Genomic DNA, 107,186 nt, shown 5'->3' with positions numbered 1-107,186 from the left:
TTGAAAATATACCTCATATATATATAATCTTATAAGTGCTGAAAATTAATAATAAAGAAAGTGGTTATATATTGTTCTAAATATACAGTACGATTTATCATAAAAGAATACAACAGGTAATCTCTCATAAGCATTTCAAACCACCCTATTTTTTTCTAGCCGAGGCATACTTAAAGCTTTACGGACCCGTGATTACTTTTTAATGACCGTGGCAATGTGCATGATCGATGAATCGATAAGCGATTCGACACAGTTATAAATATTTTCCAATTGTAATTCCTTGGTTAAGCCTCCTCGGACATTAAGGTTTGATTGCAGTTTGCGAATTCGGAATATCCTAAGTCTAATCTATTTTTGGAAAACTACAAAACTTGAATTGCTGGCTAGCCGAAAAGATATAATTACCTAAGGCTTCCGAGAAACTCGAAATTAATTTTTTTGTAAATACATATAGTTTTGGTCGGTAACGACATGCACTCTAATTCCGCAGTTCAAAAAGCGCGACCATTACTCCATTAAAAAGGGATTCTATCAGAGCTGCGGAGTTGATTCAAAATAACCCAAGTCCGACTTTCGAGTCTGACTCCGGCCCAAAACATATACCCGAGTCCCGATTCCGACTCCGGCCAAAAGTGCGATTTCGTCGAGTCTCGAGTCCGACTCAAACAGTCCAGCTTGTATTTCATCAGTTTACTTTGCTCAATCTCAGTGGATATACAGCAATCCACTCATAGGGGTGTCATATAACTTATTCACTCACAATACATGGTTGGAAATTATCCACCATATGTTAATCCACGTTTACAATTTAAAGTTGGCGGCCATATCAGTTTTTAAATTTAGTACTGCGCGTGCGCACGTCGGACTTGGGACTCGGGTAGTTTTACGTGGTCTTACTCGAGTCTCGAGTCCGACTCTAGCAAAACAAACCGACTCCGTCGAATCCCGAGTCCCAAGTCCGACTCTAGCAAAACAAACCGACTCCGTCGAGTTCAGAGTCCGACTCTAGCAAAACCAACCGACTCCGTCGCGTACCGAGTACCGAGTCCGACTCTAGCAAAACAAACCGACTCCGTCGAGTACCGAGTACCGAGTCCGACTCTAGCAAAACAAACCGACTCCGTCGAGTACCGAGTACCGAGTCCGACTCTAGCAAAACAAACCGACTCCGTCGAGTATCGAGTACCGAGTCCGACTCCGACTCCGCAGCCCTACATTATAGCACTTACGCTGGTTCCAGAACTGCTCCGATGTTGTTGACCGACCCCTTCTGGTCGCGCGACGCGTCAAGGGGCGTCGCGGCGTCCAGGCCGATGGTGACGTCATGTTCCTGTGACGTCGCGAAAGCGCCGAGGCGTGACACGTAGAAAGATCGCCGAGAGCCGTTGTCAGAAAGCTATAGGTTGGAAATGGGCGATTATTATTGATTCGATGATCGCCAAGAGTGACGCTTTGAAACTTGGAGGACATTTTATTCCGACACCGTCAACCAGCTTCAAAACGTGCCGCGGTCCAATCCGACACAAAATTACGTTTTTATTAACGTCGCACAAGCTAAATAGCAGAATTGAAACCTAGAGATGGTTTCTTATAGGAATTTTAATTGTGTTCCCAATATTGCTCCCGGTTTCGTTCCGCGTGAAAAAGGTTTGGGTAATTTTTTCGAGGGTATTCATCCAAAAGTTGCTTATAACCATGTTATAATGTTATATTTTTAATAAATAATAATATTCCTTCAACAGCCCATTGGCCAGTTTAGCCTATACAGTATTGCTTACGAAAATGCAGCAGGACGCGATAACACCAAATGGTAGAGATTTACTGCAGAGTGCCAGGGCGTATAGTTAGGTTTCGTTACATAATATGATGGAAGCATATAACTGTGGGTTGGAAAGTGATGGACCTGATGGTTAACTGGAGTTATCAGTAAAGTACTTTTCCGTAAGGTTACGTTTTGAGGGGAAAATATGTACCAGCATTAGCAACATGCCCATTGTAACAAGTTTTGTTCGAAAGGCCCTTTACATAAGCCATTAAGTTTTTTGACGTACTTTATAAATGTACACGGATGCATTCGTAAGTAATACGCACAATCCAATTCAAAGCAGTGTATAGTAATTTCAGGCAACTTACACCAACAGTTTCAGGAACGTGGCGTCCATGCTTCGATTAGCTTCTTTGGTGATAAATTGCTCCAAATCAATACGAGTTATACAAGCTCCTATAAATGAATTTACGACCTGTACAAGAGAGTAGGGCAGACACATGGCGGCGTCGTTATTAGATTTACTTTAAAAAATGTCAGCTATAAATCAAAATAATGTCTTGGTATCCTTTATTTCGTATCGACGTTATTTTGCCAAATATTAAATATCAGAAATTAAAGCGTTACATTCCAACTGTCACTGGTCAACATTTATTTGATATGAGTTGGCAAAGTAAGCGGGAACGTTCGGAACAGCGATCCTATAAAAACATTTAGCCATTTTTTACGGGGACATGTCCTACTTTCGCCAGGCAGTCTTAAGGTTTATTGTTTTGGAAGTTAGGTTATGTAACGTCATCATAGAAAGTTTTATGCGTTCCGGTAAGGAAATGCTTTATCGTTCTGGTAATATTTTTTTTTTAATTTTAACCACTGCTTGATATACATACTCATTTACATTAATTTACTGTTCACACTAAAGTTAAGCTTAAATAATAATGTTAAGTTTAAATAACTATGTGATTTTTGCAGCTATAATTTCTCAAAAGCTAGCCAAATCGGTTAGCGTTGTTACGTCACGACGCGCACATACGCTTGCATAATTTCACGGGCATTTTTACTTGTTAAGGTCCCTGGCTTAACTCCGACGAAGATCGGTGTATTGACAACAAGAAATGTCGGCGCATGAATTATGCAAGAGCCGGGCTCTTAGTGATGCCGTTCGACCCGTGATTTTGCAACCTATCTGTGTCTGACCCCTTAATTCCTCTCAACAGCGGTCAAAACCTACAAAACAGACTTGGTAAACTCAATAATTATAAGTTTTTTAATTTAATAAATAAAAGTAAAATACTGTTAACTTTTATTCTAATCTAATATAGATTGCATATGATAAGCACTACTTTATCCAACGAGGTTTTTGGTTTCTCAGTCGGAACAAAGAATTTGCTTTTCTGGCATTTACATTCTTAGGAGAATAAATTGCGATTAAAACTAAATTTAAACTAAAAACTCAAATTAACACTCCTAAAAAGTCTGCATTTTAGCTATTTATTCAGGTTATTGTGCTTGTTTCTCGAAATTTCTCTTGCAATATATGGAGAATACAGATTTCAAATGATAAACTTTCGATGTTTTTTATGACAATGATTTGACATGGATGACCAAATTCAACAAAAACAACAAACCCTTAGCCTATACTGCAAGCGCCTTTGTCAGAAGCGCTATAATATCTTGAAATCCTAGCTGCAAAATAGATTTGTTATGACTAAGCCTAAAAAACTCATCCCACTTACGTTATAATACATTTTTTTTACCAAAACCTGCATTCGTTACTTGACTTATGTTCATTCCTTGACTGCGTACTGTGTTTCTGTCAAGTAACGTTTTGTTAGAATTTGATTTCTTTCCTGCATTTCCTACACCTGGTGCTTTGTGTTTGCTATATTTTCAATTTTAGGTGTTTCTCGTGTGCAACACTTCTAAGAATCACATAAATTTTACTATAGTTACCACTTATGTGTTTGTAAAAAGATGACACTTGGTCTGAAAACACAAAACTACGCAAAATATAAGTCATTTTTTGAAAGAAGAATAATAGCTTTATTAAATTATATTAAAAGCTTTAATTTAGATATATTAATAAGATCGATTGTTAATCCTTATCATTAGGCGCCACAACTTTAAAAGTTTATCTTATGTTATGTGACTGCCCTCCAGAAGCAATTTTTGGAAGCCAGACAGGCCTTTCTCTTTTTATACGTCAATGTTGCCGCCCACATCGCGATTATCGCGAGGTGTCTTGAGGTTTATTATTGATTTACTTTACCCCGTTGGCAGGTTATTACACGGGGGTCATAAATCTCTGAGTGTCTCTAAATCGGGCCAAATGTGCCGTGTCGACATTGATTTCTTTGTTGCTTTTGTCTGTATCTCTAGTACTTTTCTTTCTTAAATGTCCTACAAGCGACTCATATGCCGACAATCTACTTTCGACACAGTAACAGAAAAACGCTTCAGAGTATACCTTTCACGCGGATTTTGTTCTACTTTTTAAGTGGTGCATTTTTTTGCAACAAAGCATTGGCATTTGAAACAATAACGTAAAGAAACGAGTATTTTACAAAATGCACGGGACTATTTTTTTTTTAACTTTTGGATTCCGTATTCCTTAATTTTAGATAAATTGTTTATTTGGCATTTTTGATGAATTTATTGTCAAACAATTTTAATTGTCAAAATAAGTCAAAAGGCGTTTTAAATTGCTTTATATAGACCTAAATGGCTTTATATGTAGATATAGAATCATAGATGCATGTAAGATTGTTTAGTATAAAAACACTCTTCCTTAAGAAAACGTATAGTCGCCGAAAATGCAGACACGGATGCTAGATTTTTGTTTGTAAGGCTGTGACAATTTTTGTCAGACGTGACTTCACAAACTTCTGTCAAAACACAGCGTCTCAAAGTGACGTAATAATGAAGTAACTTTAAAAACACCACACATTTCGTTTAGTTTTCTAAAATTTAAGGTTGCAGATTTGTTTTTTCCTTCAACAACCTTAAACAGCGTTTTTCCCTCCTGATAACGATGTATCTCAGAGTTACCCGTAAATATGTTTTTATTTGATTAAGGCAATATGGATTCGATAACTCGCAAAGTAATGCACATTTCTCGTTTTTATTTCTGTAGTTGTATTACTCATTTGGTAAGTTTCGGCAAACAATGTGAAGGCAGTAAACACCAAAGTATTCTGTCATTAAAAAATAAGGCAATACAAACAATACGTCAGATACTTCAGCTTTTGTCTCAGTCAATCGCTAATATTCTGAAATACTTTAAAAGCAAAATATCTCGCAAAACTGGCCTGCTGATTGACACATAACCTAGCTGTTAACAACTTTCATACCTAAGTTCATTTTCCTGTTGCACTACTCTAACGACTGGACATTACATTGATCGCCTTGCAGCTTTTCATTAAGCCACACTCGTTTCAATCTTGATCGCAAAACTGATCTTATAAGTCGCGATTTGCCCTTTTTCTTGCATCTTTCTCTCTCTCTCTCTCTCTTTCTTTCTCTCTCTTGCTCTAACTTATTCTCTTTCTTTCATTTTTGTCTTCTAACTTACTTTTTATTTGCGACAAGCTCGGATAATTATTTCTATTTTTAGGACTTTTTTATCCCAAATTAAGGTGTTTCGTCGCATTATCACTCCAGGGTTCATCAAAAGACCATTTGCACTATAAATGTGATTTTTGCGCCCTTCATTACAAATTAACAAAGTGTATGACGTGATCTCCTGACAAACCGTTAACGCCTACATGATTTCTTTTTAGGTTTAGCTTATACAACTTTCCAACATGGCTTAGAACAGGCAACATTTTCTAAGATGCGAATTCTAACTCTTGCCACCACAAAATGGTGCTATTATTTTAACGTTCCAATTTTGTATTTAAACGAAACATAGATTCACTGAGAAATCCCGTAAGATTAAATCGACCAGGATCACATCACCTGCCACCTCCCCCATACCTCTACTGTAAACAAACCGTCGGCTATCTTAGAAAGAATAAAGCCACAGCGGTCGAAGCTTGACACCGAGGAAGTGTACAATTACCGGGCCTTAGAGCAAGGGGGTAAGACAGGCAAGTTATTGCATCGATTTTCGATGGTTCCTTCGGGAAAAACAGATGATTACAAGCCGGAAAGGTTAAGCCAGCCCTGACAAACATTAGTAGAAATACGTGCGGTCGTGCGTAAGCACCTTGTATACTATACTATGGTCAGATGCACAGTTCTTCAATTTCGATGCGTGTTACTTTTTAAAAGCCCCTGTTGATCGATCCGCAATAATGCCAGGGATTAAGGCGGTTTAACTTAGTGTAGATATTTCGGGGGGGAGGGGAGGGTTTCCGTTGATCGAAAATTACCCCCACCCCCTTATACTGACGTCATGTGTAGTCATGGTTTAAAGTAAAATTACCCGCTCGAATTGTTGCCCAGTTAACCAAAAAGATTGGACAGAGACGTAAACTAGATTGGGTAACGTTGGAGGAAACAGTATTTTGTCTATTTTTTTGTTACTACAATTTGTAAATTTAACGACTATTTTTACATTGTTTTTATCTGCCCTCCCTAATATATGACTAGTTTCCCGTTGTGGTAATAACATCCATGTGCGGTATTAACGCAACAATCAGGGGCGGATTAAGGGGGGGTCACTTGACCTTGGCCCCAAACTACATTTTCCCCCTGTTTCAACTACGTAAATGTAAAACTATTTAAATCTGAAATATGTTTCGAGCATGACTTAGTCCATTAAGGTTGTTTTACCTAAAAACGTGCATCTCATTGGACACTCAAAAATGAAGATTTTGGCAACATAAACGCTATAAAGGCGTTTTAAATGTAGTTAGTGTAATAAAAGTCACACCCCTCGAAACTAAATTCATGGTCCCACAAAATCCCAAATCCGCGCCTGGCCACAGCTAATGCCTTAATTCAGCTTACTACACTGTTTTTATGGCAAGGGGAACTGCGGCCTGGCCCTGTAAAGCTAACAAGTTGAAGTTTTTATCAATTGGTGCTATTTAGGCCCATTTTCTATTATCCAGGGTAGGGCAATTTTGCTAATCCATGCAGGGTAGGGTAAGTTTGCCTATCCAGGTTAGGGTGAATTTGCTAAACTATGCAGGGTACGGTAATTTTGCCTATCCAGGGCAGGCTAATTTTGCCTATCCAGGGTAGGGTAAATTTGCTAATCCATCCAGGGTAGGGTAATTTTGCCTATCCAGGGTAGGGTAAATTTGCTAATCCATCCAGGGTAGGGTAATTTTGCCTATCCAGGGCAGGGTAATTTTGCCTATCCAGGGCAGGGTCATTTTGCCTGTCCAGGCAGGGTAATTTTGCCTATCCAGGGTAGGGTAATTATCCAAGTTAGCAGTTTTGTGACCGCTGAGAAATTTCAAGAGACCAATTGACACACTTCTAATTCTCTGCTGCCGTTACAGAACAAAGCTATATTATGAGGTACCTTTGGATAAATTTAAGAGACCGTTTCGGTTTTCGGCAAGACACCCTAAAAACACAGAGATCTGGGGTAGTTTGCGAAACGTATGCCTTTCTTTTGGGAATATGTGAGGGTGACACATGTGGCAAAAGTTGTTTTGTAGAGCGCGCCCTTACCCCTCATTGAACCGACAGTAATACGTCACAGCGAATATTGAGACGTCGTTTTCACAAGAGCTCGTTACGGTAAAACCCTATTAAACCCAGTCAAGTCGTTTGTAAAATAATCTAGATCAAAGTCAAGTCTTTTTAAATAAAATAACAAGTCAAGTCCCAGTTAAGCCAGTATGCCAGCAAGTCAACTAAAGTCAATTCATTGATATGTAAAACGATAAACTTTGACTCAAATGACGTAAGTTCAAATCTAGTCATTTTACCGAAATTACAAGTCATGTCAAGCCATTTAAAAACAGTTACTTGAGTGCACCCAAGTCAAGTCATTGTCTTCCCGTCCCCAAATCCTCCAGATTTCCAATAAATAGGCCCTAAATGCCTTTCCTCCAAAATAAATCTCACGAACGATATTACTCAAGCGCAATGTGGGCAAAAGTTCAGCATTTTCACCACCGATTAATGTTACCGTTGAACAATCTACATACTAAACATGTGTTAGTTTTTGAGTATGGAGTTCGCATATTTAATCAATAAAAAAAAAGAAAAACTAAACACAGTTAATTAACATTGCTTCTTCCGTTTTTTGTTCTTTTCAATGTTTTTAATGTTTCTACACTTTAAACAGGTTTCGACACATATCTTGATAAATGGTGATATATCCTAAAAGGGCGCAAGGAGAAAATTGAACTTGGCAAATAAGCTTGTGTTAGTGTGCATTTGCGCGCCTCATAGAGAAACGCTGTCCGCGATTATTCGACCGAAATGCACACGCATACATAGATTTATTTCGACGGACGACTTATATCGCAGCATAATATCAACAGCCAAGGGCACGAATCGATCCAACGCGAACCAGTGACCCCAATATTACCTTTTCCCCCACAAAACCCTACACAGCCTGCGCTTTAATTAAGCCGTCCTTGATTGCTATAGGATTGACGGCGGAAAGTTATTGCCCTTTACCCCAACAGCAGACACAGAGACAATGATTTGCGACGCGTCGCATAGCTTCAATCGACCTGCTTATTTTTTCCCCGTTTTGTTTTCTTGGCCCGCGGTTCAAAACACAACAAGAGCAACGTGTCTTGTCTCGAGTCCCCGAGAAAAACGACTGTAACCCAGTACCCCTCGGTGAAATTAGATTGCGTTTTAATTAAACTGATACAACGGAGATTTAGGCATTGCGCATAAGGCGTGCGTTTTTTCCCCAAGATAGTCACAGGAAGTTGCCTTATTGACTATAGCCATGTTTTATTTAGTAACCGGGCGAATAATTCGTTTTTAGCTATTATTTATATATTGGCTAAACGTAAACAGTAAATATGTCGTCCTTTTTTTTAGATACTTGCTGTATTCAATGAACCACTGGCAGGCCTTTTGAAACTTAAAAACTCGTCCTGTCTACGTTTAATTTAGTCAACTATTAAAATGTTCAAAAAGCTAAACATGTGTCTGGTATTTGTACTTATGCTCCCTTGAAAAATAACGGTTGGTTGGTGTTTTAATTAAGTGTTTACATCATAGCCTTCGAATTATTTAAATTCACACGCAATACTTTTTGTTTAGGAATTAATATTTCCAGCTAAGAGCGAAACTCGTTTTGCCTATATGTTTAGTAAAATAACTATTGAATTGTTTAACCTTAAAAATACTAGAGATGGGTCTGTTTTTGTGTATTTATGTTCACTGAAAAATCACAGTTGGGTCGTACTTTAATTAAAGGTTTATAGGTTTCGACTTATCTAAATTACACGCAATACTTTTCTTGGAATAAATTAACCAGGGAAATAAGTTACAGAAAATGTTGTAACGAGTTCTATGGGAATAACATAGAATTTATTACAACATTTTATGTAACTTATGAATAACAGGTAGACTTTTTATTTAAGGCCAATTGATTACTGTAGTGGTTTTTCCATAGGCTAATTTTACTGCCGATTTAGGTGCCGTCAGCACCGGCCCTTTATGACTTCAGTTGTGATTAATTCCAGTAGAACTAGACACACGTGTGTTATTTAAATACGTTTCATTAATCAGAGACAGATACGGGAGCGGGTTGTTTATGATCGTTAAGTACTTGCTTTTCTTAAAAGCCAATCAGCGCTTTTAGGCAATCACTTCTTCCAGAAAAAACAAACAACCTAATGGTATGACGTCACAAAAACCGTCGTATAGTCACCTGACCGAGGGAATAAACCACGTGCCTATGACGTTGCTCAGGTTAGTTAGTTTTGTAGCTGTTTTAAAATCTAACACAGTGCTCTTTGATCGGTGCGCGGTGCATGCTAGGGTGCACAAAAACTTGCATGGGGTGCACCATTACAAAAAAGGTATACAAGGGTACATCACAAACTTTTAATGAACCATTATTATTTGACATTTTTCATGACAAAACAGTCATTAAATAGTCTCGTTGCTATTTTATCAAGTTTGTTTGAAGTCTGTTTTATGACATGCAGTAGTAGCCCACTTGCAAGCAGCCTGCAGCCATAGTCGAACTCTCGCCGACAGTGTGTTAAACTTCGGCAGCTCCACTCTGTTTAATTGACATGATGATATTAAAATACATAATCATTATTCGTTTACCTCAGTTTACCTTTTAAGCAAACAGCGTGCATGAGTTCGTCACAACAACTTTAAGGGTTCACCAAACCAAAAAAGGTTGAAGAGCGCTAATCAAACGTTCGATTTCTATTATATACCAAATTTTAGTTGTTAAGCTAAATTACGCATTGTGTGGTTTAAAATCAATTCTGAAACGAAATAAAATTTCCACTTAAGACACTTTTGGTAAACGAACTGAGTTCAAATAAGTCATTGCGCTGAATAATTTGTCTACAGGCTTCACATATGATGGCAAATAATTAGCAGATTATACTTTAGGGGGGTGTTTTGTTTTCTTTAGGTTTATTTCAGCGATTTTCCCGTCTACACTGCTTAAAATCGAATGCATTTAGCCTACTAACTTTAATAACGAATTAGGTAATCTCCTTTACATTGATGACTTATGCAATTCTTTGCAATAATATGAATCGCTAAAAAATCAATTTCGGTTGAAATTCAAAATAAATTACATCTTTAACAGGAGACGCATCAGCAAGGCAACCTCAAGAATTTTAATCCCACCAGCTAAAGCAAAGCGGATCAGGGTTTTTCTCAACGGCGACCGGACTTCAAACGGTAACTATAGGATACATACATTGATAATTTAGGTTGTTTACAAAATGCAAGTCGGCTTTAAAACGCCTTTTGCTTTCGTCGACCAAATATGGGCAACCATTACATTAAGTTATTATATATCAACTTGTTTCAAGAGCATTGTGCTTTATGCACAGTATTTCTTGAAACTTAGAAAGGCCATTCGATATACTACAATTGAAATCGCAATAATAGCACACTGTAATATTTAGCGTTCTCTATTCCAGTGTTTCTTAATCAGCTGAATGGTTCACCCAGGGATGAATAAATTCTTGCAGGGGTGAACCAACCAAATAGGGTGAATAAGGGGGGAACCGCCAGAAATGGATGATAGCTCGCAATCAGGGCGGGTATTCCGGGTGTTGAACCTGTTCAGTGAACAGGTGGGAATTTCCTAAAACAAAATCAAAGTAAAACTTAGCTTAACAAAAATCGAAAAACTTAACAAAAATCGAAACACCCTCAGTCATTTTGTGCTGTTATATAAAGACGAGATGGTTTTATCATATCATGAGACAAGGGTGAATGAAATCTGGAGATAGATGCTAGGGGTGAACAAAACTAAACCAGAAGCACTGCTTTATTCCTATTTGGCATGTGTAATTTCGATATTTAGTCTTTTCATTGATTTATACGTTTGATAAACAAAGAAATAGTTTCGCAGGTATACCTGAAGAGAATTCTGAGCATAGTTTTAGTAAATAGTATTCGACTTCCAGTTCAACTGTCTAAGTTGCAATTTTAATCGACACTCCCGACTAAAAACATTCTGGTGTCGTACCTAATTAACAAACTAAGCTTATGCATGGAGGTTATTCCTGGAAGGTTGAAAACAGAAGTATGGGCTACGTTTCAGGCACAAGAAACACTTTCTTTAGACCAGAACAAGTGGTTTTGTTTAGCCTGGACAATACTGGTTATTTCACCTAGCATTTTTGGGGTTTCATTCACAACAAAAATAATTTTAAATTAACAGTGTAGAAAAGTTTCGTTCAAATTCTACCGAAGTAAAAAATGGCCATATCTGTAAAACGTAACAATATCGCCTTTTTATTCGTTCGTTCCGACTGGTTTAACAACTAAATTAAAGCCTTTAGGGACAAAATGTTAGTCTCAATTTGCAGGATAATTAGTGAAAATTGCTGCAATTTTTACCCGCCTTAGGTCCGACTGAAGAGTACGCATTTTGTCCATCTCGTCTGTGTTGCAAACCCATATGCTTGGTGGGAAAATGCATGGTCGGTTTGACAACTAACCTTTCACTTATTTATGTTTTATCGTTTATGTACGTACTTTTAAACAGTTACATTTACAATGTATTTACTTAGAAAGGCACATGCCAAGTTTTATTATAGCAAAGTCAATAAAATAAGCTGACAAACAAAAACAGTCGGAATAGTAGCGTACATAACATACTAGTCCAGTAAAGATTTCCAAAACAGATAAAGCTAGCTTTAAGGGTGTCCTACATCGAATGGGAAATTAGGCACCCAGTCGTTCTATTGGCTGGCCTTGAATTGGCCTTAAAACAGTTAACTTTAAAATGAGGAAAAAGTTAGGCCTACCACCACAACATGTGAAGATGTTAATATTGATGACAGATAACAAGGTTATGTTAAATTTAAACTCTGTATGATAGCATTGCAACCCACTTTGCATCGGAGCTTGGTATTTTAATATGTTCCGCCCAGGTGTTTGGTATGTTCTGCAACCAAGACAAGGATTCGACACCTTATTCCTTGACGTTGCATTTCGTCTTTCCGCCGTAAAGACCCTGCGCCGTCTCTACGACACCGATGGAAAGTTAGTGACGTCATTCGATGATGTCATCAGCGGCGAAAGCTACGTAGTCGCGGCTGGCTCCTTCAAGAAGATGACGAGGTCTTACGGCGAAACGCCAAGACCGGATTGGACCAATCAGAGCAACCCGCGAGGACGACGTCACAGTGACGTAGCCTGGATTGGAGGTCGCCTTGAAGCCGAACATGTGACGTCAAGTTTATCATTGACGTCACCACGCCCCAGTACTTCCGACATTCCTGATAAAGTCGAGGAAGAGAGTTGTGCGGTTAGCGTGAAGGACAATCGTGAAATTAGCAAGGATGTAAGTCTAGTGGACAGCCTCTCTGGATAAATTGTTGCGCCATCAAAATATTAACTAAAATTATGAAACAAATATTTTTTTCTAATATAATTTATTGTTCGCCGGTTAGGTTGAAAGTAGCACTATTTACTTATGTTAAAATCCACTGTAATTTTTTAAAAGTTTGAATCAAATCATTACAGACCAATCCTGCTAACATCCATACTAGAGTTAAGAGTTAGAAATGTTTATTGGCGTGTAAAAGTCTATGGAACTACAGTTTAACCCACTTTATTTAGAGAAAAAGTTGTGATTTGAAGTATGTGCCCATTTATAGGAGTTGTCGACCCCACAGCCTACATATCCGGAGTGGAACGAGTCACAATACCTCACACTCGACTCACCAAGACCAACGGAGAGCAAAAACGACTTGCCGCTAAAACGCGACATCGCGGTAGTGTACAAGAACGACAGGCTACAGGTCGCTGTTAAGAGCAGCGACGCACTTTGTGACGTCATCGATCAGGTTCTCGACGCTTTCGGGGTTCGCGGTAAGTCGCGGTGCCGGGTATTTTCCCTCATAGGAAATGAGGCGCTTCGAACCACCGATGATTTTTTCGCTTTGCACCGAAACTGCGAGGTTTTTCGCGTCGACTTTGAAAGGAACTTTGATGACTCATCCGAAGCTGAATTTGACTTTGAAGAAGAAAAAATCGGCGAAGTTGGTGTGCGTCTTGAGTGGGTTTACGGGTGAGTACAGTTTTACATCGAGAGCGTTGCAATGACTTGGCTAAGTTACCAAAGATATCTGTTATATTAAATTATTGTGTTGTAAATAAGTCTTTTCAAAATGACTTAATTCCCAGTTAAGTCATTCGTATAAAAGTCCAATTCAAGTCTTTATTAATAAATCATAAGTCAAGTCTCAGTAAAGTCATAATTATAGCAATTCAATCTCAAGTCAATTCCTTGTCATCTAAGTAAAGCTTAAACTACTAAAATTGGTAAACTAGCTCAAATACGCGCAATAACAACTAAAATATAACAAAAAACGCAACACATAGCAAGTAAAATAGTTTCATGTAGTAAAATTAATATATACAACCGAATTTTATAAAAAAAGTTTAACCAAAATCATTTGCCCGAAAGACTTAAGTCAAGTCAAGTAATTTGAAAGCAGTGACCTGAAAGCATTTAAGTCAAGTCATTGACTTAAGTCTTACAACACTGTTAAATTGATTGGCTGGAAACTTTGTTGCAATTTAACTTGCTTTTATTAAGTTTCGTTTGAAACAAATATTTGAATTGGACTTAATTGTTATGCTTTTCTTTCACTTATTTTGTTTTAGCAGCCCTCAAAAGTAATTACAGTCTTCCGATTACAAAGCTTTCCGAAATCACAATTGGAGCTCTTAAATCTGCTTTGTGTGGGTTCAATTGTAGAACCGATGTCATGCGATTCTATTTGGTGGATATAAGTTTGCACACTGGCAAACTTACTGGAGTTTCTAATGACTGCAAACGATATAATCAATGTAACGAAATATTTAAATCAAAAACCTACGTAAAATAAGTTTAACGTTCGCGTCTCAGACAAAGCTTTACGTCTTCTCAAAATAAAGAGTTGCTTAGCGTTATCCAAGTAAACCTTAACGTCATTAACAACATACTTTCCAAGAAATGGCCAGTGTAGAAACGTTTGCATGACGTCATCTGGTGACGTAGCATTCGCCTCTGGAACGCTTGTTGTTTTGTACGACATCCACAAAGAAAGGCAGAGGTTCTATACAGGCCACACGGAGAACGTTACCTGGTAAGTAAAACTTCAGAAACCTGATACGTAAAGTTGTTTTTAAACGAAAACGTCATTTCCTTTAATATCCCAGGTTGTATCTAAAAACTGTGTAAACTTCAGCACTGATATCTAAATGTAGGACAGCGCTCTTTTTACTTATATTAACGTAGGTTTTGATAAGAAGGACTTACCTTGCCTTAGTGTAGGTAATTTTTCATACGAAACAGTTTGCTTTCGCATTTGGTCTTTACCTATCTGGATAGCTTGCCAAAAGTCAATGGGTTAACATCAGTGGTCGGCAAACTTTTTTTGTCGCGGCCCAAAAGTACCCTTTTCATAGCTATCAAAGGCCCACTACGTAAAAGCACTACAAAAACAGTGTCGAATAAAGATAATTTTATTTGAAGGTGAAATATTACACGGCGCCTTGATGTGCAAAACACTGCCAGCATAATGTAAAATATACTATAAAAGAAAGAACATACGCGGAAAGCGCGAAAAATTTTTGGTTCTCATATAGTTAAAATTGGAAAAATATAGTTTAATAGCTTTTCAGGACAAAAGTACCCCTTTCATAGCTATCAAAGGCCAACTACGTAAAAGCACTACAAAAACAGTGTCAAATAGAGAATATTTGATTGAAGGTGAAGTATTACACGGCGCCTTGATGTCGAAACTCTTGGATACCATAATGTAAAACATAGCCTACTATAAAACAAAAAACATACTGGCGAAGCGCGAAAAATTTTTCGTTCTCATTTAGTTAAAGTTGGAAAATATATAGAAAGTTTTCAGGTACCATATTTGGCACGTGGGCTTTTCCAAGCTAAGCTAATTTAAAATTTATCTGCCACGCAAACTTTTAGAATAAAGTGCAATGAATGTACGGCTATTGCGCGGCCCACAACTACATGATAACACTAATCTATTCGAAAGTAACTTGCGGCCCACTTAAAATGGCTCTGCGGCCCACATTTGGGCCGCGGCCCACAGTTTGCGGACCACTGGGTTAACTTCACATGAGCCACTTTCATTAGATAGAATTGAATGCCTTGTTATCTTATTCCAGTGGTTGTCAACTTTTTTGTCCTGTGCATCGTTTTAATCGATATTCAAATCTAATTCCCCCTTACAAATTTAGCTTGCTAAAATATCGTTTACCTTAATATTTTAATGTAATTCTTTGAACAGAAATTAAACTCTCGATGATAAGCTCTATATAGCCTTAATACGAGAACTTTATTTTTCTCAGCTCATATATTGCAAATGCAGCAATAACACTTATAGCACAGACAACCAGTAAGAGATTCATATTGTGACACAAATTTCCACCTACAAATTACAAAATTCCCCCCTAGTGGGGAATTCCCCCCTGGTTGGGAACCACTGTCTTATTGGAAAGCCATAATTCAAGCCAATTCTTTCCAAGTTTTTTATAGTCGTCAACCCGCCCAAAGAGAATGTACATTGTACAGGATATAAAATCGTTTTATTACATAGTTTTATAAAAATGCATATATATCGTATACATTTTTCGCCTTATAGTTGCAATTATATTGCCCTGATGAAGATTGCCTGAATAGGTAATCGAAACGTTGGCACTTAAATAAAATTTTGCCGGAAGAACAATTTTACAATTAAAACAATGCTTGGCAGCAACAGCATATTCATGAAAGTATAAGTTTATTATCTCTGCTGGATAATTAAAAAAATACCTATAAACCGCTTCAATTTACATTTTTTTACAGCCTCGCCGCAAGCGATAGCGGTTTCGCTGCCTCCGCACAGCAAAGCACCCCGTCCGGTGAAGTCACAGATCTTGATGACGTCACCATCAGTGATGCACACGTGCGAGTATGGAGCATCGAAAACCTGGCGGTGACGTCACAGTTCGGTCACGGCATTCTGGGCGACGTGGCGCAGAGTTTGTGCTTCTCAAACAGCGTAAGTTGTTGAATATTGCTAAAAATAAATACTTATTGGCAACAAATTAAGTTTAGCGTGTTGTACGATCTTCCAGTATTTGGTATGTTGTCCGGCTTGCAGAGTTTATGCATTTGATTTGATTTTTTCAGGTATCATATCTTTACTTCGCGGTGTTGTAACGATTTAAATCTCTCTGAGGCAGGGGTTCTTAAACTGGGGTCCATGGACCCCTTGGGGGTAAATGGGCTAGTTTTAGGGGGTCCATAAAGACCTGATTGAAATATTAGTCTATATTTAAGGACCGAAATCACCAGATTTATAAAGTCTAGTTGTATTGTGACGTCATTTTTGAATTTTTTTGCCTATCGTGGTCCACGCGAAGCTAAAAAATTTAAATATCGCGAATGGTTTGATAATCACACTGGCATCACTTTGTGTATTGGTAGGCTGGTTTACATTCCTTTTCCTTGTGTTGTGAAACTTCTTTTTATCGTTAAACTATAACTTTTGCAACATTTTTTAACAAGATTTCTTTGATTGCTTTTAGTATTTTTTTCAATTCTATTCAGGGGAACCTTCTGGCAGTTTCGGATCGCATGCACGTCACGCTGTGGGAATGGCGTCGCGAGCACATGACGTCACGTGTAAGGGGCTCGCCGTGTGACGTCATGGTGACGTCATTCACACCTGACGACAGTTACCTTGTTACTGCTGGCGTCAACCATCTTGCGTTTTGGCAAACCCAGGAAAAAGGTACCGAATTTAAGAGAAAGTATTTTCTTATTTTTTTAAATTACACTTAGGATCTTAATTGTTAGTTGTGCAGTAAAGAATTAACCAGTGGTGAAAACAAGCCGGTATAACAAGGTGTTGTTTAGACCAGGGGTAGGCAACCTTATCCTAGTCGCGGGCCAAAACCAAACTCAGGAAAGTCTCAGCGGGCCGCACTAAATTTGTTTCTTAACCTTTTTTAAGTCAGGGCGCACCTGTGAACCATATATACTGGATGTGTAAGGTTTCGAGTGAAGTTTGAAGTTTTTTGCACTCACGTAGTTAAAATAGTCAAAAGTATGATAAATGGCGTCGTGTCGAGCCGGAGGTTGCCGACCTCTGGTTTAGACAATGTCAATTTTTCACGAGGTCATCCCGCCATCTCTTTGAAAGTATTTAAATAAATACTTCAGTTGCATATTTGTGCACGACATCGAACGATAACCTCCGTTTTCCTAAGATTATTTCTGTTCGTTGTCCCATTATTACTTAGTGGCGTTGTCTCTGAAAATTTACATGCGTCCAGAGAAGAAAATTATTTACTTGCACCCCTGGATTTCACATTTGGAATCCCTACACAACGTTAGCTACTATTGTACTATATTGTATTGTTGATAGTTTTTGTTCAAATTTTTAAAACCCGGGGATAGTTTACGCAATATCCTGTTTATTTATTTTAGTTTAGTTTGTTTATTTATATATTTTTAAATATTTGAATCCCCTGTGAATACCTTGATTGTTAAAAGAGTTGATGGGGATCCATTTACAATACTCATTTGTTGCCTTATAAATAAAATACACTAATTATTTTTTGTTGCTAATAAATAGAAATAAATAAAAAAACAATATAAAAAGGCGTAATAAGTATATCAAAGCCCATACAGAAGTAGGTATCATTTTGAACGTTTCGAATAACTCTTTATTCATTTTCAACATAAAAGATAGAGTGGCATAGAAGCTTGGTCTGCGTTAATTTCCGGGTTGTGCCGGAAATTAACGCAGACCAAGCTTCTATACCACTCTATCTTTTTAACATCTGATCACGTGGATGGCCTTATCTGCTATCGGCGACCTACCTTCTAATCGCCGCACACCCGGTTTAGATAGTGTATCTTTCCACGTTTCCTTCTTTCTGACGTCTTCGTATTACGTCTTACTACAACCTCCAACCATTATGCTCCAAAAAAATATAAAAAAGAAATTGTAATCCTCTTAGAAAGCGGTAATATCGTTCGGGCTTCTCGCAACGCTTTTCCGAACTCCGCTCCCGAGGCAGTTACGTGCGTTACGTCATCGTATGATGACGACATCATTACCGGGGACACAAACGGGGGCATTTGCTTGTGGGGTAGAACCAACGAAGGAGATTACGAGATACAACTGGAAATGAAATGCGACGTACGTTTAGTTGTACTATATAGGCTATCTAGCGAGAATATAGGCTATATAGCGAGAATTGTTTATTTTTATGTTCGTATTTTAATTATTTGTTACAGCAAATGCACAACCAGTAAGCTGTTGTAATGCGACTAATGGTGGCTTAAAAAACCTTGAACCCCCTGTAAACCAAACTGGGTTGTAGAAATGGTTTGGCTTGTCCTGACTTGTAAAAGACGATTTTGATTGTCATTGTCATAATTTGTGCCTTTAGCCCAATACATTTCAATTATCCCTTTTCAAAATGTCACAAATTTCGCAAACATTTAATAATAAAGCAATACAGGATAAAAATGCATGCATTAAAATGTCAAATTCCTTTTTTAGTTCGGACAATAGAAAAACTGGTAAAGTGCATTTGTCAACAAGCTGTTAATTGTAGCACATCCTACAATTGTCAAAGTTCACCAACAATTGCCATTTTCTGGCTAATTGCTTTTATAACCCTAAGTTTAAAGTTGCAAAGTGACCTTTATTTTTGTATGCTTTAGGCCGGTGTAACGTCTCTGTGTGCGCTAGACGACGGCACTCTTATTGCTGGCGATGAAGGCGGAAGAATATATGCATGGGACTTACTGCGACAAGGTTTATCCGCCAAGGTGACATTGGACAACCCGATTTGTCATATCGTTAGCATAGGGCGATGCTATGCCGTTCGGCAATGACAGTGGTCCCCAACAAGGCTGCCATTTTCTAATGCGCATTAGTACTGAAATATAATTTATGTTATGTTTGCTGTGGGGTGATTTTGGCCAAAAGACAATAGACCAGCTGTTCAACCGGTGTGCACGGTGCACTCTAGGGTACACAAAAATATGCATAGGGTGCACCAGTACGAAAAGGTATGCAAGGGTGCATCACCAACATTTTATGAACCATTAATATTTGACATTCCGGATAGTAGAAAAAATATGTGAGTTTCAACTGATGCAGAAATGAACATCTGTATTTTTTCAAATGCCAAAATGCTATCTTTGCTATTTTCTCAAATTTGTTTGAATGCTGTTTTGTGACATGCAATGGTACTTGCAAGCGGCCTGCAGCCATAATCGAACTCTCACCAACAGTGTGCAAACCTTCGGGAGCTCGGTTCGTGTTAATTGACAGAACGAGTGCGCAATGATTTTTCATATCGCTTTTTACCGCAGTTCACCTTTTAAGTAAACAGGGTGCATGATTTCTTCACAACAACTCTAGGGGTTCACCAAACCGCCAAAGGTTGAAGAGAACCGCAATAGACTATCCCAAAAATCCCCACTGTCAAAACAATTTAACACTAGGAAACCTTAGAAAACTAGGTTGCTTCGTGATAGTTGAAATTGAGATTGTGGAATAAAATTTTAGAGTTTAATCTGTTTAGCAAAAACTTGGATATTGGTAATACAATAAGCTGTTTACTACTGAATTTATTATTTAAATTAGCCTACTAAAATTATTTTAATATTAGTTGTTTTATATTAAAATACACACACTGTAATCTTTCAAATATGTACAACGACAAAATACACTAAAATCTGAATGATTTCATTTACTACATTTGCGCAACGTTTTGGTCTCTATAACGCAGGCAGTAAAGAAGATTTCGACCGAATCGGTTGACATCATCATGCCACGGAACCGAACAGGCGATGACGTCATCACGTGTTTTTGTGGCGACGGCTCAGTGGTCGAAGGGTCGTTTATCGAATCGTGGAAAACTACAACTTGGGTTTGTTCATGTGTTCAATTGAACAAATGTTGTAAACTACTTTGTTTCGAAGGAAACTCTTCGTTTTTTGCCGAACTCTCAAATTGCTGTCGAAATACGGTGTCGGACCCAATTAGACTTAAAAAAGCAAACATTTATTAATCTTATGGAAAGAAAAACTGAAATTAAAATTTGTTTTTACTACTATTAAAGGCAGCAATACGACTACAATTCCTTTAATATTACTTTATTCTCACTTTAAAATTTTGACGTGACGAATTTTACATTTTTTCCTGATTTTTTGCTGCAGGGTCATGCGGCGCGAATTAGCGCTCTGGCGCCGCTATCGGATGTGAACAAGATTTGCGTGAGTGACGTCACAGGTCACGTGTTCTGCTGGTCCTGTCGAGACAGCCGAGTGGAATGGAAGGTTGACCTTAAGGTGATTAGCCACACTCTTTAATTGCATTTATTCCGGCTTATAATCAGAACAGAAAACATATTCTTAGACTAGGATCTGTTTGCCGTATTTGCGCGGCAAAATTAACACTTTAGTCTTTCCTGTTGCACAGAATGACCGGTTTGTAGTTGTTATTCATATAACAGACAGTGAATAAAGGGATGTCCGATAATATCGGTTTGGAGCCGATACCTGATGCCAAGCGGTGGTATCGGTACTAGGGTGGTATCGGTGATCCGATATCAAATTAGTATAGGAATGTAAGCATATATTTTAAAAAGTTTTTAAAATAAGTTATCAAAAAAACATGTTGGCACTTGGGCTTAACTACACTTTAACTCTAAAACAAATTTGGTCAAATAATTCGGAAAAAACATGTTTTAAATTCGTCTATTTTGCTTAATTGAGTATAGTAATGATTAAATCGGGTTGAACCTATGAGTCTTTTGATTATGCCTACATATGTTGACATGTTTTGCCAATTATACGTAAACCCCTTACAACCATTGCTTTAACATTTATATCAAACAACGTTTGAAACGTATACTTTTAGGTGCAAATCAGCTGCATGGACCTTCAGCGCGATTACGACGTGTTGCTGGCCGGAAGCGTGACGTCACAAATACTGGCGATGACGTCACGCGGTGCGAGGTTGTGCAGCCGTCACGTGACTGCGCCAGTGACATGTTTGCGCTTCAGCGAAAAGTAGGAAAAGTTTTGTGATTTATTTTCTGGGTTAAATTAATTGGTTTTTTTAGAGCAGTGGTTCTCAACCTTTTTAGCTTACGGATCGGTAAAATTTCAAAACAAATTTTGCGGACCGGTGGACCTTGAAAAATCAAAATCAACCTAAAATGTAATTAGGACAAAATTATTCAACTATAAAAGTCTTCTTAGCTTTTACATACAACTGGTTAATTTGTAAGACTTAAACGAGCTGTAGCCTACTTTTAAACAGTAGGGTACTGCACTTGCCGCATTGTGACGTACGATAAAGTCCAAAGTAGACCATTAACTCTATGTTACGTCACAATGCTGCAAATTCGTAAACTGGCGAAGTTGCTAATGAGATATAAAATTGTAATATATTTGCCGGACCGGCAGGAAAGTTGACGTAGACCGGCTGTTGAAAACCACTGCTTTAGAGCACCTTAGCGATTGTGTGCACTTGCTTGTAGACTCCGTAGCAGGGTGGGCATTTTCGACAGGGGGCAGCATAAAACAAGGAATTTTTTGGGGATGGTAAAAAAATCATCTTAAAAGAGACTAAAAGGACATGGGAAAAACAGAAAAAATCGTAACCCTTAATTTTCTAATTTTTCTTAATATGTTGTAACACAAATCCGTAATTACTCCTCAAACTAAAATTTCAGCATTTCACAATACGCACAGTTGACCTGGCACTCGGGTAGCTTTGAAAAACTCATCTACTCGACTCAGTAAGGTGTTTGAACAAACAAATACTCGTTTGAAATCCGAGTATACTCGAGTAAACGTACTCACATATTTGCTTTTACCTTTATTTCAACAAATGTCATGTCCTTCGTTCCCAAGAAACGAAGCCCGACCCCTTGTTGCCGTGGCAACGGAGGACCGCAAAGTTCACGTGTTTTTCGTGCTGGAGCGCGGTCGCGCCTACGTCATCAAAAACGTGCTCAACGTGTATGACGTCATAGAGGCGCTGGACTGGTGCGCGAGAGGCCGACTGCTGAGGACTGCGAACAACAGGGGCGAGGGCAAAACGTGGAACACGGACAACGGACGGGTAGAAATTGTGGAAAAGGAAAAGTGAGTTTAAACGTGAAAACTTAATAAATATACAGAACCTTATTGCTTGAGGTTGTAGTTAGAGTAGTTTGCCGTACAATGAATATTAAAGTAGCAATATGTGGATATTAAGAATCAATCTTTATTGATTTTACAGACCTGGAGTTGAAACTAATCCTTTCTGATTATGTATAAGCTGATAAATGTTTTTATAGTTTTGTAATTCAGGTATTAATTTTTAACCTAATAATTTTTTCATAGAGTTTTAGTTTTATTTTTACTCTAATATTTGGTTTTAAACGAAGCCCAACAGGGTTCATTGGGAAAGGAATATGTCAGTTACAAGATCTTAATTTTTTGTTCTATTTACATCTACAGACAAGATATTAATCACATTTACTTGTGTATATTTGTAACGCAGATTCACTTCACCCTAGCTAACGATAACCATTTTATGTGAAATAAGAAGTTAAGTTGCCTTGAAAATAGCATAGACACCGTTAGAAAAGATACGCCTGGCGTGAGAGGAGAACTCAAAACTTTTCAGAAGTTCAGCTTATGTTTTATTGTGCATGCTCTCAAAAATTTAACCAAGTAAATCAATAATGAACAGCCTGTTTCCTGTTTATAAGATGCTAAAATCTCTTTAGTGTATCTTGGTCGACCGACACTTGTCCGGAAAGTTCAGAAATCAGCTGTCAATCACACTTCGGCAGTTTTCGCGTGGCTGGAATGAAAGACGGCCGAATACGAATGTTCAAACACAAGGTCAGTTCTCTACTTAAACATATTATACATCGCGTTACAAACCATAATTACTTGTAATAAAAATATCATGCCATCATTTGTTTTCACTTTAAAAAAAATGTGAAGCGTTAAAAATGTAATTTACTGCAATGAGACGATTACCATCAACCTTTATGTAATGACTTGAGTCTATGCTTTACTTAAATGCACTTTACGTACTGTTTTTAAATGACTTGCCTTGATTTAAATATTTCGGTCAAAGTGACTTGACATGACATTTGATTAGATTCGGTTTATTTTCAGTCATTATGAAATGGAAAATCTATATTTTGTTTTTTATTTCGTTTGGTGGTTGCTGTATGCTAAATACTTTTCAGAACAGAAAGCGTTTAAGATTTTCTAAGTTCAAACTTATTGTTATAAATGGCCATGACGTTACTTGGACTGCTTTTATTAAAATTAACTTGACTGTCTTGTACAGTGGTTCTCAACCTTTTTTCTTTCGTGGCCCACTTACGTTGCAAAAAAATTCTGTCGCCCAATAAATATTTATGAAAAAAAAAACTGTAAAATAGGTCTAGCTAGAACAAAACTCAGGAGAGCATATTTCAAAGCAGATTATTTATTCAACCGTGCATTAGTGAGATGCTTGTGGCTGAACTATAAATTTAAACTCCTTTTTAATTGCTCCCCATGCTATTATTCATGTAAAATTAAATATAGTGACACAAATCAAACTAAATCTAGCTTTTTTAAATTGGTTTGTGGCCCACCTCAAGTGTTATTATGGCCCACTGGTTGAGAACCGCTGGTCTTGTAATTCGAATTGTTTTGCAAATGGATGACTGGAACTCTTGTAACAACATTGTTAATATCGAAAATAAATCAGTGGAAAATTTCCCGAAATTGAACGTGGCAAAAGTTTTATTTCTGTTATGTATTCATAGAACCTGCTCTCAGAATTCAAGTGCACCTCCGGTGAGGTCACAAGCGTCGCTGTGACGTCACAATACGTCTTCTGTGCGGGTGGAAAAGGGGAAACTCCGTTTTTCGCGAGATGGAGAATCAACCACTGGTGAAAAGCTCTAAATCAGGGTTTCTTAACCAGGGGTTCTCGCAACCCCAAGGGATGCGAAAACTGTTCCAAGGGGATGTGGTCATGCTAAATCAGATGTATAATTTATTTCTTTGCTCAAATAAATGTTAAACTTACTCATATTTTGGTATTGTGTTATTGTGTTATCAGTTAATTGTATAAAAAAAAAAGAACTACAATTGTTTTGTTATTTAAGCAATTCTTGAAGGGGGTGCGAGAACTGGTTGGTGATTTAAAAGGGGTACAGCAAGGAAAAGGGTAAAGAACCACTGATCTAAATGATAGGAAACTTTAAACCTACAGTCTTCGTTGAAAAAGTGCAGCCTTAATGTCTTCCTTCTTTGTTCTATTTATATAACATTTTCATCATTGAACAAAACAAGCATTGCTAAAACACGGCGCAAATTATGTTTGGCCAAAGGTGGGAAAACAACAAGCTAGTTTTAAGAAGTTTACACAAAAAGCTTGCGTACTTATTTTTTACCGTTTCAACTTCCAATAGTCACGAACGAAACGGTTTATTCTTTTTGTAGCTGTACAAAGTAATTGAAATAAATTTGTAATTAGATCCAAAACAAAACAAAAGTTAAAATAATGACTTAAACAACCTAATTAAAATATAAAAAATAAAATATAAACGACTAACAGTGCTCGAACAGGTATGGACCTTAATATAAACAATATAGATAAGCCCAAAATATAAAAAATAAATAATACTAATATTTTGTAGCAAATTACAAAGCAAAGTGCTTGCCTTGGTCAATTGAAAGGGGTTGGTCTTAAGACGTGTAGTTGTAAAAAAGGCCTCATTGAAAATTAAACACTGCGGATAAGGCGTTGTGGTCACCGTCACAATACTCCTGTTTGTGACGAAACAACTCTGGCGTGACGCGTCTTCTCCGTCGACGCTCGAAGCCGCGACAATGGGCCGGGCGGGCATTGTGACGTAACAACGATCGGCAGAATGTGACAATGTAAAATCGCGTCGCGAGGGATAGCAGCGATCAATATAGCGGGCAAATATAAAAGTTGGAGTGGGTTGGAATCATGTTTGCCGTAGCTAAGCGCAGAGCCGCTGAACAAACTGCCCTGCTGTGGTTGACAACAATATCTGATGTAGTACGAAGCGACGGCGGCAACATTCCGAAAATTTAAATCGAGCATCGTTTTTTTTTTGTAGCTGTTTAACAAAGTTTCGAAGCATCTCGAGAATAAGGTAACTGCAAAGTAAGCATTTTGTATAGTGGTTTTATTGAATTTTTTAAGGGGACAGATTTTTTAGGTATTAGGTAGCTTTCAAATGCCATCTATTTCGACTAAATATGTTGTTCTACGAATGGTTGTCGACAAAGAATGGCAAATTTAAAATGAGCATCTTTTATCAGTTGTTTTAATCAATTTCAAAAAAGGTTAGTGCATAGCTAGTGTTTGGCAGCTTTTAAACGCCATCTTTTTTATTAAATATGTTGTAGTAAGAAGAGACGGCGACAACAATTTAAATTGAGCAGAAAATTTGGCGTTTTACAGTTATTTTTACTGATTTTCGAAAGAGCCAGTGCATTAGTAGTTTTCGCTGAATTTGTTTGTTTTTTTACTGTTCCGCAGTTATGTCTTGTGTTTTGTTTTCATTTTATAAACTACGTTTTGACAGAGCGGGAGTTTCGTCATGTTGGTAGCTTTAAAACGCACCGCTTGTGATTAAATTGGCTCGTTTATTCCTTAAGGATAGTGTTACGATGCCTGTTCAGTAAGTTGATACAATTGATTAAACTTTCCTTTGCTTTCGTATTTGGCCGAACGCGCTCTGTATTTTAAACGTGTAGCCCCCGAATTACGCATACTTCAGAGCCCGGTCGACGAAAGGTGAATTAAATGCAACGTACAGATTTTCACTGGCAGTTTAAACTTGGTTGAAAGTTTACCACGTTCCTAACTTTAAAATTTACAAGAAAAAGTCAGTAGCTTGCAGAAAGGTTGAAGCTGAAAACCTAGGGAAAAAATAAACGAACATTGTACTAAAGTACTAGTAAACTTTTATTATTACTTTGAAATGTGTACAGAGCTGCCTTTATTATGCCTTAGTGAAAGCTTGGTAAAGCTGACGAAAAAGGGCTTAGTTAACGCAAGGCTGTCGAATGGGAAATCGCTCTTCCTGCGTCATCATGTCTTTTCCGCTTGTCGCCCTTTTCGTGACGCTCATGTTGTCTGTGACGTCATCAAGAGCACGGCCGGAAGTCCAGTTGCATCTCACAACTGCGTCAGATGACTTTTCAACCCGCGGATACTGGGTCTTTCGCGACGAAATCTTCAGTCTGAAAGTGACCCTTAGTAACCCCGAGCCACTGCGCCGACCCAAAGTGACCTTAACCCTGCCTGTGACGTCACAGTGGAAACTAGAACCGCTGCTGCGCTCGTACGGAATCTCGAACGGCAACGGAACGCTCCAGAACGTAAATGTTACGTCGCAAGAGCAAGTTGGAGAGGTCGCGTTTCAATTGAGCTACGGCGGCGATTCGTCCACCCGGAGCGACATGCTGACCTTGGACGTCAAAGCTAGTGACGTCAAAGTTGGTGACATTTTGCCGATTGAAGTTATGGCGAGGTACGTGTGACATTCTTTCAACGTATGTAGGAATTCCAAAAATACATGGTTCTGAGCTTTACTTCTGTGTTCAAGGAAATTGGAAGGCATTTTGTCATTAAATTGTTTCTTAGGACTGTGCGTTAATTAAATCTGTATTTTTTAATTACTTTTTTCTTTAAGTAAAGTATTTTTTACTGTTAATTGTTTGGGGACCCTTGGTAGCGAGAAACTAAGTTAATCTTTGCGTTTCTGTATACAATTGTTTTAGGTAAAGCATGCCAACTGAAGCGCGTTCATCTGTAAGCTATTCACATGATTATTTTAAAGGCGGTTAGGCAGTAAATAATAATAATCTTGTAGCGACTAGAATTTATACTAAACTAGAGCTGTAAAAACGTTAATGTCAAAGCCAATCTTTTACACAAACCGCACACTCACCGGATCTGTCGATTAATGATGCAAGTAGGGGAGGCTAAAAAAACAACTAGCCTGCAATGAGGTTCGAATTCACGACCTCCTGTCATACCGGGGCCGTCACTCTACCAACTGAGCTACAGGCTCAGAGAGGAGCAAGTCGAGAATCAACCATACGCCAATGCTTGCTACATTCTTCTAGTACAGGCAACTTCACATTAAAAATTACAGTCGTCAACACACATATATATGTTTGTGCTTATTTCACGTATGTTCGTGCTTATTTCACATATGTTTGCACGTTTCAACAGGATTGAGGATTCAGGCCCCAACGTCATCACCCATGATCAGGTCACGGTCGAATGCGTCGGGCCGTGTCTTCGTTTATCGACTACGACACTCCGGCCAGATGGTGACGTTCAAGGAGGTGACGTCATCAAGTCGTTGGAGGTCAAAGTTGAAAGTTGCCCTGAAGCGACGGAGGCCGCTGAAGAAGTGAAGGTACGCGTAAAAATGCAAGGTTATATTGTTTTATTTGATCGATTCTTATTTTTGGGTAACTTTAACAAATTTTGAGAAAAACTAATTTATCCCCTTAGTTTCTCGTAGAAGTAAAGTACAATATTATGCTACGCGAGTAAAAATTTGATGTATTTAAAGCCTTAATGTGAGCAATAGTTTCTCAAAGTTTAAATGGTTTTAAAAATTAAAGTAACAAAAAATACAATGCCTTTCTGTCAAAGTCATGCCTTTTTTCTATTTTTTGTCTTTTCTGTCTCTGCGACTATACGCAACTAATTGACAATCCGATCAAAAAATTTCGTTTTGTCAAGGCCGATTAGGCAGCAACAGTCTTGTATAACTGTTGCCCTAATAAATCTCGTTTGTTTTGTTTTTTTACAATCAGTTTCAACTCACTTCGAGCGATCCAGGAATAACTTTCGAGAATATCTCGTTGAGCGGCAAAAATCATGAAATAACAACAGGTAAGTTAGGCGAAAGGGATTTGATATTAGTTCTTCTAAATACTTTATGTAAAATTATATCTATGTACTTGGCCAAGCTGCGCAAGGGTATGTTTATGATAGTTTTGTGGGCAATTTTGATCACACAATGTAATGTACCTCACAATCTGCCAAAATTCCATTGAAGTAGCCGGAAAACGCGTTAGAACTACAGTTTAGATGCAATTCTAGTTGACTTGCTAGTTCTAAAGAGCAGGGGTTCCCAAACGTTTTTAATGCGAACCCTGAAAGAATGTTGATTTGTGTGTACCAGGGTCGGAATGATATCTTTAGAACTGACAATATAAATGGAAGCGATAAAACAACTTGTAAAATCTGCTGTTTTCCGTCAAAAAATGTGAAACTATAATGGAGTCTAAATAGATTAGATAAGGCGACAAAGGGTTATTAAACTCTGTTTGTTTTGAAAATTGTTTACACTTACAAAATTATACTCTACACTTTAATTAGGCCTAAATAGACCCCATTTTAATTTAGTCCACGTACCCCCAAAGAGCCCCTGTACTAGAGCAAGTCCACCTGATTTTCAATATGCTACGCATAGATCTAATTTATATTAATCTCTAGTTACAAGACCGAATTTCCACCCGTACGCTATTTTTTACATTAATGTATTCCTGATTATGTCGTACACGATATAGTTTCAGACAAAGTGCACTTGATTGCGACTGAATGGTTCATGTTTGGAATCCTAGACATCGGCGACCATTTTGTTATCGAGTTCGACTGCCGAATCACCAACGATGTACTTCTTAACAGCAATATTTCGATATCGACCACTGTTCAGTACAAGTCGTCGCAAGGTATCACTAGAAAAAGCATTACTTAAAAACAAATACATATTTTCGCTTAATTATAAAATACATGACTATATATTTTCGCTTAATTATAAAATACATGACTACCTATTTTCGCCTAAAAATTATAAAATAAGATGTAATTATTTGCATCAGGAAAAAAAACAAAACTACAAAATGAATGTTTTGTTAGAATAGAGGTCTTTGAAAACAATCTTATCCAGAGCGGTATAGTAATAAAGATAAAACGAAACCAAAACTTTTTCAGAAAAATAAAAGTATTAGTCAGAGAGTATGGTAACAACATGCGTTCTATACTAAACGGTGAAAAAAGTTAAAAACGTGGTCAGTTTGTTCTATGGAGGAATGTTGTGTTTTTTTGGAATCGGTAAAAAATGGACATTTTGTCCCCGATATTTTGGACAAAAAGTTTTGCAATCCAATAACAAATGACGTCGCGTCACTTTACTCAGGTATACCTATCGGGTTGTTAGGTCAAAAATTTCGTTTGTTGTGTGAAATATATATTTGTAATATAAATACGAAGTAAACCAACAGCCATATTGCACAAAAAAAGAATTCAAGTTACCGAATACCAGGGGACTAATCCACAGCTATCAATGTACTTGTACGCATACATTTCATCCCAGGTCAAAGCTACAGCGAAGCGATAACGTCGACGTGGCCAACCAACCGAATCGAGCTGCAGCGGTGCGAGGCGGACGTTGATTGGCTGATCCCGACGGGAAGAAGCTTCCAGATCCTTACTTGCATCCGGATGCCACCCGGCTCCATTCACCTGGACATCAACGCTCGTCTTTTGTCGCGCGACCGCACTGGTGACGTCAGTATCGAAATAACAGAAGGCAAAGTGACGTCACAACGGGATCTGCTGTTTGCGGATGAGAGCGGGAGACAGTTTAGCCGGCAAGGTTGGAGACTAAAAATATGTTTTATTACAAAAGGAGCACTAGTTTGTTTTTTAGTCTAAACTGAGTTGACCAACCCACCTAAGCTTAATTGTTAGATGTATTTGAACCAGGGCTTCTCAAACTGGGGTCCATGAACCCCTTAGAATACGTCAACTAGATTTAGGGGGTCCATGAAAGCCTAATTGAAATATTAGTGTATATTTAAGAAGTAATTATTTTATTAAAGAAAACAACTTAATTAAAAATAAAACGGTTTTGCACTGACTGAATTTATACTCCATTTCACTTTCATGTTTTTTGGACCGAAATCAAGAAATTTATGATGTCTGTTTGCATTGTGACGTTAATTTATGACGTCCTTTTTTTATAATGCTTTGGCGACCGTGGTTAACGCAAAGCCAAAAAAATTAAGGTTCCGCGGAAAAACAAGTTTAAGAACTCCTGATTTAGACAGTCAAAAGCATTTTAATTTCATCCGTTATCGCCATTTCATTACGGGTGAAAAATGCATTAAGACAGCGAAGCAAATCCAAGTTTGTTTTTTTTGGCTTCCTTGTATACAACAAAAGACAGGCGGCGCACACAATAAAACAAGAATGCTAACACGTTTGCTTACGTGTTAAGTCAAGTACGAGGAAGGGGTATTGACCGAGGCTCTGTTCTCGATGCAGAACAACATACAATGTATTTATTTTTCATTGTAAGACTAAAGGACGAAATTGAAATACTTAAAACATTGCGCTTTTCGCCCATTTTTAGTTGGCATATTTCTTCACATTTTTTAGTGCTTAGACGTAAAATGGCCATTTAAGATTATTTTCGTGCTTTTCAAATAACTACACTATCTTACAAAAACATCGCCCTAAATCTGATTTAAAAGAGTGACCCTAACCTTTTCCTTAAGCTTTAAAACGTCGAAGAAGAGATGACACGAACCCCAATGACGAATCGTCGTGGTCCATTGGTTTGGTGACAAACCCCGACCCCGAGTCCAGTGACGTCATTATTGCGACGCGCATGTCGCCCTCTAGCGACAAGAACGCCAAAGCGAGGCTCGTGGTGGGCATGACGTCATTGGGCGAAATTCTCGAGCGTGACGTTGTTGTGACGTCATCCGATCTGAATGTCACCAAAACTCTGACGATCTCCCAAAACAAGGTTAGGGCATATTTTTATATGTTTTTAGTCATTGGTTAAAATTTTTATCATGTTTCTCCAGCCAGATAATTGCTGAAAATTTATACTTGTTTATACCCCCTAAAAACACAGTTCGAGTTTTGAAGTGAGTGATAGTTTTTACGTGACGCTATGAGGATCAACATTTTCATTATTCAAATTATAGACAAAATGTCCTCTGATTACTTCATTTAATTGGTGTATTTGCTGTTAATCGGAGTTTTGTCATTTTACGACAAAGCACAGCAAACTTCTTATTTAACGTTAAGACGTTATACTTTGACTCTACCTTAAAAATGAGTAGAGATTCAAATACCAGGATTAAAAAGAGTTAAAAGTACCATCAAAGTGTTTTAATTAACGAATTTTTAAATTTTATTTGAACAAAGTTTAACAATTTTTCAATAGACTAAACAGCCTTTATAAATACAAATGACCCTTTGTAATAATTAAAAAAAATAATGGCACACTTGTATAAGGTTAAAAGTGCCGGGAGACGAGTAAAAATTTTAAGAGATAAAGCAATATTGATTTTGGCCCCGAACTAGCGGCTCGGTAATGCTATGTTTATTCCCTACTTAAAACAATTTTAATTTCTTTACGCAGACCACGGCGGTTGGGAGTTCGGACGAATTCCGAATCGCAGTTTCCGGATTTCTTCTCGCCAACCTAACCGCCTCCAACGTCACTGTAACTGAGTCCACCACCGGAATTGACGTCATAGGTTACGTCAGGCCACCGACAAACGACTGGACGATCGAAGAAAACTCGGCGTTTTTCTCCGTTCCAGTACTATCAGGTTTTCAAACGTTTTTAAACGCTTTACATCCTTTTGTTTGCTTTGTAAGATTCATATTCCACAAACATAAATTGAAGCACAGGAGGGGTGGCGCAGGATTTTCCCTTTTTACCTTTTCCTAAACAGACCGAACGACGTGGTTTAGCATTTTTTCTGAAACACCACTCTTAGTGCTGGGTAACCGGTATGCTTAGTAAACCTGTGAGAGACTTCATCCCACAGTCTTGTAAAAATGTTATTTTGAAGGGACTTTAGTCCTAGTCAAGTCATTCATAAAACAACTCGAGTTGAATGAAAGTTTTTTCAAAACAAATCAAGTCCCAGTCCAAGTAACCATTTCCCCAAGTCAAGCCCAGTCCAGTCATTATTAAAGCTGGTCAACTCCAAGTTAAGTCATTGATATAAAAACAAATGTTAAAAAATTGTTAAGCTCGTCCATTTGGAGAAATAACTCAACTGGAAACTAACAAAACCCAACAGCCAACATATACTAAGACAACTGTTTTACGTGCAACAATTAAGATAAATACCCCAATTTAAAAAAAAAGTTAAATAAAAACAAAATTTCAACCCAAGTCATCTAAATTTGTGGGTTAAAACCGTTTTTTGGTAAAAAGACAGAAGTTAAGTTATTTAAATAAAGTGACTAAAGTTCATTTAGGTCAAATTATTTACATTTTTTTTTTTTTTTTTTTTTTTTTTACCGAAATTTTATTTTATTTACCGAAATAATTTTGAGCGATTAGACGAGCATGAGTTGTTTGTGTACACATTACAAATCATAAATCCACTAAGCCTTTTTTTACCAGGCTATTTATGAAACAAGGCTTCACGTGAGTTAAATCTGATGTAATTCATGGTGCGTATTTACTCTTTTCAGGAACAGATGAGATTTCCGTACAGTATGACGCGAAGTTGAATGCTGATGTGGTGACGTCATCGACATTTGACGTCATAACGACTGTTCAATATTTCGTAGGAAACAATGTTCGTATAAGAATAAGATATGAAATTATTGTTTACTATTGCAAGACAAATTGAAATTGTCAACCCCAAAATATGCATATTCCCTTTGTTTTGAACGAGTCATTTTGAAATGATTCAAAATCCCAGTCAAGTCATTTGGAAAATAACTTAAGTTTTAATCACGTTTTTAAAGGCATGTCTTACGATTATGTAGATTTGGTAAATCGTCCGACTATATATAGCCTGTACCAAGAACCTAACAGCAACAGAAACGCAACATATAGTAAGAGAACTGCTTTATGTGCAAACATTAAAATAGATAACCCAATTTTATACAAAATTGCCTAATGAAAACAATTTATTTCAACCCAAGTCATTTGTCAAAAAGAATAAAGTCAAGTCAAGTCATTTGTTTAAAACAGTGTCGCCTACTTTATTACAAACACTAAGATAGTTTTTAAGATATTATTCTGCAAAATTGTAATTGATTTTTCTTACGGACTGTTTGTAAATTTCAGACCAGGAAATCACTATCGGTGCCGATGTGCATTGAACCAGTCAAAGAAGAAACTTCACAAACCAGTGTCGGGTATGCAGTATAGATATGGAGAGGCTTTATTTAAAAAAGTTCACATAATTCCACAGAATAAATCTGTGCTGCAATGAAACTTTCTGTCCAACTGTGATTACGTAAACTCATTTCAATCAACTTACTGAGAATAGTTATATTAATAATAAAAACATATAGTACCATATTTAAATAGTACAGCCACTCTTTAGCATTGCACATCGCGGTGGAGATCGCTAAAAGCCAACGAATTACCAAAAAAGGTAAAGATGACATTATCTACACCTGCGTGCGCCGTGCGCGCATACGCAGGCTAAATTAATTGATGAGAACCCAAATTTTTCGCTTTTAATTTTCCTGTCATGCAATAAGCTTCTCGTTTTCCAGACTTGCGGTCCTAATCATCATCATCTGCTTCATCGCTGGAGCGCTCCTTGCATTTCTCATCATAATTCTGATCCTCTGCATCCCAAAGGCATCACCCCTAATCGAACCCACCGGTCAACAGGTTAGTGGATGTGTGGCAGGATTGTAAACAAGTAATTTGGAAATGACTTTAGTCTCATTCAAGTCTTTTGAAAAGTAACGTCAGTCCAAGTCGAGTTATGATGAGAGCAAGTCAATGTCAAGTCAAGTCTTGATATAACAATAAAACGTTAAACTAATAAAATTGCAAATATTAGCCAACTCAAAATAACAAAAACGAAATATATAGTAAATAAATTGTTTTTTATACAAAAATTAAGATAAACGACCCAATTTTATAAAAAATAAACCCATGTTTTTTGTTTTTTTTACAAAATGATCTAAGTCTAAGTCAGTTAATTTGTCCAAATGACTCGAGTCAAGTCAAATCTTTTAAAAACAGTGACTTAGATGCACTTAAGTCATTTCAGCACTGATTCGTGGGTTGATTGGGTCAACATAAATTCAATAAAAATAAATAAGATCAGTCACGGACGCTTTTACTATTTTCTATGTAGGCAATTTCAAATAGAACGTTAAGTATAACAAAAAGAAAAAAAATCCTGCTTCTGTTTAATCTTTATTTGGAACTACGTAAGACTGAATTTTCTTTGGAAAAACGCGAAATATGTGATTCTTTTAACTCTGTAAAGGATTTCATCGTTGTTTTTTATCTGTTATGTAATTTTGTTAAACAATGTAAAAAAATAGAAAAAATCGTCTCCTTCATGCTAATCTCGTTTATTTTTTATTCTACTTACTCTATAGTCTATTTTAACCAGTTGGTTTTAGTTGTTATTTAGTTTGTTTTTAGCTGCGCAACGACTTTTTAATTTTGCGTGTTGTTTAATCCAGAATTCTTTTTCGACAAGACGAAAACCGAGGAAACTGGACAACTTCAGTCATCCTTCAGACATGTCCGACGTGTTTGTCGAAGACAATCGAACCAAAGTAAGCCTAAGTTGCAAGACCTTTAATTGATGAAATAATAATAATACTATTATTATATTTGTTAATTTTGAGATCTAAGACCGCTCCAATATTGCTAGTTGTTGATCACTTCTCCATATCGTGAGATCCAGGCAAAACCACAATGGTTACTTCTGCTTTTGATAAATAAAGTTATTTTGGATTTTTTTTACAACCTTTGTGGTTTTGCTTGGATTTTGCAAGACCTTTGTGATACTTTGATGTCCTTATATTTACTTAAGAAGCTGATTTGCCCATTATTCTGCTTTGATGTTCACACTTGTCCAAAAGTTTAAGTAAAAGCAAGACTTTTCCCGTACTTGAATATGGATTTACGTGGTTTAAATTTCACATTTTTTGGACCGAAAGCAGAAGACATCAAAATTATATTTAATATAGGACAAATAAAAATTTAATGCCGACGTTGGTCCATGACAACCAAAAAAATGTAAGTGTTCGCGTTTAAAAACCTCTCTACTATACCAAAAGTGAAAAAAATCCAAAAGTTTGCATTTCAGTCAATCAAATTTTATGACATCGCAGATGATATATTACGTCGAGATTCTTGAGTTGGAAGAGCTCATCGAACTGCGAAGAGCAATTTTAAAAGAAAGGAGTTTGGTAATGAAGGAAGTCGTTTCCCTTATACTGGCGCAGGTAAAACTAATATGCAGACCCAAGCCAACACATCATTGTGTTTTAATGGGAATGCTGCTGAGATATTTTTTCAAAAGTTTACTTTGGGTTAAAGGGCAATTTTAGACTGCGCTGGTTTTACATTTTTGACTCGTATTGTCTTGTTTTATAATCTTATCTCCTCTATAAATTAGCAGGCATAGACACTTCAAAACAATTCTGAATAATTCATTGAATTTTGGATGTCCGATAATTTGGGATCGAAACAGCTGCCCGATGCCAAGTGGAAGTATCGGTACTTGTCCGATACTAGGCTGGTACCAAGTTAATGTAGTATTCACCCAGGATTTGCCATCCAACGCAGCGATTTTTTACTGTGAAAGGTAAAATTTCCCAAAAATACCAGTCAACAACTGGAGTTGATTACAATTCAGAACTTAAACACTAATAACCGAAGACAATGCTTTTAAACGCTTAAATTATGTCTATTTTACTTCTTTGAGCATTATAATGACTTCGTTTGGTATCGGAACAGATCGCAATACTTTTTGTCCAAAATATCGATATCGGAATAAAAATGTCTCGGACATGCCCAATCTAAATTACCAATGATGATCTCACAACCACGAAAGGTTAAAAAGCACTTGTAGAATTCATAATAAAAAAACTACATGTTTGTTTCCGCAATTAAAAATGTATAGTGTATATAGCAAAAAATTTGCCGATGTAAGTTTGTAAAACAGTTAGAAATAGACTTCAAATATAGTTTAGCAGATGTTTCGCAACGTTCTCAAAAATAAAAATAACATCATACGAAACAGAAAAAAATCACTGTAAATTTCCTTGTACCAACAGACTATTTATAACCCTAAACATAAAGCAACCGGAAACTGTCATCGACCACATTTAAAACTGCGTTAATATAGCATTTATTATTGCATTTTTACAACATAATTTTGGCTAAAACTGACAAGAGTGCAATGCAGTTACCGTACCCGAAAGACTGCGTGACTTAACGTAACTTGTATCGCTGTGTTTCTTCAACATCGTGCAACTTTCCATTCCTCCTCAGAGCAAACGAATCGAGAAAGAAAAGTTTCATCATGACAAACGTCGACGTCAGATTACGTCACAACCTACTGGCCCACTCATCTCAGATCCAGAAGAGCTGGAAAACCTTGAGAAAAAACACCAAATAGAGTTGGAAGAGTTAAACGACAGGATCAGAGACTTTCACGAAAAGGTTGATTATTGTGAAGACGCTTGCTTTGGAAATATTCGCTTGCTTTGTAAAATAAGAAAAAAATATACATAGACAAAGGGAGAAATGGAATTAATTAAAATTAAATTTTTGTGGTTATGTTACACATATACAAAATGAATGTCGTATCTGTTAAAATTCCTACTTTGACCTGATAAATCTCTGGAAGAAAAACCGTTAAATATTAAAAGACTTTTTTTCTTTGAAGAGTTATATCTAATTTATAAAAAAACACAATGTATTTTAAGAATAGTGTAAAAATGCCGTTCGAATAACTCTCTTTCATCTTGAAAAAACATTAGAAGGCAATTTAAACTTACCAACTCTCAAACAATTTAAGTCAATACTTTCTATCAGTTCCAGGAAGAAATGACGTCACTGGCAACAAAACGTCACGCAAATGACGTCATCGACCGTTCGTATCTCCTCACACTACTAGAACAGCGCGATGCCTCGCGCCAAGCGACGACAATCGACGGCAAAGACGACTTCGGTTTGCAGCAACCGAATGACGTCACAATCAAGATCACGTCGTTCGACAATCGAGTGACGCGCGAGCTGATGCGGATCTTCGCGCGCGGGATTCGGGCCGTTGAGAGGAAGAGGGCGTCACGTGACGAGGTCGTTTCGTCATGGTTGGGTGCGCGCGGCAGGGAGAAGAACTTGTGGAACGAGATGCTGAAGAGGCAGGTCGAGCTACTCAAAATGGCGCTAAGGTGCGAGTTTGTGAACTTTTTTGAGATTTTGCACTAAACGTTTTACTTGTGAGTGGTTTTATTGAACGTCAAACAAAAATTGACAACCGAACAAAATCGGATCCAGGGTGAAGGGGCGTCGGAGATGTGGCCACGCCCACCAAAAAGCTATATTTTTACCCATTCAAACGCCAAATTTTTAAATCGAAGTTCTGTTTTCATGTTTTAACCCATTTTGCTAATTAAGCACGAGCTACTAAAGGTGGGCTAAGGTGCGATTTTGTTCCGTGATAAACTTTTACTTCTAAGTTGTTTCGTTGAACTTTAAACAAAAAATGACAACTGATCGTAGTCGGATCCAGGGGTTGGGCAGGAACGTGGTCATGCCCCACCAAAAAACTATAAATTTTGCCTAGTTTAACTATGTATAGCTGATTGCTTTTAGGTCGAAATTCTTTCTATTTCTTAACCGATTTTGATAAAATCGTTCAAGCCCGAAGATTTGCTGTGTCTCATTGCAACCTTAAAAAAGACAAATTGGGCAAATTAATCTAAAGGCATTTTTTATGGTGCACGCAAATTTTTCGTCATTTAAATATTAAAATATTTCACGTTTTGACGTGCATTATAGGTAACTTGTGACGCCCCTTTTCGCCTAACTTTGTGACGTCATTCGTGATTTTTTTTGCCGACCAGTAAAGGAATGTAGATTATATACAAAATGAAATTGCAAACGTTATTTCAGGGAACGTCGAATCACTGAAGAGAATCATTCCGAGTTTCTCGCTCGAACAATCCAATGCGTCAGAGACGTTCAGGCGAAATTTGAGAGCGACTTGCAAGACGTGCGGCCTGCGAAAAAAGAAAATGACTTGGCTCGTCAAATTGATGACGTCTTGCGTGACGTCAATGATGCTGATGACGTCGAGGAGTGGTTGAACCGGAGAATGGAAATCTTCAAGAAGCATATGGACGCAGAAAATGTAGGAAGTGATTGCGTAAAAAAATGTTTGTGGAGAATAAAAAAATATGCTAAATTGAAAAATAGAAGAAAAAAAATGATTTTTCGTATCCAACCAAAACTATGATCAGGTTGGCGCGTTTATGACATATCTGCTACTTTCTTTATGAATCTTTTTTTATAATTTGGGGTTTGTTAAAATCATGCACAAGTCATCTGTAGGCTGACTATTACTGAGCAATATAATAGCAGCATTTTTGCCTTGACAAAGTTACATCCCTAGACAAAGTTATATCACTAGACTCATTTGTCACAGCAGCACCAAAAGTTGTATGGTTAGGTCATTTAATTTCTAATATTACGACAGCGACTATAAAAATAAAATAACCCCAAACAACTATAAACCATAAAACACTGCCTCAGCGATAAGCAAATATTGCCTTTTCCACAAACCATTGGCTATTGCATCTCGGACTCTCATATGGAGCTACGGTGCCTCTTTAATGAACAACTGACGGGTTTATAATTTACAGGAAGGAGATATGCACGACAATGTATTTGCTGAAGAGCAGTCCAAAATTCTTCACACCTGTACAACACACCTACGTCAGAGCTTGGATGACGTCAGACAAAGATTGAGGAAATCACTTCATAACGGTTAGTCATTTTTTTTCTATTACATATAGTAAAACTGACTTTCTGTAAAAAAGTAAAATTAATTGGTAGTTTCATTTTATGGCCGTTTTAATTGTAAAAAGACATTTTTTGTGAGGAAATGTAAAGACTTTTACAATTAGGAAGAAGGTACTCCTCGTAAATTATCCTAATCGTTCCGATTGTTCTTTAACATTATAAACTTCTTCTTTTTAAAATCTATTAAAAGTTGACTTAAATATCTATACCATGTTCAAAAATACCAGAGTTGTAAGCAAGGCATTTTGAAATGACTTAAAGTTCCAGTCAAGTCCTAACAAAAATAACTTATGTTGAATTTAACCTATTTTTAACTAATATCAAGTCATGTTCTTTAAAAGGTATTGCGTTCAAATAGTATATTTTAGCAAGAACCAACTACATTTCGGAGAGCTTAAAAATCTAGAAACATGACGTTTGCAATTTAATTTTTTTAACATATTTGACCATAGTAATAACGTCATTTGGTATCCAAGCAAACGGTTGTGTGTTTGCTCAAAATGTGAGGTATCTGAATCGAAAATGAAAACAGCGGATAACGTTAATCAATAAAATTCAAGTCATTTACTCAATTTGTTACAAATAGTGCGAAATAAATTTTATGTATTATTTTAGCTGATGACGTAGCACGAATTGATGTCGTCATCGCTAAGCAAGACGAGGCGCTTGACGATTTGCAATTCAAGAACTCCAGGATAGCGCCTTCGGTTCCAAACCAAGCCTTGCGTCTTAGTTGCGTCACCAATGACGTCATGCTAGATTTGCTGAAGAAAATCTACGCCGCGCAGCCGTTTGTGGCGAAACAGGAACATGTTGAGCGTTTGGAAGCCGAAAACGAGCTGCTAAGAGATCAAATCGACAGGTATTTTTTTATTGACTTTTCTGATTGAATTTTTTATGACTTGGATATACAGTTTTTATAATAAACCTTTTATAGTATTGTAATTATTTAGGTCATTGAGTCTGTTGAACGAATAACCAAAATTGGCCTTAAGTTAAGTCAAATGACTTGGGTTAAAATAAGTGTTTTTATTATTATTTTTTATAAAAATATGTTATTTACTCAAATTTTGCACGTAACATAATTCGATCTTTTTTTTATTTTTATTTTTTATGATATTGCTTTTTTATAATAAACCAGTTGTAATGACTTAAGTCATTGAATTTGTTGAACGAATAACTTAACTAGAACTTAAGTCATTAAGTTAAATGACTTGGCTTAAAAAAATGTTTTTATTAGAGTTTTTGATAAAAATAGGTCATTCGCTCAATTTTTGCGCGTAAATCAATTTGATCGCTATATATGTTGCGGCCTTGTTTTGGTTAGTTGACTAATTAATCGCTCATAATCGGGTGATTCTACCAATTATAATAGTTTAACATTTGTTTTTGTGTCCTTACCTTAACTTGAATTTGATTGCTCTAATAATGACTTTGACCTTGGGCAACCGACTTGGACTGGGACGTGACCTAACGTCATTTCAAAATGGCTCGTTTGCAGCCCTTTAATAAACTGACGTGTGAAAAAGAACACATTATTTTGCGACAAAAATCCGACGTTAGAATTCTTTCGGCTAACTTTGAACTGTTCAGAGAGCAAATTAACTAATGATAACGTTTTTAGCTTGGCGAAATGCAGAAAAGGGTCAATAAGTATAGTCGTCAAGTTCATATTCACATATTTAAAGGCGGCACAGCGAAATATAAGTAAGGTTAAACCTCAACACGCAAAAAAGCACTATTTATTTACCCAGGAGTAAATGTGTTTTTTTCTACTGAAACGCTTCAAAAATATTAAAGATGACGTCAAAAATGCACGTCATAAACGGGCGTCTGTTTTAAAATAGAACATCTTCTACCGATACGGTATACCTAAAAAAATGTTTTACAGAAACGCCGATCCGGTTTACTTTCACCGCTGTATTTACTTAAATGCAGAATCGTCTACAAACGAATCGACGCCAGACTGAATGCTCTTCGACGATTCGTCGACGGGAAACAATCGGCCATTGATGACGTAACAAGGGAGTACGACTCGGAGCAGGGTATCCGCTCGGAGATGCACCGAAAGCTGGTCATCAGCTCTTCCTTGGAGGAGAACTCCAATTCTGCCTGGGTGAAAGGTCAACGTGACGTCACCAAAATATGTGACATCGTGTCGACTGCCCTAAGTGGCCAAGCCGCTCGAATAAGCGAGGTAGGCCAATACACTTTCCCTTAAAAACCTTAGCATTTTACCAGTGGAGAATATTACTTTTAAATTTGGTAATAAAAAAATTAAATTTCAGACTGCGATAAATCCAAAGAGTAGCTCATAAAAAATGATATGTTTTGCCAACTTTTACTTTGTAACCTAAATACAAAATACTATTCTATTTAGAAGGAAGTGAATCTCTTTTATGTATACACTGCGTCACATTTCCTTTTAAATTTAAACTCATTTTAATTTTAACCAAGTAAACGCAGTTTTCAGTTCATATTTGCGCACAAGTTAATTCAACATTAATTTTATGACGTGACGTAATGATGTAAAAGTTTAACCTCATCCTTAAAATATGTCCTTACTAAAATCCTTGATCTCCGCCCCTGTGTCCACATTATATTCAATAAATATGTCAGCGCCCATTTTTTTAATGGTTCATCCTGTAGTTTATACAATGAAATTGCACTAATTTTACTTCGTTATGTTGAAGAATTTTTATCTGGGGAGAGACCTGTCCGCTGTCGAAGACATCAAGATGACCTTACTGAAATGTCTGACGTCATCCAAGGTTATTTCTTCCGACGAATGCAAACGCCTGATTGAAAACAACAAGGCCAAGGTAAAGTTTGATAAAATAAAATGCCTTTATTTACCTAGCGATGATGTTGGTGTTACACAAATTTTATTCCAGGTTGACGAGATCAAAGAGAGATTCGCTTTGGAGAGAAAAAGAAAGGAAGAGAACCTGAAGAGAAAAACTGAGAGGACTCTGTTGCTACGGAAAAACGAAATTGCGGTACATGATATTTTTCAAATCTTGAAACAATGCCGCATTGGTTGTCTTTTGTGCAATCAACTGCTTTATAAATGTACAAGTGTGGTATAAGTTGTTAAAATAATAATTATGTTATTAGTTGAGTTGTCTATATTTGGATCAAAGCTTGTTCCAACACTTCCAGTTATTGATTTTTTAAGGTATCGTAAGTTACAAGGGATATAAAAAAGATCTAAAACAACTTAAAAAAAAAATGTTTAAAGGCTGCAACTACCAAGACGTCAAGGAGCACGAGTGACCCACTATATGCAAGTGATGACGTTATCAAGAAGTCGCGATCCCGATTGGAGGAAGAGCGGGGAACACTCCAGGAACTTTTCGCCGCGCGTCACAAAGTACACCTAGCCCAGGAAGAAGCGCTACTGGAACAGGTTTGTGGCTTTCCGTATGTATTTGTTGCATTTTTGGTTAAAACCAGTGTTGTAAACAAGTCTTTTTTTAAATGACTTAAGCCCACATCAAGTTATCTGTAAATAACTTAAGTCCAAGTCAAGTCTTTGTCAACTAATCACAAGTCCCATTCAAGTCATAAATATAGCAGGTCAGTTCCAAGTCAATTAAAAATTCTTATAAAACTGGTGAACTAGCTTTCCTGATAAAACTGGCGTTTAATAGGCCGACTGCATCAGAAGTTCCGCCAAATATTTATTTTGCTGAGGCTACATTTTAATACCGAAAAAAAGCTTAAACGGTAGCCTAAAATATAAGCAATCCAGGGGGCCAGTGGATTACAAATGGGTATCGATTTTTCACAATTTTAAGCAATTGTGCGTAAATTTGCGCCTATAGGGACTGCCTAACACTTTTAATTAAAATTCTCCAAAGCGAAGAATTAGTTATTTTAACAAAAGCTGTTTTAGTAAAAAAACAAATTGCCAATTGTTTAATTTCCTTATCGTTATACGCGAAAAACAGTTCTGTAGACATATCGAAAAACACTTTCGTATTTAACGCTTTGTTTACAACTGGTATACACAAAACAATAAACATTATTTGTCGTAGGAAATGGTTCTTGTGAAAGGATTAAGCCAAGCAGCTAAAATTCCCAAAATGGACATGGTCGAAGCATTGGAACTCCTCATACCCAACAAATCTAGCCGTGACATCAGCATTCTCTGTAACGTCATAGCGCCCCACGAGAAGAACGAGCCCTCAAAGATGTCAGAGTTAGTCGATTTTAATAACAGCACTAATTTAAGAAGTTTGCATTCGATTTTTTTATAAATACCAACTGAAAAAAGAAGAACTAGTTTATTTAACTAATTTTTACCTACTTTATTGTTTGTTAAACTAGCCGTGACAGCCGAAATATCGTAAGTTAATATTACCAATGAAACGCAATTTTTTTTGCCACAAAGTTTAATTGATATTAGTTTTAGACGTGAGGTAATGAGGTAACATTTTGACGTCATCCCTAAAATATCCCCCAAAGTCCGTGATCCGCCCGTGTGTCCACATTATATTTAATAAAGATGTCAGCGCCCATTTTCCTTTGATCGGTATTAAGAGGATCATTTGGTTCGAGGTCCTGTACCTGTAAAATTTTGATATCAAAATATATTGTAAATTTGGAACACTATATACGGATCTGTTGATAAGTTTAATGGTGGAAAAAGAGGCCCAAATAGACGTAAAAAGCGACATGCTTTATTGTTCAAACGTTTCGGCAAATGCTCATGCCATCATCAGGGATATGAAGGCCACATCAGTTACACCCGTTTATATACACTTTAGTCGCATAAAGGAAGATAAAAAGGTACGAAACACGCGTCGCAAAAACGATAGATAAAAAGGTGCTCAGAAGCGAGATTGATATTCTAAATTATTATTTGATTTTGCAGACATTTTCTTCCCCTCATCCGAGAAATCGCATTTTCCTCGCCGGGAAATTCCCACGGAAGCAGTCCAGACAAAGGGTAAGAAATTAGCCGCCAAAGTTTGCTAGTATTTTATAGACGTATAATAGATTCATTCGTTTTGTCCATTTCGTTGCAGGTCAGTCGAATTTTCGGAAACGCGCCAATCAAAGAAACTCAGTCCGCTAGCGGGCGTGTCAGGCTACCCGGGCATTCGACCGGAACCGTTGGGAAGAATTGCGTCACCAAATACTGAAGAGAACGGATATCAGTAGGCTTCTGATTCAATCTTAGTTCAAAACAGAACAAAAAAAATTAGGATGGATCCCAATGCCCAAAATATATAGCAGTGTTGTAAATTAATCATTTAAAAAATTCCCAGTCAAGTCATTCGGAAAATAACTTACGTCCAAGTCAAGTCTTTTTGAATAAATCACAAGTCAAGTCCCAGTCCAAGTCATCGGTTGCTCAAGTCAAGTCCCAGTCAAGTCATAATTAGAGCAATTCAACTTCAAATCAATTCCTTGTAACAAAAACAAAACTCGTCCGACTATGAGCAATAACTCACGTAAAATATACCATAAACACAATTTATAGCAATAAAATTGTTTTATGTGCAAAAATTAGGATGAATAATCCAATTTAAAATAATGAAAAAACTTGTTTTAACCAAAGTCAATTTGCGCAAAAACTTAGGCCACGACAAGTCATTTGAAAACAGTGACTTGAATTGACTTGAGTGCACTTAACTCAAGTGATTGATTTAGGTCATTACAACACTGATATATAGGCCTACCTCAATGATGTTTTAGAAGCAAATAATACGCAACAATTGATTGTCCTTTTATAGAGCAATGCATAGTGGGCAAGTTTGTAAAACATACTAGGATTCGTTGTATAAGTAGGCTAAGCTTGTTGTTTAATCTCTGTTTAATAAAAAGTGTTTAAAACTTTACTGATTAGGCTCACATTCAACCAAAATACTCGCATAAAAACTTGCCAAATAAACCATCTTCTACAAATGATTTTGAGTTGCCTATGCGTTGTGGAAAAGTTTGTAAGACACACCAGATAACATACTAAGATTTTGGGGGGCAGTAGGTTAAGCTTATTGTTTGATCCTCAATAGTCTATAATACAAAAAGGGTTTATAAGTTGAATGAATCGGCTTACAATGCTCAAATACAGGCGTCGAAATTGGACAACCAACTAATCTATGGTAGTTGCTTCTTATTTGTATGAGTAATGAAAGATGTGTTATGGGCAAGTGTGTAAAGTCTACATATATCCTTCCAATATTTCAGCTGCTTCTTTTGTTATAAAAAAAAGTATAACCTACAAGAAGTAAGGCCAAACTCCGATGTTTTCCAGATTTACTCAACCATCTTCACTTCCTTCTGGTACAAGAAGAAAGGGAAAACGAAAGGGAACCCTAAAGGCACTAAAGAAAAAACCTGCACAGACAAGAGCTGACGATTTGTCGTACAACTATTAAATATGAGAATAAAGTCATTTATTGTCTATATCTATAAATTTATTATGTAAAATCAGCTTTATGACCGTTATCTCTCAGTAGCCTAGTCATAAACAGCTTCTTCTATACCGCGAGGATATTGTGCATTTAGAAGTCGGGGAAACTGGTGCTTGGGAAAATTTTAACGGCAAAAAAAAAAATACAAAAATGCGCCCACCCTAGATACGCGTTTGTATAAAAAATATGTTCATAGGGCACGAAATGTAGTTTGTTATTAATAATAATCGATGCCAATAGTTATAGGCAAATAAGTGGTATTTTACATTGGTATTTTACTGCCTAAAAAAACAGTCTGGACACTGGACGTAGGTAGCCTTCGTTGGGATGATTGTGATTGTAAAAGAACAATTTTCACGCAAACAGTTCACAAAATCTGAAAATCAGGTGACACTGTTTAACGACAATTCTATTAGACTAGTTGGTAAGCTTTCGCGCTGTAAAAAAACAACAACTGGCAAATGGTGACACGACTCACAAATGCGCGATTTTTTGGCTGTACCTGTAAGGTGCCCCCGCAATCGAGTATAAACTACTTTGGTTATAATTCCGGTAAACACATACTTTCTGTTATTATGGATGTACCGAAGAAACACTACAGTATTAAATGTATTTAAATCATAGCTCTATACAACTTTGTTTTAAGTTTAAGATCTGATAACCATGACGTTTTGGGGAATATATTTATTTTTCAAATGTTGCCTATATGAAAAGAGGAACTAACGCTACTTTGTACAAAGAGTTATTACACATTTTAAGTATAATTGTAAGTATAAATCACATTTTAAATATGAATTTTTCTATTACCATTTTAAAATATTACTGTTTTTTAGCGAAGCAGTCAATAAACATTAAACATGCCATGCAACTCTATTTTTATTTGCCATGCAAACCCTGGCCTATGACAACATTCCGTAATATAATCCACAATGCGCATTGACGGAAACGGCCCAATAGGCATTATTGTGTAGGATATTATTTCAATTGTTTTCCGCGGCTGCAATAGCGCGCCCGCTCTGCATTAAGTCTTAATTGTTTTTTTGTTTGTCTCTTTTGATGGAACTCCACCGGGCAGGATACCACGTGTAGTCACGTGACAAGTTTTTCAAGTGTGACGTTGCATCGCAGCAAAAACCTGAAAGACCGTAATTTCGTTTCGAATTGTTCGCCTTGTTAGTATAATAGAGAAAGACTAACGTACTGTTAGCCCCCGGCGATGTAGCACATGCGATACATGCGTTTTGAAGCCGCAGTCGTACGAAAGCTTTGCATTTAGTTGCTTCAGAACCTTTCTATTAGAAATATTTGATCCATTACCGCCTTGTAAATGCTGCTATAGTTACTGATTAGAGTTTTAAATTATAGGCTGTGTGTATAGAAGTGTTTGTAGACCGTTAACTAGTATGTGCGTTTCCTATTCGTGAGATGTGTTTTATAGGTTTATTCATGTCAGCGTGGTAACAGTATACTCGTCTGATGAGAATTTGATACTTTAAAATTGCGTAACCGTATAGCATTAGTAAACATTATACATGCGATAGCTTTTTGTTATTAGAGCGAAACTATTATTTTCAATCCTTTTCTCATGTTTTAAGTTTGTTTGATATCAGATGTAGTAATATTGTAAAGGTTACATAAAATATTGCAACTGATTTTCAAAATGAGTTTAATCCCGTTTTTTTTTCAAGGTGAGTTTTATCCAATGACTTGACTTAAGTCTCTGTTAGGGCTTTTGGGTAAAATGAGTTGACTTGACTAAGTAGTGTTTTGGACAATTTACTCGACTTGACTTGAGTCTTTTGGAAAAAGTGACTTGTGTGACAATTTTTTTAAATTTGGTTATTTATTCTAATTATTCCACATAAATTTACTTATGTTGAGTTGTTTTATTTTTTAGTTGAGCTACTGCTCCTAATTAGTTAACAATTTTACTGACAAGTACTTGACTTAGGCAACTGATGCCTTGGACTGGCACTTGACTTTTGATTTATTAAAAGATACTTCTTGGACCTTAGTTATTTTACAAATGACTTGACTGGGACTTAAGTCATTTCAGACTTATTTATAACACTGATAAAAATTTGTGCGAAAAATGTATGCTGACAGGCCTTGTCAAAATCCTGCCTTATATATGCCAAAAAGACTAACATATTTTATGCCAATTGACGTCATTGGCAGAGTTTCATAAATTTCCATCCCAAAGATATTTGGTAGAAATAAACTGGAATGCAGTTGCGCCTCTAATTCTTGCATTACATGTACTAGCAATTAGCATTCATATTGTAAATATGTTGTGCTCTTGTACATGGTATTAGGTTATAAAATTTCATAACATAAAACTACTCTGTCATTGCGACTCAATTTTTCAATTGAAAAGAATATAACGATAAAGATCCAATTAGCCTCAATTTATATTTATACCATTTACCAAGCCTATATCTTTAGCTTATACTTAAATGCATTTAACAATCACATTTGCTGAGTCAGTGTGTTTCTACACCAGTTTCGCTTACCTCGGTGCTAATCAAAATTTATTGATTGCAACAAATTTAAATGTTGTTTGCCTTTTACCTCATAGGCGTTACTGTGTTTTTGTCGTTAAAATGTTTATTCTTAAAGTTTCACCTGTGTTTGCATTCTTGTTATTGCATTGTGATGCATTTTATCTGCCTGGAATCGCTCCAGTCAGTTTTTGCGACAAAGAGACTGAGAACTGCAAGGTAAGCTCTTTTTAAGATAGTTTTAGGACTTTTTAAGATCAAGCTTTTATTATTTGTGCCCTGGCCCCTATTATGTCCAATAACCAGATCCTTAAATGCTAATATTCTTAATGCAAATTTGACAGAAGTGTATGCCCGGTCAGTGATCAAGGTTTATCACAGTTTGGTGTTTAATTCAGGCTGCCAAAGGTAATTGTTTACCTATCATACATGCAGTTTCCATTGAAATCATTTAAAAAGCTTGTGCTAAAAAACATGCTTTCTGAAAGAAATGTTCATTAGCTTTTTGGTGTCATTGGCTTTTAACTTCTACACGCTAGCATTGACGCGTGACCTAACGCCGAATTGTGAGCAACGGTCACATGTATAGTGACGTCAAAGTAGGCTAAATGCTTCAATTTCCTGTCACATTTCAAAAGTTATGACTTTTTGCATAGTTTTTAGTTGCATACCAGTGGTCATATATTCACTATAATTACTTTGAAAGACTAATTTTAACCAATACAAAAAATATGTTTAGTAGTTCTAGTAAGTGTTTTGCGTTTTAGTTGTCTAAAACTGCCCTAATGTGTAACTGAAAATATGTAGGACCTTTAAAGTGTTGTTTTTCTCTTCAGTGTCATTTTGTTAATTGATTAATAATAATAAACAGCTTGGAAATTAATAAACAGCTTGGCACTGTTTAAAAAATTCATTTGCCATTGCCAAATTAACTTCTTTATGTGTGTGCGAAGCAAAAAGATCAATTGTAAAATAACTAGACACTAAACAATACAGCCTATTGTGAGGCTGTGTCAAACTGAGTGATATACCTGCTTCCTGTATACTATGTCGCTTAAATTTTTTATAGTAATAAACGCAGGAAACATTAGATTAAGTATATATTAACACAGGTTCAGTTTTTGTAAAAGAACAAGCCTTCTTATCAGTTACCATGAGCATTTCTGTAATTACTACACAATTATATTCGGTTTGACCTGTTTGTGATAATCTAATAATTCCCATGGGTTGATTCTAATAATTCTCATGGGTTGATATGGCTTCAGTTTTATGGTTTATGCCTACCCTAAGTGTCGCATTAAATAAGTTATGAATCTATTAATCCATACAAAATTTAAGTTAGGGTTTTCACTTTAAGTATCTACATTAAAGGCCTAAAAAATATAAAATTTAATTTGCTGTAAAGGCCTGTCTCAAAATTTAAATATATTTACATACTAGATTTTTTCTAAAAATTTGTTGTCAGTCAAGTCAACTATGCTGTCTCATAGATTAAGACATGTACAACAATGCACCTTTACTTCACTTAAGCGATAATATATTAACACTTCTTTGCAGTCGGCTATTCCGGTCTTTGTGAATCGCCTAGTATCTGCCGAATCGATCATCCCATACGAGTACAAGGCATTTGACTTCTGTCCAGCAAAGGAAGATGCCAAATCACCAGCAGAAAACCTCGGCCAAGTCTTGTTCGGCGAAAGAATAAGACCGTCACCTTACCAGGTGGAGTAAATATTCTATTGTTCAGCAGGTTGTTTATTAAATCAGTATTTCTAAAATTTATAGTAGCATGTAAGTTTGTGATTTACTACCTATTGGTATTTGCCTTATACCGGTAAGAAAAAAACGAACCCACTTTTAAAACAGCGGTACATTAGATTAAAAAAATGCTGGTCACCAGCGTAGGCAAAAAAATGTTCATTTACACAGTATGTGAAATCTTGCCTCCTAAATTAGTTTCTGTTTCACTGCTACAAATAGCTTGAAATAAGTTTTGTTTTGCAATAAAGAACTAAAAATCTTCCAAAATACATCTTGTGTTATCTTTCTTTGTTGTAACCTTGACTACCATGTATGCAGTTCAAATTTGGAAAGGATGAAAAATGTCAACACGTTTGTCAAAAAAAGTATGACGATGCCAAATCAACGCATCTTCAATTCCTTAAATACGGAATGCTGTTCAGCTATGAAAACAGATGGTATGATTTTCTTATTAAATTGCACGCATTACTCATTATTAGAAAATAGTTACAATTGTGTAATGTGGTAACTCCTTTCAATTTATTTATTTTATTTTCCACATCTACTAAGTTGTTTCCCTATTTGCTCAAAATATAATTTTACTTATTTGTAACATTGTATTTCTTAATCCATGAACTCAAACTTAAAATGCATACTAACAATAAGGTTCGACTAAAAGTTTCCACAAGTTTACAAACATCAAAGCTAGTTGCTATTTTCTGGCATATTTGTGCACCTTAAATTAATAATTCGTTTGTTTACTACTAACCGCTGCCATATGTAAAAAAATATACTTTTTTAAACTAATCTACTTTGTTTTCTGCCAGGATGGTCGACAACATGCCAATCGCTTGGTGTTACCAGACTCAGGAGAATGGACAGTTCTGCACACCAGGATTTCCCATCGGTTGTTATGTAAACGAGAAAGGTATTCAGAAGGACGCCTGTCAAATCAGCGTAAGTTTTATTTTTTTTTTAAATCTCAAACGCCAATCGTTTATGTACAAACAAAACATTGTCTTGATTCCTTTTTTTTTAACTACATATAAATAAAAAGTTCCCATTTTACTTTTTCCTAAACTAACTACCAACAAAAATTGCTCATTCGTTTTTCAAGCTATGTACGAACCTAAAAGGAACTAAATTAGACAAAAATGTGCCCAAATTATTTTTTTAACTACATGGGATATAATACCATGGAAAGGTCTCGACAAAAACACTATAAAACCTCATTATCGGAGATTTTTCACCCAACGTTGTTTGTCTGATCACATCTATGTAATTTTCAATTAGTTTTTCTTGTATGCGTTTTTATTTTGTACTTTTTTATATTGAAGAAGTTTTTTTAAAACAGAAGCTTTTTTTCAAAGAATTTGTCAGTTTGGTGAATTCCCATCATTCCTACACCATGATAGATGTTATATCTAATATGGCAATAAATGGGATGACCTAAACTGATAACCTTGATGTTAGCAGAATAAAATAAAATAAAAACCAAAAAAAGGTCTTTCACCGTTTTTGGGCACTTTTAATACAATGTGTAAACAGATTTATTATGCCAAATTTTTAGGCGTCAGCAGAGCATTTATTTGTGAGTTACAAAACTGATTACATTGAAATGTAATGAAAAGCATTACAAAACTATTTCAGCCTGTTTTAGTTTAATGTAATGAATAAATTTAGTAATCTTAAAGTTACACTATATTTACAGTGAAATAAATAAAAGGTTTTTATTTTGCCAATTGCCAATTATTCTAAAAATAAAAAAAAACTGCAAAAGCCTCCACCACTTTAAAATGCAAAATGTATAACTAATCTGAAATCTGAATATGTTCTATGCTAATTTATAGGATGCCTATAAGGATTTGGACACCTACTATCTGTTCAACCACGTTGACATCACAATCTACTACCACCCTGTACCTGACAGTCAGGGTGGCGTTGGATCAAGATTGGTCAAGGCAACCCTGACTCCACAAAGGTGAATCTTCTAACACAGTGGCTTGCGAACTTTTTCACCTGATTTCGCCTTTTTGAACTTATTAAAGATCTTTCAATTTTTTATAGCGCGAACAAAATTTCTGGGGAATAAGTATTCCAAAAGGTTCAAATCAATGAGACTGGTGTACTCCAGCTAATGAAAGTGATTAAAAAGTTAATATAAAAGATCTTGAGATACATATTTCCTCACAGACACAGTTTTGACAACCACTGCTCAGAACATTTCCATTTCCAATCTCTGATCATCCAAAGTTGTCTGTTAATGCTAATATTTATACTAGTGGCATCACATTACCTTTAAAGCTATCTAAATCTTGTTTGTTTTTTTTGTAGGTGTGGTATTTTTTATGTAGAAGTTATGTCGCCAAAGCTCTGGAACAAACCTAATTTAACTCGCAGATACCATTTTAGAATGTGAACTGCTTTAAACTATATATCTATATATAAAACTGGTTTAAAGTCGTCTGCTGTTTTGCTAAATAAACATTGTAAACTTATCTTCAAGCAACCACCAATGGGGAGAAGAATCTTGTTGCACACAAGTGCACAGAGTTATATAATTTAACAACAAGTAACTTATTATTATTAACATGAAGCATCCTTAATTCGAATGAATACATATAGTTAATGATGAGCTAAAAGAAATATAAGTAGGAACATACAACAAAGGCTAACACCTGATAACACAACTACAGCACCAACTAAATAACATTAGGACAGCACTAACATAAATGGCAAGCATGCTGGCACAATGCCACATGTACAAAATCACTCATGCATATAAAATTAGTCATGCATAAGATTCAGTCAAGCATGAAATAAAAGTAAATGACACATAAAATACAATTAAGGGAAATTACAGTTAACAAACATCATATTTTGTTTTTCAATTTTCAGTTATGCCGATGCTAAGTGTGGAGAAAGTGGAAAACCATTGGCCATTCCAAAAACCTACAAGGACCCAGTGGTTATTGATTACACCTACAGGGTGAAATTTGTGGTAAGTTAACACTACAATAAGTTTTAAAAGTTTTAGATCTGTTCTTTCTGCTAAATTGAATGTGCATTTTAAATTAGAAATAAAACTATTTTATTCTGATAATGCTGCTCGATACTATACCAATTATACTGAAGTTAAACTGATAGAAATGGATACCATGAGGCCACAAACTATTAATATAAAGCATTTTTTAAGAAGACTTACCTTCCGTGGTTCACACAATATTTACAAACCAAAATCTTTTGTAAGCAAAATATGTTATACTGGGCACTTTTAATTAAAAATAAATGTATTTTATTTGGATAATGCTACTCTATACCTATTATACCTAGTTTTGAAGTAATAGAAATGGATAAGAGTAAGCTACGAACTGTTAAAATATATAATTTCCTTAAAAAAGACTTATCTTCCTTGTTAACATAACATTTACAAACAGAAATCTTTCGTGAGCAGAATATTTTGTCTTGAATTGCTCAAAATCCCTGCAATAATTTTGTATTGAATAAGTGCCACTACTACTTTAGTATTTTTAAAACTTTTAAGTAATTGAAGTGCTGAATTATTGATACCATAAATTTGTGTTAACCCAATCCAATATTTTTTGCCCCTTCATCAGGATGAAAAACATCAAATTTTGTAAACTACTTTTTTATTTCATATTGTAATTAAAAATCCTTTATGTGATTGGAAAGGTAGAACCATCAGCTTAATTAGAATAAAAAATTACACTTTTCTTGCTTAAAGCGTTAGACAGATTTTTTACCCCACTTAACTATTATCCAAATATCTAATTTAATTTACCGTATCATGCTTACTGCAGCTTACAGCATATTAAGGAACGTTGTTTGCATTGCAGGAGGAAACCGCGATTGAGTGGGCTTCCCGGTGGGATTACATCCTCGACTCTCTTCCCCACACCAACATCCAGTGGTTCTCCATCATGAACTCGCTCGTCATTGTGCTCTTTCTCTCCGGCATGGTTGCCATGATCACCATCAGGAGTCTTCACAAGGACATCGCCAGATACAATCAGCTTGAGTCTGTTGTAAGTCGAAATTTAGAAAAATTTTACCATCAAATTTTCTGCGAAATTGGCAGTGTTGTAAACAAGTCTTTTCAAAATGAAATACCCAAAATATAACTGAAGTCCAAGTCGAGTCTTTTTCAATAAATCACAAGTCAAGTCCTTGTCATAAAAAGTAAATGTTAAACTACTAAAATTGGTAAACTAACTCGATTACGAGCAAAATATCAACTTAAATATAACAAAAAACACAACCTATAACAAGGAAATTGTTTTATGTAGAAAATTATTATATATAATTAAGTTTTATAAAAAAATGCTTAATGAAAACACCTCCTAACCCAAGTCATTTGTCGGAAAGACTTAAGTAAAGTAATGTAATTTTAAAACAGTGACTTAAGTGAAGTTAAGTATGTCATTGACTAAAATCAAAATTGATTACAGTTGTTTCAGTTATGCCGATAACCATAAAATAGTTTTTTTCACAGTGACACCCTGATTTCTATATAAAATTTGCTAAAAATTGCAGGTCAAATATAAAAAAAAAATTACGCTGCGCTTTTGAGTGGAAGTCAATATGTAGTATTTTTTTGTTCGTTTTTTTAAAAACAATATAGCGAAGACAAAACACACTGTTTACTTTTAAACAGTTGTACTGCAATAAATTTAAGGATTTAATCTGGAATAAATCCAATTTAAAACCAAGTCTCTATGATCTATTACATTGTGAACCTTTTTTATGTCAATATATTTTGCACAATGCAATGTTGTTTATTATAGGAAGATGCACAGGAGGAATTTGGTTGGAAGTTGGTTCACGGCGATGTCTTCCGTCCTCCAACCAAGGCTATGCTTCTCTCTGTATTCACTGGCGTTGGCACTCAGGTAACCACAGTGCTGTAAAATAAAGTAGCACCTTTTATTTAAAAATAATAATGACAAATTTTGTATTTTTTAATTATTTAATTATGCTCTGTATACATTTAAAACCAGGTATTAAAGGAGTTTGATAAAATTACATGTTAATGGTCTGTGATTTGTTTAGAACAGTGTGTATTTAGCTGTCAGACCAGTTTGACATAAGAATTATTGCAAATACCTATGTTGAAAGCAGGGCTTTGGAGCAGGCGTAAATGTTAAATTGCTCCGGCTCCAGCTCAGGAGCTCTCTTTTATTATAGGTTAGCTCCAGCATGGAGCTTATTAATACCACTGCTCCGTCTCCATTACGTCAAAAAATGTAGTTTAAGGATAAACGCTTAATTTTGCAATATCGTTTCAAAATAATCACAAACAAAATACCACAATAAAAAAAACACCACAATGGTTAGTTAGAAAAGGTGGGGCCAAAAAGAGGCAACAATTCTTAATTTTGTGAAGGGTTGCTGTTAAACTATGTGACTTCAGCCATTACTAATAGCATAGCATCTTATGAAATACATCTGAGCCGGCGAACTATTTTTTAAACAACTGGCTCCAGCTCCTGCTCCAGCTTCATTTGAATTTTACGTAGAGCTCCGGCTCAGTTTAAAATGCACGGCTCCGGGGCTCCGGCTCCAAAGCCCTGGTTGAAAGTACTATCTCAATTTTATATCAGCCTTAACCAGGGTTTCCAACCTTGCCTGCTTTATTTATGTATCATTTAAAGCCTTCTAAATTGGCTGCTGAAATCTATTGTAATTACTTCAACAACTTACATTTTTAATTTGGCTTCATAAGCAAGTAACCACTGTCCACTGTTAAATATATTGCATCTATCTTTCTGCACCACATTGTTAACACATCACAACAAAGTACATGCCGACCCAGGTCCACTTGAACCAAATTGTTTTTTAGAAGAACATTTGCATTTAGCTAAATGAATTGGCCTGTTTTAAAAGGTGAAGCGGGTCTGGCCCAAACAGCAGCAAATCTACTCCTAGACATTTTTAAACAACTTGTATGGGTGACTCTTTGCGGTTAACCAAAATAACAAATTCGGCTCTTGGTATCTGAGTGCTTGGCCACCCTGGGCCTATAGGGTAATAAATATTCAAATAAAATATATATATATATTTTTTTTTACTACAGGTGATTATGATGGCATTCTGCACACTTCTCTTCGCCTGTCTTGGATTCCTCTCCCCAGCCAGCAGAGGAGCGTTGGGAACAACTTCAGTTCTTCTCTTTGTGTGCCTCGGTGTAGTCGCAGGATTTGTGTCCGCTCGTCTGTATAAGAGTAAGTTGATTTGAAATAAATCTAAACTTTTTAAACTCAATTATTTTAATATTATTAATTGTTTCTCGTAGTATGATTATCATTTTTCGCTTATTTTAAATTAGGGTGCCTGTTGTTCATCAGCATTTTTAACACATTTCTTACATAAAATCTAAACTGTATCTGGGCATCACGTTTTTATTGCCTTAAAGTGCAAAAATTACCAGCTTTTGCTTATTTTCACTATAATATTATGCAGCCTATGAATTTAGGTTCTGTTAGAAAATGTTTGAGACTAAACTTTTTTTCTCCAGCTCTCGGTGGTGAAAAATGGAAAACAAATGTGATGATGACATCTTTCCTTGTTTCTGGGTAAGTCTCTACACACTATCAATATACTTATATTTGTTAGTCCAGCAACCACATGTAAGCAAAGCATGCCAATTCCTAAATTTAGTTTTACTGACTTGCCGCAGTAATTCATTTTCACTAGTGTGTAAATTTACCGCCAGCACTTTTATTTCAGGGAGTTAAAAACGCATTTCATATGACTCAGTTGTTCAGACAAGATAATGAACATAGTAATTAAGCGTATAAATATAATTTGATTTTCATTGCTAAAATTTGTGGTATCAAAATATACAAATGTATTTATACAATTTTACGTATACTTTTTCAATAACATGACTTATACAATATTTAAATCCCCAAAAAATCAAATTCAACCCAAAAATCTTGTCGATATTTGTGGGCGGCTTCTTGTGCATAGTATGCATTTGAACAGTAATACTACAAGAAAAAAAACACGTTTCTGTTAATCTTCACACATGCTTAAGCTACCTTTTTTTCCAGCTTTATCTTCTGCATCTTCTTCGTGATGAACCTGATCCTGTGGGGAGAAGGAAGTTCAGCGGCGATCCCCTTCACCACCCTGGTAGCCATCCTGGCTCTGTGGTTTGGCATATCAGTTCCTCTCACCTTTATCGGAGCCTACATGGGATACAAGAAGGCGGTAAGTATCAGAAATACTTTAATATTGTAAACAGTATAGAATGGAACAACATAGTTGTTTTGTATGGTTGTTAACCACTGTAGTTGTTTGCAAAGGCTTTTTAGGTGGTACCTGAGTCTATATAATACAACGGCTGTCAAGTCATTGTCTCTTTGCCACGTTTAATAGACCCGTGAATCAAAATCTGCGGCTAGCACTGGAAAAGAGTTATTTAACTAATATTTTTAATTGAACTAGCAGAAGAACATTTGGAATTTTGTTTTAAATTCAGGGATATACAGCACCAAAAAATACCATCATTAGGTGGTACATGGCAAAAAAGTTTAAAACCGCTGTTCTCAAAAATAGAGTATTCCCTTTTTTAAATAGATTTTTAATTTTGCATTGATTTATTTTTTATTTAAGTGACTTTTATCTTCTTTCTAAAGTGAACTTTAACCAGTTCAAGTGTTAGCAAGTTACAATCGGTTGGTCACGTTTAAACCTTATACAGATTTATTTCGACCACGATTCTAAAAATCAACCTTCACATAAACCGTAAAACGAACTCGTGGTTTCTCAGGCGTAAAGCAAGGTTGGAAACGTATTGTTATGTCCGGGATAGTCACTACGCTTTTATCCTACTGCATTCTAAATTACTTCAATCCTTGTATGTATTTCGCAATAGTGATTTACTACTTTCTATAAGGGTCGTTTTATGGTATGTCCATGTTCATTACGCAAGACCATGTGCACTCGTCCGACTGAATCAATACGCTTTTTATGGGGCAAACTTACAAAATGAGTCCACTGTTTGACTAAACTCGTCACCATACGGTAAGGATTGTGTTAAAAAGTGGAACAAGGCCGCATTTGACCAAATTTATATTAAACAGAATTGGTAAATAAAAACACTATACTCTGTCGGTTTAAAAATGGTGGAACTAAAATATAATTTGAACACTATCAGTACTTAGATTAAATATTTCGATGTAATTCTAAGCCGAACTATTGGTATTTAAACACTTATTTTTTCGAATTTTACTAAACAAGTTGCCTGTGGTTATTCAAAACAGTAAATTTAAAATAACAGTCAGATTGCCACAAGATTTAGAGTAAAACTTGGACAGTGAAAATACCGAACACTCCCACAGGCAGTGCTGTTTGCCATTACATTTCTCAAAAGCCATTTCTCTTCTTAAAACAACAATAAACGCTTCAGTTCAAACAGTTAAACATAGGTGCGGTATGCGGAAAGCTACTGTGGAGTTTTGCGCTGGACGTTTCATTTATATTTCGACGTACGGCCATACGAAACGTTACCCGGACAGCGAAAAAGGTGATGTGTCACATTAAAGCCGATATTTAGGTGGCCTTGTTGACAAATAGTATTGGTGCGTTTATTGTTATATTTTACCAATCATTTTATGCAGAGCATTTCCACACCTGCCCACGTTTTGCTAGTTTTTTTTTGTTGGGTGTTATTTTTATTTTTAAAGGTGCTCTTGCTAGTTTTTTGTTGGGTGTAATTTTTAATATGCTTTTAACAACTGGACCAAAAAACACCATCTTACATCATCATCATCTGCATTGTTTGAAAATCGTTATAACGCCGTTTGACTTGACTAATTTTATATCAAATTATCTTAATATTATTTATTTCTCTTTCCTATCCTTTAATGCTGGTTTTCTTTTCTGACTTAATCCAGCCGTTTGTAATTCACCCAGGCTATTTAATTCCCTTAACTCCTCTAGCTCGGTGGTTTTCTTAACCAGGGGCTCGGCGCCCTGGTGTGCCATTTCTAATACTCAAGGTTGCCGATAGTTAATTGAGATTTTTTAAGAATCTGATTTTTGCTCTTGGTAAGCTTCTTGATACAACTATTTGAGTACGAATAGAGACCATTGTATCAAATTACATTTTCCTACATGTTTTAAGTTGATTGTGTTGTTCCAGTTCTATTTATAGTGACATTTCAGCAAAATACTTAACGAAAATTCCAGTCGGGTGCCGTAAATCTATTTAATGTTTTTGAGGGGTGTTGTAAACCATAAAAGATTAAGAATCACTGCTCTAGCCTTTAATTTCCACTTGATCCATTTATTTTTGCAGCCTTTCGAGCATCCTGTTCGCACCAACCAGATCCCGCGTCAGATTCCGGAGCAAGTGATGTACACCAAGCCTCTTCCCTGCATCCTGATGGGAGGCATCCTTCCCTTCGGATGCATCTTCATCCAGCTGTTCTTTATTCTCAACTCCATCTGGTTCGTTCCATTTTTTTTTACTTTTCTGAAATTGTGGTTGTATTATAGGTCTAACACGCAAACAAACTCTTTTCTTTTTGTTTCAAACTGCGTCGTTCAGTGTTATTTTTAAAGCTAGCGATTTTGGCGGAAAAATATATGCCAGTTTATTTTCCGTTGAAACTACGTCCCCTGTGTTTCTCAGTCGGTCGCCTACCCTTAGCAAAACTAGCTTTTAAAGCCCATACAGAAGTATGGTAGAATTTTGAACGTTTCGAATATCTTTTTATTCATTTTCAACATAAAGACTGAAGAGATACTCGAAATGTTCAAAATGCCACCAAAATAAAACTTGAAAATGCCTGGTCAGCTTTTATAAACGCTCCAATCAATAAGGGTTCAATACATTTTAAAAAATAATGTAAAATCACGTTTTTTTTATTATGTGGGAAACAATGGCGGTTTTAGTCCATTAGTTATAGCCTCAATTGGCGACGCTAAGTGGTTTTCATTAGGTTTTAATAGCTTTCATAATTGAAAATAAATCAGGATTGGTCGGAAGTCGAGTTATATCTAAACCATCATAGCCTGCATTTATTCTCTATATTCGTATAGTAATTAATTTTTGTTAATGACGTGTGTTTGTGTAAAATTTTGGTCGAAATCAAATGATTTAAATAATTTATAATGTTTAAAATGGGATTTTCGATACCAATTGACGTTGACCTGTATTTTGAAACCTAAAATTGTTAGTGAAAACCTAAAATTGTAAAAAAAATTATTTGAATATCTTCAGGTTTTATTTCACAAAATTGTGTGGCAACCTGTCTTTGAAAATGTACAAATTGTCATTGCAAAATCTTTAAATGTCTTTAGATTTTTTTCGCAAAATTGTGTGGCAACCTGCCTTTAAAAGCTACAAATTGTCATTGCAAAATCTTTAAATGTCTTCGAATTTTTTTCAAAAAATTGTGTAGCAACCTGTCTTTGAAAATCTATAAATTATCAATGAAAAGTGGTGTTGGTTTTTTTTCACAAACTTGTGTGGCAACCCGGTATACTTTGCTCACAATGTGCAACACGGATTTTTTGTACAACTTCTAATCGTCTCCAGGTCGCACCAGTTGTACTACATGTTCGGGTTCCTCTTCCTAGTTGCCGTTATACTGGTGATCACCTGCAGTGAAACCACGATCCTGCTCTGCTATTTCCATCTGGCTGCAGAGGTAAGACATAACGCTTTGAAAGTTAAACGACACTATTCCACGTAAAGTAGTCTGTCCGTTTTAAATGTTTGATAAAAAAAAGACATTTATGACAGTTTTAAACAGCGCGAGAAAGTTGAGATGGACACTATTCCAATGGAAGTTAGCCTGTCTGGTTTAGCAATACAAACTAGTGTTCAGACGCGATATTATTAGTTTGTTAAAGAATTTGCCGAGAAGCTCCAGAATATCAGCACATATTTTGTCACCTTAATTTTCCGTTTACTTGCGATTGTAAAATCCACACCAGCTTTAGGGACTAATAAATCCATTTTAAAGCTGGAAAAGCTCCCATTCTGTAGTTTCTTGCTAAGCATCAAAGAAAAAAAATCCTGGCGCACGATTCTTGATTCAATCTTTGTTGATAGCCGTATTTGTCTAACTCTTAATCTAGAAATTGGGTGGCACTGTTTAACGACAATGGTATACAAATCCTGACTAGTTTTTTTTTTGTCATTCTCTTTTCCCTTTTTTGACAAGCTTTTCGTTTGTTCCCATGCATCAGGTCAAAGCAAAAAATGCGTAATATTTTTCAATTTTTCCGAAAAACGCGTAAGTAATGTCACTTATCAATATATTTTTGTTCTATCCTCCAGGATTACCGCTGGTGGTGGAGGTCCTTCCTAACATCCGGATTCACGTCGGTCTACTTCTTCTTCTACGGCATCCGCTTCTACTTCACCAAGATGGGGGTGGAGGGATTCGCATCGGCCATCATCTACTTCGGCTATACTTTTATCATGTCTGTATTCATCTTCCTCTTCACAGGTGAGACGCCGCATCTTGGCATTAATTGAGTTGTCGTTTTTTTTTTAATTCGTCAAAGTTGTTTTATGCTGACTTGTCAAAAATGTTTCCTAGAAAAAAAAAACGTTTTTGTGTTCTGAAAGTTTGTTGCAATATTTCAAATTACAAGCAATTTTTTTAGAAAACTAACTATTTATTTGAACCACCTAATATTGCAATTTTAGGAAACTACCAACTTTGATAAACAAATATGTAACTATTTTACGTAATTTAATTCTAAATCAATTAAAATTAAATTGAATATTGCTCTCGTAAAAATCCATCAAATGGATATTATTAAAAATAGCCCTTATGTTATTCATACCGTTAATTAGATTTTTGTCGAATAAGACCAGCGCTGCGGAGTCTGGAGTTAGATTCAGGACTCTAGTGAGACTATGCCCGAATCTAAAAGCCCGACGTGGGCATGCGCAGTACTAAATTCCGAAACTGTTGCGGCCGCTAACTATAAATTGTTGAATTTATTGTTCACATATTATGGGTGGTTGAATTAAATGACGCTCATATGAATGGATTTCTGATTATCCACCAATTTTAGTTACGTAAATGGGTAAAATACAGGGTGTTGAAGGAGCTCGACGAAATCGCACATTTGGTAGGGACTCGGGTCCATTTTATGTCATCTCGTTTTTTTAAACTGACTCCACAGCCCTGAATTAGACAAGGAGAGTAAAATTCAACTCCGTGGCGGAAGTTTATTTACAGAGCCCTGTGTTTTCCGTTTCCTAGGTACCGTCGGCTTTGCGGCCTGCTACTGGTTCGTGAAGAAGATCTACAGCGCCGTGAAAGTCGACTGATTCATCCGAGAGAAGACCGAGTTCTCCGCACCGCATCCCTAAAACGCTTTCCCCGTTTATCTAGAGACTTGTACCCCTGTGCGTGTGTGCTTGCGTGCGCGCGTGTGCTGTGCGTTAGTTTGTTTGTGTGCGAACCAATTTTACTCGACCTGTACGTCACGTGAAGCTCTTATTTTTTCCCGGGATGTCTGTTCCCGGTTCGGGAGTAACGTATCTTTTGTTCGCACCGGTTTTGCTTTAGTAAATAATTACTAATTTCTTGTCTCAATTTTTTTTATTTTTTTTTTATAATAATTGAAGAGTTGGGCAGTTTAATTAAAAGTCTGCTGTGAAAACAAAGTTACAATTAGTTTTTAAGATCCGAGAGACAATTTTTTTGTGATCTTTCTCCCACTTGATTTAACTAAGAGTTGACTTCTTAACCATCGCTGCTTAGCTTCTCCCGCCTTGTACAGTACGGCCTGTGTTAAATATCTCTATACATATCTATATACGTATTTATTTTTACTCCTTTCTACTCAAAGTGAATCCCCGGATAAAGTTTGAAGTCAAGTCCCAACCGAGCGCACTGTAATTTATTTCACAAGAAAAAAATCGTCTGACTTTCTCCAAATCTATCTTTGTAAAACGACCGTTTTTGTTCGAGTTTACACATACTTTGACAGCAGCAATGCTCGAAAATAGTTAGCCACTGATAAATTCTCTGATCTAATCCAAAGGTTCTCAGACTGATTTTCCAGCGACGCCTTTGGAAAAGTTTGTTTGATTTTGCAAGCTATAGGAATTTAACAAATTTTACACAAAGCCAATATATTTATCCCTTTGTTTTTATATATCGTATTTAATTGCTGCAGGTTTTTAGTAACAATGAGTTCGAATGTACGTCATGTGATAGTAATAATATATGTCAGCGTTTTAACACCCTAATTAGGTTTAGATACGAAACGAAATCACCGTGCGACGCCCTTGGAAAATTAAAACGACGTACAGTTTGAGAACCTTTGCTCTAATCAATAAGATAATGTATACAACAGTGGCACACACCCATTTTTCGAGTTTTTTTCAGAGTTTACCATGCTTTTGAGCCCTGCTGCTGACCATTTGATCCATCACTCGATTTTTCTCGGGCACTGCGCCACTTTTTTCCTGTTCTAGTTCGCTTGCAAAGTCTTGGTGCTCAGTTGACGCTCGGAACGCTTTCAATCGAACGGGAAATCTTCCTGCTTGTTTTTCGCTACCCGTCGCCGCCCTTTTACTAACGCTAGAGTTCGACATTTTCAACCGGACCATACGATAACAAGGAGACTCAGTAGCTAAGCGCTCGATCTCGAAATTGGACCGCAGTTTGTATTTTTCACCATGCTACTGTTTTTTAACCGCTTTCAAGAATGATAATTTGCTCTTGGTTGGTAACGACAGGCCACTGCTAGAGGGTAACAACTGTATTTGTCCTGTTTACGGGTCATTTTTTCTCTTTGAAAAGTAAAAACATAAATATTGCTGCATAGTGCGTAGAACACGTGCTGTATCTTTTTGGATCATTTAAGACAATTTTTTGCCCAATGTGCACTTAATCACGCCGTGACGATCTTTATTAACCGAAGTAACCCAAAACTTCCTAAGTGGGCCCTGATTAAATGCGAAAGACCCTATTTAGTCTTAATACTTGATGTGCGAAGCCGGCGAAAAAACGAGGTTGTTAAAACCGACCAATTCTACTCATCCCCGGGCAGACATCCCCGTTATGCAAGTAGTGTACATAATAGCGATGTAGCAGAGCGGCGTTGTTTATTGTTCAGTTACATTATAAATACATGGACGGTAATTTTTTCGTGTTGTATGGTTTGTCTACGAGCTAACCCAGTGTTTCTTTTGCCGCAACCAAGATACTATCCGTAAGTAGACTATAACAGTGAACAACAGAGCCTTGACGATTGACTGAAATTCTGGTGTAAACCAGTTTGAGGTGGTTCTAGTTGAAAGCCAACGGAAATACGATAAGTTCCTTATATAAGTAAGATTGCCTTAAAAATTTTTAGTATTTTACTCAAAAAATGATGTGCTCTATATTGTATAAAATTCGCGCCCATGCCATTTTGACCTTCTGCTAATTAGATGCTAAAGGTAAAATGATATGATATGATTTTATTTAAAACATCAAAAAAAATCGACGAAATCAAAATGTTTTGCAAATTTGGCATTCCCAGGAGACAGCGAAAGGCCGTAAGGTTCATTGAGTCCGCTGTCTCCTGGTTTAGATTCAGTTCGAGAAAACTGTGAAATTAAAATGCTAAATTCAAATTAAATAAATTAAATCCAAAAAAATATTTAAAATGTTGATTTTTTAAACATAGCCTAAACGATCTTTTTAATTTGTCCCCGAAATTGACTAAATTCTGTTCTAAACCAGTTTAAGGTTGTACGAAAATTCGATAAATTCCTTCTAAATGTTGGGTTTTTGTATAAAAAAATCGGGGTGCTGCAAAAATGGGTCAAGGATACAGCCTCACAATACTTTATAGTTTATATCATCCTCAAAAACTATTGTGCAATATAATCTATCTTGTCTAAAATTCGTGCGTAAGCCATTTTGACGTTCTTCTAATGGGATGCTAATGGTAATCAGAAAAAATCTTTAAAAGGTTTAATTATTTAAAACAGTGCTTCCCAACCAATGGGTCGCGAAGTATTTCTAAATGTTACAGTTTTTCATTAGATCGGGAAATTATTGCATTATCATTACGTAACAATTAGATGTGTTGTGTCGCATTAACAATTCTAGTCCGTACGCCAGTAGCAAAGATACAGGTTTTATGTAATGTCTTATCTTATTGCGGGTCGCACAATAAAACTTGCAATAAAAGTGGATCGCGAACTGAAAAAGGTTGGAAAACACTGATTTAAAACACAGTTACATTATATTTACGTAAACAATATAAATCATGCCAATTTTTTCAAAATCTTTTGTGCTTCAATTTGTCCGAAATTCTGGCGACAATTAGTTTGAGCTGGTTCTAATATATGTTTGCTAAAGTAAATCTGAAAAAATTCCTAAAAAATGTTGGATTCGTCTAAAATAACATTTACATTAAAATTAGTTCACAATATTTTTTAATCTTACTTTTAACTTTTGTCATCAAAATTGCTTCAAAATCTGGCGACACCAGTGTGTTTAGTAAAAATAGTCAAGAACATATAGACTTGCGATTTTTCTAAAATTATTTTGTACCTACTGACACTCTGACGTAAATAAGCGTTACAAAAGGCTATTTTATACATAAGCTATTGTCTTCAGTAGAACTAATAAGTAGGGCGATTATTTTTTTGGCATGTTAAAAAAGTCAAAATTTTGTCAAAATTTTGTCGAAATTTACACGTTAGGTCGAAATTTATCAAAATGATTTCAAGTCAAAATACATTAAAACTCACATAAATCGTCTACAAACTAAAAAAATATATATCCAGCTTAGTGCAATTGTTTACCTAACATTTTATTAATACATTCAGTTTTCAGTTGTATTCAACCACTTTTTAACTGTATTACATCTGCATTAGAGCAATATACGGTATACGAGAGCTGACAGAATTAACAACCGTTCGCCTGGTTTATCGCATTGGATTTAGCTCGAACTTTGTTTTTGCTTTATAGTTGTTAATCTCTGATTTGAACAAATGGATTGAACAATGTCTGCTGTCTTTTATCGCTTATGATTTTCAATTATCCGATTTCCTATTTCGATAATAGGATTTCGTTAATTTTCTGCGATTATTTTACGTTGTATTTCAACTGTTTACACAACATTTTTCTAAAATAATCAGTCATATTTTTTCATGAGTTTTGCATAAACTCGAAAAAATAAGTTCGACCGGTCGCCAGTAAAACAACTGTCTATAAGTTTTATTAAAATAAAGCATTTTATTGGATAGTTATCAGTCTGCACGTATAATCAGCCCTCATGAATACAGTAGTTTAAGGGACTACATATTAGTAACAATAATCTAATTTAATTTAATGTTGTTATATATAATTGGAATGGGTAAAATTCACACAAGTTTGGTCATCAAGACTTTTATATATTTTGTATAGCATTTAATGGATAAATATTATGTTTTCAACCTATTAATTTATTCAAATACAGTATTAAAAACTGATACTGTTGCAATATGATCAAAAACGGATAAAACTGCAATTAGGCTGATTTTCAAGTTACACGTCAGAGTTCATAAACGGCATTATGAGGTCATGAATGCCATCAACCAATGATACCAAAAAATGGAAAAATATTATATCCTTTGGGAAATGCGATAGAGAACAGGAAAGCAATTTCGTGCAAATATTATACATTTCACGTTAAAGTGTTCTATTCTAGCTTGCAATTTTTACCATTTTGCATTAAAATGGGATTTTGGAGTGATTGCGGAGATATGATTGATTTGCGGAATTCTGTCCGCAGAAATGGCTGGAGTGATCCGAGATTTCAACAGGTAAGTAATAAATATGGGTTACTTCGATTGGTAGCGTAACTGTAGACCAAATATATATTTAGACTTACAATATATTATATAATGTAGACTATATTAAAAGCCAGTTAATATAATAAATCTATTAATACATTTTTCTAAATAAAGTTATATTGTGCTACGTTTATCGCAATATCGTTGGTGTTTTTTGTAGGTTCTTTGTTGGGTGTTCATGATATTTAATATTGTGACGCTGTTTGCTGTCGAGGTTCCATCGATACATGGAGTGTGGGCTACTATTTTGGCAGCGGTAAGTGGGCCTAAGATATTTTTTATTCGTAAATATTTCTTGAAAATATTACGTTTTCGGAAGCATCATCCTCAGTAACATTCCCAATTAATCGACCAGTCAAATGCAAAGAATTTCTGTTATCTTTATGGTTTGAATTTTTAGTAAGTTGAAAGATTCGTCCGATAAAAATCGAATATTCCTCTTTAGATTGCTAGCGTCGTCATTGGTGCGTTCCTCACCCTGTTAGTGATCGTGACGTCATCAGACCCGACTTTTGACAATTTAAAGCAAAAAATTTACCAAAGCGATCGGGATATTCCCCAGTTTATCCGATCGGCGACTCATCGACATGTGGTGTCCGGAGGTTACTGCTTTGTTTGCCAAGCATTTGTGTAAGTAATAGCAGTAGTATGGTTGCCTGCATTTTTGATTAAAAGTTGCTAGTTTCATCTCCACTGACTTAACCTCTATTTCTTGAACAATTATATTTAGCTTTCGAACTATATTTTCCCAGACACAATGCAAAACATTGCAAGAACTGCAACAAGTGTATCCCTGGATTCGACCACCATTGCCCCTGGATCAATAACTGCATTGGTCGTCATAATCACAAGTAAATCGAAATGTATATAGAATTAATTTATAAAATATTTTTTTTTTACAGAAAACGAAAAAAGGAATGTTGCAACAAATAAAATATACGAAGCACCTGTATTGGGTTTACTTACAGGGTTTACTAACAAAATAACCCACTATATATTTTAAATAAAACACATAATTTTCTTTATTTTCAATGTTGATTTGTATTATATTTTTAAGGACCTTCTATGGCTTAATGATTTTATGGCTAACCGCCAATGTTGTGATGCTTGCATCTTGCATCTTTGTCTTCATCAACAGTTTTCTTAAAAAGAACATACTGGCATCAGGTAAAAACTAAGTAAAATAATAATACAGCCTACGCTCGATGTAAAAATATTTTATTTTTACAACCGTAGACCAAAATCGTTTTTTGGATGATCGGTATAGATTTAAGAAAATCGCTTGATATATCTCTACAGATTTCTATTGGATGACCTTTGAAAGACGTCTCGCCGTACAAATCATATTGGGATTGAAGATCGCCTTTCTCTTGTTGGTAACTGGTTACCTCGTATGCATTGTCAAGTTTCATAGATTTTTACGTAAGTGTATATTTCGTTTGGCCGATTATATTGTTTTGCATATTCTAAAAATGTTATGTTTTTATTAGTTTGCTGCAAAATTGTGTCAGGCAATGGTTGTTTAATGTCCGACAGTTAAAAGTAATATCCAATTCAACAAGCGCCATTTGTGCTTTCATTTTGCATAAACCGTATCTTAAGCAACGCCTAATTTTATTTGTAAAATATTTTCACGATATAGTAAAGTGTTGGCAATACTTTTCAAGGTTGTTTCAAGAATAGGCCAAATTACATCTCTTATATAACAGCACAGGTTAAATGAATTTAATTCGTTTGTTTTCAGTCAAGGAGAACCTCACCACTTACCGAGTAATGAAGTCAATGGGAAATCGTGACGAATACGTGGATGACGTTGAAGAGGGTGTCGCAAATCCCGAGCCGGTAACAGACTTAGCCGAGATGCGTTTGGGAGCGAGAATGCGCATCCTCTTTATTCTCAAGGCCACCGCCATCAATTATCTGGAACAACTGACCGAACTGACCATTGCTTTCTCAGGTAATTACTTTTTGCTTTTCTGTGTTTATTTAATGGGAATTGTTTAACAGATGTTTTGCTTGATGTATAACCGACATAGGTCTATTTAATGCAATTTGACGTGGAAAACCATTTCCCAACAGATTTAGTACTCTGTATCAACCCAAAAAGTGAACGTAAATTAAATTATCTAAGGTTTTACTTGAGGAAACACTATGGCATTTTTATAATGATAACATTTTTATACGTTTGCAGTTATTTTGCGTCAGTTTACGAGATTCTTCAACAAGAAGTGCAACACTGTCACGCCTCTCAACACAGACCTGAATGTTTAGCTTTCGATTTCACCCGAATAGCTTGGACATTCCTTTCTCACCTGCGTTTGGTCCTGCACACATTCTCACGTGTTGGTTATTGGATTGGGCAACAATTCGACTCTAAGTGGAGTTGTGCGATCTTCCTGAGCATTACTCTAAATTAACACTTATATGGACTTTCTTCTGCCCAACGAGATGCCATAACCGTAGTGTTGCCTTTTCTAACCGTGGTGTTGCTTTAGTGCCCACGCCAATGTAGTTGCGTAATTATTTAGAGTGGTTTATTGGACTTGAATGTGAAAACCTGCGCGTAGCAAAAATGGGAGACAGGTTTTAATGTATCGCTATAATTTCGCAATTTTTATGTGCTTGCAATTTTTAATGTCCTGAGGTCTATCGCCGTTCTTGGCAGCCTCGGATTTTTATTATTTCTTACTTTTGAAATATTACAATTGTAATAATATGCTCTGTATGAATTGCGAAGTCTTTAGTTAAAAATATTGGGCATATTTTTTTGAAATCTGCTATTAATTCAAACAAACTTATTTTTCAGTAGCGTACATTTTAAACTTTGACTGCAATTGGTTTGTAAAACATACTTGACGCTACCCTAAGCATAATAAAAATGCGAAGGATTAAAAACACATAGCAGAGAGTTTAATACCTTTTTCTTAACTTTTTTATCTTGCGATGCTTAAAAAAAATAATATGATGTCACCACAATATATTTTCAACGTTCAGTAAGTTATACTCTGTAAACTTTGACGTTATTGGCGTGATTTGTTGGTAAACAAATAAAACTAAACGAGGTTTAGTGAAGGGTTGGAATACTCCAGGATTTTCCCTGGCATGTCAAGGAATTTAAGTGTTGAAATCTGCGTTAGGGAGAAAGCAAACCTTGCTTATATGTCCTTGATTTAATCGTACTGTGTAAAATATATCGACAACACATTTACAATATCGAAAACGATGTCGTATTACGTAGGAGCTTTTTTACAGTCCAAACTGTGACTGCCGTAATTAGCTTCTCAGCAGTTACATTGAGGGTAACAGTATTTGACTGTCTTTGCGGCGAAAACTAGTCCATTGCTATTTAAGTATCGACAACAACATGTATGCTTCATCAAGGTGATATATTCAATTTCAGCACTTAAAGACGGGTACAAAAGGTACATGTAGCACATGCGATTTTGACTTTCATACATGCGTTTTCTAAAAGAAAAGCAGCTACAAAAAGTAGAATACTGGCGGTAAGAAACACGAGAAAACATTCACCGAATTCTTGTGGCTTAAGTGAAACTTTACCGCGCGTTACAATTTAATTATTTAAAATTTATCGTAATTTCTAGGTAAAACATAAAGAATTGACTAAACGTCAGTAACAGTAATACCTTAATTATGCGTAGGGCGATTATTTTTTGACGTGTCAAAAAGAAGTCAAAGTTTTGTCAAAATTTTCACGTAACGTCAAAATTTGTCCAAATTATTTTCAAGTCAAAAGGTAACAAAACTAAAAAACTACAGACATAGTTTTGAAATTGTGGTTCAGTTAACATTTTGTCTATATAAATTAGTTTTGAGTTACAATTAACAACATTTTAAGTGTATTATATCATCATCAGAGCATTTTCGGTTTAGCGAGCTGGCAGAAATAACCACACGGATTGTTTTGCTATTTCGATAACAAGGTTTTTGTTAATTTTCTACTATTGTTTTTTACGCTCCGTTTGAACTGTTTACACAACATTTTAGTAAAATCACCAACGTCGTGGTTTGTTCTTTGGAATTTCTATAGTTGTTTGTTATTTTGTAATGCCGAAAATATCAACTAAGTATTTAAGAGTTCTGCATAATCCAAACCAAAATATTTGATTTGTCAACCACCAATCTTCAGTAAAACATCTAAAACGTGTGATTGACGACACCAAGACACAAGTCAAAAACAATATGTTTTTAAACCAATGTATTTCTTAATTGGACAAAATTTTGTCAAAAAAAATATTTTGAGCACAAAATTTGTCAAAATTTCAATTTTTTAGGTCAAAATTTCCTATTTTTAGGTCAAAAAATAATCGCCCTACTAATGAGCAATTGTCTTCAGAAAAGAAATCTGACAACAAAAGTGTAAGTTTGCGCGTAGTTTTATTATACTATGACGACTATGTTAACGCAAAAAAATAAGAAAAGAACAAGGCGAAAACAAACGCGAAGTAAGAAGGAAAAAACTCATGTTTCATGCAATGAAGTACAGAGAGGGGATGAAGTTTATGATAAACTTAAAGGTAATGAAAGTTTCAAAATTGCAGGCCAGACATTTAAGCATTGATTGGTGATGATTTAGCAGCATTGAAACCGAACTTTTTCAAATTAAGTCGGATTGAAGGATAATTATTTGTTTCATTGCGATAAAAAGATAATTAATGTGGAGAAACACTATCATCTTAAACATGGCTTAGAACAAGTAAAACAATAAGAAAGAGAGATTTATAATCACAGCGGTTAGCAAATGACTATACGCAGCGTTTTTTTAACTAAAAAATGACACAGTCGTTGGCTCTCAACACATTACACGCACATTTCGGACGATAATACTGATTGAACAAAAGTTAGATTTTCTGAAAGAAAAAAACGCCATAACGCACTGGTTGGGTTTTAATAACAAAAAAAGATGAAAGAAATTTCGAAAAGCAGTTATACTATTATTTAAAAAAATAGCCGAAAAGTTTCAAAGTTTTGCTGGTAAATTTCAATGGAAACCAGTTTCGCCCTGTTTAAGCGAAAAATTGCCCAAATTAGCTTTTTTGCGATTTACGTTGGCGATACAAGCGGCGCCAGGCAGCATACGAACACACAAACACACACATTACACAAATTGTCGATTGTGTTTACTTTACCATAGGCAGATTCATGACGTTCACGAAAACATTTCCGCGAGATTTTTTTCAACGAACTGAAAGCCGAAGGTTGGCCATGGCAAGCTGCCCAATACGAGCCGTTAAATAATATGGAACAGGAAGGGATTGAAACCGATTTTGCGAACGCTTAGTTGTTGAGAGACGATTAAGTATGCCTCGAATCACAAGGGAACGACGTTTGTGATCAATATAACGCGTGGACTGATTCTGCAACGGTTGCAGAATGTCCTTTTATGTTAAAACGTCACAAAAAAAACAGATCTTCTTCGGTTTTTCACGCCACAGGCGGCAAGCTCAACGTTGGGAAAAAAAATTGACAGGCAGAAAATTGTTGTTTTTTTCGTTTTGAGTCAGGAAATCAGGAAATAAGTTTCACGAGAGGGTTGAAGTTTTGGTTTTGGGAAGTGAGATTTACGGTGTGTAAAACATCTTTTAATTTTGTTTCGCAAAATAAATCACTCGCGACTGTACGACAGAATGTCACTTAAAATTGTCGACTTGCATTTTAAAACGGTAAAACGTGGGGCGCAAGTGCATATCGCCGAAACAATAATAAGACTTTGGTAAATTGGATAGAAATTTAATACGAGCGGTGAAGTGTCAAAGCACTTTTTTAAATATTATAATTGTCGTCACACAACGGAAAAATCACCAAGCGGAAAGCAACCTAAAATTATTGCCGAAGTGATCTCTTATCCAGGCTCCAATTTTCAACCACACCTTTGCGTTGAACCAACCCCCTACCAGTTCCCAGCTTTAAAAGCAGTAGGCTCCTTTTTAAATCCCAAAAAAAGGCAGCGGCGAATACACTGACTTATAAACGGCTTTGGCGATTCGCAATGCTTCGACAAATCAGTGAAAGGCAGCGTGACGTCGGTCGCTCTATGTCGCCGCAAGTGGAAGATGACCCAGTCCCGAATTCGACGCTTGGGGTCGCTGTTTTCCGAGCATACGTTGTTATTTGTTGGAGGTAGATTCGCGAGTGCGCATGTGCAAGGTTGATCGCGACAGCATCATCTTTGGTTAAGGAAGAGCGCGTTTTCTTCTCTTCGGGAATAGAAGCAAAGTTTTATTAATCTATATTACTTGACGTAGGTTGTAGCTACTATAGTTGTTGTATATATTTAGTTGCTCGCAAGGAACCAATAAAATTAGTTGTTTCAATGTCGATTTTTACATGAAATCACAACCAATTCAGATCGATATCTTTCAACTTGAAACGAAAAACCTACCTATGTAACAAAACTAGGAGAAATTGCAGATATTTTAAACGCCCGTCGTATCGCTCTGTAGTTTTAACAGGTAGTGGCCCCTAAACTGTTATTTTCGAAGCGGTGCTGTAAATTTTTACGTGTTTTTTTTTAACAAATATGTATACTTTTTTCCTTGGTCTGGACGACTACCTAGAACGTATATTAACTTGCAATACGAGTATGTTCGAGATAATAACATTACATGTTTGCAATAAGCTGCAATTATGCCAAAGGAACGGTTCGAATCGTTGAATAAATGTGAAACAAGAAACACTTTTTGTTAAAACACAAAACCTTTGCAAAATTGTTTTTTTGTTCACCTTAGAAACGGGGCGTTCAGTGCGCGTTCGGCGAACAATAACCGAAAAACAACACAACAAATAAAAACAGCTACGCCCTAAAAATTGCTCAAAGTAGGCATGCGTATCCGTGCAACAAAAACAAGGCAATTATGCGCAAAAGTCGCACTGCTAAGTTCCCAAGTAAGAAGTAGCGAGAGTAATATGGTTCACCAGGTCTACTGCAACCTTTTCGGCTAACCACGTGTAACAAAAACAAGCACATCAGCGGAAAAATATTCGGCGCTAAAGTATAGGTAAACATTGGGGTTAGGGGCGACGTAAGGCGATACCCTTTCAGTCATACTGCAACTCCGGTGGCAATAACAAATACAACTTGCGTTTGAATCTCGTCATACCATCAGCAAAGTTCACAACAATAATAAACCAAGCCTTGGCATTTTACTCAAACAAAGAGGCACCGGACAGACTTGGACCACTAGATTTATTTTGGCTTTTTAAAATTTAAATAGAACTAAACTTAGAGCATTTCGTTTTTTTCCAAATTTGATTAGAATGATTTCATTTTAGTTTTCTCAAATTAGATTAAAAGAACAGATTTCTTCAAACTTATAATTTAAACTAGAGTGACAAATTTAAATATTTTTCGTTAAAAATAAGTTTTTACCTTTATGTAAACAAAATTGCCACAAACGAGGTCACTTACAAAAACAATCGGTATATTCTTTATGTCGTTTACACATTTAAATCGTTTTTTTTTTCTAAATATTTTTTACAGCTTTGCATGCAGAAATAAAACTGCGTGTCTCAAACAGGGGTCACTTACAAAAACTACCGGTAGATTCTTTATGCAGTTACAGCGGCGTGACAGTTTAGCGACGCGGCACGGTTCACGGCAAGGCTGCGAGCTATTTAGCGTAGGATGGCGAAATACTTGGGCGACAATTCTGCGCCTGAGACCAAAGCTCACTAGCTGGAACGAAGGCTCAAGCCAGGACAGCTGAGAAATTCGAAACCGGACCTCGGATGAAAATCCCGGACGCGAGCCGGAACGCAATAAAGCACGTTTTTTTCGTTTCTTTTGCTTGGTTTATTTAACGCTTATGCAATGCTTGTGCAAATACTTTATCTCGTTTTTTTTTCGTCGGGCAGCAAATGGTACGATAGGAAAATAACGATACGACGCCCGGTGAAGAAAAAATTTTCTGGATATATCGTTTTTCGACAGTGGGTCTAGTTAAGAGGGGCGTGGTTTTTATCAGTTTTTCTTTGAACTAGGATTCCCAGCGCAAGAATGGAATAACATAGCTACCTGTTTTTTTTTTGCTAAATTTCACTAATTTCTGATGAAACATGTTCGCTCGTACAAACAGAAGCGCGCTCACCGTTCTTTTCGCATTCTCACCGTTTCTGTAATTTTCCGTCACGAATTGAGGAATAGGCGCGACCCGTGTTTGGGTTTATCACGGGTCGGTGCAAGCGCTTGTTGGTTTTTCGGCTTTGCCGCTCACTTTAGCTAACGACCAACGGAGAACTGGATACTCGCTTTTTTATGTGACCCGTTTTTGAATAGTTTCTACGTTAACCTGTTGACACTAAGCGAAAACACCATTTTTGCTCCTAATTTTATTTTATTTGCTGGTATAACTGTACCGGGATTATGCGTTTTTAAACCCAATCACAGATTCTAGGGCGAATTGACAGCGAAGATTGGTAAAAAAACAGACGTTTCAAAACTTTTTATACGTGGACCCACCAAAAAATATTTTCGTTCGCTGGACCAGTGTGGACATTTTTAAGGTGACCTCATAAAACAAGTAAGCGTAAGAAACCTATTGTTTAAGAAAACCCTTTTCCAAAGTTGGGAACCACCGCTAAAGCAAAAATACAATCAAGCAATAAGAAATCAAAAGTGGCTCAAAAATTTAAAAATAATTGTTCAGACAATGTTTGACACCCGTTTAACATTAAATTAAAAAAAGTTTCGTAAAAGTTTTGCCATGTGTAGATTAAAAGCGTACGAAGTAAACTTTATACAATTCTGACAAAATTGCCGCCAATTATCGGCTTATCAACCTCACCCTTACTTTGATTTATTAAAATCGGGGCCATTTTATCATAAATCGGACCTCAAAATGTCTCTCATCACCCGGTATGCTTAAGAACTTGGTACAAGGGGGTCGAGGCGTTCACAGGTAAATCTGTTCAATCTTTCAACGAGAACAAGGCACGACAGGCGATATCCCACCACGGGAAAGGCTTACGGACGAAAACCCTTAACCAGCAACCGAGAACGCATAACTAAACCGCAATTCGATACCTACCACTGTTTCTGAAGAGCTGTTTAGCAACACGTAGAGAAAGGGTTTAGGCAGTCTATATAGCTACATTACACCACCGCTGTTTTTTTTTGTTTTTTTTTTCTGATTCAATTTTCCCCGGCTTGAATTAACTGCACTCAAATCACGGTTTTCAAATGACTTGACTTCCTAAGTCTTTTGAGCTAAGCGTTTGTGCCAACTAACTTTGGTTGAAATAAATCGTTTGCAGTAAATATTTTCAAAAAAATGTATTATTTATCTCAATTTGTGCACGTAAAACAATTAGACTGCAACTTCCAACTTTAACAGTTTGGATAGTTTAATGTTTTATTTTATCAATGACTTGACTTGGAGTTGACTTGCATTATTTTTTTATAATACTTGAACTCGAGTTATTTTACAAATGACTTGACTGGGACTCAACAAGTCAGAAAGGACTTGTGTACAACACTGCGATTACACATCCCATGTCTATTTATTAAGGTTTATTTCAATATTGTTTTTTGCTAGTTCAAGGTCGATATTCCACCCCAATATCTAAGGGTCAAGGTTGTCTTTTCGAAAAGTCTATTTGAGCACTGGGAAATGTCCGGGGTTAGTTTGGAGTACAGGGGCCGGTCTATTTCAAACCAGTCACGGTCGTTGAAGACCCCAAGTGCCAGCCAAGCGGCGCGGCTCCTTATAAGGTCAAGAACGCTCCAGTTACGCTCGCTATGCCGCCGCTACCTCTAGGCAAGTTTACATGTCCGCTTAGAAAAATACTTCCATTCATAACAATGCGATTTTTTCACTCCGTGGCCCAGTTTGGTTCAAAGGATCGATTCAAAAGATACGGGATTAGGTGCTTAAATATGTTTGGCGCCTTTCATCCGATAGTCTTTTTGCCATTTCACTATTTTCACCTGGGTAGGTTGTCATGTAGGGTAGTTAAAAAAACATTGCACTTCATCTTTTACTTTCATTCTTATTGGTCGTCCTATGCCATTTCAAATAGCACATTAAAAGATAATTCCTGTTTTACTTTAGCAGTGCATATAAATACAACGAAATACCGGGGCTCAGTCAAATAAACAAGGCACTAAAATTGTATTGTTTAGGCCAGAGCTTGCCAAACTGGGGGTCGCGAAACAAGCTTTAGGGGTCTCGAGTCAAGCTATCAATTTCGAAAAGAGTCTTCAATCTGTTTACATTTTATTTTTTGACTGTTATACGCAAATTTTGAAACACAACAGACAAACAAATTTTTGGTTTTGTTTTACACAAAAGTGTGATAAAAAGGACTCGCAGAAAAGTTTGGGAAGTTCCGTTTTCGTTGAAACTTGTTTAGAATTGGCCAAAAAAGTTAGCACTAAGTTTTTCGCTGCGCTGCTAAAGCCGCAAAGGTGCATTCTAGGTGCAAAAACACGGCGTTCCCCAATAGCCAACCATTTCCGCGGCGCGTCTAATTGAGAGGGAGGGCTAAGCCGTCGGCCTTAACCTGTCAAAGTTTGCGGTTAACGCGTGGAGAAATAATCTCGCACCGATCCGAAACTTTAGAAAGTGTCAGTTTTGGAAGACTGTCAAGCGGTAAGCGCGAAAGTAAGGGGCTTAAGGCCAGTTATGCTGCTTTAGAGTCGGATCGGTTTATCGTAAAAGAATCGTCCATCACACCAAACAGCCACTTTATAGGGTAAAAGTCGCCAATTGTTTTAGCACCCCGAGATTTTGCGGGTTAACTTTTTCGCTGATGCGTTCCAGGAGTGACGTCAATGCTAAGTAAACGGCTTTCCGAAAATACGGCGATAAATTGATGGAAGCTTCACAAGTTAATAATGGATTGCTGTGGACGTATCCGGGAACTGCGGAAATTGGCAACAGAATGCCGAAGGAAATTAGTTTAACATAACCGGAAAAGTGATTGGCAATAGCACAATCAAAGAACGTCATTGCATTTATTTGGAAACTTAACAGATTGACAAAAGTATATTTAAGAAAATTGATTTAACTTATGCAGAAACCTAAAGTATAATGGGACCGGTATATTAAGAAAACAATTTGGCATGTTTAAAACTTGGAAATTTCCAATAGGACAAAAAACGAATTGAAATATTTGGAAACTTTGAAATCGCAGATACTATGGATTTTTGCAATACTAAACTTAAAGAAATAAGTATTTGAACAAACCAAGTTTAAAAAGACAGCGTTTTGCTATTAGCAGAAGCGCATAAAAGTCCACCAGCGGCCAAATTCGTTAATAAATTATCTCAACAAGGGTGCGTGTTGTATGCATTAGGGGTTTAGCCCGCCAAAGTAGACGGCGGTGCTTTCACACCTAAACCAAACGTCAACTATTTACCGAGGGCAGCGTCCCGTCGCATAGCTAAACGGCTGTGGACCGCGACGTTCTTGCAAAACGCGCGATCCTTAATGTCGTTACGGACTTGCATTGGCGCGCTATGCAAGGGACTTAATCCGCCCCACGCATTCCCCGCATTTCACCGCGTCTCTTATCGGCCGAGAATCGCCAAACGGTCGTCGGGTCAACGTCGCGCTGATGTTGCCTGACAAGTACAGCGTTCGCCAGGCCTCGTGTTTATCTTATTACTGGGTTGCCAAACAAATGTTTTAAAAAATTCAAAGACATGAAAAACTATACAAAAAAAATATTTATATAAAAAATAAATTTAGAAGATATTTAAGAACTTTTCAAAGAAGATGTATAGCCTATTAAACACAAAAAATTGGATGGCTCGACGTTTTTTGAAACAAAACAGTATAAATACTTCTTAACTGTTTCGTTTTACTGTAACTTTCTAAACAGATGACTTATGTATGCTAACTAAATCCAAAAGACTATTGAATTACTTTGGAAAAAACATAGAGTTTTCAAAAAAATTCAAATAAATAAATTAATTTAATATCATTAAGACTTCTAACAATTTAACGACTTTGTAGCAAACCCGTATTAGGTTTATTTTAGCCGACTTACTTTGCGTTCGTCCTTGTTCGGCCAACGTAATTGTTCAACGAAATTTTTGTGGGCTTTTGTTTTGCAAGTCCACCTCCATGTAAATCATTTTGTGCTTATAGGCAATTTAGGTGACCTAGCTGTTTGGTATTGGGTTTAATGTGCGAGATTTTGTGAGGTTTTGAAAAGGATTTTTTTGTGACGGCAATAAGTTTTGAGGGCTTTTGGAAAAATAAACATGGCTGCTTTACGGAGTTTGCTTCGTTTTATCGAAGCGTGTTGTAACGTGTGACAACTTTATATCTTCAAAAAGGTGAGATAAATGGGAAAAATCTCATTATAAAGCTCGGAATGGCAGATTGGTAAACAACCCAATATAGCCCTTAAACAGGTTTCTTTTTTTCAGCCAATTTTTTTTTTCGCCAATTGAACAGTTTTTGCATAACAGTTGGGTATTTAATTGTCCTCCGGTTTCTACGCCATTGAAAGAGTGAAAAACGATTTAAATAAATATTTTCAAACAAAGCTACAATTGTACAACTTTTAAAAAGGGGATACGTTTAAGCAACTGGTGCGAATCGGTTCTATTTGGTGCCGTTACGTTGTTAGCAGGAAGCATGTAAAAGGTAGTCATAACCGCGCAACACCATCGACAGGTAATTAGCTTGTTTACCGACGAACAGCGCCGCGTATGGAAGCCAACGGTAGCTTTCCAGTCCAACTGGCGCAGACAAAGAGGCGTTTCATGGAGCTAGGGGACAAGGTTGGTCGAAATAAGGGGGTAAATTGCCTGCAACAAGTAGTCGGGTGCACGGCTACTAATAAAAGCCCACTGTCCCCTTTTAAATCCTATTTTTGTGTTTTGTACTAATACTGATGAAAATCGTATGCGAAGATGTGTTTTCGATTGGTCATTTTTACATGGGTTAAACAACAGTCCAGATAAGCGCTTGTAAAAGAGGACTCGGCTGTTTTAATGGGCCGTTTAATAAAGTTAATTTACGAATCAGGTTAACAAACTTTTAGGCCATGGGCCAATAGAAATGTATGCGCGTTTTGTACGTGCACCTTGCACACACACACACACACACAATCGCACATGTGCGAGTCTAAACAGACGCAACGAGCTGCCACTGTTTTAACTTTTAAAGACTTTAACTACGAAAACCGAGTACCTTTGGACAATCAAATTATAATGTAGCAAAAAATTGTTGGCCCTAAAAAATTAGGGCGTTTTTGTTTATGCGTTAAACATTTCCCTTTAATTATTTACCATTTTGAAAATAACCGAAATCGTACGAAAACGCAAAAAAATCAAACGGTATTCTTAAAACGGTTATTGCGACCAGCATTCATTATATGGGCCGAAAATTTATTTTCGGGACATATCTTGTTTTTGCCGTTATTATATGGGCCGAAAATTTATTTTCGGGACATATCTTGTTTTTGCCGTTATTCTTTTTTGGTTTCCTATGGTTTCCTATGGTTTCCTATGGTTTGTTTCAGACCGAGTTTTGTCCGAAGCTTTATAGAAAAAGTAGACATCGTAGAACCTTCAAATTTTCAGACATGGCGTAGAGTGGTATGTAGGTGCTTTGTAAAAGTTTATGAGGCTGCACTCCCAGGGGCCTTTGCTTGGGGGGTAAAAACCTGAAATATTGCGTTTTAGCACTTTGTAGCTAACGACAGCCATCTAGCAGCAGAAAAACTTTCATACAGAATTCGTTCATATTCGCTTGCTTTGTCCAGCTCGCGTCGCGACGAGGCGGCTGCTGGCATCCCTGCTGCGCCCTATTGTCCCGCGCGTGCAACATTTGTGTTGGAAGTGGCTTGCCTAGTGAAACTATGCACATGCGACTTGCCTTTCATAAAGAGGCCTCTCTAAGTAAAAAAACCTATTGCTCTTACAACACAAAATATTTTACCACCGCAAATTTAAATGCGAATCCTACAGGCAGTGTACACATCTCTGTTAGCACATGTTGTAATTGTTGCACCATTCAAATATATCAACACCAGGTCTAAGCAAATATAATTATACAAGGGCCGCAACAACAAAAAGCTTAAGTTTAACGCATTCTTAACGACGACGTTACAAAGCTACGTCATAACATGGCGTCATAAATAAATAAATCTTGCGTTTATTGGATTTAAATTGGCAAAACTTTCAATATAAAACGTGGCTTATTAGGCACATAAACGTGTTTGCATATTGCTCAAAACTACAGATGTAAACTCTGTTTCAACAGTGATTGCTCAGACCAAGGCATGGTAAAAATTTACACAGTAAAAGTTGGAAAAAGTATAGCAAACCATAGACGTTAAATCATTTAGAGAGAATGAAAATATTGACTTTTTAAACATGCTAGCTGACCAAAATGTAATAACATGGCCGTAAGCATTATCTACGTAAATTTTTATTGATCAAATGTATGTTTCGATCATTTGCCAAAATCTACGCCATATTTGAACCCCCTTCGCTTCAAAGCCATAAGTTATTATATTATTATACACAACTTATAATTGTGTGTAGATATGTTGGATTGGAGTAACATACAGAACAGGTGCAAATAGCAAATATTCTCCAAATACGATGTTTCCAATATTCTCCAAATCGTATTTCATCGTATTGTCGCGGTAATACACAAAGAGGTAAGGCCGTGAATAAAGTTTCACCCACCGTACAATTAACGGAGGGAAGCATTTCGAGTAGGGATGTTCAAGGCAGAATATCGGCGACACATTTATAATGCTTGCTTTAAATGCGGCGTCAGCATTTTTTGGGGCGACCAATTACTTCGCGATAAGCTTCGCCTAATAATTAACTGTCAATAGGGTGTATTTACCGCCGCAAGTTTAAATGCGAAATCTTAAGGCAGTCTACGCCTCTCTGTTAGCACCTGTTGTGCATCTTGCTCCAACCAGCATACCAACATCAGGCCTAAACTTATCTAGCAAAACTTTCGATTTAATAGTTTGCGTATTAGGCACGTAATAGTGTTTTTCATATTGTTTGAAACGACAGATTTAAAGCCTGTTTTAACAGTGATTGCTCGGACCAAGCTATGGTAAAAAATTACCTAGTGAAAGTTTGCAAAAGTATAGCAAACCATAGGCGTTAAACCATTTTTAGTCTTTAAGAGAATGATAATATTTGATTTTCAAACACGTAAGCTGGTCAAAATTGAATAAAATAGCCATATGCATTATCTAAGTAAATTCTATTTATCAAATATATGTTTCGATCATTCCCCAAATTCTACGCCATATTTGAACCCCTTTCGCATCAAAGGCATATTTTAAGTGGGGAAGTTTTCGGCCCATATCTGTTTTTGCTTGCAGAAACAAGTTAAGGAAAATGAAAAACAAAATATATAATATAAAGTACACAATACAAAATATTAAAAAAAAAATTAAAAAAAAAAAAAATTAAAATAAAGTAAAAATTGAAAATAAACACTAAGCCCTGAAAATATATCCCCTGACAAAATATACAACAACCGCACCCCCGTCTAGTTCTTTTTTGGTTTCCTATGGTTTCCTATGGTTTCCTATGGTTTGTTTCAGACCGAGTTTTGTCCGAAGCTTTATAGAAAAAGTAGACATCGTAGAACCTTCAAATTTTCAGACATGGCGTAGAGTGGTATGTAGGTGCTTTGTAAAAGTTTATGAGGCTGCACTCCCAGGGGCCTTTGCTTGGGGGGTAAAAACCTGAAATATTGCGTTTTAGCACTTTGTAGCTAACGACAGCCATCTAGCAGCAGAAAAACTTTCATACAGAATTCGTTCATATTCGCTTGCTTTGTCCAGCTTGCGTCGCGACGAGGCGGCTGCTGGCATCCCTGCTGCGCCCTATTGTCCCGCGCGTGCAACATTTGTGTTAGAAGTGGCTTGCCTAGTAAAACTATGCACATGCGACTTGCCTTTCATAAAGAGGCCTCTCTAAGTAAAAAAACCTATTGCTCTTACAACACAAAATATTTTACCACCGCAAATTTAAATGCGAATCCTACAGGCAGTGTACACATCTCTGTTAGCACATGTTGTAATTGTTGCACCATTCAAACATATCAACACCAGGTCTAAGCAAATATAATTATACAAGGGCCGCAACAACAAAAAGCTTAAGTTTAACGCATTCTTAACGACGACGTTACAAAGCTACGTCATAACATGGCGTCATAAATAAATAAATCTTGCGTTTATTGGATTTAAATTGGCAAAACTTTCAATATAAAACGTGGCTTATTAGGCTCATAAACGTGTTTGCATATTGCTAAAACTACAGATTTAAACTCTGTTTCAACAGTGATTGCTCAGACCAAGGCATGGTAAAAATTTACACAGTAAAAGTTGGAAAAAGTATAGCAAACCATAGACGTTAAATCATTTAGAGAGAATGAAAATATTGACTTTTTAAACATGCTAGCTGACCAAAATGTAATAACATGGCCGTAAGCATTATCTACGTAAATTTTTATTGATCAAATGTATGTTTCGATCATTTGCCAAAATCTACGCCATATTTGAACCCCCTTCGCTTCAAAGCCATAAGTTATTATATTATTATACACAACTTATAATTGTGTGTAGATATGTTGGATTGAAGTAACATACAGAACAGGTGCAAATAGCAAATATTCTCCAAATACGATGTTTCCAATATTCTCCAAATCGTATTTCATCGTATTGTCGCGGTAATACACAAAGAGGTAAGGCCGTGAATAAAGTTTCACCCACCGTACAATTAACGGAGGGAAGCATTTCGAGTAGGGATGTTCAAGGCAGAATATCGGCGACACATTTATAATGCTTGCTTTAAATGCGGCGTCAGCATTTTTTGGGGCGACCAATTACTTCGCGATAAGCTTCGCCTAATAATTAAGTGTCAATAGGGTGTATTTACCGCCGCAAGTTTAAATGCGAAATCTTAAGGCAGTCTACGCCTCTCTGTTAGCACCTGTTGTGCATCTTGCTCCAACCAGCATACCAACATCAGGCCTAAACTTATCTAGCAAAACTTTCGATTTAATAGTTTGCGTATTAGGCACGTAATAGTGTTTTTCATATTGTTTGAAACGACAGATTTAAAGCCTGTTTTAACAGTGATTGCTCGGACCAAGCTATGGTAAAAAATTACCTAGTGAAAGTTTGCAAAAGTATAGCAAACCATAGGCGTTAAACCATTTTTAGTCTTTAAGAGAATGATAATATTTTATTTTCAAACACGTAAGCTGGTCAAAATTTAATAAAATAGCCATATGCATTATCTAAGTAAATTCTATTTATCAAATATATGTTTCGATCATTCCCCAAATTCTACGCCATATTTGAACCTCTTTCGCATCAAAGGCGCCGCAAATTTAAATGCGAAATCTAGTGGCAACTCTAATCCAACATATCAACACCAGGCCTACACAACTTAAAATTGTGTGTTGATATGTTGGATTGGAGTAACATACTATACAGGTGCAAATAGCAAATATTCTCCAAATACGATTTTTTCAAATATTCTCCAAATCGTATTTCATCATATTGTCGTGGTATTACACAAACAGGTAAGGCCGTGAATAAAGTTTCACCCAGCGTACAATTAACGGAGGAAAGCATTGCGAGTAGAGATGTTCAAAGCAAAATATCGGCGACTCATTTATAATGCTTGCTTTCAATGCGGCGTTAGCTTTTTTTCGGGCGACCAATAACTTCGCGATAATCTTCGCCTAATAATCAAGTGTCAATAGGGTGTATTTACCGCCGCAAATTTAAATGCGAAATCTTGAGGCAGTCTACGCCTCTGTTAGCACCTGTTGCGCATCTTGCTCCATCCAGCATACCAACATCAGGCCTAAACATCTAGCAAAACTTTCGATTTAATAGTTTGCGTTCTGAGCACATAATAGTGTTTTTCATATTGTTTGAAACTACAGATTTAAAGTCTGTTTTAACAGTGATTGCTCGGACCAAGCCATGGTAAAAAATTACCGAGTAAAAGTTTGCAAAAGTATAGCAAACCATAGACGTTAAACCATTTTTAGTCTTTAAGAGAATGATAATATTTGATTTTCAAACACGTAAGCTGGCCAAAATTTAATAAAATGACCATACGCATTATCTACGTAAATTCTATTCATCAAATATATGTTTCGATCATTCCCCAAAATCTACGCCATATTTGAACCCCTTTCGCATCAAAGGCATAAGTTAAGTGGGGAAGTTTTCGGCCATATCTGTTTTTGCTTGCAGAAACAAGTTAAGGAAAATGAAAAACAAAATATATAATATAAAGTACACAATACAGAATATTAAAAAAAAAAATTAAAAAAAAAAAATTAAAATAAAGTAAAAATTTAAAATAAACACTAAGCCCTGAAAATATATCCCCTGACAAAATATACAACAACCGCACCCCCGTCTAGTTTAACTTTGTAACGAAACAAACTTCAAAAAATAGATATATTTCGCACGGGTTCTTTGCACGTATGAACCCCTAACAGCCGATCACAAGATGCAGTGCAAAAATTCCTGGGCAAAGTAGCCGCGACAAATTACCTTGTTACGACGTGCGCAGGTACAGTACAGGTAGGTACGCAATCGGTCACCGAAATTGACAGCGCTCGAAAAAAAGCAAGCAATCAAAAAACGGAACAAGCCAGACTGGTTTAATTGGCCCTGAAGACTGGAACTCAGGAAACCCGGGAAGCTACGGCTTTGCCGAGTGTCACGGCGTTTTGAGCGGGGCCCGAACGGCACGTTTGGCTCGGTGGCCTGAAATAGCTGGCATACCAGCAGGGCAGTGGCGTTAGAGGCGAGCCCGGGCCTGTTGTTGGTGGTTCGCATCACTGAAAGCGACTATTTGGCGATAGCGACCACTTTCTCTCACGTATCTTGCCAATGATTCTGCTTTTGCTGGTCATGTTATGGAAATGCATTAAGGGGGGATAGTATTGCTCTTTTCTTGTGATTTTGATACAGTATTACTCAATATTTTTTGTAAAGGCTATTATTGGTTACTTTTTACCGCTGGATTACATTGATGACTGCTGTTTTGATTTTTTAAGTTTTGGCAATCCGGCGATATTTGAAATTTGGTGGGTTTAGTTCGTTGTCGCGTTTGTGGATCAAGATAAAAGAATTGCCTGTTTTGGAAACTTAAAAACGTTTCCAACTTGTATCACAGATTTTTAAACTTTCTTAGAACGTTAATCGATAAAAAGAAACAACACCTTAAAATTACCTATAATGCAAACTGACTTTTCTGCTTTTTTCACCATTTAAATGACATGAATAGCCGATGTGTAAAAAATGCATCCTTTTGGCCATGTTAAATGACTAAGTAGTAAACAAAACAAAAAACTAGTAAAACAGCCTGTTTTTTTATAGGAAGCGAAAAACTAACAATAAAATTCTCGACCAGTTTAGAAAATGGACCACCCCGGTAGGTTTAAGTGCCGAGGGGTAGGCACGTCTATGAGGCGATTTGGCGAGAGATAAACGCTGTGAGAATGTGACAAATGTTTTTGACGACCACTGCGGGTTGCACGGCTTACAACAATAAATACCTAAGCCTTCAGTAGCGTTTCATCAAACAAGCCGAAATGATAACAACTTAATGCTAACGAACAAAATATGTATACCTCAGCTGTAGCGCACACACTAAGACTACCAAACATACTACGTAAATATCTTTATATTGTCGTTGAAATAATAGGACGAGATATTGTAGGTTGACTAGCTTTTGCTACAAAACGTCAGGCTTGGGCACCGACTTAGTGAGATAAACAACTGCAAAGCGTTCATTTGCAAGTTCGCTTTAATTAATGAAGTACTAGAACACATATAACCACACGCGCATGACTTAGCCCAGGGTGCTTTAACACTGCCAGCATCTGGGGCCACCATTTTATTTGCCATTTTTTGCACTTTCGCGCAAAAAAAATTGTTTAAAATTCGTTTGTTTTGGGAAACTTTCTTAATCGTTATTCGTATATTTTGAGATTTGTTGGGTCTAGGTATGCCAATGGAAAAAAGTTTTGGCATCTCTAAATCAACAGTGTTCAGCAGGCCATAGAAAAATATGTTACGGACAATCGGAGTTTTGGACGTATTTCGAGCTCTGCAAACCGTTAAAGTTAATACACCAAGTCGTAGAAAAAACACGCGTACCAACCTGTGCATATAAATAGTGCTTGCCCTTGTAACTTGAGCGTTGAGTACTACACATCGGACTCTTTGGGAAGACCGACCCTTGGCGGTATGGGAGGGGGCGAGGAAAGGTATGGCATCGATCCGGGGTACTTATGTGGGTGAGGGGGCTGCGTGGGGTGAAGTGAGGGTGACTCGACACTGTAGCTCCTCAGGATACGCCTCTGGGACGGCGAGGAGGGTATCCGCCCGTTCCCGGGAGAAGAAGAGTCCTTGAGAGGAGCGGACATGATTGGGATGCGCGGAGGAGGTGGTGCTCCCACGACGCTGTTGCCAGGGGCAACGGAGGAGGAGTTGCTCTTCCGACAGGTGTTGAGCCACCGCATGATGCGAGCGTTCTTCTCGATGATGCTGACCGAAGGCACTTGGGAGAGGCTGGCGGTCATCGGATCGACTTCCATGGGATGGAGTACCTCGTCGGGTCCGTCTCGCACGTAAGCAGATGCTCCTGTGGATTTTTTTTTTTTGGAATTGTGCGTTACGGGCAGATAGGACAACTAGATTTGTTTTGGCTTTTTAAAGTTAAATGAGAAGTAAAATTAGGACATTTCTTAGTTTTTCCAAATTAGATTGGAAATCGAATTAGGTTGTTTTAGATTTGCTTAAATGAGATTAGAATTAGAATTCTGGAGAATTAGCCGCATTTTGCTCTATTGAATTAGAGAAAAATAAATTATTTAGTCTAGTTGTTCAAATCAGGTTACGGACATAACTTAGCGAATCTCGCAGGATTTTCGGCTAAGTCCCAGTATGAAATAATATAAAGTCTATCGAAGTTCATTTTAAAAAAATCGATTTTCATTAAAAATCGATACATGTCAAAATAGGTTTAGTAGCATTATGGGTAAGGTGTCCTTAGGTATGGTTATTTTATTAGGCAGCCTTTCATTTTGGCGATGGTATAATTTTTTGTGGTAAACGTGTCCCAAACGAAATATGTGTCTCAATGTAATTATTTTTCTGACGTTTTGCACTTGACAAACAAATACAGTATATATAATGTACCTCTTTAAATGGTATCTCTAAAAATACGTTAATAACCTTCAACTGGTGTCATTTGTTTTAGACGCGTGATAGCATGTATATATGTATATATAAAAGAACTATCTAATGTCGTTTTATGTCATTCACCCTGAAGAAGGCGGCTTGGATAGGTCGCCGAAACGTGGGTTAACAATTACAATAAACAGAGCAGCTGTTTTGATCAATATTATGCCCGGTAACAACATATCTTACATAAAAACTATGCATTTTCCAAATTACCTGCAAATGAGAAGTCCGATTCGCTGCTTACAAGTGCGGTGGTAAAGAGGGTATCGGGGGAATTGGGGTAAGGTGACATCATCGCTTCACCCATTCCCATGGACGAGAAAAACCTGTCCAGCTCGTTCTGAACCATGCTCACGTCAGATTTGGACCTAAAAAATACGTTTATAAAAACTTGAGGGTTTCAGCTATAAATAAACGAAAAAAAATCATTAGGAATAAGTAAAAGATACATTAGGTATAAATTATGTAGAAATAGCTTTAGGTATAAATAGAATAGTCTTTAGCTTTTAATGATGTAAATGGGTATTTAGATATAAATTAAAAGAGGATTTAAATGTCATTAATATAAAAGTGTAGCTTGTAAACTTTTTTAACTCAAAACATAGAACTGTTCCAATTTACACCAATACCGCTTATAATTGGCCTTTTAGCTTTAATGCAAACTATTATTTTTGTCAGTCTTTTTACCTTTGTCTGTGATTTCTCTTTAGCGATGAGCTTCTCGAAGATGTTGGAGTCCTCTTCAGTGAGGAATAGGGAGTGGAAGAGGAAGACCTCGAGTTGTGAGAAGAAGACATTCTCGCTTGCTGAATTTTAACAAAGAGAGTTGCAAATAAAAATTAATGGTTAAAGAAGCAGTTGCAAAACTGTATTATTATTGCTTTCAAAAAATAAATACCAAAACTATGTTTTTTGTATTTAATGTATTAAACACTACCACCCTAATTAGATACGTTTATAAAAATTAATACAAACGAAGGACAATATATATGAATTTATAAACTAAAAATTCAACTTAATAAAATAAACATCTTATTCAATCCAGTTCTAAATTTGGATTTTTAAACTTTTAGTTTCTAAACTTATTTAGTAATTCCTATAAGTTTTACAATTGACTACAACGCATATTTACCTATCGGTTGTACTACAATTTATGCTTACCTGTTTGTGGGGTGACATTGTGGGTGACACTGGGGCATTTGTGTGTCGCTTTGAGTTACTTCGGGCATTGGTGGGTTGCATGGGGTAGGGGAACGTGGGTTTCATGGGCATAGTGGGGTTCACAAAACCAGGCTTCTGTTTGCGAGGCTTCAGGTCATTTGCAGTGAGAGCTACAGACAAAACATATTTTTTTGTACTTTGGTGTATGTTCAAGCATAAGTTAAGATTGTGGGTATAAATGTTTTGTATCACATTAACAAGAGATATACTAAAATATCTGTTTACCAATAATATAGGTAACGGTAAAGTTTTTTCTTAAAAAACAAACAAATTTCCCATTTTTTTTAATTCTGTTAAGCATAATGCCAAGTTAGCATGCCGAAAAAGAGTTTAATTAACATGTTATTTATTTTTTTTTTAAATATTTAAAATTTTGAGGATATTTTGAGTAAATAAAAAAATTCGTATCGGTTTGCAAAATCCTAAAAAAATCATCGGTTGTTCTCTAACATTAACCCTATTTTGAAAAGAATTATATATACATGACTTTTAAAGTTCACAATTTAGATAAGATAATATGTCTATTGCCTAGGTATCTTTGATGTTACAACGGCTGCTGACAGTAACAATCACAACATATTCTTTACAAAAACGTGTGATTAACTTAAAAAACATTAAGTTTGAAAATCAATTAAAAAAACGGGTTTCAGCTTAACTGGTCCTGTTGACTAGCTTAAAAATGACAAAAACAGAAATTTAGAAACAGGGAGATAACTTTATTACTTAATAATAAATTGTCAAAGGGAGCCTTACCAGTGAATGGTTTGGCAGCATCGTTGGACATAGAGCTTGATGTGTTTTGCGATCTCATGGTGTTGATGGTCTCATCATTAACCACACCAGATCGGCTTAATGAGTTGGTATTGCTTCTAAAAATATATATAGTGTCTTATTTTATTTTAATTTAAAGGTATATTAGAATAAAACTTAAAGTTAAAGAGCAAAACGGTTTTAACTTGCAGGTAAATCATATCGTTGTGTAATTTTTAGTCATTTAACTTGAACTTTGTCACAAAATAAAAAAACGAATATCACAAACTGTGTTAAGTTTAAGTGGTTTTCAACAAACATTTAAATTTTCAATTTAAACCAGTGCATTTCTAAATCTTATTTTGCTAGACATGACAAAAGTGTCTTATTTACGACAAACAGTATTGCTGTCTCAGTAAAGCAGGAAGTACCACTAAAAAAAATTATACAAAAATACAAAATGTTTTTACCTTAAATTACAGTCTGGTGCTACTTCTCTCCTTGACCTTGGTGCCAGCATTGGGGAATTTGGTATTCCAGCAGGATTTTGGAGACCAGTGGCCGCAGGGGCCTGGTCGATTCTATTCAAAGGCTGCGTTGAGATTACTTGATTGTCTCCGTAGCTTGTCCACGGCCGAGAATCCGAGTATGCACTTTCTGTGCTTTTGCTTGCCTCGTTCTGATAACCGCTGGCTCTTCTGTTTAACGAGCCAGGAGAGGAATTGGCCGAGCTTTTGGACTTTGAATAGGAAGACGGCGGGTATTTGTTGGTTACGATACCGATGTCGACATCGTTAGCTCCGAAATAGTCCATCGCTTGTTCGCCGGTCGGCGTTTTCGATCGAGAGCTTTCCGGCGTTTTCGATCTGGTCGTGCTGCCGAATTCGATGTCGCCGAGGGCCTCAGAGCCGCGCAGCAAATTGTTGATGTTATCGGCCACCGAGCGCTCATTTGCCTTTTCCGATATCGTCCGACAAAAATGGTTTTGTCCGACAAGTGTCCTGGACTCTGTGGTGGTTTCGGGTGACGTAGCGTTTAATCTTGCTTCATCGTCTTGTTCCAAGGGGTTGAATATTTCCTCCAACGCTTCCGTGATACTCTTTCGTGCACCTGGCTTGTTGTAGTTGACGTCTATCGAAAGGGAGCCTACAATGTTTAAAAATTTGCTTTGAAACAGGGCTGTCTGTAATTCCTTTAAATTAGTTCAAGCAAAAAAACTTTCCAAGAAGCCAACTCAATTTACAAAAAGTCACAATGAAAGGTTGAAAAATAATTGCATGGTTAATGCTGTTTAACCACTTTTAAGTGTTGAATAAACACGCAAAGAGTAAAAATTTCCTAAATGACAACCCTTCATAACCAGTTTTGCAAGACTTTTTTTACCTTCATGGTAGGAAATTCGATTGGATTTTCTGTTTTCTGCCGAGGCTGGTTGCCGACTCCATGATTTACGTTGACGGGGAAGATTCGTTAGCGGAGAGGTCAACACCATGTCGGGGTCTGGGGTTAGAGATGTAGGGGCTGCCGCTTTATTCTAAAGAAACAAAATCAAAATAGTTTAACTACAAAGCAGCATTTAAATCATTTTCAAGACAAACTGACCAATACCAAACAGAATTACTTTTTATAAAGCGTTTGCAAGAAGCTAAATCATAATGTTAGAAGCTAATACTGTTGTTTAATATGAAACATAAATAAAAACATTCAAAACCATAAATTTACCAATGATAACTGCAGGCTTGTATCCATTGTATGAGCAAGGTCCCATGATCTTCGCTTTAAGCGTTGTGAAGACACCCTTCTTACACTTGCTAAAGGAGGACGTGATTCAACTTGATTTGAAAAGTCAACATCATTGCCTGAGCGAAGGATTTTGTATTAAGTAAGTGTTTCAATATTATAAATTGTGGTCAGCAAATATGCTTGTTGCTTGGCCAAAAATAACCTGTGAAGATCAAAATGAATGGTTATTGAAACCACTAAATTAAAAGTTTAATAAAATGGTGCTAGAAAAGACAGATTTATTGCTCGAAATATCTCAATATATATTTACACATGGGATGGGATCATTAGGAATTTATGAAACACCCCAATAGGCATATTATCCTTTTACAACAAATGAACAGAATATATAATGTATATATACTACATATTTCCTGTGTTGTTGGTCAACTCACCATAAGCATTAGGGTCATCTTCTTTGCTTGAAGAACTTCTACGCCGAACCACACCACGTTGGTGTTCAGCTTCGAAGCGCTCCGGCTTGCTTAACTTCTCTTGCAAATATTTACTTTGGGCACCTCCGTTTTCAATCACCGACAACGGCCGTCCTCGTAAATGCGCCGGCTTAGAAGCAGGGGGAGGCTTGTCTGTGGTCGGCGACTGTTTACCTTGCTCAGAGCCAGGTTTAGTTACCTTTTTATCGGCAATAGTCCTGGGTACGACAGTAAATGTGTTCGATTTAGGTCTGGCAGAAGGCGACATAAACTCGAGGCTGTTTTCGTCTTGCGTCTTGGGGTGATTGCTAGCCGTTGATATTTTCTCATATTTTGGCTTATTGTTGCTGACTTTCTTCAGATTGTTCCTTGCATGCTTAAGCTGGGACCTGGGGCTCATTACAGGGTTGCTGTCTGAAACTGTCCGATCAAGGGGGTACCTGTCAGTTTGGCGAGCAATAGCTTCTCTGTTTCGGTAAACGCTTGCCCCAACACTGGCCGAGCGGTATTTAGATCCTTTGCCCGCAGTGCTGGAACGTGATTGCCTTGATTTTCCCGATGTACTGTCATCTGGACTAGCTCCACCGGAAATGGTAGAAGTAACGGCCTTGAGACCTTCCTTTGCTTTATTCAGGTAGTTTGAAAGGGATTTAGCGCGGTTTGTATTCTTGCCATTGCTACTCGGCGTCGGTTCTTTGCAGCTTTTTTGCGATGATGCTGCTTCAGGAACAGGAGCTTTGCGCATTGGCACAGGTTGGACTACGACAACATCGGTTTCTCTAGTTTGCATTGGCATGGAATTTCCCAGTCTTGTAGTGAAGTTACTGTCAGTGCCCGATCGCACCACTGTTCGGTGGGTGGGTTGAATTGCACTGTAGAAGGTGCCATTGCTCTGCGATCTGTGGATGCTGTCTTTGGAATAGTGGTTTGCGACATCGCATCCCACATAATCGCTGGTATCTTCATCGTCCATGTTTATGGGAGAACCGGTCGAAGCTGTTCCCATTGAATGTGTTCCAGTGCTGTCATTGTGCGGCGACGTGCTGTGCAGCTCTGTTAAACGTTTAAAAATCATCAAACGTTTTTATTTTAGTTTAAATGTATTTTGGAAATGGAGTCATTTGCCATGAATCTTAATTTCCACTAAATAAGTTTGACTAACACACTCTAGGTTAGTGTGCATGATTTAACTAAGCACACCGTTTCACCGTTTTCATATTTAACTAAGCACACCGTCTCCAAATTTCATTTTTGCATTGTTAGATAAATTATGCTAATTTTACATATTCTATTGATGACGTATAAAGTATTAGGGATTATTATATTAGGACAATGTTGCAGTACAAGTTGTGAAAGTAAACTAAACAACAAAAAATATATGTGTAGGCTATAAATAAATGCTTAAATTTTACAAAGAATTATACAGATATTAAGTAGGACCTCTAGTGAGAAAGCAATTTTAACCCACAAAAAGGTAAGAAACCACCAAACCAAAAAATAAGTATTATGTGCTGCTAGCAAGAGAATACATACAAATCCCAGTAAATTGTTTTCAGGTGGACTATTTCATAAAAACTAAGTTTTATAAATCATATAATGAAAACTAAGTATAAAGTGTTTTACACTTACAGAAAGACACAACATATGTAAATATACTACTACAAAATACTGCCTTACCTAGTGTAAACCTTCTTTGTCTAGCTTTTGAGCTCTTTACATACTTAAGCTTGTCAGCTTCCAATCTTTCAGCAGCTGTTTTTCGTCTGCTTTGAGGGTCTATTTAAAAGATAAATTGCTTAAAAATGATTAACCAAGCAACTGTTTATTACATCCTAAGATGTATCTTAATTTTTGGCATTCATCACGAATATAAAGTTACTAAAATATTTTTTGTAAGTCATGAAGAACACGGCTGTTTGGTGTCTTTTTTTCTTAACTATAATTTTTATTTATTTATGGTACCATTCAAAACATTTATTCTTCCTTTCAGTTAGTTTTCCAATTTTATGGTAAATGACAATTGAATTCAACAGAATTTAGGTTAAACATTAATTAGTCTGTTTGGAGCAAATACAATAAAAGGTGTATTTGAACAAAAGGTTGATCAGCCCTAAATGACTGAAAAGAATTCTAAAAAAAATTCCAATGGCCTTAATCAACTCATCAACTCTCTGTAACAGTGTTACCCAAACAAGAAAAAATGTTTAAGATTTGATTCACTAAAGATTCATTATCTCTCACAACGTAATCTTGCTATCAGGTGCTATCAGGGATTTGTGTGTCTCGTGGGGTTTTGAGCAAGGAAATACAGTGAATAACAAAGTGACAAGTGTTTCTTACTTTGACTAGACAAGTTTGACGGTCGACGATATTCGGAACTTTTATTCAGCTTTCGGTTGTGCGACTTTCCATAGTTCGGCGTGCAGTCAACAGCTGCCATTTTCATATGTAGAAAATCTTGTACTTCAAAGGCACGATGAACAGCCTTTTATGTTTACTTTATTACACAAAAGTTAAAACACTTGTATCTAAATCAAAATATTCAACTGTTTACATACTAAATACTCAAGTGTTTTTAATATATACAAGTAATCAAAAGTAATTCACAAACAAGCATATTTAGAAGATTTCAGGGCGCTGGTCTGGGAATCCTACCACATTTTCTTCCGGGGGGGGGGGGTTATATTGCCAACAATATTTGGGTAAGGGTGTGAGTGCGTTTAGGTTTGGGTGGTTCAACTATTAATATTACATTTATTTTTACATATCTATGCCTTACTTATAATTTCAACTTCGACGACTTGTTTCGTTAGTGTTAAAATAAATGTGGCAAGATTCTAGACCAGTGCTGATTTCCTTTTAAAATAACTTAAATTAATCTGAAATGTTAATATTAAATTCTAGGATTCTACTCTAAAGAACTTTTTGTTAATACAAAAACAACAAGCCGTCAACAAAAACAAGGCTCACCACTACAGAACAGCAAACAATGGGCAGACTTTTCTATTTGACACAAAGGTGTTAATGTAGGCAGGCGCCAGAAAAACATGTCTAGTAACACCACCAGCTGTGTCTGTTCTGTACGCTAATTTCGGCCTAAACAACAGAGCCCACAGTACGGTTGCTTTGGCGCGTGAAAATCGCGAATGACTCGACTGGGAACAAGTCAATAGCTCGCTAACACTTCTGCCCGAAGGAAACAATAGCTTGTTAATCGCCTCGTCGCTCGAAATCACTACTCCACGACTGCTCAGCTGATTTCTGAGCGGGCTTGAGGGCCTTTGTGCCATCGCGCCATTAAAACAGTTTACCCAACTTGTTAACTGGAAACTGTTAACTAAAATAAGGACAATGATGTTCGGCTAAAGCCTAAAAACGACTTGATCGGCTCGAAACTACGTACTATTGTCAGTACATGAAGAATATAAAAATCTAGCTAAATTGCGCTCAATTACAAAAAATATAAAACGATGAACCAAACTGATTTGTACTATAAGTATAAAACACGCAGTTGGTGCTAGATCACTGAACGAAAAACGTAAAAACCTATAAGGTGAAAAAGCGAAAAAGCGACAATAAAATTAGCGCCTAAATAATGGAGGAGTGTTTCTGCACTAAGCAGTCCAGTGACTCCAGTCTACAACTAATTGAAAAAAATTCAAGTTGAACGACGGAAAACACTGAACGACGGAAAACAACAACAATTTAAACTAAAGACGATAAAGCAAAAACACAGAGCTTTTTCGTAACTAGAAAACCACTAAGGTTTTTTAAATTCAGCAGTTTCAAAGTTAAACTAATACAATATTGACAAAAAAACACTACAGAGGAACAAATTTGAATTAAGCTTAGGCTATAAGCATCGCTTGTACCGTACATTCTAACACTTGGCAAGAGTAGCAAATAATAAACACTCTGTTTACGTGAAATTGCACAAAAACAAGCGGAACACAAAAGTAGAAAGCAAAACAACAGCCAAAGGTAAGTTTGCCGACCAAGCACAACTGACTGCCGAGTTACTGTCACGCAGTTAATCAACAACTCAGAGGTTTCTCTTTTATTTCTAGTGCAAGAAAACAGGCGGACGTATTGATTGTTGAGCAACGTACGGAACGAGGGAGAGATGCACATATATTCGGAGAAAAACAAATAGCGCAAAAGAGCAAATATCCCTGCATACCACAGCTCTGCGTTTATATCTAAGCCATAACACGCAGTTGAATACAAATCCGTTTGTCAAACCCTAAAATACCGGTCTCAATGGGTGGGCACTGGACATTGCTGACTGGCCTTTTGTTATTTAAAAGCGCAGTGAACGGGTTGAACTACTGGGCGTACTGAGCAACCATATTAAAAGTTGCTAGCAGTGAAATGGTAACCAAACGCAGAGGAAGAACGCTATCTATTGTGCGCAAGTAAAAGGCGGAATTCCAATCGGCATTGTTGCTCCAGGTTTTAGCTTTAACAGGGAAACAATCGCGGACGCCAGGCTTGCGACGCCTCGGCGTGTTTATTTTGATATCTTTGAAGATGTATCGAGGCCCGGGCCACTTCGCCAGACGCAGTTTTACAGATCTCTGGTTATTTGTCGTCCGGTGAAGGCGCTGGCCCAATCGAAAACGGGCTCGGGTTTCTGTTGTCTGACGTGGATCGAAGGGAAGTGCACTTAGCCGGCGTCTCGGCCTTCAGAAAAGGCTTCCACTGTACCGGGCGCTTTTTAATTACACGCGATGCACCGACGCTCGCTAGGCCGCCCTTTATTTCTGCTCGGCGCCGTAATTACAACAGCAGAAGTGCCGAGAATAACAGCAAAGACCTGACAATTCGCTCAGCTAATTTGCAGCTTAGAATACTGCACTGTTTTAATCTTTTCTTTCGGAGAAGTGCTGTCCAATGCAATAACGCTTAACTTAAGAACTGCTGTTCCTACGCGCTAAACTTTCAGAACTATTCGAAGGGCACGTGTTAATCAACAAAACACAGCGAGGTCAAACATTGACCAAGCACAAACAAAACTGCAAAGTCAAGTCCTTGAAGGCAAAAGCGCAGTACACTTCAGCAGCAGATGAACTGGCGACCGTAACGGGCGAAAGGCAATCTTTGGTAATGGGCTAATTGCGCGCGTCGCCTGGATAAACGCATTCGGAACGTGTAATTCATTAGATCGCGATCCTCTTATCAACAGGAAAAGCTAAATTATCCGACCGGCCCGATTTGAAAAGAATGGGGGCAAAGCATACAAAATGACGCACATGACAGTAATTAGACTAAGCACACTGCTTAATACGCTTTTGAGTTGGTGTTTATGTTTATAAAGTTTGTTGCCATACATTCACCCGGAATACAAGCTAAACTACGTCTTACAAAAGAACGAAAATGCTGTATTCAACTAAACCTAAAATACACTCCAATAGGAGGTAAACTCGTTTTCCGAATTCATGCAACATTTAAAGCACATATTAATCGGGATGGCCAACTGGCCTAAATTGCAGCATGTATAATGTAAAAGCTGTCCGTAAGTGGCCCTACAAAGACAGGTCGTCAGGCAGTGACACCCGATTTACGACACCGAGCAATGTAATTGCAGCAGCGCAGGCCATAAACCAAGCAAGCCAAGAGCAGAACGACCGTACCGACTGAAGTGCTGACATTAATGTTGTGCTTGCTGTTAAGTAAAACTACTGGTAAAAAGCCTCTTCGCTGAGCTTGCTGTTTTAGACTGCGTCATTTCTCCCCGAACAACATCCTGTCAAACTTCCTTTTTCTGTACACAAGATCCGTAATAGGGTTTCGTCCGGTGTACACCAAATCATTTGCGCAGTAGATTTCGTTACGCGCACTTGCAGAATCTCTCAAAATTCAACAAAAAACCTGGGAAAAGTATGTAAACATCTAAAATCATAGAAATACAGATAAGTTATGTGATTCAAACGTGTACTTTCGTATTTTGTTCAAACTGTATACCAGTTCTAATACTTGAAAAAATTAAAATTATTTCAGGGCTTAGCTAAACTCAGCAAAAATAACCCTTGCTCACTGAAACAAACTTTTTCGCAGTAAGAAAATATGTTAGAGGGAACACAGGTTTTCTCTACTACACTGAGTTATTTATGTGAAACGTATTTACTGTAGCAGGATAAATGATTTCAGTTTTAACAGCATAGGCCTATCTGCACGCAATCCTTCAAACAAACAATCGATGCATTCGGGTACTTTTCGGCCAGCGCATAATGTCAACCACTATTGATGTAATCAATGTAGGTTGCTTTGCTACTTGTGCATACGAAGCGAAGGCCCACTATAATTAACGTCGCAGTGAAAGACAATGACGTCATCCACTTCAGATCGTGTATCTTTAGCTTCTCGCCCAATGCAAACTTGTTCTATGCGATTGCTTTTAAGTTGTTCGACATGAAACTGTAACAGTATCCAAAGCGATGTCTAGCTTTATCGCTAACCGAAAGATATTTTTCCTTTTCAATTTCTCCTACTGTACAAAGATTTCTCGTTTTAATTAGTTTACCCTGATGAGGTCAGCTGGCATCTGCTGCCGAAAGGTCGGCTTAGAACTTCGTTTACACCAGAAGAGAGATTGTTATTGATTGATATCTTGCCTAGCCTATAGCTAGTCAATGTATCCGACTCTATAGCTGTTGCGAAGATAGCTTATATTATAGGATTACAATTTTGGCACAGGTAAACCCCGACACACCCATAAACGTAAAGATAACACCAAATTTAGCAGCACATGTAGTTTATCGAGTATACATGTTTAGCATTTTAATTAACCAAAAATAAGCCTGATAAATCCTTTACACCAATTTGCCAATTGTAAAGGCGTAAATTTTTCTGTTGAACGTAAATTTTCAAGCTTCGTACTCGGGCTATATAGTTGCTGTATCGAGTTGAAACCTAATCCGCGCCTTTCTGTCGAAAAACTCCCAGCTGAGTGGCAATCATTAACGCAAGCTGACAAATACACGAAACTCACGCCGAGTGCCCTTGTAAGTTCATAAAGGCGGGTCACAAGGCCCAACAAAGCACTCTCCTTCAGGTTGCCAGCGCGCCATTGGAGCGAAGTTGGGTCGCGTTCGGTTTGAATTTTTCGCACCCAATCGCCGAACGGGGCGAACGCGATATTTGAACTTGCGGTGACAGGTTCCAATCGCTTGCGAGGTTAGTAGCTGATAAGCCGGCGAGGTTACGCGCAATGGTTAAAGCAGGGTATTGTATAGTTGCCTTGGCGCTGAAAAAACGCCTCCCGGGTTGACAATATCGAAAAACAACTAAGTGTTAAAGCTCGACAAGATATAGTTAGCTAAGAGCATTGCTAGATAAATTGACAAAGATACACTCAATGTATAATACAAACTGACACGGACCCTATACTCGAAGCAAACACACGCTTCACCAGAGACTCCCAAACTTTGGCGTCTTGACTAGATCATTTACACAAAGTTTAATATCTGTGTATATAGAGGTGTCAAAACTAATGTAAAGCACAATCCCTTCCAGCTGCACATTATACCTCAACGAAGCGTGCCAAAGTACACTAGAATGCATATCTTATGTTTCATTACGGATAGCAAAAAGTTTTAGAAAATCGAAAAGGGTCACCAGACTGAAAAGTACAGAAAGGCGTACCATAAAAACGCCAACAGAAAAAAAATATACCTTTAGATGCAACACAAACGCGGAATGATAGTTGGCATACGTCGACTCCAAAAATATATAGTGCTTAATGCACGCTGCCACGTAAGGCAAAAAATAACGAAACAATCGGTGTGTTACTATACAAGAATAACAACTGGGTTTGTAGCCCTAGAAATTATTGAATACTTGAGTATATCATTAGATACGTCGCCCTTAGATTGTGCGAGACAAGACGCATTAAAAGGGATTCGCTCAACGAGTGCTTAGAGTGCTTTCACCATTGAAATGACGACAAGAGTCAATATTTTAGAGTCGAGCACGTACAGTCGCACACGTACTTCGCACAATGAACATGTGTGGGTATTGTAAACACAATGCAACAAAGCGATAACCTCAAACTGGTTCAACTCATCGTAATGAACAGCAAACAACCAGCAACCAAACACGCTTTTACGCAGTTATTCAGCAAACTTATTCAGACTTTCATGTAATATTCCTGTAGTAGTAATGCCATTTTTAGCGTAACTGTATTATTCTGTAATCTTTTCTTTTTAATAAACTTGCTTTAGATGTTTGTAACCCTGGTGGTTTCATTCGGCTCTATAAACAATTGACATTTTGTTGGAACTGACATAGATACTAAAATAAACAGTAAAAATACCATTTTAGTAATTTACTCAGCAAGTTTAATATTCAAGTATTTTTACTCAGCAAATTTAAAGTATAAAGTATTATAACGCCTGGTTTTAAATACGGCGTTTTTGTGAAACCGAAAATCCTGCAGCAACTCTGACTCAATCACAAGTAACTTTTCGCGTTAGAAAATAACCCACAACCGAATCACGGCCGATCCGATTATTTTCACCCGCTGACTCTGTAGTTAAGGCTAACGAGTTTCCGCCAAAGATCAGAGTGGGCTGTGTTTAATACCTCCAAGGCGAGAGAGGGGCGCTTTATAATTACGAGAGCCGTAAACGGGATAGTCGAATGGGACGTCAAGGCTCGGCACTTGACATGAATATCGGGTTTCGATCGGGTGATCATGTAATTTGCTAGGCTCCTTCGCTTTTTCGCTCGCCAGACTGCCTACAAGTGAGCAGACGAAACGGGGCGAAGGTGATTGGATACGAAAACGAGGCTTGTGGGGGGGAGGTGATCGCCGCAAATGTGCTTTGGCTCACAATAAACGACAGGTCGACGGCCCACGACAGTCAAGTGGATTGTAACCCTGTTTAATAAAAACTCGTCCTGCTTCATTAAAGACCTTAGCTTTAGTTTTCTTGATAGTCGATGATTTTATGGGCCATGAAATGTCAATTTTATGACCACTTAGCCGGACAATACACTTAAAAGTAAAACTATTTAAACCAAAAGAAAGCTGTAATTCAGGCACATTACAGTCATTTAAAAGTGGATTGCCATCTTGCCCTATTTAAAGAGACTTTATCTTTGTTACTTTTTTACGACAGTCAATGACATTATGGCGCCCTCAAATGTATTTTTTATTTGTATCTCTCCTAATCTGGTCCATACACTTCAGCGTAAATAAAACTTCAAATCAACAGGCTCATCATGAACATTTATAATGTTGAGTGTCACCTTAGTTTTCATTCCTCCTGGTTTAATGCAAAAATCAGCTGCTCATATTCTATGTAAGCAATTTCGTGACACTCTTTACATTTATTTTCGAAACTCTTTATTTTGTTGTCAAGAACAAACTCAAAATGCACTAGTTTTAAAAAAAGTAAAGAAGTACAATTTATTTTGATTTTTACTATGGGTTACCCGGCTTAAACCTCTCGGACTGTCGGCATTGCGTTTTTCACTTCTCATCTTCTATCAAACATGAACTTGTAAGAAATTATTCCCTGAATCGACAAAGATAAGGGGAAGTCAAGTGAATCACAACCCAGCACCACAGCTGATTCACTTGCCTTCGGTTACTTGGGTTACAAACCAAGGAACCTTCCTAATTCATGTTTGAGAACCCAACCTTACAGGCAAATCCCTAAAAACAAACAAGCATAAGGAGCAGAACGCTGATCCACCCCGCATCACCGTATGAATTCATATCTGAAAACTTTTCGCTCCGCAGATAAATATATACGTTTGATCTGGACATTCTGAATTCGTACTGACCGACATTACACACTGGGTGTCTTAAACGAGGCTTACATAAATCAGACAACGTGTAACATATTTCCGTGCAAATAGCTCCAAAATATTAACTTGTCAAACTATAGACCAGTAGGTCGTGAGTTCGAATCTCACCGCAGGCTAGTTTTGCCTTATCGAAGGAGCTGGAACTATTTCTTCTCAGTTAGGTCGACTATTTACGTCAACAGCCTTTCCGAAAGCATCAGGTGTACTACTAACATAGAGTGTACCTTTGTCGTAGGGCAGTACGACTTCTGAAGGGCTGTATAGACAACAATAAACACCCAGCGTGTGTATAATCCACAGTCCGGTTCATTTCTCCCGGTGCGGGAATATCTCACTTGCGACTATTTCACCTCTCCCGTGACGCGGCATTGTTCTTGCTGTTTTCTCTGCACTTCGCCAGATTGAGTTACAACGCAGTCGGCCTGTGGACACAAGATACTCAAAACAAACGCTGGTCCGTCGCATGCCAAGTCAAACCCGTAGACATAAACTCTCTACTGAGCCCCTTTTCTATTCACGGAAAAATTTGTAGGCCAATAAACAAGTGTTGAAACTTTGCGTGTTTTGTCTGCGCTGCGCTTCGCCGCGGATCAATAGCTCTGGGGATTCTGAAGCGCGCCAACTTAAACAAAACACCCCTGCCACTCCCTATTTTGATGCACAGTCACGTCGGTGCATTGTGCAGGGTTTTGAACTTGAACTTTTCCTGCTCGAAAACATATAAACTTAAGGTTGCCTTGTAACTAAGTTCGCCGTTTTGATCGCGAAAAACAACTCTGCCTTGTCAAGATGACAATATGGCCAATGATCGTGTCAGGATTATGGGATTAGAGCCTTTTTGTCAACTTACGACGTGAAAAGTTTGCCAGGCAGTCACTAGACTAAAAACCAAGACGCACACGCCGTCCATAACAAATAATTTTCTCTAATTCCTGGCCTAAAATGCAGAATCTTGACCGTAAAAAGCAGTTTTAAAACCAACCTAACTTACCTAACTACCCTACAGTCGCCAAACTTAGTACGAAAAGATTAGCGACCAAATTTTGCTCACTCAGCGACCTAAATAAAGACAATAAGAATATACGATATTTGAGCTGTCGCACGAATTAACCTAGAACGAAATGTACAAAATGGGCAACTTTCAACCGTCAATTAAAAACTGCAGCAATGTGCAGCATGCACTCAACGCACCAAACCGCTTTGAAATGTTGTTCAACGTGGCAAAAATAAACAAACACAGTGCGGCGAGTTGCCGATGGGCAGGCAAGCAAAGGGACTTTAACGCGCCAACAAAACATTCACAAGGGCAAAGAAGTATAAGCCATTCATGGCACGCAGCAGTCGACATCGCTACGGGGAGTCAGATAAATCCGACACGACTTAAGGCCGATATTCAAACACGGCATTTGGCCCGCTTACCGTAACAGGGTCAAACCATTGCTCGCCCTGTCGACCGTTATGACTTGTAGGTCGCTTCGTAACCCTTTAAATCGCGGTCGCCTTGTCCCAGCGCTATAGGACATCAAACCGATTGGTAAACTCTCTGTTTCTATCTGGGTTTTCTCTTATGGCTTGCTGCTTGTTTAGACACCGTGTTAAAGCGATAACGGCATGAGCACGGCAGCTAATGGGAATCTCCGCTCGATTTGCAAGCTTTAAATAGCGCGCTTGCTTGCCTTATGCACCCGATTTCGATTTGTGCGAACTATTAAATTTCGAATCTTTAAACTGATAGGTTTTAACATTGAAAGGAATACAGCAGTAGTTCTTACATGTTACTGCTTTCTTAATAAAGCTAAATGCTTTCTCTTTTCTCAGTAATTCACAAATTTATTTTAAATATCTCCAATTGGCAAATTTCCACATTTTATTTCTACTTTCTTTAAAGTAAAAGCGAATCGAGTCGGGCTATGAACCACTAAACTGCCTAAACGTGAAACAAATACTATATGGGCAGTAATACCAGCGAGGGCAAACTAAACCGAAAGCCCACTGAAGTAAACGGTCACATTTGTCAGCTTTACGACTGACTTTTTGTCGTTGAAACACACCGACCCGGTAACTTTCACTTTACCGTTGTAAGCAAACGAGCACGAAAGCTAAGCCCCTTAAATACTGACCACAACACCTCGTTAAGTTGCTCGTATCACACCTGCGCCGAAGGTAAATGGCACCTGCAGCGGTCGAGAACGCCTTGTCGTTTGCTAACTGCCAGTCAAACAACACAAATTGCCCTGGTCCCGTTCTGCGTAGAATGCGCGATGGAACAACACAACAGTATTGGCGTGCGTAATGGCAACAGCCAAAGCGGATTTGTCAGTCTTTTCGATCGACTTATCTCTGGCCGCATCGGTCAAAGCAGATTCTCGGCTAATTGCCTTGGCGCCGTCGTCGGTCGCCGATGACCCGGTTATTGTGCTGAGCTGTATTGCTGGATGAAATCAAACGAGGTGGGATTCTGTTTACAGCCGGGAATGCGTATATTGATGCTATACAATAACAATCAGCAGTTCCGCTTTTTTACAGAAAGGACTTTGGTCGAGGATCAAACAAATGCAATGAACACGAAGTTGCGAATTTTTTATGAATAAAGCTCGATTTATTATTTCACAAAACATGCCCGCTAACAAATTTGGACACCTTTGGCGAAATCCGCTTCATTTTAGGTGCTTTAGTTCTATAGCAAAAGTTTATAAGGGTTAACGGTTACGGCATTTTTTAAATCTATGGATATTTTTGTTCTTATCACCGTGACAAACTATTTCGCGTATTGGTAAAATACCGACTTTCGTTGGTTTCTTATACCGACAGATTTGTTATCAACTACGCAAATCAACAATGCAGGAAATGCAATTTTCGCTGTACACCGGGAATAAAATCTTGCCTTTTTCTAGCATGATACAGTAAAATAAAACCAATAAATTGTCATAGAACACCGCCTGCCTAACAGGCTTAGTCATATTTAACAAAACATTTTTTAAACAATTTATTTCTGAAAACCTCTTCAACTTGCATAAGTACAGAACTTTATCGAATTTTTAGAAATAATAACAGACGGGACAAAGGCAGACAAAATTACAAATTGTTTCGTATGATGCCCATCGCTAACAACAAGTTCCTTAAAACCGAAACTGCACTTTGCACAGACACCGCGTTTATCACATTCAATCCGTCTGACAGTCGTCCACCAAAAAATTCGGGCATAAATAACGGTCTCCGCGACCCCCCTCCCCCACCATTACCCAGGGGAGCGTGCGCCGGTAAAATTAACGCATGCGTCTCGCGCGTTAACGCATCTGCCCGATAAAGGGGCGCGCCGTCGACGCGGAATAATCAAACTGTCAGGAATGAATAATTAATCGTATCAAATCTGTCGGAGAGAAATCTACTGGAAAGGGCCGAAGTCCGACGGCGGGTCAACTCGGCAGATGGCTCGGCAACGCGAAACTAATTCGCGACCCTGTCCGCTACGAAACGCGTGTAAATTGCATGTGTAATGAATTAAGTCAATCCACTTAAGTGACTGTTTTCAAACGACTTGCCTTGGATGAAGGCTTTTTGAAAAATGGCTTTACTTGATCTAAGTCTTTTGAACGAACGACTGGTATTGACATATTTCTGTGGGTCAAATTACCTGACTTTACCTTAGTGCTTTGAACAAATGACCTGGTTTAAATAAAATGTTTTCATAAGGAATAGGATTTTTTAAAAAAACTGCGTCGTTTGTCTTGGCACATAAAACAATATGCCTGTTCAACGTTGCGTTTTTGTTATTTTTAGTTGCTGTATTGCTCATAATCGGACGAGTTCAACACTTTTACGTTTTAAAGGATTTGCATTTGAGTTGACTTGCTATAAGTGCGACTTAACTAAAACTGATGACTTGGTCTTGGACTTAACTTGAGTTTGCAAGTCGACATGGTTGGCAGTTAATTATCGTTGAGCAAGGTACTTGACAGAAACAAAGCGAGGCTTGTGAGGTTTGCGGTATGATTTTGGCGAGTTTCATATGTTGCGGACCAAAAGACGAAGGGCTACAACATTACAGTCAAATAAAGCCTTGGTTGTACATCCAAACAACCATAGTCAGGATAAAACGACCTCGAATTAACACTTAACTTGTTGTCAAATCTTAAACTCTTTTTTTCTCGCCTTTTCATCCTTTTTTTCTTTGTAACACATGATAAATAATATAAATCGCCTTGGCGTAATAACAAACTACATTTACTAAATTATCATTGCTTTAAGTTTCAATTTAAGCCTTTTCTGCTGCATCTTTTTCGTGACAAAAAGGAGGACGCTAGATAACAGTTTCAGGAATAAGATTCGAACGCACCATTTCACAACGAACAGTGTTACAAGGTCCAGCTTGTTTGCAATGCTTAGGGTAAGGTGTAGCGCGGATGCTACAATTTCACAGCGAATGCAGGCAACTCGCTTGGGTGGCATTTGTTCAAGTCTGTATGTAATCGATTGCAAAGCGCTTTTCGTGAGACTAATCAAATTTATAAACTAATGTATGGGCAATACTGGCTTTGCACGTTCACAGTTTAAACTGACGGCACATAATAAACCCAATTCGTTCCGTTTTCGTTGACCTCTAATACTTTAGTGTACAAGATTTTATGCAGGGCTTAGACGACGACCACCCGCGGGTTTGAGGATACAGGTTGAGATTTAAAATGTAAATTAGCCGGGCTGACACAAAGATGCTATCTACTACCCCCAAAAAATACAGCCAATTGTCAAAAAAGCTAAATTCGTTATACTGCCAATTGTCATTGTTTATTCACAATGCAAAACAACCCAAGCAATTACGACAACAAACAATTACTTCTGATATTATAACACTATACTGTTTTTATTTTGTGTATAAAAGCGCTTTTAATATTAGAAAAAAAACTAGTTGCTAAACTGTGGCACGGAAAAGAAGTTATAAGATAAAAATTAGCACGTCGGCATGTTTGAGTTGGACACCCCTGACTTATAATGTCGGCCGGCGTTCTATAAAGTATACACGGTACTATGTACTGTTGTCTTATGTTATTTAAAGCCTTTGTGGCATCGGTACAGATCTGAAATCTTCATTTCAACTTTGCTAAATGATCCATTTACCGGTAAAATTACTGCACGATAAAA

The 107,186-nt window shown here is 36.9% G+C and overlaps 4 protein-coding genes across 6 annotated transcripts; 3 read left to right on the top strand and 1 right to left on the bottom strand.

Moving 5' to 3' along the window:
- The first annotated feature begins 9,401 nt into the window (after positions 1 to 9,401).
- Positions 9,402 to 24,340, top strand: LOC146157270 (echinoderm microtubule-associated protein-like 2). The gene is made up of 15 exons (XM_083388152.1): positions 9,402 to 9,610; positions 10,476 to 10,570; positions 12,280 to 12,692; positions 13,009 to 13,421; positions 14,350 to 14,484; positions 16,215 to 16,410; positions 16,962 to 17,145; positions 18,380 to 18,561; positions 19,092 to 19,199; positions 20,168 to 20,308; positions 20,598 to 20,729; positions 21,301 to 21,452; positions 22,302 to 22,535; positions 23,165 to 23,282; positions 24,209 to 24,340. Exons 1-15 carry the CDS (start codon positions 9,540 to 9,542, stop codon positions 24,338 to 24,340), a joined length of 2,706 nt encoding a protein of 901 aa, XP_083244278.1. The 5' UTR covers positions 9,402 to 9,539.
- Positions 24,341 to 26,344: 2,004 nt separating this feature from the next.
- LOC146157269 (uncharacterized) lies at positions 26,345 to 45,687 on the top strand. Its single transcript, XM_083388151.1, has 25 exons — positions 26,345 to 26,959; positions 27,667 to 27,856; positions 28,263 to 28,341; positions 29,022 to 29,183; positions 29,828 to 30,109; positions 31,014 to 31,267; positions 31,892 to 32,084; positions 32,965 to 33,071; positions 33,569 to 33,639; positions 34,006 to 34,126; positions 34,939 to 35,034; positions 35,596 to 35,709; positions 36,761 to 36,931; positions 37,307 to 37,665; positions 38,390 to 38,627; positions 39,139 to 39,262; positions 39,914 to 40,160; positions 41,237 to 41,495; positions 41,992 to 42,120; positions 42,193 to 42,297; positions 42,540 to 42,707; positions 43,339 to 43,502; positions 44,178 to 44,252; positions 44,332 to 44,463; positions 45,564 to 45,687. Exons 1-25 carry the CDS (start codon positions 26,493 to 26,495, stop codon positions 45,685 to 45,687), a joined length of 4,431 nt encoding a protein of 1,476 aa, XP_083244277.1. The 5' UTR covers positions 26,345 to 26,492.
- A 2,618-nt stretch (positions 45,688 to 48,305) lies between these two features.
- Positions 48,306 to 64,175, top strand: LOC146157268 (transmembrane 9 superfamily member 2-like). Of its 2 annotated transcripts, XM_083388440.1 has the most exons (16): positions 48,306 to 48,443; positions 49,782 to 49,946; positions 50,304 to 50,422; positions 50,792 to 50,921; positions 51,615 to 51,617; positions 51,815 to 51,945; positions 52,863 to 52,965; positions 53,822 to 54,010; positions 54,770 to 54,874; positions 56,059 to 56,206; positions 56,500 to 56,557; positions 57,038 to 57,197; positions 59,290 to 59,441; positions 60,535 to 60,646; positions 61,282 to 61,453; positions 62,222 to 64,175. In XM_083388440.1, the coding sequence occupies exons 1-16, from the start codon at positions 48,327 to 48,329 to the stop codon at positions 62,287 to 62,289; spliced, it is 1,932 nt and encodes a 643-aa protein (XP_083244566.1). In that variant the 5' UTR covers positions 48,306 to 48,326; the 3' UTR covers positions 62,290 to 64,175. The 2 variants fall into 2 exon arrangements, with proteins under 2 accessions (XP_083244566.1, XP_083244565.1); XM_083388439.1 differs by lacking the exon at positions 51,615 to 51,617.
- Positions 64,176 to 70,452: 6,277 nt separating this feature from the next.
- LOC146157267 (uncharacterized) lies at positions 70,453 to 94,781 on the bottom strand. Of its 2 annotated transcripts, none has more exons than XM_083386338.1 (12): positions 94,572 to 94,781; positions 93,909 to 94,007; positions 92,193 to 93,284; positions 91,738 to 91,874; positions 91,399 to 91,549; positions 90,486 to 91,161; positions 90,019 to 90,131; positions 89,206 to 89,375; positions 88,732 to 88,850; positions 88,258 to 88,412; positions 86,960 to 87,442; positions 70,453 to 73,019 (listed from the first exon to the last, which is right to left on the bottom strand). In XM_083386338.1, exons 1-11 carry the CDS (start codon positions 94,675 to 94,677, stop codon positions 87,006 to 87,008), a joined length of 3,255 nt encoding a protein of 1,084 aa, XP_083242464.1. In that variant the 5' UTR covers positions 94,678 to 94,781; the 3' UTR covers positions 70,453 to 73,019; positions 86,960 to 87,005. The 2 variants fall into 2 exon arrangements, with proteins under 2 accessions (XP_083242464.1, XP_083242463.1); XM_083386337.1 differs by having other exon boundaries at positions 90,019 to 90,134; positions 94,572 to 94,780.
- Positions 94,782 to 107,186: the final 12,405 nt, after the last annotated feature.

This window comes from Ascidiella aspersa, chromosome 4 (genome assembly GCF_963924565.1).
Source record: "Ascidiella aspersa chromosome 4, kaAscAspe10.2, whole genome shotgun sequence".
NCBI lineage: Eukaryota > Metazoa > Chordata > Ascidiacea > Phlebobranchia > Ascidiidae > Ascidiella > Ascidiella aspersa.
The sequence above is the reverse complement of the archived record's forward strand: the minus strand, read 5'-3'. Positions and strand labels throughout refer to the sequence as shown.

Excerpts from the sequence above, each read along its gene's own strand:
- LOC146157269 (XM_083388151.1), top strand. The coding sequence starts at position 26,493 with ATGGGAAATCGCTCTTCCTGCGTCATCATGTCTTTTCCGCTTGTCGCC. Across the intron at positions 26,960-27,666 it reads CCGATTGAAGTTATGGCGAG|GATTGAGGATTCAGGCCCCA; the intron begins GTACGTGTGACA and ends ACGTTTCAACAG. Across the intron at positions 42,298-42,539 it reads TACGGAAAAACGAAATTGCG|GCTGCAACTACCAAGACGTC; the intron begins GTACATGATATT and ends AAATGTTTAAAG.
- LOC146157267 (XM_083386337.1), bottom strand. The coding sequence starts at position 94,677 with ATGAAAATGGCAGCTGTTGACTGCACGCCGAACTATGGAAAGTCGCAC. Across the intron at positions 91,875-92,192 it reads AGATGACCCTAATGCTTATG|GCAATGATGTTGACTTTTCA; the intron begins GTGAGTTGACCA and ends TCCTTCGCTCAG. Across the intron at positions 90,135-90,485 it reads GCACCAGACTGTAATTTAAG|AAGCAATACCAACTCATTAA; the intron begins GTAAAAACATTT and ends ATATATTTTTAG.
- LOC146157268 (XM_083388440.1), top strand. The coding sequence starts at position 48,327 with ATGTTTATTCTTAAAGTTTCACCTGTGTTTGCATTCTTGTTATTGCAT. Across the intron at positions 50,423-50,791 it reads TTCAGCTATGAAAACAGATG|GATGGTCGACAACATGCCAA; the intron begins GTATGATTTTCT and ends GTTTTCTGCCAG. Across the intron at positions 61,454-62,221 it reads ATTCATCTTCCTCTTCACAG|GTACCGTCGGCTTTGCGGCC; the intron begins GTGAGACGCCGC and ends TCCGTTTCCTAG.
- LOC146157270 (XM_083388152.1), top strand. The coding sequence starts at position 9,540 with ATGACGTCACAAAAACCGTCGTATAGTCACCTGACCGAGGGAATAAAC. Across the intron at positions 17,146-18,379 it reads TTGGCAAACCCAGGAAAAAG|AAAGCGGTAATATCGTTCGG; the intron begins GTACCGAATTTA and ends TAATCCTCTTAG. Across the intron at positions 21,453-22,301 it reads TGTTTGCGCTTCAGCGAAAA|AAACGAAGCCCGACCCCTTG; the intron begins GTAGGAAAAGTT and ends TTCGTTCCCAAG.